The following is a 116838-nucleotide window of genomic DNA, read 5'->3' as shown; positions in this document are numbered from 1 at the left end:
CAGGGGCCGGCTGCTCATGGCATCAGTAGGGGACAGGTCTTTTCCCGGATGGTAAACCAGCTGGTAGCCGTAGTCCGCAAGCATCAAGGCCCAGAGTACCATTTGAGGTGATGCCTGCACAGCAACAGCCTTGCCAGGCCCCATAAGTCCCAGCAGTGGCTTGTGGTCCGTGACCGCCTCGAATTTCCGGCCCCACAGGTATACTGGTGAAAGTGCTCGACCCCGAACGTGAGGGCCAGGCCTGCCTTGTCCAGCCGGCTGTACTGCTGTTTTGCAGCATGAAGCAGACTGGAAGCAAATTTTGACACGGCGTTCCTGGCGATTCTTGTTCCGGTGTGCTAGGACGGTTCCCACACCGTATGGCGACGCATCTACACTCGAAACGACAAGTTTGGCCGGATTGAAGTATACCAGCACTGGAGCCTTGGAGATAAGCTCCTTGATGTGCTGCAAGGCCACGTCCTGTTCCTTCTTCTAGGCCCACTGCTGTTCATCTTGGAACAGACGATGGAGAGCGGCTGCAGATAAAACGAGTTTCGACAGAAAACTCTTGTAGAAGTTGATGAGGCCGCGGAAGCTCTGCAGCTCCTTCTTCTGGAGCTTGGGCACCTTGAGCACAGCGTTGACTTTGCGGTGTGCCGGGGCCAGGCCGGCCTGGGAAATGACGTGTCCTAGGTACTCCACAGTGGGGGCCAGGAAGACTCACTACTCTAGCTTCAGCTTGAGACCAGAGTCCTGCAATCGTGCCAGGACGTTGTGTAGGTTCTGCAGGTGGTCCTCATCATCTGTGCCCGTAACCAGGTACAAGTACACCTCATGCCCCTGAACAGGTTGTCCATCTCCCTCTGGAAAATGGCTGGTGCTGAGGCGACGCCAAACGGTAAGCACGTGTACTGAATAATCCCAGCTGTTGTTCCTCTCTCTCTCTTTCGCGATCAGAAAGGGAGCATGTCAGAGATATACCATCGCTCCAAATCTATTCACAGTGTCTACAGGGGGTATTTAGGATGCTTGACTAGGACAACGCAGGATTATGTCAGGGAATACTATTTGAGGTTCGCAGATGACATTGTCCGGCTCAGTGAGTAGGCAGAGCACCTGCAAAAAATGCTCGAGGAACTGCTATCTGAAAAAGTGGCCGTGAGGCTACAAATAAATATCAATAAATCTAAAACTAATAATAAATAGGCATACAGAAAGCGCCCCGTTCAGCATAAAGGAGCAGTGATGCGGAATTTCAGAGCTGAGATAACTATGCAAAATGCTTCCTTTTATCAGGAGATACCTCCCAGCAATTTTCAACAGTAGCCGTTCAGTATAACATATTTTAAATTCATTTTAGTCTCTGCCCGCACCAGAAAGGCCAGAACGGGCCTGCTGCCAGCATGACATCATCTGCTCCTTGCCCCAAACTGCCGACGTCGGGGATCCCATGACGTAGCCAACGCGCTGGCTCCGGTTGGCGCGCGCTGCTACACTGTGTACACGTCATGGTTTTGGGACTGACGTCATGCTGCCCGGGCGCGAGGGGATGGTGAAGACCTCAGCCGGTTTGGGCGAGCGCGTGCGCGTCCAGACCAACATAGTCTAGGTGGTGTTGGTCCAGACCCGCAGCGGTGCAGCAAGAATGCTGACGTCAGGTTAGAACCCTATTTATAGTCGGGTGCTAACGCCTGTCATGGCGGCCGCTCGGCGTTCATTTTATCGAAACCGAAACTGACACGAATAAACGACGCTGTAAATGATTGTCTAAGCTGCGATCGACCGTCTTATGTGCCATTATATGATTAGTGGGCTAATAGGCACCCATAGCAGCACTAAAAATGTAACACAAAAATTTCGTGTCAATCTCCTGTAAGTAATGCAATGCTAAAATAAGTAGAAGACTATACTTTGAACAACTTGTCAGTGTTTATCTAAACTACGAGAAAGAAACCCGGGACAGTACGTGTAAGAACTGGAGTGTATTGGGAAAGCACTGAAGAAATAATTAAAGTAAGCCCCTTTTGTCACTGAACCCAAAAATGCATGCAGCCAGAGCTGATATATGGAGGGGAACTATAGGTGCCTTACTAAGCTGCAAAACAACTTAGAAAGAAAAAGGACTTGGGCTGGCCATGTAGTGAGATGAAATGACAACTTGTGGATCAGAGGACAACAGAGTGGCTATCGAGATGGCTGTAGAAGGCCATTAAATATATAGAGGGACAAAATAAGAATTTGGAGGCAAGGAATGGATTCGGGCAGCGCAGGAGCAGGTGGAGGTCAATCAGAGGCCCTCATCCTGCAGTGAACCTACATTAGCTGATGAAGATGATAGTGATATTCAAATAATTTTACATCAAATTATACAAAGAAAGTATTAGCTTCAGAAGCTCAAATTGCAATTTGCGCACTGCCCAGTTAATCCATTTCTTAAAGTGCCTCTCAGAGAAAAAACACTGACCAAATGATCGGTTGTACACATTAGACTTGTCAGCACTACACAATTCTTCACTGATGTTAGATTTCTTTTTTAAAAACTTTTCTGACAGGTGCTGCAGGCAGGTTTTACTTGAGCCTAAGCTTCCAAGGAGAAAGTTTGATTTATGATTAATTTTTAACAATTTCTGCCTAGACGGCTTTTTGAAGTCCGGGAACATTGTTGCTCAGCAAATATTTTGTAGCTCGACTCTTTCAACTGATAACACTAATACAGTAGTTATCGTGAAGTGTAGACACTCATGATAGATCTGTTGAGTTCCTGAAAGCCCTTCCAAGAGACACTAGAGAAATGGGGCCTTTTGTCACTGCTCCAACTTAATGCATGACCAAGGTCTGCTTATGAGCGAGCTTCTGTAAGATAAATGCGTCAGAGATAAATGTGTAAAAGATAATGCATGAAAGATAAATGTGAGCACGCCCCCGCTTGCGCTCACCGAAAAGGAATTTTTTTTGGCCGCCGCATCGTCGGGCGTTTAATCTCTTTATGCTTACGCATGCATAGTCATTCTTTGTGAAGTTTATAAGGTTCACACAGTGGAACAATAAAATGTAGTTGGAAGTCTGCGCCGTGCGTGTCTGTCTTCACTTCGTCCATGCCTCCCCTTTTTTTGCGCAATTATTTAAGTTAGTCATGGAGTACCAACAAGCCCAGCTGCTACCCTTATTATTCTGTAAGGCATACCACTTATTGAATTTACACCAGTGTGCAACCAGTCACAGTGCAAATTTCTCACCAACCTTTTTCGTGACTGTGCTGTCATTGTGATTTACGAATGTTTCTCTTTAGGCAACCTCTCCGACTCATGAAGTAGAGTGTTTGCTACCTGCGTTTTCTCATGTTTTACAAGCGACCGTTTGTCAGCAACGCTATTCTGACGTGCTACAGCTGTGAGGCTTCTGGTTCGAGTGTAATATTTCATGACAAAACCAGGCCTCTTTTTCAAGTAAAGGTTTTCTGAGAACTGCCACATGCATAGGGCCTCTCGCCAGAGTGTCATATTTCATGGTTAACCAGCTGGCATTACTAAAGATGTTCTGGCAGATGCTGCAATGGTAAGGCCTTTTGCCAGGTTGCAATGTTTCATGCCTGTCCGGGTGTTTTCTTTGAGAAAAGGTATTCGTACAGAAGGTACACATGTACAGCTTCTGGCCCGAGTCCACTCTTTCATGCCTGTTCAAGCTGTATTTTCCCTTAAAACTGTTCTGACAGATGCTACAAACATAAAACCTTTCGCAGAAATAATATCCTCTTGAGCAACCAGGGAACCTTTCTGAGTAAACGTCTCCAGTGATGCCACACGCATAGTGCGTCTCAGCAGGGTATGACATTTCCTGTAATCAGAAGGCCTCTTTAAATAAAGCTCTCCTCACATACACACATGCAACACGTTGTCAGAGCGCAATTTTTCATCAACACTGGTGCATTTTTTGACACGTTACACACAAAGGCTTTTAACCAGACTGCTATCTTCCAAGAACGAACAGGTTGCTCTTTTAGCAAAGCTTTTCTCACAGAGCTTCCACCCTTAGGACCTCTCAGCAGAGTGCAATGCTTTATTACAAACAGGCTGGATCGGAATGAAGTTCGTCCAACCTGCTGCACATACAGCGCCTCTCACCTGACTGCAAGCTTTCACGATTAGCCGGTTCATGTTTTTTTAAAGGTTTTCTGGCAAAAAAGTGGCCGCGTAATTGCTCACTTCGTTGCAGGTGTCGTCTAAAGACGATAATCTTCTGCCACGTAAATGCCTCCTTTGAGCAAACATCCTAGAGGTGTGGTCAAGTCAGTTCAACTTTACCACGTTCCACCGCTCCACATGCCCCCTAATGGCACCCACCGTCACTGTTTAACACCTTGGAATGCCACCAGGAGGGGCTAGTGTTGCGGGCGACCATAATTCTTTGGGCATTTTAGTTATTCAAGCACCCATGTATTTTTCACTAAACACTGCAAATACCACTCCTTTCCTGATGTTTTCCATCAGATATGCGCAATGTTTTAATGTTGCTCAACAGTGTTGACAAGCAGGAGCACTGCCACTAAATTAAGACCAATCCTAACCACCAATCTTAAGTAAATTAAGATTTTTAGAAGTGGCTATGCCTATGTTAAAATCTCCTTCAACTTTTGCCTGAACTTAGGCCAGGCAGCTGAACTGAGGAACAGACAGACAGACAGCGAAACAGAAATACACATAGGCCAAAATTTCCTCGTTCAAGCAGCCCAAGAAAGTCTATCGTCTTTAATAGTACACATGTAAGGCACCTTTCACTAGACTGCAATCTTCCCTGACAAGCCAGTTGGCTACTTTTATTAAAGCATTTCTCACAGATGCTGTATACATAGGACCTCTCTATAATCAAACCAGTACGCTACATGCACCAAAACACTTTTTACACATACTCCACATGTAAATTTTATATGCCAGAGTGCAATCTTTCATGAACAATCATGTTATGCTTTCCAGTAAAGCCCTTCTGACAGACGGAACACGTGTAAGGCTTTTCACCAGTGTGCACCCTTACATGATATACCAGGTTGCGTTTTTCAGTAAATCTCCTTTCACAGATGCTGCACACATAGAGAGCCTCGGAAAAGTGACATCTTTCATGAGTTGCCAACTGGCACCTTAGTGCAAAGCCCTTCTGACAGACGTTACACATGTAGGGCCCCTCGCCAGAATGCAATCTTTCATGAGTGACCAAGCTGCTTCTTTGAGTAAAGCTCTTTTGACAGATGTCGCACACGTAGGGCCTCTCACCGGAGTGCACTCTTGAATGAGTAATGAGGTAATCTCTCCGAGCAAACCTCTTTTCACAGATGCTACACACAAAGGGCTTTTCACCAGTGTGTACTCTTTCATGAGCAGCCAGACTGTATCGGTCGGAAAAGTTCTTGTTGCAGGTGCCACACGTGTGTGACTTGTCAGCGTGCACTCTCTTGTGGACGATCAGGGTGCATTTTTTATGAAAGGCTTTTCCGCAAACAGTGCAGACGTAGGAAGGACGAGTGGCACACACTTCCTCATCAGTGGCCTGCTGGTCGTGCTGTACACAGGATGGGGCAAAGTACAGCTTCTTTCCAAATGGGACATCCTTGCCATCTTTGCAAAAATTCCTAAGTGGACAATGACACACAAGATTACACGAAATTCTGCAAAAATAATGCAAGAAAAAGCATAACGCTAACAGAATGAACGAATGAATTTTAATTTTATTGGCGCAGCAGACAGATTTTGCTATAATGCACCAGACACAAGGTTTTGAACACACTACAGTAAAATGCTCATGTAAAACTGTGGTGACATGGTAAAATCAAAGTTTCTGCAAAAGCTTGATCGCACTCAAAATTTAAAACCCTTTTCCAAGGGTTCATTACCTAGTAGTAAAACAGGGTGCAATGGAACGTCAAATTTATAAAAGTGGGAAAAAAATTCACGGCGCTTGCTTTTGTAACTGGGGCACTTTACAAGTACGTGTATTACGGTTAGGCGCTTGCCACATTGCCAGCATTCTGGAGGGTCTTCTCCTAGCAAAAGGAAGTTGTGGGTTAAGCGCGTGTGCTAAATTCTTAAGCGGCATAACACCACCTCTACGAATCTTTATGTCTGCAGCTCTGCCACTCTCTCACGTGCGGCTTCACAAGGTGGACGTTTTCATTTAAGCCCATTCGGACTGCCACTTCGTAAATGATTTCAATCTCCTTCTGTGGTCCTGGTAGGGTAAACGAGTTCGCGTCACCTCGAGCTCTGCTGTCTGGGCAGTGACGCCATCTGACTTTTACTTCCATCAATTTCTACATGACTCGGTACCCAACAGAAACTCACGTCAAGTGATTTTTGCCACAGTCCATTAGTTGATTGAGCACTTGTTGAACAAGCGGATTTTTGGTTTTTTTTCTCCTAAACACAGGGGCTGCTAGTGCGCTAAGAGAATCACAGAAGATGATTGACTGCGAAGTCCTTTCAGTGCATACTTTGTTTAAAGTGAACTGTAAGGCATGCAGTTTGGCAGTGAAGACAAAAAGCTAACAGCCTGACCTAGTAAACCCTTTTGATAACAAACCAGCTTTGTGTAAAAAAAAATGTTTTGTTCGAATGAACCCTCCACAAAAACAGGCCAACTTTACCCAAATTTAGAGAATGACTGACAAGCTGAAAATGCCTTGCAGGCCACATTCCAGGCCCATTGCCCGCATTTTCACTGAGGAAAAGTAAGTTCCAATTAGGCCATTACACGCACCTATTAAAAGTGCAAGTCACCTTTCTAAATGAAACCACTGGCATCCACGACTTAGCAGCAGGATTCTCTGTAAAAACTAGAAGGGCTGAACACGAGTGGTGACAGCAGATCTACGAGTGGGAAGCGACGACATGGAAGTGGAGAAGTTGATTGCAGCCAGAAATCAACTAGGCCTTAGGGATGCTGAAGTACAAGAATGGGTTAAAAATGAGCAAGCCCGAATGAGAGAAGACAGAACCGCTGAACTCGAAGTGAGTAGACTAGCAGCGGAGCGCTCTTCAAATGCCACAAAAGCAGCAGCAGAACAAGAGGTGGAGATTCTCCAGCCGAAAGTCAGACTTCAGGAGTCTGGTAGCTGCCATCAACAAGAACCGTTAGTTCCAGCGGCAAGCAGCATGATGATCAGTCCCCATACATTAATCTCTTCGTTCAGTGAAAGACGGGATGAACTAGATGCCTATGTAGTCAGATCTAAATGAGCCACTTGTTTTAAGAGCTGGCCAAAAGTGAAATGGGCTGTTGCTTTGACAATGTGTCTTGCAAGCGAAGCCTTGACCGTAGCGGGAAGGATGACAACCGAAGACTCGTTAAACTACAAGAATGTCAAGCTTGCTCTTCTGCAGTGCTTCCTATTTACAGCTCAAGGGGACAACGAAAAATTTAGACAGGCACAAGCAAAAGGCGGCAAAACTGGATTCAATTCCTTTCACGGCTCTCAGGATACTTCGATCGGTGGATGGAGATGGCCCAAGTACCAAAAACGCACGAAGTCCTACGAGATAAAATGATAGCTGAGCAATTGGTAAAGGGCTTTCATTCCAAACTCGTTACCTTCATGAAGGAAAGGAACTGCGAAAATTCGAGAGAAATGGTGGAAACATGTGACCATTTTTTCGAGACACAGTCAATGACCAACTTTGGCAAAGGAAGAGACGAGGACAGGAAAGAAGCAGCTTCGAACCCAAGTACCCCACCAGTACCAAAGGGCCAAGCATGTTTTCTCTGCAGAAAAGTAGGACCTCGTGCATCTGACTGCCGATCGTCGGGCACGCCCGTGAGTTGCAAACCAAGTGTGGTAAAAACGGCCATAAAACTGAAAAATGCCGCCCTAAGGACTTAGTGACAAGACAGATTTTGCATTGCATGCTTACCAAACATCGGCCGTAGAAGTACTGATTTCAGAGCTTCATGGAGACCACAGCAAACTCGACCAACCCGACAATGAGACCGCCAATAGCAAGAAAAAAAATGCCATTTTTACGCGACAACCTACCTGTGGTGGTGGGAAAACAGCCACCATGTTGCGAGACTCCAGCAGCAACACCATTATTGTAAGGCAGACCCTCATGCCCGACATATGCCCTACCGGCCAAACGACAAATGTGCTGTTCCTAGACCACATCTCGTAACGACTTTGAGTAGGCATACATCGAAGTGGATACACCGTACTTCTCAGGGAAGGTCCTAGCAAAGTGCATGCCAAACCTGCTCTTTGGCGTAATGCCGGACAACATCCCAGGAGTCAGAGACCTGGGGAACACAAATCTTAATTGGCAGCCAGGCCTGTTGGAGACCACTGCCGCAAAGCCAGAAGTAGGATTATCTGATGACAATGGAGGCACCCCCAAAACCAACAGACACTCTGGTAGTGTCTGCTGTCAAGCGTCCAGCACTACTGACAAGTGAAACCATGATAGCCAATGTCACCAAAGCGGAGTTGAACACAATAGAAGAGCATGACGGAACGCTGACAGAGTGTTTTCAAAAGCGAGGGAAAAAGTGCACGACAAGAAGCTATCACTCTGCCGTAGACGACGGGTTGCTGTGCCGGAAATACTATTATTTGGGAGGTCCTTGAAACAAGTGATTGTACCTTGTTCTTTGATTACCTGAGGTATACTTGGCTCGCGAAGGCCTCATAGCTGGCCACCAAGGTATCCGGAAGACTACTGACTGAATTCTTGCAGACTTTTACTGGCCGAACATGCATTGTGAGGTGAAAAGATCAGTTAGATCTTGTGACGCTTGCCAGTGGACCACGCCCAAAGGGAAAGTAGGTGTCACACCACTGGGCAGCATGCTGATCATTAGCACATCATTCCAGAGAGTCGCTGCAGATCTGTCGGTGCGTTCAGGCCAACCTCAGAAAAGGGAAACAAGTTCATTCTGACAATGACTGATTTTGCTACCCGGTACACCGATGCAGAAGCCTTGCCCAGTATTGACAGCATTCAGGTCACAAAAGGACTGCTGGAACTGTTTTCGAGAGTTGGTCTGCCGAAGGAAATTGTTACTGAGCGAGGCACCACTTTTACGTAAGGATTGAGGAAACAAGTAACCCGACTTCTCGCAATGAAACCCCTCCGGACAACTCCCTACCATGCAATGGGCAACAGGCTCGTCAGAAAATGCAAGGAAACCTTGAAGACCCTGCTGCGCCGGACGTGCGATGAGAAACCAAGATCGTGGGATCGCTACCTGTCTCCCCTTCTTTTTCGTACACAGATGTACCTCAATCAAGCCTGGGCTTCTCGCCGTTTGAATTGATTTGCAGCCGACACGTCCGTGGCCCAATGACTGTTTCGAGGGAGCTCTGAACCGATGATAAGATCGATGAACCATCTCACAGCCACCCCTTACACGTATATCTCATCGAGTTGCACAAGCGCCTTGAGGATACATGCAGGGCAGCACACGCAGAGCTGCAAAAAGCTAAAAGCAAGCAGAAATCGTATTATGACAGGAAAGCAGTTTCACGACAGCTCAAACCGGGTGAACGTGCCCTCGTTTAGCTCCCCACCGAGGCCAACAAACTCACAATGCAGTGGAAGGGGCCCTTCACCGTTTTGTGGAAGCTAAATGAAATAGACTATGAGGTTGACCTTGGACACAGAAAAACCGTATAGTATATAAGTATGCTTACAAAGTACGAGGAGCGACAGTCAATATCTCCCTGTGTGGCGGCTGACAACACACGCGAAGGCGGAATTGATGGGGAAGAAATTCCATTCTTGGCCGTAAAACAACGGAAGACTTTCAAAGATATATGTGTTTTGTCATAATTGCCACCTGAACATCAACAGGATGTGCGACATCTCTGTAAAGAATACCAGGACATTTGCTGATATATATCTGGTAAAACCAACCTTGTTGAGTGTCGTCTAGACCACACCAGCACAACGTATGGCGGTACCCCACACGTCTCGCACTGGAACAGCCCATCGAGACAAGCACAAGAGATGCTGCAGTTGGGTGCAATTGAGAGGTCATGCTCGCCGTACAATGCCCCTTTGCTCCCAGTCAGGAAACCAGAGAACACCATACGTCCCTGTTAAGGTTACCGTGAACTGAACAAGCTGCTATTTCTTGACAGTGAGTGATTTCTTGAATAGATGTTGTCTTGGCACAGGTGGGACCGAAGAAGATATTTTCTACATGTGATTTCACTAAAGGATACTCGCAAGTTCCAATGGCAGCTGAGAGCCAGGAGAAGACCACTTTCTCGAACAAGTCCGCGGTGTACGCGTTCAATGTATGCCTTTTGGCATAAAGACCGCACCTCTTGTATATACCAGACTTATGAGAAAGGTTTTTGAAGGCCTTGCAAATGTATTCACTACTTCGAGGACATTCTTGTCGCGACAAAAACTTGGACTCAGCCCGTCAGAATGCTACGGACAGCTTTGCAATGAATACATCAGGCCAACTGAACCGTTAAACCCAAAAAGTTGGAAAAAGGCCAGGCGACAGTCTCTCTTAGTAAAAGAGTTTCTTAGGACACAAGATTGGAAATGGGAAAGTGCAACCCATGGATAAGACCCTTGAAAAGATTATTGGTCAACAAGGACCACAAACCAAAAAGGATATTCGATCTTTTCTTGGAATCACAGGTTATGACCGCGAATTTATCTCCAGTTATGGCAAGAAAAAAAAGTCTGAGCGTTGCACGGGACCAAACAGTTTTGAGCCGTGGTCGGCAATACAGTTACATCAAAGGATAACCAAGCAAAACCAAGACTCAACCAAACTAAGCCAAGCTTTTGCTTTGCATATCCAGGGTTAGCTTAGCTAAGCCGCAGCCATTTTTTAAGTGGAAAATCTTGGATGTGATATTACTGACAGCCACGTTAGGTGTAGGTTTATTTGCCGCATTGAAAGTTCCAAAATGTTTCTATTTTCATTTGTACAAGAGCATACACATGTAGATCTGACGCATTAGATGTATCACACTTCTCAAACTGGATTTCCGTTCTAGGCCTGCGTCCTCCATATGTTGCAAAAGCAATACGCTACACACATTGCAACCTACCCTGTGTTCCCAGAACAGGTGCGAGGACCAGCTTTTGCCACAATGTAAACACCATCTCCCGAAGCAGAGAATTTCCCCGAGGCGTCATCTTGAGTCTTGTCCACATCCCGAACTGAAAAAAAAAATGAAGGAAACTCACACTAACGCACAAGTCCTGTAGGTAGCAAAGCTGCACGGAATCTTCACGACCATCACGATGGTTTAAGTCCATGATTGCAACCGATTTGTCTCTTCTTCGCTGCCGCAAAGACCTTTACTCCATCTTTGTTGCTATAATGATGAATAAGAAGCAAGTCGAAGAAGCAGAACGAATGGAATGCGCACACTTAAACTAGGCGCCCATAGGTGCAACGTGTACCCCATCACGTGTTCTCCGTCCAGCAGGCGGCGTGATTCCTCTCCCGACACTCACAGCTGAGTGAGTAAGCCATTTGACTCATCTGTACTAACTCATCACGGTGGTAGCCAAGTGGGTATGACGACTGTAGTTAATTCTGCTAATCTACCAGACAGGCTTGAATCCTGCCAGTGGCGGTTATTTCTTTTCCTTATACTGTTATACTGAGTATTGTGAAATGCCACAATCAACAAATTGCTAAACAGCTTCACCGTTTAAAAGAAAATCAATGGCCAGTGCAACCAAAGGCAATGAGTGTTGTACAATCACGCGACAGACTTTTTATTTGAACGGTAGGAAGTAGGGTTATTATGAATCATCAAAATGAGCTAATACAGTGACACGTCCCAAACAGCGTGACTGCAACGTGAGAACTATTATATGCCTTGCTTGATTTTTTTTAGGATCAAGCGTTAGTCCCAGAATCCAGTGCTGGCTTCGTAAAAGTTTGCAGATGAGAATGGAGGTGTGATATATCACACACACATGATATCCCAGACCACATGCTATCAGCGGCATGCTTAATGCAATTTGTATTCTGCACAGGAAAAACACACGGCTTCAGGATATCACTAGAGACCGGAACTTTAAGCACGAAAAATTACGGTTTTAGGCACCTATAATAGGCACTGAAAAGTGTCATTTAGCCATTTATAGGCACCAAATATTGTCGTTTAGGCACATATAGGCCCAATTTATATTTGCTTGAGCAGCATATTGTGCTGCAAATTTCTGACTTGCAGTGAAAACTGCGGACAAATATTGTAGAGTGGGAAAGTAATTTTATTTTATTCGTGAAAATAAGTCACACAAGAGTTGCTATTTTAACAGATTTACGTGAAATGAAGGGTGATTCGACAACAAAAGAAAAGCTTAAAAGCAATGGCAAGCCACACCCATCGCAATTATTTGCGGCTTAACAACACTCAACTATCACTGAAGTTGGAGGAGCGTGCTTGTTCTTAGGGACACTTCATGACCTGATTCCATCTGAAATATCACTATGTTTGGTGCTCAGGACCTTCGGCAGCTCTTTTAGCGCAGGGAATCCAGGAATGTTATGTCAGAGAGAACGGCAGTTGTCAGACAGGAATGGCTCTATCAGGAACCGGTCCTTTGGGGATTGCGGCAAGTAAGTCCTGGACCTCTGAAATAAGCTCAGCATTCTTAGTCGGAGTGGCGCCGAAGTTCTCAGCTGCGGAAATGCTTTTTTGCTAAGAGTGTGAAATAAGCACACAAATGTGCTAAGTAACATTCATGTGTGGCGTGGTGTTAACAATTTCGGCTGCAATGCTTTTGTCGTTTGCGTTGCTGTTAGTAGCACCGGCGAGTGTATTTGTAGTAGTTTTCCACCCATAGCCGAGATTTTACGTCGTAGCAATGGGCTGTGGTGGAAGAGGGACAATCGGTAACTGCTTCTTGAAGACAGAACTGTAAACCGAAGAAAGATCTTAACTGCAGGTATATATTCGTTGACAGAGTAGAACGACCTGTTCAGCCCTTCACAGCACCATTGAATCCCATAGATTCATCAGTGCCGTGGTGTTTATTGCGTTAGCAATGGATGGGGCATATGGACAAAAGTTCTCGCCGTTGGTCCGCAGACACAGTGCGTCAGAAGGACATAGAACAAAACAGCTCGTGTGGACAACGGTGACCTCGGTGAGGTTGGCTGCGGTTGGCTGCGTACGGGCATCTGGTGGTGTGGTCTATGTGGCGAGGTCTAGGTGGCGGTAGCTTGTGCACGGTTTGCGTTTCTGGCCTTGTTTGGCACGGCACACGGATTTATTTAATTATTTATTTTTGCAAACGGGGTGTGACAAAGACTTCATTGTGGGCCTCTGAAGCGAAAACAGTCCGTGCAGACCACCAACTCGAAAAACCAAAAAAGCATATATAACACAGAAAGGCATTTTTAGGGGCTAAAAAGCCCATACAGGCTTATATAGTCAAAATAGGTGCTAAAAGCCCATATAGTCAAAATAGGCATTATAGGCACAATAAAGTATTGCTTAAAATGCTCCCCTTCCCTTAGTTCATGCTTGTATTTTAAATAGGCTTGATACGGACTCGAGAAAAAAAATAGGCATTTTGCCTAAAGTTCCGGTCTCTAGATATCACCATGCACAACGACAGAAGAAAGGGTGCAAAAAGACAATACACTAATGCATTTTTTTTCTTTCAAACCAATTAATACATACTGAGATGCTCATACAAGAGCAAGAACCTGAACTCTAACCTGGAAATTCCTCTTCTGTTTGGGAGCTTGTGCTGATGACGAACCTAAGGGTGCATTGTGTACCTGCAAATAAAAGTCGTCTGTAATGCATAAATATTGGCACTTGTATCGAATTTGGCTGGTACCTATGGCATTGGTAGGAACGGCAGCTTGTATCTTTTGGCTGCAGGATCCAACCCGGCTGGAGGCGGCATCCACAGACGTTGCCACAACACAGCCCTCGGCACTCGACGTTGCACGTGGTATGCTTGCTGTCAGCGTGTGCATACTGGAAGTGGAAAACACAACCACCAGAAGACATTCAGACATACAAACACCAAGACGGCCAGCTGTAAACCGATGGCATGCATACTTTCTGGTCACCAGACTTGACTTCTGAAACAATCGGTTAAAAAGCCATTTCCTTGTTATGCAAAACAACCGAACGACCAAGACCCATGCATGCATTTTTTTAGTTCCTTTTTAGGGAGCCTGGATTGCAGGAGCTGTCAGGCCATTACTCTTCATGTGCCACGCGCATGTTCTGTTGCAGGTTTCTTGCAGCCATCAGTCCAGCGAGTTCTTTTTTTGTTGAAAAGATTAAAAACGCTGAAGTGTCAAAGTAATAAACATGCAGAGTTTAATGAACCGCCTTTTTTATTTTATTGTGAAGCGCATTATTTTTATGTGAAGCATTTTTTTACCATATCGAATACATCATAACAGTTGTGATAAGTGGAACATGTGCAACACAAACACACAACACTTGTACAAAGAGTCTAGGCACCAATATTTGTTGAAGGTTGTGCCTTAACGGTGCTACTTCCAAGGCTCGTGTGCTTGCAAACCCCAACACAAACATTAGCTTCTACGCAGTGTCAAGTTGGAAGCTGGGCAGCATATATTCCATTTTTCATGGCAATGTTCAAACGTCACCCATTGCCGCAGCCAGCGATGCTTCATTCCCATCATCACCTGTCATGGCTGGTTGCTGCAGTTTTTACTGGCTAGGACGGCCCTAGGATCCGAGCCAAGATTGAAGGTAGCACTCATTTCAATCGAGCATGCCTGAACAAGTTTCCGGAGCATCCTTCCTAGGGCCCCGAACAAGTAAACTTGCATTTTTCGGCTGGTGTCAGAGTTCAAGCGGCCAGGATGATAAAATAAAAGTTTGGTTTATTAAAAGGACGGTTTTCTCCCAACTACACATATACCAACTGTATCACAAAATTCCACCAAATATTAGATATATTAGGGAAAACATGAACCAGTGGCGCCTCCCCAGCGGCTCTCTGGCAGCTCCTCTATGATGTCACACAATCTTGTTCCCATGATCAGGGGCCATCTGCCCAAGCCAACACCAAGAAACATGACTCGGTGACTGCAGTGAGGCCTTAAGGGGACACTAAAGGATGAATGAAATTTTGTTTTATTCAAAAGATTTCGTGTTCTATAGTGACCCCAGCGCTTGTCCAGAAGCAAATGATGCTTTATTCACTGCGAAATTAATCAATCAAAGCTAAAATTTTGATTCTCACACGAAATCGTGTGTGAACGACGTTTGCGATGACATCATAAGAACCGGTCTTTCGGCTAAGCTTGATGTGGAGCGGAGACTTGTTTATTGTTAGTCAACCTAGATGGCACCACCACACCGCGGCAAGCCATTTTCTACCTTTGTTTTGTTTGTGACCATATTTAAACCTGGCTTGTATTTGTTCAGGGAGAAAATGATCGTTTCGAGAAACATAGTGCTCGCTTGACAAATATGGTCATGTAAGACACCGTCGCTTCTATCAATTGGCCAGTGTCGTCTGAGACAACCCCAAAACCCCACAGAGCTGTGCATCTAAACGAAGCATAGTGCGTGCAGTACCAACAGCAGTATGCATCGGTGCTTCTATGTTTACGTGTGCTTTCGTGACTTCCACTGTTTGTCCAACCATTCTTAAAAGAATGTGCCCTAAATTTAACCACAAATAGCCCGTTTGGCAAGCTTATAAGCTCTGCCTAACTTACGTTTGCTTTGCCAGCCTCAGGCGATCGCAGAGCTGGCTGGTATGACGTCATGGGTTCTGTTGCAGGAAATGAGCTAGTGGGTCGCATGGCCATTCCCTTTTTTTCCTAATTATATAGCTTATTTGAGCGAAGTTTACGTTAAAAGTGGTGTCAGTATGATTCTAATGAGGCAATCTTTTGAATGAACCATACTTGCATTTTGTCTTCAAGGCCCCTTTAACGGGACACTAAAGGCTGAATGAAATTTTGTTTTAACTGAAAGATCATACGTTCCGTAGCACTCTCAGCTTTTGTTTGATGAGCAATGATAAGTTATTTCCTAAGAAATAAGTAAATAAACCTGGAGCTTCTCTCTCCCTTTTCTCTTTCATTTTTTCTTGACGTCACCATTGAGTAACAAAGTGGGAGGAAAGCACAGGCGCGACAGTGGCAGCGGTAGTGTATACATCTGCAAGCTATGGCCGACATCAACGATTCTCTGGCCGAAAGGGCTGGCTTGGACTTTTCAGAGCACTTGAGGGGCTTGCCTTGTCGTGGTAGTTCGCTCACTGGACCAAAGTAGAGCCACGCGGCGTTCTGTTGTAGTGGCTATCGTTGCGGCGTAACATGGAGGCTTCAAAAGCCAAGCGGTTTATATGGTCGTAAGCATTCAAAACTCATGAACCGCTGGTGCTTGTCATACATCTCCTCGTTGTTTAGTGCAAATAAAACTACAGGCGCATTTGAGGCAAAATATGCATAATTAGCTGGCAGCGCCTGCATTTATTTAGCTAGGAACGATGATTGGGTTGGTTTTTGCAATAGTGAACGAAAGAAAGTGGCAGTGTAACGCCGGCACACACGGGAGGAAAAGCAAACATAAAAAGAACAGAACTCCTGCTGGTACAGTTTTAGGCAGGGGCACGGGAGCACTGCAAAGGCGGGAAATTTGAATTGCATTGGGTGGTAGCAGTGAGGGGATAACGGCGCTACAGCCCATTATGGCGAATCACTGCTCTGCACTTAATAATGAGGAATGCCTTTTGACGTATCGCTGCCCATGGCAACAACCCCGCATCAACTGCTGGCCACACACCTGTGAGGCGATATGTGAAACGGGTACGCCATGTGAGCTTTTTCCGACATTGATCTGGCGAGCTCCCACCAGCTGGAGCCTTCCCGGCGCGATAGCAGTGTGTCAGTGAAATGCGCTCACTTGCATCCACACTCCCTGCTTTGAGATCTGGAACTCGATAAGCTGACAGTGAAGGTGTCTTTTCGTACAGTCGAAAGCTTTGTGACAGTAAACACGGGAGCACGTGCCGCACTGTACATGCAGAGCGGTCTAGCGATTGGATGGCCGACTTCCGTAGCTCGTACTTTTGGCGGATCTACTCCAGGACAACAGTTGATTGCGCTGTTGTCTGCTGCGGTAGCTACGTCAGATATCTAGACGGGATTCCGGAGAATACATGTGCAGATGGGGGGCCTTTTATGAATCGATAACGTCAGCGAACACATTGAAAAGTTTGCTTTTCGCTGCCCGATTGCTCATAAAAAAGGTGTTATCCTCACACCTTCGTATTTCCATATGCCATGACGTAAATAATGCAGCAGGAAGCCAGGCGATAATCATTTTCAGGGGGTGCGTCCGCTAAATGCACAAACTGCGAAAGCGCACCAGCCTCTCACCAGAGCGCTCTGCATGTAGTGAGTGGCACGTGCTCCCATGTTTACTGTCGTAAAGCTTCTGACTGTACACTCATTGAATAAACCACCAGCCACATATTTAGGCCTGTTAACATTACAATTGAGTAGGTTTGGAGCAGTAAAAGGGTAGTTTTGGAGCTGCGTTGGAGCCCCAAAATCCGAATTTCGGAGCAGGGAAAGTGTGTGATGTTTGCTATGTAAGCTGTGCTGAAATAAGGGCCGCGCTCGCACTTTCTTCATATCAAGGTTGTAACGCCGTATTGTGTCGACAATTTGGCGAATGCATGGCCCGGCTCCCCCGGGCCCAAACGTAGAGCTATGAGACGCTTACAGATTATCAACAGCGGCTTGCTACGACCGGAGAAGCACAAGGTAATTACAGCTTTATCTTTTATAGGCGATAAGGTTCGAACTGGGCGCGGGCACACTTCACCGACAGCAACATCTGCATGCGGAGAATGTAAGGTTACAGGCTCAGGCGGGTCGCTTAAACATCTTGTTCCTTTAGCCGCTTCCTGCCGGGGTTATTGCTTGCAGAAGCTCAGGTGTTCACTGACACAGGTTACTGACTTCGTTAATTGTGCACCAATGTAGAGCACATGTCTTCTCTAAAATGAAATTAAAAACTGAAGAGTGAGAGAAGCACCTGTCTCGGAATGCATAAAAGCTGTAGCCTGCTTTTTAAATAAGAGGAGCTCACAAAAAGTGTTGACTTACATTTAATTCATGCACTCAACTACCTAAGAACTGCCTCTGTCAGAAAAACCTTTATAGATGCTTCTGCAATGATCTCTCGTCATTCGCAACTTTCGTGATGTCATAAACCGTAGTACCCGAAATCGTGCTGAAATTACTGAAATTGGACAATTAAACAGAGCACAGAATCACATTTAGGTTTTTATCAATATTAGAATAAATTGCTTGCTTAGGTTTTTCCGTTTGTTTTATTGTATTTTTATTTTTGGTCCGTCACGTCGTCCCCTCCCTGCTGAATTGAAATCCTGAGTACTTCACGATGGGGGCGCAGCAGATTCGCAGCAAAATTTTTGCTACTTTTGCTCTCAGTGCATGCTCCATTTGCCTTGGCTAGTTTTAATGTTTTGGGTGCATATACAGGTTTGGAGTGCGTTCCTTAGCGGTATACTCCAATTGTCATAGGTTACTATTAAAGACTTCCAAAGAAACTGTTAAGAGCCCTTTAAAAACACGTGCCAGAGAAAGAACATTGTTGGATAACACTCTGCGAACTGAAGATCACCAGGCAGACTGGAAACGAGCTTATTTGGGGAGGAGCAATGAGATCTCACATAAATATGCATAAACTGCACGAGAGCTTGCCAGAAGCTGGCGAGTGGAACATTAGGGAACTGCGTCAGAGAATTTCACAATCCACTGCAGAAAACGGTAAAAGCACAATTGTAACACTTGAATGCACAAAGAATAAAATGTTCCAGAGTTTGAGCACCAAAGAAAAAAGATCATTTTTTGACGTAGTTGAAGCAGTCCCGTTACTTTACTCGCGCAAAAAAGCATTCCAGCTAGGGTAGCTTCATATTTGGAAGTGCTTCCTTGACAGTTTGTGTATGCAGCTTATCATTGTCGTCTGTGACTCAAATGGAGAAGTGAATTAGAGGGATTCTGAGAAATGTCTCAGCAATAAAACTTCCTGACCGCCTTTTATGGCTGTTGTCAACGATTTGAGGGCAGCTCAACACAGGCGTGTGTTGACAGTAATGTTAACAAGCAGTTGTAGCACGTCAAAAACATTTGCGTGGTGTTGCGCGTGCATTGCTGCTACCTCAAGAAAGTTGAGGATCCCATCTAAAAGTGAGAAACTATGACCTCCAGTAGCCAAGCCCGGACGATCGATTCTTTAAATGTAACCAATAGGCCGTGGTGACGAGTGGCAGATTTAAAGGGGGGCGGTCAGAGTGGCCACTCCACGTATAGACGACTTGATATAGCCACTGATAAAGGCTAATGTGCACAATTTTCATCACTCTCTGAAGTGAGAACATGCCCTTGCTTTCTCAGGATCCCAAGCGAAAGCCAGAAAAGAAAGATTTCAGCAATATGAACCACGTGAGGGCCATAGGCATAGCTTTTGGGGATTCGCAGAAAGCCAGGCCCAGTGTACTGTCATCCACTAGCATCAAGGCATTGCTGGTACCACGCTGCGCCAACTGCTTGAAGCTAGGGCTCCGTCAAGCCCGTCAATTCTAACCAACGATTCAGATTAAGCGACTTGAAGCAACATGTGAAAATTAGTTCGATTTGATAAGCCACCTCAAACTATAATCATTTTGTATCAAAGCCCTTTCATTATCCTTGTGGCTAATTTTTTTTGTATGTGTGCGATCGTGAACTGACGCATAGTTTATATAATTTTGCCTTGTTCGTTTGACGGACAAAAGCAGTGGTACGTGCATTCGCACTTAGTTTGGAGACATGTCCCCGTATGTTGCTACTTCGTACTTTTGTACATTATAAATAGTAGTAAAGACATTTTGTAACATTAAAATAGTACAATAATGTAGATAATAGTTGTAATGATCGTAAGTACTGTTTTTTGGGCGGCAGCCAGAAAGGCCAATCGGCTGTCCCTGGGTGCATATGAAAACATGGTTGCATAATGTACTAATATTATTAATACAATAATAATAATAATAATAATAATAATAATAATAATAATAATAATAATAATGCGGTATGGTGGAATATCATCATAATCCCTGCAAGAACTTCCCACAGCCTCGCCCTATTTCCCCCACTAAGGCACACCCACAAATCCGCCGCTGATGGCAACTGGTCAAAAGCGGTGCGTGGCTTTGCAAACACTGACTTAAAATTTCGTTGAAGCCCGGGTGTCCAGGGTGCCGTTTTTACTGCAATATAATGCTGTGTCCAAAGGTCCATTGGACGTACCCGCACAATTTCTTAAAAGATACGTCAGACGTACCTGCAAGGTTTCTTAAAATACGTCAGACGTACCCACAAAATTTCTTAAAGATACGCCGGACGTACAGCGCCTAGAGTGGCTCGAAACCAATGTGGGTATCTTGAACAATTGATCGCTAAAGGGTCATGCCTTTACTGCAGAAGCCATGAATCTTTTTTTTTTCAAGTCCTTGAGTTCGACCAAAAGTTATTTGGACAGAAACGGATATATTGCCAGCAGCCAGCGCTGGTGTTAGCCTTCGCTGAGGTCTTAGATCGAATGCAGCAATCCCGCACCCTACCACTGCAGCATACGGCACCTGCGTCATCGCCAGCTGTACGAGCTTAAGAACGTAGAATGCAGTGAAAATCGACTAAGGAAGTCGGGCAAGCAAGTACAACTAACGCCAATGAATGTTATTGACGAATCACTGGCAGTACTCCGGGCAGGTCTGGAGGTCGATTTGGCATCATACCTCTACAGACTTCCTGCAGGCCTGCTCTGCGACGACAATGGGGCTCTTGGTTCATCAGTCGTGAACTTACCCCTGGATAGTTTGCGCATAGTCCGAAAGCTGTCCTCATCACCGAAAGAAACGTTGAAATAAAGAGAACAAACTTCGGATTGCTTCTCGGAGATTGCACAATGAGCCCAAGGGCCCAAGTGCTGCTTTTTTGCTGCAGCAGACGCAGCAGAATCTTTGGTGCACAATGGTTGGTCTAAAATCTGAACTGTCTCATCCTTGTGCAACTATCTAGAACCCTGACTGGACCACGAAATGAATGTCCAAGAAATAGCACCTTGAGGAGAGAAACTGCAAATATATGGTAACACACGGATGTGCTGTCGTGGCATGGGTTGACGCTAGAACACCTGTCGCACTTTGGTCAGATTTTTTGGAAGTGTGTAGTGTACCGTCCAGACGGATTGGAAAGTGAAGTGCCAAGTTCTGTCCAGATGCAATCAAAACCAGCTGAAAACCATCAAAACCATTTGCCGTTGTGCGAGTTTGTGTAGAGGTTACACCTCTGCTTACAGATGTTTTAGTCGCGGGTTCAAATCTCATGTAGTTTTTTTTTTTTTTCGTGGTTAGAACTTTTTAATAGCTATACTTCCCGCCCGTTTTAGAATTCATGCGGTGAGAGCAGTCGGTCTTGATGTTTACTCAAACGGCAGAACCGCTACCGCTCACCGAAGCCAAAGCTAACATAGCCGTCACCAAAGTTACGTACAATCATCTAAAATTGTTAATAATGATTAATAACTAACAGTAACGCTGGCCAGTCAGTGGGCAGAAGAGGTTTGGGCGGTTGGGTGAAAATCAAGAAAGGCTGCTTTCACCGCGCGCCAATTGCATTTCCTCTGGACGGAACGGCTGGCATTAGAGCTACTGGATCAGCTCGCTAAGGTGGCTCGATGTTATACGCCTCGAGATTCGCGATCGCTGCGCCGCCTGCCGCCACTTCTCCGCGGCGTTTGCGGGATTAGCGCTGCGTGGCTGATAGGTGGTCATGCAGTGTTTTGGTTCCTTTCGATTCCCTTTGCCTTTCTGCGCTCTAAACAACTTGTTTTGGTGACGTCTGTAAGCTAACTGAACGTTTAGGGCACTTAAAAAAAACAGCTGCGTCTTGGAAGAGCGCTCCAGCGCCAACAAGAGCTACCCGGGGAGGCGTTTCTGCGCGCTTCTTGGCCGCTCTTGCGGGTGTCGGCGATGGCAGCAGCATACCACCGCTGTCACCTTCGAACCCGTCAGCACAAGTGAATTCTATTTATTGTCGCCTCGTTTAGACCTGATATTCTCACTGTAAGAGGTTGGTTCGTTCAACTATCGTTGTTTACTAATGCGGAGCAAAATCAACCAATGAACGTTTTAGTAATCACACACACAAGCTGCGTGTTCACTTTTCTTTTGTTTTTCGCCTTGAAAAACGGCTGATCACTCGGCGGACTCATTTTTTGAAGAATACAGGCTAGGGAGTTCACAAGCGATACGAGGTGTCGTTGGAAGAGTTGATTGATTGATTGCAGGGTTTAACGTGCCGACGCAACGGAGACGATGAGGCACGCCGTAGTGGAGGGCTCCGGATTAATTTTGACCACCTGGAGATCCTTAACGTGCGCCGAAATCTCGTACACACGGGCTCGTTGGAAGAGTGTCGTATCTGATAAGGGTCTCTGATTTCGGTTTATGCTAGATTCTGCAGTCTTCCTGTGTCATGAGTCATATGACGATGTTTCGAAGAAGAGTTTGGTCATGGACGCGGATTACTCTATAAGCCCATCTTCGCGCTTCTCGTGGAGGATAAATGTAACACGTGAATCTTTGCGAGCGCTCACCTCGGGACAAGACGACCCAGCATTAAATTTGTCATCGCGTGCTGACTCCGGAGTGTAATTTTGCATTATCCATCGTACTTCTTTGGTACGATGTTTGTGAAATTTATGCCGCATTGGCTTGTCATGGTACTGATCAATATCTGATATGCGATATTGGCAGGCGTAACTTGCGTGCTGTCAGGTATGAGTGCTCCGCTGGATTTTGTAGGTGCACAAAGTCGATTTACATCATAGTGTGTATGGCCGCAACATGACCATCGGAGGAAACACTGCTTACGGAGACACTGTCACTAAATTACAGAGCAGCGGAATTACAATCAGCTGCATGCAAATACTGGCTTCAGGACGCCGGCCTGGGACGCACGCCCGGCGCTCATATAGATCTCACTAAGATCGCGTCATAAACGTTTATACTCTCGTGAACATACCACGCTTGCAAACAGAGTGCCTGCTCCACGTTATTCGGTATTTCGAACGCGGACAAACGGTAAATCGCTGCCTTGAACGAGCCCCAAAAGCAACGGCGACAGGCGGGAGCGGGCCGGGGACTCCCGCGCCTGCTTTCGAAACGGGCCGCTAGGGGGATTTCAGTGGCGCCCCTACAGGCCGCGCTCGAGGCGTATAGATAATCGCAGAGGTCCGAGTGCAACCGAATACGTCGGTGCATACTTTTAAGAACTTTTGCGGATACATCAGACGTATCTTTAAGGAATTTTGCGGGTACGTCTGACGTACCTTTAGACACAGGAATAATTAACAGAGCTACCAAATATAGGAGCGCTGTTAAATCCCATAAGCACGAACGTTGCGAAACCAGTCCGCGCGCGGGGAAAGCAGCCTGTAGATGGCCCCGCGAGGGCCCCGCGCGAGGGCTCGGAGGACATGCGGTAGGCTCGCGTAGCCCGAACGCGGAAAGCTGTACGCCGAGACTGGCTTGCACTGTTCTCGCCTCCGCTCTAGCCCGGCCGTGTATACAAAGCCGCCTGAAGGCATCTGCGGATAAAGGGTGGTCACCGACGGAACAAACACGTTCCGCGCAGTTGATGAAGCCAGCCGAGCTGCTAGAAGCAGTGCACACAGGACTCCCGACAGGGGAGCACATGTTCGGCACAGAAAGCAAAGCAGAAGAAGCGACAAGCACCGCGAGCGAAGTATGAGACAGACCTCCTCGGAAGATGCTGTAGGGCCCGCTGAGATGTTTCCGCAGAAGCTCACGCGTCTTGGCACGCACACACAGCGGTAGTGAGCGCGCTGTCGGGCGTGTTGTGAACTGCACGTTCCAAAGCAGCTGTCTGTCATGCACGCACGACAACCAGCATGAAAACGCTGCTTACAGAAACTGTATGCAGAACAGAACCACAGAACAGGGAGTGACAAAGAACGGAATTCGCCGCGAGCTCGACATGTAGGTGGCGACACCGTCGCGCTGCTAGTGTGGATGCTCCGCAGAGCGGCCCGTAGGAATGCACACTGTGGGCGCGCTTCGTGCTTTTTTCTCGCAGTATGAGCGCACGAAAGGTGCAAACAAGAGTGGTATGCTGTAGTTCGGTTCCTCAACGTTCAATGTATAGCATGGAAGCGGCAGTCAGTTTTTATTACTACGCCAAAAAAAGCGACGGCTCATCGGGAATCTCAGAATGGCCGTAATTGTGACAATGAACTTGTACGCTGTGGCTCGTAGCAAGCTCGATCTTTCCCGACTATGGCTTTGAGCCTTCAATAACAGCATAAATAGAAACAAATCAGGAAGCCTCGATCTTTGAAATTCAGTTTACAACGGCAATCTCAATCGCTTTCACTGGTATCATGACGCATTCTTGCATTTGTGGGATGCCCTGAAATGGTAACACTACTTAACTGCCCCGAAATTCTTTCTAAGAGCTTACGATATTTTTTGTGTGTTCAAAAGGCAACATAAAATTACTGAATTTTGATCAGCGCAGAGATATAAATGTAACCGCTCTAACGGGTCTTTTAAACGAAATTTTAGCGACTCTGAAGGAAGGTTTGATGAATAACGGTTTCGGATCACTTATTTACGGCTTTCGTCGCAAGTGAACTTGCGAATTGAATTGTCAACGCACGCAGTACAATCAACATCTCATGTTTAGCTAGGTTTTAGCAAAGTGACAAGCAGGTTTACAGTGTGCAAACCAAGCTTCTGGGACCTCACAGTGAGCACAAATTTTCTGTTACGGCTGCTCTGTTGACCAATTGCGTTCCTTTTAAAATCTAACAGGTGCCTGCAACACTGAGATGTGTTTGCATTCTTGCGTATAAGGTCGCTTACGAACCCTAAAGATGGCAATAAATGAAGTTGCGCTGTTGCAGATGTAGTAAAACATTTCCTTTTTATTTCTCGTTGCGAATCAGCGCAACGGGTTCCCGGTAACTACTTTGTTTTGTAAACTGAATATCGCCTTTGTCTTTTATTTCTTGAGGATTGGTTAAAAAGTGAAATTCTGTGCATTTGCTTTTTTTTTCGTGAAGAGGGGGGAGGTCCTGCCAACGGTGCAAGAGCAGAGAGAACAGAACGCACGTAACGCGAAAAGCCAAACTATGGTTATCAGTATTACGTACAATCGAAACTACACTAGGCGTTGTGTTCTGTAGCGGTGAAAAAGCAGTACTTTAACACGTATTTTCAAAATTAATTAACCCCCCTTTGATCCGAGATTGTCCAGGAATTGTGGCTCGCCTTTTTCAAAAATGTATTGAAAGCAAGCATTGTGGGAAAAAAATTAAAAAAAAAATCAGCGAGTGAAGGCACACACGCCCCTCACACATGTGGGCAACAACGTGCATTATATTACGCGTTTTCTCCTCTTTTTTTAAACTTAGGTCCACCTTAAGAGGTTAAGACGTGACCATATTAGGCATTTGGTTATGCTGAGTGAGACACGTTTCTGGACAAGGTGATTCATGTCGGATTTGAAATATATGAAAATGACACACGAAATGCCACATGACAGACGCAAACTCCCAACTGCTTAATTTTACCGAAAAATCCCCCCTAAATACTCTTGCGCATCCATAGAAACGTATTTTAAATAATACGTAAAATTAGCAACTCAACACAGCCGAATAAATGTTTATTCCTCCTCCTGAGTATAAACAACGACTGTCCAAAAATGGTATTTATTTTAGAAATATACGGGAAGGACACGATCACACAGGCGCTTGCTGGTGTAAAATACGTGTCCGGTAATGTATGGGCGATAGCTCAGGGGTCGTGTGCAGTGTAAATGTTTTTGTTTGTTTCTTCTTTCTATAAGGACACAGCGCAGTTTTACAAGGGTGTGGAATTTGCACGCGTACGCAGGTCTTGTCGCTTCTTACCCGTTTCGCGTACTAAACTTTTATGCTTTAAATAATCACCACGCCACCTTCAAAAAGCACCCTTCGACGTTCCCGAAACGGCAGACGACTGCACTCAACAATAGGAAAAGTGCAATGTGTGGAAGCAATGTTCACACTCAAGCGGTGACCACGGCGAAGATGTTTCGTGGAATTAAACCAGCGCATTAACCCACAACGGCCGCTGATTATTGCGTTTCTAGAGGAAATGCGCAAGCAGAGGTAACTATGTGATTGCTTACTGCCAAACGAGCACACATATTGGTTGTTTTGTCGGGTGCAGCACGCGTCTTGCGCCGCACACAACGTGAAAAAGCAGACGACGCGAGAGCGCCATCCACACTAGGAGCGGTTCGTCCCGCCGCCGCCAGGGGCCGACTCTGTTCGCGCTCGGGGCGAATACGACCGAAAAAAACCCTTGCAACCCGTCCATAGGTCTAGTAAATATCTTAGTGTGGAGTGCCCTTCCTACTGCTAGTAAGTAGAGAGCAAGGCAGGGCCAGTGGCGCTGCAAGCGTATGTTCTACAAACATCGCCTGTCCCTATCCGCACTCCTAGCACGGATAATTTTAAAATTGTCGGCACTTTTAGCGTGAATAATTTTTTTAATGAACTAGCCAATGCGCACTGTACCACCCGGGAATCTACCAGATACAGCACGCCGGCCTGCCCTGGGAGAGGTTTTTCGCAGTTTATCTTACACCCCCATGCGCGTCGTCTGCTTCTACGCCGCCGCTGTCGCGCTCCGCGGCCCCGGAGTCAAACGGGAGGACGCGGCACGCCGCTCGTTGAAACGCGCCGCCGGCAGCGAAAAGTGTTGCCGCCACACATCTTATTGTGATTTTAAAAAATTCGGACTTGGAGCGCCAGGCCAGGCATTTGGCACAGTTTGTTCAGCTTAGTTGAACAAAATGCGCTAGATTTGTGTCGGATTTCGGTAAGCGCAGTACTAGGCTAGTGGGCGCTCGCATGGGCTTTCATCGCTATGGTCGCTTGATACTTTTAATTGGCTGTGCGCGATATCGTTGTAGCGCGTGCTTCAGAAAACACTTGATTGAGTGTATGCTTTAACGCGCCGACGCTGCACAGGCGATGAGGCACGCCGTAGTGGAGTGCTCCTGGTTAATTTCGACCGCCTGGGGATCCTTAACGTGCGCCGAAATCTCGAACACACGGGAGTTTTTGCGTTTCGCCTCCACCAGAAAAGCGGCCGCCGCGGCCGGGAAACCGACTCCACGATGCAAGCACGAATTGTTTATGGAAATGATGTACTTTGATGTATTCTGAAGTATTTGATACGCTTCAAACACCAAGTTAAGGAGCGCTCGTGATACCTACTGATAAAATAAACCATGAGCGTATTAATTAGTACATCTGTATATTTAACAAAAAAACGGATGTAGGAATGGTTTTACAAAAAAAAAAAAAACATTTCCCCCGATTTAAGTTTGAAAAATTGCACCCGATTCCCCCCCCCCCCCCTATTTAAAATCATATAAAATCCTAAAACAAACAACGCTGCGCACCATACGTATATGACCTTTGCAGTAGCACGACCAATGTGACTAAATAATGGTGCTCACAGCAAACAAGAAATCCTGAAAAATATCTCAAGGCAGTTTCGTGTGAATCCAGGCCCACACCACAAATGAAACCTAACGTGACATGCACAATATTTCGAAAGATGGAAGCAATACACTATTACCTAGGCTATGTATACAATGCACCGATCGATAGTTCTAGTGACTCTCCCACCGAAACGCACATCCACTATGTTCCCAAGGGCATGTATAGTGACACGACAACATCGCCTACACTGGAAGCCCGCTTGTTCAACCTATCAAACGACCTCTCTAGTGTGACGCCAGTTTCTCAGAAACAGGACCAAAGTTTATGGCAGATAAAACTGCAAAGAGCAAAGCATGACTCATTTTCTTTACGTGTGCCAAATAGCACCAGTTTTGTTGAATATACATACGTGGGATACACAGTGTATGCAAATTTGTATTACAACCGGAAGCTGCTTCTGCTGACTCGCTAAACCAGAACAGCCACGGGTATGTGGATTGTCTCCTTTAGTAACTCCATGACACTGACCATACCTAAAAACCTGCTCGTTGAGCAACTTACCTGAACTCGCTTTCCCTTAGACAACACACCTGTAACAGAATATCTCAGTCAAAGGAAAACAGGGCAAGGAAAACAAAGCATACAACCCTTGCAGATGGCAATATCGTGCTTGCATCGTGGAGTCGGTTTCCGAAGCACACACTACCACCCAGACAACACACAAGGTCCTCAGGATGTCCTCAAAAGGTCCAAACGTCCTCACTGATTTTGCTATGTCCTCAGGAGATCCTCAGTACGTCAGTGCGCTTGGTGTCCTATAAACGTTTATTTGAGGACTTTCTCAGGATGTGCTAATTTTGGTCACTAGAAGACAATGGGAACGCTCGCTAATATAGTTTTCACGCGCAGGTATTTCACACAGATAGTGATTAGCGTTCTTGTCCACATTGTTTGTTTGTAATACAGGTAAAAAAATAGCGCTTCTAATTTACTGGCTGGGTACCTTTTCAACATTCAGAAGAATACAAACATCTTCTGCAAATTTTAAAATTAAAAATGATGCAAAAGAGAAAACGTTCAGTACGTGCATGCGTTCTGTGTGAAACAATTTTTCAGCACTTCTATTTTGTTGCTGGCCACCATGCGCAAGTACTTATTCTAGTCAAGCCAAGTTGAAAGTTGAAGACGAGCCAGTCGGCTTGAGAAAGATGGCCGCCACGCACGGAGGTAAGTACCTGTCGTGGGTGCAAATAACAAACGTGAGCTGTCTGTATTTACTGGATTCCAAATGTCAGAAAGCAGCGAGCGGGAGCTCAGGCGGGAACGGAAGCGCCACGTAGATGCATTTTCCGCGTTAGTTAGCAGCGCGCAAATCGACTTTGTGCCCAAGCCGTCGACATCGCAACAACTTGGGCTTTGTTTAGAAGCAACTTAATTAGATGCTAGCACACGCTCGAGTTGTAGGCGTAATCCCAGTCCGAGCAACCACCAGCAGCAAAGTTCGTGACATACTGCTGTGTCTGTAATAAACCGCCGCCACATCGAGAGTCGCGTTGCGTGGCCCCTGTCCAGCGGAGATCACGAGTTGTCAGACCACAGTTTTGTTAACGAAGACGATGGAGACACCACGTTGGCGTTTCGGCACAAACTGCAGGAGAGGGCGGTAAACTCTAAATCGACCCTTGCCGCAGTTACATCACTGCTTGGTGTGTTGCGCAGCCACACGTGTTTTTCATCACTGCCATCGTCTGGAAGAGCCCTGCTGCACACACCAAGGTCCAATGGTACTTCGCAACGTTCAGGGGGAAGGTACACTCGAAAGCTTTATACCGGGTGTTGCAACGATAATTGGAACACTAAAAATTTTTCTTGAGCGAACCGCCACTCGGTTCGCTCTCGAACTTCACACGAAGGTCGCATTTTGTGGTCTATTTTGTTTGACACCGTGAACAACGACGGTACTTACCTGTTTATCCTGAAAATAAATGAAAACGATTTTCACCTGTAAAAAAATGTAGCTGATTTGGGCGTGCGAGCCCGAAAACAGGGTTTTCTGATCGTCTGCTAGTTCATTCCTAGTTGCATTTTCTGATCGTCTGCTGCTCCATTTGGCTCCTTCCTACCTTGAATCCCAAACGTGCGTTTCGCTCTGCATGCCCCCGGTGGTTCCGTCGTTCCAACATCAACTTGCGCTGGCTCGCACGTCCAAATCAGCCGCCAGTTTGCCGTAGGCTAAAATTGTTTTTATTTATTTTCGGAATACAAAGGTAAGTACCGTCGTTGTTCCCGGTATAAAACAAAATAGACCACAAAATGCGACCTTCGTGGCAAGTTTCAGTGCGAACACAGCGGTGGTTACCTCAGGAAATTTTTTTAAAGTGTTCCAATTATCGTCGCAACACCCTGTACAGTAAACACGGGAGCGTGTGTCGCTCAGTACATGCAGAGAGGTCTAGTGATGGGATGGCGAACTGTCGCAGCTCGTACATTTGGCGGATCCACCCCCTGGCAACGGTTGATTGCGCTGCTGCAGTAGCTATGTTAGATACCTGGGCATGATTCCAGAGAATACATGTGCCGATGAAGGGCTTTTTATCAAGCGCGAAACGGCGCGAATGGATTAAAACGTTTTCTTTTCGCTTCCTAATTGGGTGATAAAAAAATGTCATCCTCCGTGACTAACTGATGCAGCAGGCAGGCATGCGATAAGGCGTTTCAGGGAGTGCATTCGCCAATAGCGCGAACTGTGAGAGCACGCCATCCTCTCACCAGAGCGCTCTGCATGTATTGAGCGGCATTCGCTTCCGTGTTTACTGTAATAAAGCTTTCAACTGTACCAGTACTTCAGTGTAAAGGCAGGACTGTGCAAAATACTTCAGGATTGTCCAGAGCTCCCTGCAGAACTCAGCCTTTCCTTCAATATAGACGGCCTAGAAATATGTAAAAGCACGAGAACTACCTTTTGGGTCACTCTTGGCCATGTGAACAATGTTGAGAAGGAGCTATTTGATGTGAGTGCTTCTTCGGCCGTAGCAAGCCCAGTGACGCGAATGATTCGCTGTCAGGTTTTGTTGATGAAATGAAAGTGTTGTTTGGTGATGGCATAACTGTTAGATCACAAACCCCTTTTTATGATGCTGCATGCATTAGTATGTGATGCTCCTGCTAAAGCATTTGTTTTGTGCACAAAAGGCCATTCAGACTTCTTCTGCTGCTCAAAGTGCATTGTGAAAGGCAAACATGAGAACAGGGTGTGTTACCCAGATATCAGACAGGAGTTACGCACAGATCAGAGCTTTCGTGACAAGGCACAGGAAGAACAGCACGCGGGTATACCTATAGACCTTATTGAAAACGTTCCCCTTGATTACATGCAACATGTTTGTCTTGGTGGTATGCGCAAACTACTTGCTCTGTGGTTTCGGGAGCCACGACAAAACCTGTGGACACTTGTAACCAATGAGGTTTCAGAAGGAAACTTTGAATTAGCCGAATTTGTTCCGTGTGACTTCAATAGGAGGCTACGAAGTCTTCCAGAACTGGATCACTCGAAAGCTGCTGAACTACGCTTTGTTTGCTGTACGAAGGGCCTGTAGTCCTTTCCACAGCATTACCTGAAAACTTGTACCAGAACTTTCTCACTTTCCATGTGGTTATCCTAATCCTTACAACATCTTGTACGCCTGCATGCGATGTGCTGTATGCAAATAGACTTTTGAGGTATTTTGTTAAGGGCTTTGCTGCTGTCTATGGTTAGCACAATGTCACGCACAGTGTGCATGGATTGTGCACTTTGGCATCTGATGTTGAGCATTTGGGCCCCTTGGATGCATGGAGTGCGTTTCCATTTGAGAACCATGTCGACACTAAAGAGGGTGGTGCGTAAGCCCCAGTATCCCCTAGTGCAACTGTGCTGTAGGTTGGTGGAAAAGGATATAAATCTGAAAAACCTCAAAAGCCTACAAGGTGCCCTTGTTTGTCCATTGCACATGATTCTGGACCACTTGTTGCTCCCTATCAGGACCCACAGTTTAAGAAAGTGATGGGTCCCGGAATTGTGGTTCTTGGAGTTGTTGCAAGGAACAGCTGCTGCCTGCTCAGTGATGGGTTTTCATGCTACCGGTTTTCAATGTGTTTTCATGCTACCTGAAGCTTCTAAAATGTTATTGTAATACACTTCACGGTCAGTATCGACTTTTTGCTTAACAGGTTCAGGAATAGCGATCCACTTAAATTTAAATTTAGCCCACCTGTGAATTGCGAGTATGTTGATAGATCTAATTGGAATGGAGGATGGTGTGAGGGAAAGGGCACTGCCAATACCTTGGGAAGAAAATAGCTTAAAATTTTAGAGAAACACTTGGAGCGTGGTCTATGCATTCTGCATTCTAAGCTAGTTGGGTAAAGGTAATTAAATAATTGCTACTACTCATTCAGCACACCTTGGAAGGCACTGCACCATGACCGGCAATACTTCCCCTTTAGAACTGTGAAAATATAGCCGTGCAGCTGGGTGAGCAGATTTTTTAGCATTTTAGTCAGGTTGTCAAAGTCTGTAATAATGCAACGAAGTTGCAATGCTCTCATTTTTTATAGACAAGAATTTTGCCGGGTTGGCCATTTTCTGGCGACCGATGCACCACCTGGCGAGTATTTCTTGGGGACTGCGGGGCCAACAGACGACGCCGCAGTCACACGCACTGTTGGGCCGTACCGTGTGTGGTTATCAGACGTCGCAGCAGCATGGAAAATCGGCAAGTGTCACTTATTCGGTATGTTAGCAGCGTGAAGTTTAACAGTGCCTAAAGGGGGACGTTTGAAGCGTTAGACAGCTATCAGCTTTGCCCATTAATTACGTTCTCAACCCACTAAGCTAGCGTGCCCCCCTACGCGCGCTTTGTCCTGATGGGGGTTGCCTGTGAGGCTACATTTCGCCGCACCAGCAGGTCGTACACCCGACCTTTTATCACCAATTGATATTTATTTTTTCTTCATTTAGGGCAGGTTGCAGTCATTGCCTTTACTTGGAAATGTACAGAAGCTATCCGTCCGAGCGTCATTATGCCATTGTTGGCTGCACCAACAATCCGCGTAAGCGCAAAGTGCTCATACAAGAAACGTGTGAATTGCACCACAGCAAAGAAAGTGTCGGCGTGTGGGGAGTCTATTTGCTGCACAAATTTCCTGCACCCCTCGAGTCCCGCCGCGAATGGGTCGTTGTGCTGAAGCGGAAAGACTTCAAAAGTAGCAAATTTGTGAGAGTAAATACCGTCGTACTCTACTTTGGGAGCACTGTTTATTCACCCTCATGCTAAACACTTATTGCACGTTTAAAGAGGTTTTGCGTTTTTGCGATTTACCGAAACGACCGGGCATGCTTCGCCACCGCGACACTCCTATTTCGCTTTCAGCTTGCCGTTTTCGCGTACCCTAGCTGCAGCAAAGGTGTAGGGTTGATTTTTACCACTTTCCCGTGGATGAAATGAACAGAGAATACCTCCAGAGCACAGACACATGCGATAAGGATTTAGCATGACAGTAAATAAACAGTGCTTACAGAGCAGCGTAGGACCGTACCTTCTCTCGCAAATTTGCTAGGTTCGAACACTTTCCGATTCAGCACGACGACCCATTCATGGCGGCTCTCGAGGGATGCAGGAAATTTGTGAAGTGAATAGACTCCACACATGCAGACACTTCTTTTGTCGTGGTGCACTTAACACGTTTCTTGTGTGAGCACTTTGCGCTTATGCCGATAGTTTGTTCAGCGAACAACGGCGTAATGACACCCGGACGGGTGGCTGCTGTGCATTGCCAAGTTAAGTCAATGACGGAAACCTGCCCACAATGAAGAAAGTAAACGTCAATTGGTAATAAAAAGTTGGGCATTCGTCCTGCTGGCACAGCAAAACATATCCTCACAGGCAACCCCCATCACGACAGCACACGTAGGGTGCACGCTTGCCGCCTTTGCGGGTTGAGAACGGAATTAATGGGCAAAGCTGGCTGCTCCCCGTCGCTTTAAACGTTCCCCTTAAGCACTGTTAAAGTTCACTCTGTTGACATACCGAATAAGTGACACCGAGTTTCGATGCCGCTGGGATGTCTGATAACCAAGGACGCCACAGCGCAACAGGGTGTGATTGCGCTATCGTCTGCTCGCCCCGTAGTCCCCAAGAAATGCCCAGAAGCTGGATCATCATTAATTACAAAATGGTGGGGTCCAGTTCAGAGAAAATTCTTGTGTATATGCTTTGCTAATTTGTTCTGCTTGTATCATTTTTCTAGGGTCGTTGGGGCAGTTGGACTCCAGTGACTACTAGGCTCTCCAGTGGACTCCGGTGACGATTCACAGCATGTGTCGCCTCACATTGCACTACGATGCATTTGCTTGTGCAATAAATCATTATCTCCAGCATATTTTGCATACTTGTGTCATAATGAGGAGGCTCGGGCAGTACTGGTTTTAGATTAATGCTACACATAAAGGCTGTACCCAGTGGAGATTCCAGGGGTACACAAAGTGACATACCTTGGCAAAGAGTCAATTGCACAAATACCTCGGGGATGGCAGTATCAAGCCCAGGCCCCTCCTTTCTCAAACACCCTGTGCATAACACCTAGCAAAAAAAGCATGGCTAGAAAGTAGTCCTCAAAATGTCCTGACGTCGTACAGTAGTCCTGCGAATGTACTGTAATCATCCTTGGCTGCATCTTGAGGATGTTCTGAGGATGTGCTGAGGCCGGACAATAGGACCTTTTCAGTACCAATTGAGTATCAGAAGAGGACATACTGAGGACATCATGATGTCCTCAATAGAACGTCCTCGGGATGTGCTCAGGATGTGTTTGTGTTGTCTGGGCAGGATGGGGTGGACAGCCAAGGTCGTCGATGATATATCAAGCGACCATTGTGATGAAAGCTATGGAGATGGGCGATTGATAGATTACCCTATACGGATTAATCGATTGATGCATTAATCGCGATAAAAAATTTTACCAGTTAATCGGTTCAACTCACGCGGGCGCATTAAAACGGAAATCAAGCTCCCCAAAACTCTACGATAGATTATCTCACGCTGTCGCCTTGCATCATAACAGCCCGCTCGTACAATGCCATAATTAAAACCACACGTTTATTGAAGTGGCAACGACGAGCTAGAGGCTCCGGGTTTGCTTCTTTGAGAAATAGCGACCCTAAGCACGCGTTCCAGCCAACATATGCTAGCCATATCTACTACGTGAAGGTCCGGTTCAGCGCGCTACCAGGCAACCACACACATAAGCTATATATTGCCTTAAAATTCAAGAATGCATATGTTTTTGAGTCTTCCGTGTTGAAGACCTCATAGCAAAAAAAAAAAAAAAAAAAAAGACTTCGAGCTCTTCAAGTAGTTTTTTGGCACTAACTGAATAACCGATTGAGTAAGTGATTAACGCCTGTCGATTAATCTTATTAATTTTTTGATCCATGCCAGAGTATTTCAATGCAAATCATTGAAGGACTCTGTCCATGCCCAGCCCTAAAGAGCTCAGGCTAGCGCCGATTAACCTAGCCACAGCCAGAGCAGATCTAAATTCGACACGAATCGTCAATTCATATGTTCGCTGTTAGGCCGAGCTAAATGCGCCGAATGTTTCGCGTTTTACATTTACGACGGCGTGTTTCGACGTGCGGCGCGCGACACCACCACGCCCTCCTATTCGAATTTGGCGCCACGGCGTCCTGAAAGCAGACGACGTGCCCCTGTTGCCATAGCAACGAGGTGCGTGTGCAGAGAGCAAAGGGCGGTTGTGGGAGGGATATTGATCAAGTGCGAAAAAAAAAAAAAAAAAATGCGCGCCAATCCACCAAGTGCAGGTGGTTGCAAAGCGATCGCTGTAAACGTCACCCACAACGATTACCCACTCACCTGGCTCTACAAATCATAGAGTTTCTTATACAAATAGTGAAACCAGAGTCAAGTGAAATGCTCTTGACCACACCCCTTAGGTTAATGCATCATCTATGAATTGTGGGTGGTTGAGTTCTCCTTTTTTATATAAAATGAAAGGAAGCTCCAACTCGGTGTTACACGATATAACTTCTCCTCCGTCTCTGCCGCCGCCGACGGCGGCGGCGAGATCGGCGGCAAAGACGGGGGAGAGGTGAGATGCCATGCGTTGGTGTGAGCTTCCTTTAATTTCTACCAACTCCTAGCGCACGCGCAAGGCGCCCACGCGGCCGCCACACATGCCGTGGGCGGAGCGCAAACGGCGCGAGTGTTCGCAGGGCGCTATCAGGCGGCATTCAGCGAGAACGCAGGGGTAAACCCGCAGATGTGCTCGGGGAGTGCGCCGTCTGTCTCCTACGTCTCCGCATGGGCTCATAGCTTAATCGGTAAGACAACAGGCTCTCATTCCGTTTCTATATTTGTTCCAGGTTCGATTCGTGGCGGTGCTTTTGTTCGCGGGAGTTTTCTGTTGACACCGACGGTCGCGACAGAACACTTGGGGGGTAGACGTGACCTCCCGCGTGTTTCATTGCGGTACACCTCACAATCAAGCGATTGTAGCGCCTCCAAACTGATTCCGCTGTGTTGCGTTCGCGGGTTCGCGGCGTTGCTACAGCATCGCTTCGATGTTGCTTGCACTAACGGGAACTATTGAAACGACGACGCGGCTAGACCCGTACTCCTGGGCGTTCTCTGGCTTTTGTATTTCCGTGTGGCTTCGGGTTCCTTTGCAAAACGTGCGGGGTGACTTTACTAGGAGTGAATCGGAAGGTGTGGCTGCAGTTTAACTGCTTCTTGGCATTCTGCTTCGTCCTTCTGCACCGTGGTTGTGCGTGACCCTACAATGCGTAGAGGTGTTATCTGTGTTAAGGCCGACCTCCATGCAGCGAAGTTTCTCGGCGAACTTGGCGCGGCGGACGCCGTGGTTTGACGCGCCGCTCAGTTTTCGTCCACCCAACCTCCATGCAACGTGACACGGTGAACGCCGCCGACGGAAGACAGGACAGGAAGTACAACGAAGTACGAGGCTGTGATTGGCTGCGGCCTCAAAATGCAGTTTGCCGCTTCCGGTCGCGTTCGTCGCCGCGCGTTCGACATCTAGCTCGCGTAGATCGCCGGCGAACAGCCGTATTTTCGACGCCGGCGGCAGAGCGGCCGCCGCCGGGCGACGTTCGCCGCCTTTTCGCCGACATTTCGCTGCATGGAGGTCGGCCTTTAGCTGCAGGTGTTAGCTGCAGGCGGGCGTGCAAGTCGTGGTGTCTGCGCAAGAAAGCGAAGTCCGGCGACGTGGTTGACGTCTAACCGCACCTTGGCTCAGCGTCGTGTGTTCCCGTCGAAACGTGCGTGAGCATCTCGGGAGCGCTGGCAGCTGCCAGGGCGTGTTTACGGGGCGCCGAATCTCTTCTTATGAAGGTGTGTCTGCCCTGGTTTGTGGTGTTTGTCGTGTCTCCTGCGTTGCTGTCTGTGCCAAACATTTGTTGACGCGTCGGGCCGCTTTTGTGTGCGCTGCTTCGAGCTGTCTTGCGGAAGTTGTTGGTGGAGATGCGTGCCCTCCTGCAGTTGGTTTTGTTGTCGCCGGGTTTGTGGCTTAAGTGATGCTGTTTGCGCGGCATTTCCCGTTACATGGTCGTATCGGCCGCTTTGCAGCGTTGCGCCCTTCAAGCCCCTTTACATTCCCTGTGTTGCGTCACTGGCCTCTCAAAAGCTTGTCACACTATTTTTTACAGTAAACTTGTGAAGGGGGCTGACACGCGACGTTGTAGGTCATCACGTGTATTTTTTTTTCTTTCTAGGCGATGGTAGTCATGATGGCTTTAGGATTACTGGGATATATATACACTGATTTTAGGTTGCAACATTGGGCAGATTGCTAGCCAAAGTAAAATTGATGCGCGACAGTTAAATAGTTCGGTGACTGGGATTCGTGTTGAGATTCAAAGCAAACTCTTGAATCACAGACTGAGTGGACCATTGCTTGTGCTGTTTGGAAATGTCCTCGATCGCAGGGGTGGTGTCGTCACGGTCACGGTTAACCAGTGCAAAATGGGTGGTCACAAACTCCTTGGTATCACCACAGCGGAGAACAGAATTCCACGCTTTGCTTTGTACGGCCTAGACATTCCCACTGTTGGGGCGATTGTCCTCTTCAAGTCGAGGGTGTATAGTGTTTTGGTACGTCCTATCTGCAGTGGTTGCTTGATGAGAATAACTACACCACTGCTGTCCAAGCTCTGCCAACAAAACCTGGCTGAACCACATCTTTATCGAAGTTTCAGACATGGAGATTACAACTTTTACAGATTTTTTTGCTTAGGTTGAAAAGTAGGTCAAAAACATATGGGGCATGCAGAACATTGAATAGTGCATCCTGTACTTCCGCTTAGCGCACTGAGCATGAACAGTAAGTGTGTAACTGATTTTCTCATAGCACAGATGTTGAACAGTTGAAACGTATATCTGGTTACAGTAATATGGTAGCAACGAAGGAAAGTTTGGCATCCACCTGAATGCGGCCATATGGCTACAAAGGAAAGCTGTACAGCTTTCTCGGAAACTTCGCAATTGAAGAAAAATTCATCCTGGTCCAGGATTCGAACCCGGGACCACCGCTTAACCGGAGCAGTCGCTCTACCAACTGAGCTAACCGGGAGGCTAGCAGTTTGTAGTGCAAGAGCGAATTGATCAACAACTTGATCAATTCGTCCTGGTCCAGGACGAACTTGCGTCTGCATTGAGGTGGATGTCAAACTTTCCTCCGTAGAAACTTACTCCACCTTGGGGATTTCCCCTCAATCTGGTCGAGTCCTGTCCTTCACTGTCCTGTCCTTCACTTCGAGTTGTTGATCGATTCGCTCTTGCGCTACAAACTGCTAGCCTCCCGGTTAGCTCAGTTGGTAGAGCGACTGCTCCGGTTAAGCGGTGGTCCTGGGTTGGAATCCTGGACCAGGATAAATTTTTCTTCAATTGCGAAGTTTCTGAGGAAGCTGTACAGCTTTCCTTTGTAGCAGTACGGCTGCGTTGAGGTGGATGTCAAACTTTCCTTCGCAGAAACTTACTACATCTTGGGGATTTCCCCTAAACCTGGTCGATATGGTAACAATGGGATTTTCTGCGGAGGGAGCCAGATTAGCCTTCAGCGTAATGCCATCTCCATGGGTTTCTGTGTGAACGTTCAAATTTTACTGGTGTTTCTTTTTGCTTCCAGAGGGCACTGCGGGACACGGTATTGGAGCATGCCAGGTACTTTAAGATCACCAATGCCAAGGGACTGCATCGTGGCAGTTTCCATGGCTGGATCCTGCAGCCAAAAGACACAGGCAGCCGTTACAATGCGTACCATAGGTAATGCCCCTATCACAACTAGCTAGTACTATGTGTTTCATAGTAGAGTGTAAATGTAACAGCGATGCGTAAAACTTTTTGCGACACGGCATGTACAATTGTACACGCTAATTTTAAGAGCATTATTTGTGGGTTACAATCGTCATCATCTCCACTTGAACCGCCCAGCCAGCATTCGCATTTTCCGCTGTAGTGCGGGAAATGCTGGCTGAGCGGCTCAGTTGGGTTTCAAGGACACCTACTTTTCACGCCAAATGCTCGGCGCATCGAGTAGGTGTTCGTTGTTTTACGTTTTCTATCTAGTTGAAGTGTTTATTTAAGCAAAACTGAAGATGTTACCTTAATATATTAAGGGCTACAGATCACAATTATGTGTATACATTCTCTATTGTAGCATTGGTTAGGGAACGGTGGTCACGTTTACTATAGTGTGCTTACAATTAGGACACGAACTGATTTATTAACTCAAGAGATTGAGTTGTTTATGGTTTTTGAGTGAAATTTTGGTTATCAAAAACATACACAGGCAGTTTCAAATTTTTCTGATGGCTACATCTTAATGCGTGTCGCAGAGAGATAAATACTCTTTCTTCCCGGTTGCACAAGTATTCTTTTTGGTTGAGATGGCTTAGGATTGGCCTAGAAAATTTTGACAAAAGGTGTACTTGTGCTTGGTGTTTGTAGTATTTAGTACAAACTGCTTTGTGCAAAGGGCAAAGATTATGTTCCTCGCTTTTCATGTATTGACAGTAATGTGTAGAGTGATCTTTGTTTCTTGCTATTGTGCCCCCTGCTATGGTCTGTGTGGATATTGGCAGTACTGTTTATCAATAAATCAATAAATAAATAAATAATTCTTTAGCTTCACATTGTGTAATTTCCCCTAGTAACACGAGTTCCCAAGCTAGATACTAAGCTGCCCAACTTCCCACTTGATCTGTTTGCATTTGTCACTCTGGATTTTTTTTTTTTTTTTTCGCAGGCACCCAGTGTGCTCTTGCGTCACTCACCAGTGCAGGCTGCCAGACGTACGATGACTTCCCAGGTTAGAATTTCAGGATCTTTTTTTCCCTATAAGCAGTCCAATTCACTCAGTCGATGCAGTTTTCACAAAAAATTCTGATTGGTGCACTTATTATGAACCTTTTCGTTATTACCATATTTTCGCGCATATAACCCGCGCCAAAAACTTGAGAATTTCAGTGGCAAAGTAGGGGTGCAGAAAATACGCAGGGTTTTTCCTTCAGAGCAACTTCACGGCAATGCACGTTGTGCCGTGAAGCTCCTACGCAGTAACGCTGACTAAGCCTTTCATGGCAGCGATTCCGCTAAACATACAAGGACAAGGCATGGAGGGGTGGAGGGCGATTCCAGCTGTGATGGTGCAACAAAGCTTCAAAAAATGCTGCATCGCAAACATGGATGAAACCAAGGATGACCTTGTGTACAACAGTGAGGACTGTGGCTGAAGTGATAGCTCCAGCGAGGGCAGGGACACTGAGTGAATTGTGACTTTTGTCTTGCATTCAGGGTATTCTTCCTGCTGAATATACAGTTTTTCTTTCTACACAGTACGTCATGTGTTGCTTGAGCAGTAGGTTTGGTGCAGACATTCTTGTATCAAATGTGTGGGCAATACGCGAGGATTTCTTTTTTTCGGGCGAGCTGAAATTGGGGATGCAGAGTATATGCAGGGGCATGTTGTACGCGCAAAAATACGGTATTGTTGCACTGTGTATGGCTATACTTTGAAGCCTTGAGAAATTCAGAAATGCAGAAATGCCTTGAGAATTCAGAAATGCCACTTCCCATAAGTGGGATGGTCATACTGTCACCTAGAGAAGTACTGCCACCAAATCCTAATGCAACAATGTTATTAGGCTTTTTCCAATTTTTCTGCGAGTGCAAGCCATGTATTATCATCTGTGCTTATTAAGTGTACTCGGAGGCATGTCATTGCTGCCAACTAAATTACGAATGAGGCAGCCACATACAAGGACTATACCGAGTCTGGAATACGGTGCAGCGGTAACTGGAGTGTGAAATGGAGAAGGAAAAACACTGGAGATGAAAGAAAGTATCCGTGATTTTAGCAGGTGCCACACCTGTTTAGGAAACAAAACGCTAGAGGAAGTAACCTCGGACAGATGGTTTGTGCTGAACGCAACCATGAGGGAGAAATCCAGCGCAGAATAGGCATGGGCTGGGGAGCACTCGGCAAGCACTCCAAAATAATGAAAAAGTAAGCCTTTTCTGTTACTCAAAAGAAAAATCTACAACCAGTGCATACTGCCAGTAATGACATACAGAGCTGAAACTTGGTGCCTTACCAAACAACTAGAATGCGAACTTAGGTTGGCTCAACGGGCCATGGAACGAATAACGTTAGGAATAACACTCAGGGACAAGAACCGAGTTACCTGGATTGGAGAACAAACTAGAGTTGACGATATCATAGTTCAAATAAAGAAAAAAAATGGACTTGGGCTGGCCATGTAGTGAGTAGTGAGCCAAACTGACAACCGGTGGAAAATTAGAGTAACAAAGTGGATACCAAGAGATGGGTCTCGAAGAACGGGAAGGCCAACACGATGGAGGGATGAAATACGGAACTTTGGAGGTAAACTGTGGACTCTATTAGTGCAGGACAGGAGTGGTTGGAGGTCAGCGGGAGAGGCCTTCGTCCGGCACCTGAGCAGGCTGATGATGGTGATGGTGATGATGACACCTTCGCAGACAAGTTCGTTCTACGCCCACTCGGTTGCCGCATGCTTGGCTGATGGGGTCAGCAGCAGTGCCTGCAACTTGCGCCATTGCCCCCGATCACACCAAAGCACTTCTCCTGGAATAACTAATGCCTGCGCCAATATTGTCACTCATAGAGGGTATGAGCACAAATTACAGCCTTGTTCATTTATAAGACTCTCCGTGCCCTATCACAATGTTGCCAATTTTATCCCAAACTTAAACAAATAATCGGGGTGTTAAAGAGAACCTATTGTTTCATCCAGAAATGGTTTATTTACTGAAGAGCCTTGGCTTTGAAGATGGAGGGAAAGGGGAAGTGCCGATTGGCAAAGTGCGGAGAGGTCTGAGCTCCCTCTTTCCCTACCTCAAATGGCTCTCTTTTTCTTCAGCTTAGTCGAGGGGTCTCAAACGTGGGGCCCGCTCATGAATGTCTTCGTTCAAGTGTCTTCGTTCATCGGTGCCTCGCTCCTACTTTGCGATGTGATGTCTGCGTCACGAAAAAATGAAAGCGGAGTGCGAGAGAGAAATTCCAGCTGTCTTTACGCATTTGCTTAGGAAATAACGCATTATTGCTCGTCGAACAAAAGCTGAGAGGACTAGGACACGTAAGATCTTTCAGTTAAAAAAAATCTTCATTCAGCCTTTAGTGACCCTTATCCCTTTGCAGTCCGGAACTTTTACCCACTTTCTGGCCATTCCTGTTCACAGCCATTTTGTAAGTTTCTGGCACCACGACAGAAAACACAAACTGTGCCAGAAAAACTCGCAGGATGTTTATTTTCTCCCTGGCATTCTGCTTGAAACTCCTTTAGAGATGTTTGAGCAGTGTGTGAAACTGCTCGAAGCATTCCCCTGGGAGCAGGCCGCGGTTGTTACTGCAGGTTTTGGAGAAAAATTGGCTTCCCTCTTTCCTCCTTTTCATTTTCTATTGCTACAAACAGCACAGTCCTCGCTTCTTCGGCGTTGGGGCTTGTACATGAGATGGGTCATCCCAAATAGCCTTTCCTCGCACTCCATACATGCTGAAGGGCCCGCTTTTTGGCTCAGGCCCTCAGATCACCCACCAGCTGTTGGACAAGGTGGCGGGGGTACTGCAGGTTTCGATGCTCTTTTACCGCAGGATTCTGCAGGTGTATGTACCTTCAAATAAAACCATTTAAAATGGAAACCTCTACATGCCAGGAAATAATGTTTGGCCTCATAGTCATTGTCTTTCGACAAAATGCATAGCTCTCAGCCGGTTATAACGTACAGCGTAATTCAGCGTGGTTTGTTCGCTATACGAAGTAATTCGATATAACCGACTCCGCTTATATTTGCTATCAAATTCATTATAAACAATGTGAACAGTTGATGAAAAACGTGATAATGAAAAAAAGACCATGCCTCTCTCCACAAGCAGTAATTTACTACAAAAGAAATTTATTTCAAAAAACGTGTACACCTATTTGCAGTAGGCGGTGATTTTTGCCTGAACACGGTGTTTAGCACCGTCAACGAGAATCGCATTCTCGACAGGCGACATCATTCAGTCGAACTCCAGTCCACTTCACTGTATTTCGGAGAAGTATTGCCACAGCACATTGGTAGCAGAAAGAGCTTGTTGCAACGTAGGGCGAGGGCGATCATCTGACGGCAGCGGCCCGTTGGTGGCACCGGCACCAGACCCCATCACGTCAGTAACAATTTCAGAATCCAATGGGCTCACGGTCACAGCAACGTCATCATTGGCCGGAAAAAGGTGCGGATTGCTCCCGCTATAAGGTTTCACGGAACCGCAGTTGGGCAAGGCACCGGCCCGGAGGTTGTTGTTGAACAAGTTTATTTCAAATTTTTATTCCAATCTAAGGCTGCTGTTAAAGGGACCCTGCAACACTTATCATCGACTACTCGGAATGTATTTTGGGGTAAAGTATATTGTCCCAGCAATCTCCTCCCGCAAGAATTATGAAAATCTATTCACTATCACCGAAACTACGCGCGATGAAAAATCGCGCATAAATGCTCCCTCTCAACTCAACCACGGACAACGCGACGAAAGCTGCGCGCTCTTTCCGGAGAGGGGGGCGGCGCGCGGCGTTCTGTTCGGTGGCCTTCGATATGTCAGAGGCCGGGGAGTTTCGTCCTTTTCCTTGCAACGTGGACGGGTATATTTCCAGTCTGGTGCCACAAAAGAGCAGGCATGGCTGCCTGATCGCAAGCAAGCGCTCAGGCTGGTAGGGCATTTTTGGAGCAATAAACGTTTGTTGTCGAGTGGGCTCGATGAAAGTGGAATATTTAGTTCGTCACTCAAACTCCGCCCGCACTCAAAACAAAAGAAACATCAAAAGCATGCGGACAGGTTCTGAGAAGAAGTTCATACACAGCGCCGACGACGCCTGATCGTCACAGGAAATGCCATAATTTAGCCGCTTAGTTGACCAGCGACAGCCAATAGGACAGCCAGGACAGCCATGGCCCGATTGACGTCGCAGAGGCCATGCTAGGGGTGCATAATGAGTAGAATTGAAGAGAGAGCGGTTGGTTTTTCCGCGTCTTTCATGGCGATTTGCGCGCTTACCGCTTCACGTGCACGTGTAATATTTGGCTTGGGTGATCCTGGAAGTCTAATGTAAACGTCGCGCAGGTTTACTTGCACTGCACGAAGAGTGTTGCAGGGTCCCTTTAAAGAGCGGCCCGGAGGCTAGGCGTAACCAACGCAGAAGCGCATTGGCGGACGTTTGGTGACCGATCACGCGGCTGCAGAGTTTGATATATCCAATGTTTAGTTCGTCACAAAAATTACATTTTACATGCATAAGGGCCGAAAAACATTGAGCGTTCGCTATAGAGCATAATTCGCTCTATCTGAGTTTGTTATATATGGGTTCGACTGCAATGATCCGCCCGGTGCTGTCTCCACCGCCATCATGATCTTCGTCGCTCACTTCTGTGGATCACTGTCATCACTACCTGATGGAGGCAGGTAGTGATGACACTTCCTTACTAAAGTCATCATCGCTTTCGCTAAGTGCATCCCCGTAGAATTCCCGCGGCGAGATAGCAGTCATGCGTCTCAGCGAACAGTGTGCATGTGAAAATTCTCCAGAATCCAGAAGGCCTGTGCTGAGCTGTGTGCTCCACCCTAGTGCAAGCAAACTTCACTGGCCCCTCAAGAGATGGCGCATCATGTTGACAAATAATGCACTTACTGCGCAGTGAAACAAAAAAAAAACGAAATTGAACCTTGATCACTTATGTCGGGCATACTCGATAACGGACTGCTACGGCTGTTTTGCGTTGTCGGGCATGGCCTGACATGGGACCACAAAGGGTTAAGAGCATGAACTCCCATACATAATTGTGGGCATTTGCTGGCAAATACACGCACCCACCAAGGCCTCAACAATAGTTTGCCTAGAGGATGTTCAGGTGAATAAAACATTTGTGGGCTATGCTTTTTGTAGAATTGTTTGCTGGCTTCAAAAGTTCTAGTTTTGTGGCAGTCACCAACCTGGCTTCCAGGGTGTTTTTTATTTCACCATGCTGTATAAGAAGCACCCGTGATGAAAACTTTGGGCTAGGCTGCTTGCTATTCACACCTAATATATCCACCAAACAGCCTAAGTAATGTTTTTCTTCTGGATAGCTCCAAATGGAACTTAAAGTTCTTAGAGTTAAAAGATTTTAGGGTAAACAGAAGGTTTAGTACATGGTTAGGATATACAGAAGGATGTCTAATGTCACAGACTTCAACGGGACCTCCAGATCTTCATACGTGTTTACTATTATTTCTTGACCAAATCAGGGTGCTCTTGTTCCAAACTTAAAATTCTTCAGTTTCATTAGCTGCTCCTAATACTGCTTCAACTGTCTCATCTCAGGTTGGGTCTACTCAAGGTAGCAATCATGCCTTGGCCGCTGAACAGTGACATGCAAATTCTCATAGGCTGCAGTAGTGGCCCTGGTGTCCCGACATCTTAGGAGACAATGAGGGCTTACATTCGGTCTGCAGATGCATTCGTATATTCAGCCTGACCCAGTATTTGTATAGGGGTTTTCGCTTTTAGCTGCTCTGAGCAATTTTTTTTTCCATTTCCAGAGGTGGACAATCGACTTCTTCCCTTACTCGGCGCACACGACCAGACAAAGGCCAGTCCTCATACCTCCTGCTGCCATCCGCATTCCCCCAACACAAGGTGGGTTTCGTGCTGACAGTTGCAATGCTGTTCCTTGTAGAGCACGAACATTTTGGAGGGCTCAGCCTGAACATAAAATCCCGGGCCGTCTCCACTAACGTGAAACCCGGGGAGGGGGGGAGCATGCAGTGTATAAGTGTATTCTTGGCACCTTGGCGTTTTTGCCAATGCAGATGAAACTGTTGGGGGGTAGGGGTATGCAGCTTTGCTGTAAAAGTCTCTTATCTTTGGAGCACGAAGCTCTCTAGCGCGAGGCGTATACGAGTGTCCCAGTGTTTTTTTAGTACGCGTTACATTCTAGCGTGAGGGCGTAAACGAGCTTCCTGGTATTTTATTACCGTGACTACATAAGCTGACGATTACGACGACGACAGGAGACACCAACAGCCCCAGCCTTCTAAGGGGCTTTGCCCCCTAATTCATTTCTCTATACTTGGGTGTAAGATATTTGGTGCAACAAATCTATTAGAAGGTGTGAATATTAAAAATAAACTACAAGTGGTACCCGAGCCTCAGGATTTACCACACCGACCCGTTACCCACGTGATCGCAGCTGTGGTCACGTGGTTAACCGTGCAGAAGCTTCTGAAGTCGAAAGAAATGCCCACAATCACACCTGCTGTTTTCTCAAATTGCACTCAGTGCTCAGGTGTGAGCTCAGGTCTCCCGATTTTACTGTTTCATCAACGAAAGCAAGAACAATGTCCATGGCTACACCCAGTCTTGGGCAGTAACTAGTTACTAGTAACGCATTACTGGTAACTAGTTACTTTTTTAGTAACTCGTAACTGTAACATGTTAATTTTAAGTTAGAGGAACTTGTAACTGTAACACTGTTACGTTTTTATAGAGTAACTGTAACAAGAAATACCATTACAGTTACTTCATTTTTATAAAAAATTTTTCAACAGCAACACTTGTTAACGGTCGATGTGCAGTTCGCGCTTTCCACTTTTTCGGACTTTCTTCTGCAGAGCCTTCGCCTACTTCGTGTATGCCACCTCGCTCCCTTCGCATGGGTGAAAAACAGCTGGACTAGAAAAATATTTAGGTGTGCATGTGTGGGTGGTGTCCCGTGCGGTCAGCTAAGGGCTCGAAATTTTTAAGTATGGGCTGAAGTATTTCCCTCAGCAGCACGATGTCGCTCTCACCCTGACCATAAATAATGCTGACACCAGAACTCAGAGTACGATGCGCGGCTTCACCATTTTCGCCACATCTGGAGCGCAGTAGAAGTGTTCGACACAAAGGCGAACAGGGAAAAAAAACATCCACAAACACCGCACAACGTACTGAATCCTTTGCACTTTCGTGGAAGCCTGGAAAACTCTAGTCAATGCGTCGCATTCTCATTAGCGACGTCCAGCCCCGCTTGCAAGGTCATAAAACGCCGCGGGGAGTCTCTTGGCGTCCCCGCACTCGTGCAGCCCTGTGCGCACTGTAGAGGGGTCGATTCACAAGTCGCAGTTGCTTGCAACCATTGTGCGCTTTTGAGACCCCTGGCCGTGTTTGGGACTAGAGGCTTCATCAAGTTGTCAACAGTGCCCGAACGAGGTCGAGGAAGTAATTAATTCCATGCCCCTTCACACATACATCAAACACACCACCCAGCATCTTGGCCGGCAGACGCCTGACCACACTGCCGCTGCACGAGGAAATATTCTTGGAAAGCCTCGCGACTTCGTTTCCAGAGCTGGGGCAGAAACGAATACTGTAGCTACATCTGTTTCTGAATGTCGGGGGCAAAGAATACTTGGGTGAGCTTCGTTCGGCCTACGCCTCAAAGCAAACAAATGGAGCGGGCTTCTGGGATCGGGGATGTGGTTGCTGTGAAAGGTTCCATGGGATTGGGAGAACAGTGTTTCCCGGTCGAGGCGACATAGTTCGCCTTTGTGAGGACAGGGAGCGCAGTAAAAAACAGTAAAGCGCCCAGTTCAGTTTTTATTCCCTTTGGAAATAACCTTGGCTCATTTTACCAATAAATTCAGGAAGCTCTTGCACATTTAAAGGGGCCCTAAAAATAGACTTCCAAAGGTCGCGATTTGAAGTGTGCAATCGCGAAATTGTTTTCACAGCAACATGCCAAATATTACACCTCTGCATGAAACAGGGTCCGTACAAACATGAGAAGATCATCTTTCCTTCCTTGTTTAACGGTCAATCCTCAACGCCATTCTGACCCACACTGAGATAATTTTGCGACTCTGACATAGCCTCTATGACGCAGCTGGGGATGAGAACTATGTCGGCACTATGCCGCAGCCACTCGGCATTCCCGGTTCTGGGGGAAGCCGCAGGTGCATGTTTTGGCAGTTTCGGAGAGTGGCACTGTGGCACGATGCATCCTTGTAGGAACAAATGACGATCGTCGCCGTCCGTCACTTGAGCTTAGCCGAGTTTGTAGATGCAACATGTCGTTCATGAGATACGAATAACGCTGAAAAACACTGAGTGTACCTGCAGGCAGGAATGCTGCTGCATGCGCTACTGCATCCAGCATCTGCCTGTCTAGTGGACAAGGTGCCCACTGTGCAGTGTATGGACGAATTGGCTGCTAAAACTTGTCATCGCCTGGTGGAGCAGGACCATTGCTGAAAATCAGTTTATAAACGCATGAAAGAGGGGCATAGTGCAGTGAAAGATTGTGCTGGTGATCGTTGTCGGTGGGGCTTTGTAATGCGGGGACCCAATAACTGCAGCAATGCTAAGCCTTTTGTGCATGACCCAGCCTTGGGTGGACTCGTTCGCCGCGCCAGCTTTGCAGGCAAGAAATGCTGCTAGCGGGCCACAAGTTATTGATGCGAACCTCCAATAATTTTCAGCAAGCATGTTGGGTTTGGGACCCCCCTATCATCCTCATCACCACCACCACCAGCCTGCTCAGGTCCACTGCCGGACGAAGGCCTCTCCCATTGACCTCCAACTGCTCCTGTCCTGCACTAATAGAGTCCACTGTTTACCCCCGAAGTTCTGTATTTCATCCCTCCATTGTGTTGTCGGCCTTCCCCTTCTTGTAGACCCATCTCTTGGTATCCACTCCGCTACTCTAATTGTCCACCAGTCGTCGGTTTGTCTCACTACATGGCTAGCCCAAGTCCATTTCTTTTCTTTATTTTAACTATGATATCATCAACTCTAGTTTGCTCTCCGATCGAGATAGCTCGTTTCTTGTCACTGAGTGTTATTCATAACATTATGGTTCCATGGCCCGTTGAGACGACCTAATTTAGCACTCTAGTTGTTTAGGAAGGCACCAAATTTCAGCTCCCTATGTCATTACCGGCAGTATGCACTGAATATATTTTCTTTTGAGTGACAGGGGTAGCTTGCTTTTCATTATTTGGGAGCGCTTGCCGAGTGCTCCCCAGCCCATCCATACCTCTTCTGCACCGGACTTCTCCCTCATAGTTGGGTTCAGCACTAGCCGTCTGTCCAAGGTAGCTATATTCTGTTACTTCCTCTAGTGTTTCATTTCCTAAGCTGAAAAAGGCGTTCTTGGCATGCTTATTCCTCATTACTTTAGATTTATTCATATTTATTTTGAGCCCCACGGCCGTGCTTTCTGATTGCAGTTCCTCGAGCATTATTTGCAGGTGTTCTGCAGTCTCACTCAGCAAGACTGTCGTCCGCAAACCTCAAATGGCTCAAGTATTCCCCGTTTATCCTTAATCTTACCTTTTCCCAGTCAAGCTTTCTAAATATCCCCTCCAGACATGCTGTGAATAGTTTCGGCGAGATGGTGTCTCCCTGTCTTAGTCCGTTTCGGATCGGAAATTTATCGCTTTGCTTGTGGAGGGTTATCCTGCCCGTGCATCCCTTATACAGGGTGTCCCAGCTATCATGCACCAAGATTTAAAAAAAGAGCAATGGCGTTACTCGAAGAAAACCTAGTGCGCCATGTTTGCAATACTGTGGAGAAGCGGAGAGTAATTTTTTTGTTAATGATGTGTAACTAATTAATTGTAATTAATTATCTAACTCGATAATTACAGCCCTAATCACTGCAGAATCAATGAGGCACTTGTAGGTACCCACGAGGGGCATCTAACTGCAATATTTTCAGCGTCGAACTAATGGCGTACTCATTTATTATGACTTATAAAGAAAACCCGCGAAATATGAAAAATACCACGCGTGGGCATTACCCTCCGTGGGCATTGTAAAGCAGCGTCCCCAAACAAGCTGATTGAAAGCAACTGCTTCGCCTGTCACCCGCCCCAAGAGACAGCGCATAAACTTGATAAAGGCATGCCTGGAAGGAGCAGCAACAGCAAGATTCGCTGGGCGCCTGTGCAGATAAGGCACAAACTCGGTCGCGATTTCTTTCTTCTTTCTTTCTTTTGTTTATTACATTCTGGCTAACTCAGAGGCAGCCTGTTTGAGGGCATTGCTTTACGAGGCGCGCAAAAGCGCGCGGAGGCGCCGTCACGTGGTATTTTTCATATTTCGCGGGTTTTCTTTATCAGTCAGAATGACTGAGTACGGAATTAGTTCGATGCTGAAAATACCGTAGTTAGATGCCCCTCGTGGGTACCTACAAGTGCCTCATTGACACTTCAGTGATTAGGACTGTAATTCTCGAGTTAGATAATTAATTACAATTAATTAGTTAAATATCATTAACGAAAAAATTACTGTCCGCTTCTCCACAGTACTGCAAACATTGCGCACTAGGTTTTCTTCGAGTAGCGCCATTGCTCTTTTTTTAAATCTTGGTGCATGATAGCTGGGACACCCTGTATAGGTCTTCTAGAAGTCTTATGTAGGTTTCCTCTATTCTCTGGTCTTTTAGTGCTTTTAAAACGGCATCGGTGAGTACAGAATGAAACGCTTTCTCATAATCTATAGATGCAACGTAAAGGGGTTTAGTGTACTTGGCGTGCAAATCTGGCCTGCTAAAATGCACGTTTCCCTTCTAAAACGGACGTGCCAATGCTAACACGGCTGATGCAACAAGCATTGCAACTGGCCTTCGAGCTGTGGTGGACTGCAACAGTCCTTGCACCGTGAAGTAGGAAGAACATGCACGTCGGCTACTAAAAAAAGTGTGACGCACTGCTGAAGAGAGCCAATGGCTGTGCGTGCCTCTGAACACAAGCTTCTTGACTGATATCTCTAGGTTGTTTTTCTCAGAGATGGTCAATTCACCCCCGCATGGGGCACCTTGAGTAATCTTGATGATGGTATTGGCGACACCGCGGACCCCGAGCCCCCTAACATAAGTTGTAACCTACTGTGATGATGTGTTTAAAGGTGGAGGGTTAGAAACCACAAACGGTGGCGGTCAGAGCCCAGGTCAAGCTCCGGCGGATGGGCTCCCTGTCTGTTTACCAGGTTTACCAGGCAGGGAGCTCCGGGACCTCTTCAGCTATTAGGGTGAGGCTGCAGAAGAAAGTACCCCCATTCCCTGCTTTTATACTATAGCATATGGTATTTTATAAACTCACGCCCAAACCTGATCGGTCCCTGAAAAGTAGCCGCACCGAAGTATCTTTTCCTCCATGGTTAACCTTAAGCTTTCCTGAACCAGAAAATTACTCTCCATTTCTTATGAAATCCCATGATACAGCAACGAAATCAGTCTTCTTGATTGCAAAATATCTTGAAGCCATAATAGGAACATCTTACAAGGCTAAAGAACAAAGGACTGGTGAGGTTCTTGTGGAGGTAAACAAGCAGCAGGCCACAAAGCTTCTAGCTCAAACTCGTATGGTTGTTCTGGACGTCAGGGTCACACCCCACCGGAGCGTCAACAGCTCTCAGGGTGTGATCTCTAAGCCAGATCTGCTGAACAAAACGGATACGGATCTCCTTGCAAGCTTGAAGGATCAGGGCGTCACGGCCGTGAGGCGCATCACCATCCGAAGAGACAACCAGGAAATTCCCACCCACCACATCATCCTGACCTTTGACTGCTCTGCACTTCCACAATATATAAATGCAGGCTTTATCCGGTGCTCCATTCGTCCGTACATCCCGAACCCATGACGCTGTTTTAAGTGCCAGCGGTTCGGGCACAGTACAAACTTTTGCCGTGGCAAAACAACCTGTGCCAAGTGCGCCGCACAGGACCACCCCACTGACAATTGCAACTCTGCTACCCTCACTTGTGCTAACTGCCGATGCCCACACGCTGCGTACTCCAGAAAATGCGAGAAATTCCAACAGAAAAAGAAAATAATAACGTCAAAGTCACTGAAAAGTTCTCCTTCCTAGAGACACGAAAGAGGTTCGCTTCTTTCCTTCTGGGGAAGTACACCGATGCGGCTCGTTGGGGGATGGAGTGGCATCTGGTTTTGGGAGGGACTCAGTACCGCGATTCGGACTTTGTCCTGTCATCGCCCCTTTCTGCATTGCCTCAGGCAGCCCGACCCGTGACCACACCGCTTGCTGAGGCAGCAGAGGTTGTGGTACCAACCGTCTCCATCTAGACCGATGGCGCTCCCGCCCCGGCCTCCCCAGCCTCCAGTACGTTGGAGGCTGCTGAGGGGATGGACACCGGGGTCCCCGCATCAGCTCCCACCCCCGCCGCACCGCCCGTGCCACCTGTGGCACTCCTGATGCCCTCGGCAGTGGCAGCTCAAACGAAGGGCACTCGCAGGGGTGCTAAGTCCAGGGGGCTGGTCTGTTGGGCACCCCCCTGACATCTGACGAGGGGATGGACGTCGGACCGTACCTGCCCGCATTGCGGTGCAAGGAACGGGCTGCAGCATCCAAACCAGCTGAGAAGCTCAAAAAGCCCCCTCCCAGAATAACAGCCACGAAAGACAACACGTGAACACACGCACACACACTCTCCAATCATTCTTAAAGGGACCCTGCAACACTCTGAGCAGTTCAAGTAAACCTGCGCGACGCATAGCTTACGCAACCAGAAATACCTGAGCCAAATATTAGACGTGCACGTGAAGCAGTGAGTGCACAAATCGCTGTGAAAGACGCAGAAAAACCAACCGCGCTCTCTTCAGTTCTCCTCATTATGCATTTCTGGCATGGCCTAAACGACGTCATTGAGGCCATGGCTGTCCGAACGGCTGTCACTGGTCAACTTCGCGGCTAATTTCTCGCATTTCCTGTGACGATACGCCGTCGTCAGCGCTGTGTGCGAACCTCTTGTATACCTGAACCTGTAGGCACAGTTTTGCCTTTTCTTTTGTGCTTTTGAGTACGTGCGGAGTTTGAGTGATGAGCTCAATACTTCCCTTTCAACGGGACCACTCGACAACAAACGTGTATTGCTTCACACGCACCCTACCAGCCGGAGCACGCGCTTGCGAGCAGGCACCCTTGCCTGCTTTTTTGGGGCAGCAGACCGGAAATAGACCCCTCCACGTTGTGGAGAAAAGGAGAAAACTCCCCAGCCTGTGATATATCGAAGGCCGTGAAAGAGAACGCCGCGAGCCACTCCCCTCTCTGGGCGCACAGCTTTCGTCGCGTTGTCCGCAGTCAAGTTGAGAGAGAACGATTATGTGCGATTTCTCATCGCACGTAGTTTTGGTGATAGTGAACGGATTTTCACAATTCTTGCGGGAGGAGATCGCTGGGACAATAGACTTTACCCCAAAATACATTCCTATTAGTCGATGGTACGGTCCCTTTAAATGTAAATAATGGGTACATAAAACATCATTCAATAAAACTGCGAAGGCCTTAAAAATCTTCATGATGTGTATGAGTTGCTGCATGCTCATCAGCCAAGTGTCATGTGCCTCCAAGAAACACACCACAATTCCAAAAAAATTTCTTGAATAGGTACATGGTATTCATAAAGGACAGGGTTGTCTGCACACACTCTTCGGGCAGTCTGGCTATTGTTGCCCGGAAATCATTAGCATGCCACCCTCTCTCTTTGAACACTGTCCTTGAGGCTGTAGAAATCCGCACGATAATATTTAATAGGTTGATAGCGGTATGCTACCTCTACATCTCCCCTGACTTCCAGTTTTTGAGCTCTAATTTCGAGGGCCTCGTAGATTAGCTTACCCGAGCCATTCATTCTCATAGGCGACCTGAATGCGCATAACTCTCCTTGGGGCTCCTCCCACACGGATGCCTGAGGTTACCTTATCGAAAAATTCTTAACATCTTCAGAAGCATGGCTATTCAACACAAACAAGCCTACATACCATAACCTAGGACACAACACTTACTCACACCTTGACTTGGCTATTGGCTCTGCCATCTCTTTCAATCTGTTATGTGGGATGTTGGCACTAACCCATGTGGTAGTGACCACTTCCATACCTCACTGACATATTTAGGTAAAGGCCCAAGCAGTCCATCTTTCCATCACAGGTTTAATGAATCAAAACCAAACTGGAGTACATTCACAGATACATCTAAACTACAACACACAGCCACAGCACACTTACATGTAGACGAAACCACTTAACTCCTCACGGCACACATCCTCGATGCTGCCAGAAGGTCCATTCCCCAGGCTTCCTGTGCCCTGTGCTACCCAAGGAGACCCTGGTGGAACAAGGACTGCAGGCGAGCACGACAGGCCCAGAACAAGGCGTGGGGTTTCCTTCGCCGGTACCCCACGTCCAATAACCTTGCATCTAGAGCCACTAAATAAGTTTGCATCTATCAAATCTATCAAAACGACTCAGGAGACGCGTGCGCCATGAGGGAAAAAAAAGGGGGAGTTGGCGCACCTTCCTCACATCCATCAACTCCTACACCGACTCTCACAAAGTCTGGACACATATACGAAAATTCAGACAACAGACACACAGCTTGGCCCTGGTCAGCACAACAGGAGACACACTCAAAGATCAGGCCAACACACTTGCACAATACTTCCAACACGTGTCCAGTTCTGCACACTGCACAAACACTTTCACGAAACACAAAACATCTAGTGAAAAGAAGTCCGTGTGGGATCTTAATAAGCCATACACCTTGTGTAACACCCCCTTTTCACTTCATGAGCTGAAGATAGCTCTCAGCACATGTAAGCCTTGAGCTCCAGGCGGAGACAACATTACATACACTATCATACATCACGAACACACAGACACACTTGAAACACTTTTGCACCTCTACAACAAAATATGGCTTTCGGGGCGCCTTCCAGGGTCTTGGAGGGAGGCCATTGTAGTGGCTATTCTGAAGGAGGGGAAGGACCCGTCATCCCCTGCTGGTTATCGTCCGATCACCCTGACAAGCTGCCTGTGCAAGCTGCTCAAGAAGATGATCAATAGGAAACTCGTGTACTTTCTAGATTACAATGGTCTTCTCAAGAGCCTCCAGGCAGGCTTCTGGGCGCGACGATCCATAAATGATCAACTAGTTGCTTTATAGGCGTACATTAAAAATGCATACATACATAAGCAATACTGCGGTATGGTATTTTTTGATATTGAAAAGTCATATGATACCGCATGGTGCTCCAGCATCCTTAGAGACCTCAAATCTTTTGGTATATCAGGTAACATGCTAAACACTAAACAAACCTGTCAGAATGCTGTTTGAACAGACATTCCGTGTCAGAGTTGGGTCAGCACTATCAGACGTTCAGGTTCAGGAGAATGGCATGACTGAAGGTGGCGTTTTGAGCTGCACATTGTTTATGGTTAAGATGAACTGGCTCCGAAAGGCACTGCTGTCCTCCATTTCTTGCCCGGTTTGTGTAGATGACGTTCAAATATCCTTTAAATCATGTAACATGTCCATATGTGAACGTCAGGTCCAGCTTAAGGTCCAACTTTCTCGCTAGGCAGATGAAAATGGTTTCAAACTTAATCCTGCAAAAAGTGCCTGTGTTGTATTCTCAAAGAGGCGTGACATCCTGCTGGATCCTGACATAAAGCTCAATGGTGACACGATTCCGGTAAAACAGGAACACAAGTTTTTGGGTGTGGCGTTTGACGAAAAACTCACATTCATCCCTCACATCATACAACTCAAACAAAAATCCCTAAAAACAATGAATATTCTCAAAGTCATATCTCACCAATCATATGGGGTAGACAATCAAATCCTGCTTGGCCTTTATGCTGCGTTGGTAGGGTCACGGTTGGACTACGGAAGTGTTGTGTATGGGTCAGCCATGAAAACAGCAATTAAAATGCTTCACCCAGTGCTTCACTTGGGGCTTCGCCTCTCTTGTGGCGCATTCCGTACTAGTCCTGTCAGCAGTCTTTATACAGGGTGCGACAAATGGTGCTTAGCACACCAGCGAACTTACATTGACTTTCTATATGCCTCTAAACTCTCATCAATGTATAACCATCCCTTTAAATCGATTTTTAATGATATGTTTGCAACTCAACTCTTTTTAAACCGCCCATCAATTTCTGTTCCCTTCTCGCAGAGAGTGGAGGACGAGGTGACTGTTCATTAGGTCTCCATCCTAGATACATTCAAATCATCTCACACTGATCTTGTAGCACCATGGCATCTTCGTCCTGTATAATGTAACTTGTCTTTCTCACAATACAATAAAAACAGGACACCAACAACTGGGATTTTGTGGCATTTCATGTATCTGCAGGATAAATGCAGGGCTGCAGAGTTTTTCAGTGATGCGTCTAAAACTTTCACTGTGGTGTCTTTTACTTTGCATGGACCCAATTTTAAAGCAGGTAGAACCATGAATGTAAAGACGAGTATTTTTACGGCAGAAGCATGGGGCATTTTTCTGGTTGTAAGTCACATAGTTGAACATCACATTCCTAAGTCCATCATTTATACAGATTCGCTGAGCGTCGTCCATACATTGTCATCCGGAAAATAATCGAAAAACCACATCGTTAATCTTGTTTTCAAATTAATTATGCTAGCCTATTTTTCAAACTTTGAGGTGCCTGTGTGTTGGGTGCCAGGCCACTGTGACATCGGCGGAAATGAGCTGGCAGATGAAATGGCCGCCAGCGTTGCACTTCAAAACACGATCAACATAACAACACTAGCTTACACGGACCTCAAGCCACAGATCAGGCAACAACTCCGTAAAACATGGCAAGCAGAGTGGAGCGAACAGACAGGCAACAAACTACACGTAATAGAAGCGCATTTGGGACAATCCACTACTGACTCACACAGCAGACACATAGAAGTTACTTTAGCTAGGTTACGGATACGCCACACACTTGTAACACACTCGCACCTGCTCACTGGATCTCCAGGACCCCTGTGTAGCAGGTGTGGGGAGGGCCTATCCGTGATACACATCCTCATCCAATGCAAGGTACTCGACATGATACGACGCAAACACTTCAGAGAACTCTACAGACAACACATTCCATTACATCCGTCATACTTTTTAGGAGACGGTGCCATGTTTTCTGTTCAGCGCACCTTTAAGTTTCTGTCAGAGGTTCACTTCCTACAGCTCATCTCATACCACCCACAGTTTTACCCCTGGTCTTATACACCAGTCACCTTATTTATCTTTTAACCACTCTTGGTCTTCATCCTGGCCCTGTACACCAGTCGTCCTCATCGTCTTTAATTGATTTTATTCGTGTTCACTCAAACCAGTTTTAGTTGTCACCTAGTCATCAAAACACTTTCTTGGCGCTTTTTGCCCGAGTTGGCCTTGTGCCACTAATATTCAGACATCATCATCATGGTCAGCTCACAGCATCCACAGTGCTTTGGAGGCACGAAAAAACGGCAAACACTCCAGGCTTTATTGCTGGCGCTTTTTAGTGAATGATAAATTGCCTAATACTTGATGCTTTTCAACCATTTCTGTGGGAGGATGTTCCTTGGAGAGTACTGCAGTGAATGTGCAAGTAAAATCGAAACCTTTGGAATCCAGTTGAAGGCCCTTTTAAATTACCTTTCCAACGGCATTCCAATTGGCAGCTTTCCAATTCTGCCAACACCATTCTTAATAGCAATGGTAGGGTGCTTACTCTTTTCGTAAAAAATGCAAAACAGTAGACTTGCAATGTCTATGTATGTGCATTCTAATGCCCAGCAATTTTTGAAAGGGCAGTCAAGAAATTTGAAAACAAAATGCTTAAGTAAAACTTGGAAGAGAAGGAATTTTATAGACGTTATAGGTCTTCTGCCCACTGATGACTGTTGGAGTGTTTGCGTGAATGCTGTCTTTATTGTCTGTAAAATTGGTTTGTTGCATCTTGCATTATCTTTATGCAGTATTTGTTGCTTGTCTCATTCTATCCACTTAGGAGTTCGGACAACAGCAGCAATGGAGTGCAGTTTGGAGGGGAGCCTCATTCCTTCTTGTCGTGTCAAGAAAGCAGCCATCACGCCACACGTGCGAAAGGGGTGTCCCCTGAGAAGTCTTACACCTGCCCTGTTTGCCAGAAAGCCTACTGCTTAAAAAGCAGCCGGGACGCTCACATGAGAGCGCACAGCGGTGTGAAACCCTATATGTGCAGCATTTGTCAAAAGAGCTTTTTTCATAAATTTCACTTGGTTAATCATGAAAGGGTGCATTCTGGCGAGAGGCCCTACACATGTACCACCTGTCAGAAAGGCTATACTACAAGGGGAGCTCTTGCTATTCACAAAAGAGCGCACACTGGCGAGCGACCTTACATTTGTAGAACCTGTCAAATGAGCTTTGCTCGACGAAGCACCCTGGTTCGTCACGAGGTAGTGCACTCTAGTAAAAAACCCCACGTATGCAATGTTTGTCAAAAAAGGTTTGCCGTGAAAGGCTACTTGACCGCGCATGAACAAATGCATTCTGCTGAAAGGCCGTACGTGTGCGATGTATGTCAGGAAAGCTTCCATGTGAGACGGAAGCTTGTTCACCACAAGAGAGTGCACATGGATGAAAAGCCGTTTGCATGCCGCACTTGCCAAAAAACGTTTGCCGACAAAACGATTTGCATACGTCATGAGCTGCGTCACACCGGCGAAAAAAGCCACGTGTGCGACATCTGCCAGAAAGGATTTATATTGAAAGGCGATCTGAAGAAACACGAAAAGACACACAGCGACCAAAAACCCTACTCATGCCCTGTCTGTGAGAAGAGCTTTGCTCGGAAAGAACACCTTGCCAGTCACGAGGCTACGCATGCTGAAAACAAGCCGTATTTTTGTGTTACTTGTCAGAAAGGCCTGGCTAGCAGAGACCGTTTTCTATATCATAAGAAATTGCACTCTGGAGAAAAACCATATGTCTGCAGTACCTGCCAACGAGGTTTTGTTTTGAAATCGCAGCTTGCCAAGCATGAAAGGACGCACACTGGCGAAAGGCCCTATGCTTGTAGTGTCTGTCCAAAACGTTTCGCAAACAAAGACACTCTTGTCGCACATGAGAGTAAACACTCTGTGGCCAAGTCCTCTGGGTAGTGGTTCATAAAAGCATTGCCTGGAAAGCTACCTTGGTAGGCAGGGAGAGATTGCATGCTAACGAAAGCCCAGTATTTGCATTATTTGTCAAAGGAACTTTGCGAGCCAAGGAATTGTTATTACTCATTAAAACACACGCTCACTTTTTGACAGCTATCCCTAGGAAAAAGTTCTCAAGAACATGCTACAGCAATACAGGGGATTGTGCAGTACCTCTTGGGAGTTCATTATGATATCTAGCATGACAGATGGGATGGCAGTAATAAACAGTGCATTTCGTATTAAATTTTTTAGAGGCAGTGACGGGTTTATATAATGATTTCTCCCTCTAAAATAAAAATTTGCGTGAAATAGTTTTTTAGCAATGATTCCAATGGATGGAAATAAAAGTCACCAACGGCGGCAATTATTACCGCTGTGAAAGCTCGATTGCGTGCTTGTTTCTAATGCAACGCAGGCACCCGTCGATAAACTTCGACAAATCCTAAGCATATCTTTAAACCGCAGTTGAGAATCACATTGCATTTGATGCACTGACCAGTGGTTGAAGACAAAATTTTTTGGCAGCAGCCCCAACTGGGATGGAAATGTACAGCACCATCAGTTTCGTGATCGAGGCCTCTTGCCTCTGATACACCAAAAACCAGATGGCGACGCAGGTGTGCTAAGCACATGTTCATAATGGAAGCTTTCAGTGCGGAGTTTTTGTTTTTTCATGCCCCAGCTGTTCGCAGCTGTCGCTTTTAAGGGCCAAACTAATGTGGCTGTCGTGAGAACATGGCTTTATGACTTGTGTATGACAATTGTAATTATAGCATCTGTACTTAGTCTTTCAGTCCCTGGCCCAGTTTATTTGCCTGTGTGGTGTTTATGCTGTGGCTAACTGAAAATGTACAAGTGATCTCATTGTTGACTGAGGGGTCGAAGTGCTGCGCTGTTTGTGCCGCACGGTGCCACTTGGCTTTTGCTGGGCCATTCTGCCTTAAAAAGGTATTATTGCGCCGGCACTTCTCCTGAGCGGGACCACAAATTGTAACGTCGGTCGCTTTGCACAGGACGCATTAGAGACTCAAACTGTTATCTATGACGTGGTGGACTCTGATGGGCAACCCAAAGATCTACCACTATATGTTACTTCTCGCAATTTCCTGCTCTCACTGGTGTTCCATGGTTTGAGTCAAGGAGTTATGTTCGAGTGCAGGTTGTGGGAAAACTTTGCCCGGAATCACAGCTTCACTGCACTGCGCACCCTGCCATGTTGCATATGTCTTCACGAGCTGTCATTGCAATCTGTTTTTGTTAAAAGCAAAGATTTATTTTTTACTTAAACCCTCTCATTCTATCTTGTCACAAGTGCGCTTGTTGTTTAATACATTATATGCCGTTGTCATGGTCCATGGGGCAATCCTCAAAGCGGATTGCGATGACGTGTGTGGACGAACGGCCAAAGACGAAGAAGAGAAAGGAATTTAGATGTGCCACCAATAAGTGAATCAACCAAGGAACGACAAATCTGGGAATGTGCAAGCAAACGTGAGGCAGTTGTGAATAGGACAGTGACAAGTGCTGCTGATGTGAACAGCCAATGGGAGAGCACCGCAACTGCTAGAAAAAGTACCTAAGCCCGTGAAAGAAGGGCTGAGGGGAAGGCAAGAGAACAGCAGGAGCAAGCAGCACGAGGGGTGGAGGGTGCAGGCAGAGCGAGCCAGGGGGATGCGGCCTGGCCCAGACAACGCCGCGTAAGCCTGGGCTGCAATCGGCCGACATCGCACCAGTCCAAGTCTTCGAGTCGCACCGCCAGCCTGTGGATTGGCAGCCCGAGTGGCGATGGTTGGGCGCCTGTGCCAAGCTTCTACGCTTGTCCACCTACGCTAACGGTCCCCGCACGGCGATGCTTCCAGATACTCCCGGGTGCCTCCCACTGTGACAGCGGTGGCTCCAAGGCCAGCGGCTGCCTCCTTTGTGGGCTACTACAGTAGTAGCCACAGAGGAACCACGTCGGGATGCACGGCGCTGTAGCCGTCTCCACAACGACCGCCCGCAGCAATGTCGGTAACATCACATTTGACTATGGCTACCACCGTGTCAGAGCTGCGCCATGTCTATTCCACGTCACCGCCGGTGACAGGAGGCCCATCCAAGAAGGACGTGTAGTCATACGATAGTAGGCAGAGGTTCCTTGCATTGGACTTTGTAGAGAAAGTACCTGAGACCCAAGAATTTATTTGAATGATTGTTTTAGAGGATTTGTTTTGTTCCGTGTTGTTTTGTTATGTGGTTGACTTCGGGGTTTTGCTTCATGTAAATAAAAGCGTGGTTTGTGCGAGCAGCCAATGGGTCTCCCTGGTCCATCTCTCCGAGCCGGTCGAGACATTCACACGACATCCGCCATGCCATGTCGCACAGGGTAAGGTAAGAGGCACCTCCCTGCCGCAGGCCAGAGCAACATTAAAGGGGCCATGCTGACAAAACACGTCCGGTTCATTCGAAAGATTGCCTCGTTAGAATCATGCTGAAACAACTTCTAACGTAAACTTCGCTAAAATAAGCTATATAATTAGGGAAAAAGGGAATGGTCATGCGACCCACTAGCTCGTTTCCCGCAACAGAACCTATGATGTCATAAGCCCAGCTGTGCGATTGGCTGAGGCCGGCAAAAGCAAACACAAATTAGGCAGAGCTTATAAGCTTGCTGAATGAGCTATTGCGCTTAATTGTACTGCAGGGGTGAGACAGCTGCGCATATTGCACAGTTTTGATACAAATTCGTTTTCCTGCGCCAGGCTGCTCCAAAAGCTTGAAAATTGCAAAAATTGCGCCAAACTGCTCCGAAAGAGTATGAGAGCCAAGGATTTTAACCAGGGTGTCGAACCGGAACCGAACCGAACCGAAAACCGGAACTGAACCGGTATTTTCGCCGGAACAACCCGAATCCGAACCGTTATTTTTTGAGCACGCTGAACCCGAACCGGAACTGAACCGAAAAAAGAAATAACGGTTACCGGTTCATGCCGAAACGGTTCGACCCTCCGTTCTTGAAATTGCACAGTCAATGCAATTCAGGTCTTTTTTCTTTCACGTACCATAAACTTCGTAAACGCTCGCGCACATTCCACGCCAGACAGTTGGACACTATCACGCTCTATGAAACAATGTAGCAATGGTCTGTTACTGCTAAAACCGCGAGCATAGTGCAAGCTGAGCGAACGAAATTTCATTCTCGGCAGCTTGCAGGGGATATCAAACGACTTTGCCCTTCCCTAGCTACGACTTTATCGGACCAATCAGGCTACAGGAGTGCTCCACTGCGCAGCAGCGAAAGCACACACCCGATGTGTGCAAACATTTTGCATTTCATAATTTGTTTAAAAGGTCCGACACCTGCAAATTGTTAATACTTGACAAGTGTGACCGCAGGAGCTGCTCAGTGGCTAAGCCGTTTGCTGCTGACCACAAGTGGCCTCGATCTCCCTTCCACACGACCGTTATTCTGAAGTAGATGGAAATCGAGAACGTCGGTGTATCGAGATTTTGATCCACGTTTAATATCACCATCTGGTTAAAATAAGTCTGCTGGCCTGCAGCATAAGCTGCGCCTCGAAACAGAGATATAGCACGGGGCATCAAATGCGCCAGTTTTTTTTTAATGTGTTTACAGGGAAAACAACAAAAAGGAAAAAGGGAATCACGTTGTTTTAAAATATTAAGCAAAAAGTAAGTAAAACGGAATATGTAAAAAAAAACCTCCAAAACGTGGATATTGCTCTATACTTTTCTTTGCCCTGCCTTTCACAACCAAACGTGTCATCAATGCGAAGGAAGTGATTTCCGTGGTCAGTTTTTGGGGACAGTACAGTGGACAAGTTCCGTTTTTTACAGATACAAAAAACAACAGATATGTCAGGGAAAACTGTTAAGGTGCGCACTTAATCCCTTGGCAAGGAACTGCAGCCCTCGACCTTGTCTTGGAAGCAGAAACCGTAACAAAGCAGATGACACGTGCAGAAAGGTAGGCTGGTACCTCACACTGTCCCATTCGCCCAGCGATCATGTTTTCTGCTTGTTCTGCAGTTTTGTCTCTTGCATATCTGCTTTTTTCGAAGGTGCACTTGTACCGACTGCCCAACTCGCTACATTAATTCTACTGCTACTCGTTCCGGAGGGGAGTAGTGCTGTGCGCGAATTAAAGAGCGCCTAACCAAAGAAGTTCCATCTCATACTCCGCGTGTCAAATTTCCCTTTCATTTTGTAACAGCATAATCTGTTATAAGATTCCGCAATGTAGCACACGGAACGATGGCCGGGGTCAGGCGGTACGATGACATACAGATTGTAATGCGCGCATCCGGTATAGCTAAAGCAAAAAGAATTGCAGTGGTCAGAGCAATAATGCAGTGACTGAGCGTTAACTACTTTTAACAAAAGTGTGGCTAACACATTCGATAAGGTGACAGCTAACAAATTATTCAGGGTGACCAAATAATCTAATTCATTAGTAGTATTTATGTGCCTGTTGTAGGATTTTTCTGTTTTGTTAGAAATGTAAAAAAAATGTGCGCCATTGGTATTAAGCACGCACTGGCATTTGAACTAACCAGTACGCAGGCCTAAATTTAAGGCTTCAAGGTTAGCGTGATGGGCGGTTTCATAGTGACGATTGCGATTTCAATAAAAAAGGAAAGGGAAGAAAATATATCCCACCGTCATATTCTTGGCGGTGGCCTTATGAATAGTCGCTAGGACAACATAAAGTCTGAGCGAGAAAGTAGGCGGTGAATCGTCGCCGCTTCATCTTTTTTTCTCATATATCGTGATTGTTTAAAGTTTGCTTTGCAATAGCGCCACTGCCTTTGGGGAACAGCAGCATTTTGAATTTTTGTTTGTGTTTTGATTTGACTGTCGTTTTAAACTACTAAGTGATTTTTTCTAATTTCAGTGATAATTCAACTCATCGAACCGGTTCGCGAACCGGTTCAAGCTCCCGAACCGGTTCGCGAACCGGTTCGGTACGTGATTTTGTCGAACCGGAACTGAACCGGAACGAAATTATTTCACCCGAACCCGAACCGTAACCGAACCGGTATTTTTTTCGGTTCGACACCCTGATTTTAACGCTCCCGTCAATTTCAGAGGGGGAAAATTCTTACTGACGGCAAAATTTTCCAGCACCTTGAAGGTGATGCTGTTTGTAAAGGTTTAATTGATTTATCATTCAATAAAAAACCCGCATAAAATTGTCCACGGGATAGTTTTTTCAAAAGTCCCAATGTCGGGTTGCACATGTTACATTGTGCGAAGTTTTAAAGTTTTCCCGTATAAAGTTTTCACAAACTACTTGTGCAAGTTAATTTTAAAACGGCAATGGACCTTTTTCCAGTACCGGTCCCTCTAGCGGCCGCCACGGCGAACTAAAAACGGCAGTAAGGCACACCCCCAAGAAAGTTTGGCTTTCGGAGAACTCGTGCACAAAATATCCTGATCCTGCTGCCCCTCCCGCACTGACCCGTCACCCGCACCTTTCACATGAATGTCATGGTAGCAGGCGAACGTTCTCGTGACTAATCTGCCGTGTTCGAAGCGCCCACCCCCCCCCCCCCTTTTTTTTTTCATTTTCCTAACCCCCTCACTGGCAGCCATGTGCTGGCAGCGTGGTCAGTCTCAAGCGTCTTCGCCCCCTTTTCGTAGAAATCCATTATTGTATGCACGTACGTACCGACGTCCAAAGAGAGAAAAAAAAGAAAACGTGCAGATTATAGCCGCTCCCTTAGCAGAAAACCGAGGGGCGCGCTTTTATTTATTTTGCCCGAGGCGCCTGCCAAGAATGGCGGACCGGCAGCCCGCGCATGCGCAGATCGCTACTAAAAAAAGGTCCATTGTGGGAACGACATTACTGGGCGCCGCCATCTTCGTGCGGTGAAGATTGGAAAACCGCCGCTGGGCGAAGCAGTTTCTCGTGGTTCAGGCAGAGTGCTCTTCGCCAATTTCTACCGCAGTTTTGGTTATGGGGGTGGCCGGATTTACGTTTGACCTGTTACGGGAAGTTACGCGACTCGAAAGACGGGGGTTCATCAAAGACAACGGGGTACCCGCGATCAGAAGCGCCAACTACGGGGGGGCAGTGGGGCTCGTGCCCCCCCCCGGACGGCTTTACGGGGGGGCAGAGCCCCCTCCGGCCCCGGCTGAAGATTTTTTTAAGGGCTTGGCTCGGCTCCGCGTCCGTCGACATCGGACTGTTGGCCGTCCTGTCTGCCAACTATTGTTTTCAATAGGGGTTGGGATCTTGAAAGACAGTTCCATCCTCCCGATGGGCAGGGGGAAAGGCAGGGCCGTGTCGCTTTTCTTCATGGTGAGTTAGACGTGCTCAGTGTGCAGATTGTTGACAACAATGTAGCGCTGCGCTTGGCTATGGTGGCTAGAAGGGTGGCCCTTCTAGCCACCATAGCTTGGCTTCAGCAGCACGCCAGCAAAGCGACATTTTGTCGGCAGCATAGGTCCGCGCACTCACTCGTAAGTACACTCATTTGTACTCATTTGTACTCAAACTCACGAGTGAGTACGATGATGAGTGAGTACACTCCCAGATTAAAAAAGTGAGTATGATGACGATTGAGTACAGGGGTAAGTCCACTACTCGTGAGTACAGAACTCATGCGTACACTACTCATGAGTATTAGTGCTCATGAGTACAATACTCATGAGCATGAGTACTCATGAGTATGAGTACTGGTGAGTATGGTACTCATGAGTACACAGTACTCATGATTACAATACTCATGAATACTGTATTTTCTAGTGCTTGCACTTGTGAGTACATGCACTCGTGAGTACAGCAGTGCAAACAAGTTCTATCACAAACTCAAGTCTGGACGCACGTGTACGAGTTTCAGACATTTAGCGGTGGCGCTGTGCTGCTTAACACTCAAGGATGGTAAAATTAGGCAACGAAAACTGCACCTCCCTCCTTTGCCTGTCCTTGTTTGGCGCTGTTAGCGTTTTTCGGCGGTCGCTCGCTAAGGGGTCGCGGTGAAAAGGGACACACGAGGGGGTTAGGTCCCGGTGGGAAGCGCGGCCACAGTTTCTCTGTTTCTACTGCACCTGTTGATTGGAGCAGTTATTTTTGTTTACAAATGCGCCGCCTGGGAACGCGTAGCTGCTTCGTTCCGCTTGCTTCATTCAAATTGTTTTAGGGGAAGCGGTGGGGGCTGTTCACAATGCATGCATACGCACCGAAGTCGCTGTTTTCCGGTCTTAAGCAGTTTCCATAGATGCATGTCATGCTCTGGAGTCGTTTCGTGAGCGGAACCGCTCATTTAAACAGTCGCAGTTAGTTTACGTGATTCACGTCAAATTGACTGCATGGTTTGTGTCAACCACATCGTTTTATTCGGGTCCCGTTTTGAAATTTTTGCTCAGGTTTGGTAGGACTATGTCCTCGTGCTGTCCATTTACAAGTGAGCATATAGCCAACCGTGCAAGTTGTGGGTTGTTAATCGGACATCATATTGCCCAGTCGAACGCGTGTGACGCCTTGTTTCGTCTCGCATATTTTGTCGAACAGCGCTGGCATCTTGCTGCTGGAGGAGCGTTTTCCTTTCGAATGGCAACCCGATGCGCTGCTTCTCGTTTACGCCACCGTGTAATGATGAAGCTGACGACGACGGTGAATTTTGATGGTTGTTCTTCCCCTACCTTCAACTGCTGTTTACTGGCGGGGCGACCACTCGTCGCTAGCAACTTGTGCCGAGTTTAAGCTCGCACTGTGGAAGGCCTCGTGAAAGGGCCGTTTTATATGATGAACGCCAACGCGAGACGTTGGGTTTTACCTTTAGCTCGCGTCTTGGAACATCTCGTAAAACATGTTGCTTGCCCATAACGACACCACCGTACTTTTTTATCGATAACTCTCAGCTTCATCAGCGCTTCTCGAACCAAGAGCTGCAGATTTCCACTGTGCAACCAACGCACCAACACGGGAATACAGTGACGTCAGTGCAAGCTATCACGCCTCCGAAAAGCCTGTCTGCAAACTTTGTTTTCGAGGTCACAAAGCACGCCAGAGCAGTTGAACAGTGCTGTAACGGCTGCCAAGCCCCGGCAGCAACTGTGTGCACTGCGACCGTCGACTGCGAGCGATACCCGCTCCAAGCCTCCAAAACACATACACATACACTGTTGGGACTGGGCCATCCCAGCTCAGTCACTACTGTTGTGACGTTGCCCTGCCCAGTCCGCCATCGACGCGGCGCAGACCATAGCGACGAAGTAGCCGAGCTGACGGTTATTTAAGCAGCATTTATATACAATATATACAAAGGTAGCAAGAGCGTTACATGGCCAAGACAAGCGCGATAGCACTTCTCAACTCAGGGCCTTCGATGAGATGCCGCCGCACCACCGCTGCTTCCGGGCTGGTTTTATACCCTTAGGGTTCCGTTGCAGCCGCGTGCAGTTCCAATGCCTCCAGTCGGAGCTATCACTGGCCGCATTATGAATCTGGCGAATGAAGGCGAAGCGATTGCGCCAGCCTAGCCGCCACGACCAGGAAAGGGAAGGCGACTCTGCGGCAGCGTCTCTAGGCGCTACTTGCTGCGTGTCTGCGGGGATAAGTCCGTCCCAGGCATGATTTGGGCCAGCCGTCGCGATGTGAAAGGGAGAGCAGGCTCGGCGGCGCCTTCCCGCCAAGTCACGGCACGTCTGACGCGGGCGGCTTCACCTAGGCGCGAATCAACCCCGCCATCGGCACGTCGCCAGGTGTAGCGAATTTGTGTCGGGCGCTCTGGCACAGCACACACACGGATAAAAAATGAGTGGTCAAAGTCAAACCCGTTTCGGGGGCTCTTAACGGAAATGAACATAGCAGCGCGTAGCGCCCCTGTCGTGTCCCTTTCTCGTGTCCCTTTATTTTTACCCCCGAACTGCCCATTAAAAGAAAAACAAATCGGCTCATTTTTTTGTGCTGATAGTTCAGTCATGCAATATTTTTGAATAAATGTGACCAGTAAAACACGTATTCAAAGAAATGTCTACTGGATGCGTCAAACCGCTGAAGTTCACGGTTCATAGATTTGCGGGACGTCTTATTTGGGGACACCTCGTAGTTAGCCGACACAATGTAAAAGGCCCTCACTGCTGCAGGTGCCCCTTATGCTGATGATGATGATTAGTGGTAGCCTCTTTGTAGCGGGGTGATGCCCTGTCATCTCATAGGGACCCCCCCCCCCCCCACCGCTTCCTCCTCCCCTTCCTTCGCCGCTTCGAGGCGCACTCCAGGTTTGCCCCCCCCGGAAAAATAAGAAGTCTACGCCACTGCCCGCGATATCGCCGTGTTCCGGCCTTGAGTGTGAGGCGCGGTGCGTGCTTGAAGTGAAATTCAGGACTCATTGCGGCGTTATAAAACGCTGAGTTATTGTTGCTATTGACAATGAGCTTGCGAGCGGCGGGAGTGGGACGATGGACACTGCAAAAGTGGCCGCTCAGGCTGCATCACCGCCAAATGTTCAAGCACTGTCCGATGGCGGGACGGGCTATTATCGTACGCTAGTAATAATAGTCCATCTATCTGAATTGAAATTTAATGACAAAAGAGAGGCGACTAAACATACCAATACTCTAATTACGATCGTTGTGAACGCCCACCTTGGGGCTTGAAATGGGATGGGCTGGTGGGGTTCGACGACTGCCACCTCGCTTTGCGCAACTTTTCCGTGGCTCTCAGTTGTGCGTAACGCCGAGTCTGGGATTACAAAAATAACTTCGGCATTCACGGGATAATAAAAATTCCTTAAAATTGCTTAGTATTTCAATTAGATATTTTCAACGGAACTCCGCGTTATCTATGCATAAAGGAAGAATGTAAAAATGGTTTGAAAAAGGTAGTTCGTTCGATCCTTGTGATACTCATGGTAGAAAAAACTTTATTGGAAGGCTGTTTCAGTGTTATGTACGTTCAAAACCGATTAAAAAGCGCATTGCCCCCCCCCCCTCCCAAGTGGCCAAAAATTTGATTTTTTAGGCTCCTAAGGTGACATAATAAATGTCGTTCTTCTGCTCCGAATCAAGGTTCTTCGATCTGCTCCAAAATCGAAATTTCGCTGCTCCAAAAGCTGCTCCCAAATCTGGTTCAGCATGTTGTAGGGCAAATTCTTTTTATAGCAGTAAGAATTGTGGGGTGAACAATTAAAGTTATGAATGAACACGTAAACACCGAAGCAGTTAGTGCGGCACTTTGCCGGCTGACACCGCTAACACAGCCGTCGGACGTGCTGGACTTGTGTGAAACAACACTGACCAACTGACACAAGGGGCACGGCCGCTTGACCATGTTTGCCGAGTCATAGCTTAAGTTTTAGGAAACGATTAGTATGAACCGTAACAAAAATATGGCAGGTGTAAAAGTCCGCCAAGATGCAATATGTGAACACTGGCACTTCAGCTAAGGTCGTGCGGGGAGGCCGATCCTCCCACCGGACATTGCGGACTCAGTGCGCTCTTCGGGGCGAGAAGATCAGCTAAGGGCCATCCAGCGGCTCGAGGCTGCACTGGACAGGCAAAGGCGAAAGGGGAACCCGCACTCCCCTCGGCCTCCTCCTGCGGGAGCGAGGGCTAGGGGCGACAGCGGCGGCACTCCAAGTAGCCCGCGCCGACCAGACGCAGACCTCGGGGTCGGCCCGACGCCGCGGTGAGCGGCGAAGACTACGGGACGGTGAAGCCCTGCGTGGCCTGATCCGTCCCCGACTGCCGGTACCTCAATAAAGTCCTTTCTCTCTCTCTCTCAGCTAAGGTCCATTTTAGGGACCTTAACCCTATGCCTTAACTTCAGCAGTATTGCAGCGCCATCTATGAAAGTGGGCAATAAGATAATCAAACGGGTGCCTGTGAGATCATAGAAGCCCTGGTCAGCAGGCTACATTTAGTTTTCATTCAAGCCCTGTTCTTAATACGTCATTGTTGACGTCACGAAAACACACGATTTAGCGGGAGAATTGAAATTTTGACTTGTAATTGTAAGTATGTAATTTCTCAGTGAGTAAAGCATCGTTTCCTGCTGAACAAGCGCTTAGGGCCCTATAAAACACTAAATCTTTCATATAAAACAAACTTGACACAGCGGCCCTATAACGGGGAAAGATAGGCGAGGAGAGAACGCAAACGTGCGCGGGACCCGTGTCGCCACCTGGCGGAGGAAGGTGAGGAGGCCGCCGCCGCTGCACCGATAAGAGCGCGCCACGAAGGCCACGAGGCCATGTGCGGCGCAGAGCCGTGTGCGATGGAGATAGACGAACATCCAGCTGTGGCCACTCGTACAGTGGCGAGGCTTAAACAACGCCGTGAGATGAAAAAAAGGAAACACGCTAGTGTTGCGTACAGCTTCGCTACCCTCAAGTCTTGCGCATTATTGTTAGCTTCCTTCATTTTTAAAGGGGCCCTGAAAGGCATTTTGAGCACACTAAATGAACTAGCGCAATCGCTAGATTGGGTCGCCAACGTCACCTGTGCCAAGTATTACTCTTTTACGCGCAGCGGAAAGCTCACACTTTTGTTGCAAAGTTTGTCGCTTTTTTCTCACCCTTTCCTTCGTGTTTTTGGACGCCGCCATCTTCACATGTCTACATCATCGATTCCCAGATGTTCGTCATGAGCTAGACATCCTGCTATTGGGCGGCTTTTTCACGCACTTCCGGCAAAGAGATGAGTCGTCTGCTCAGCGTCGGCTCGCCGGCTGATCTGCCAGCGGAGTGCCGGAGTGCTTTGACATTTTACGACAAACGAAACAAGTGTAAACAAGCGCTTAACCGTTTGTATTGAATGCAACACGGCCATAACACGACGTGGATTTTATCTTACGTGAGTACGTACCATAAAGAAAGTCCCGTGGCACTTCTTTGGTGCAATCGCAGAGAACGCCCTGAGCCGAATGCCCGGGTTTGACGCGTACATTTTATTCAACTTCAAAACAATCCAGAGATGCGTTTCGAACGAACGCAACGTCACAACATGCGTTGCAAGTCTGAACCGCGATTGACAGACGATGAGTTGCCTCCTCCTGCCCGTCGTAAATACGGCACTCACCTCACACCCGGTTTGCGGGGACGAGCAGCAAGTCACAACTCTGGCGCGCAAGCGAGAAGGCTTTTAGCCAGGCACACTGCACATACCCCATGCGAGGTTGAGTGGTACGTCGTTCGAGAAAGATAATCCAGACCATGGGAAGCACTATCCACCCGCAGAAGTACAATGTCGCATTTCATCGCGAAACGAACGCGTCCACAACACACAGGAGGCGATGCACACACACACACACAGCTTCGGTCGCTGCATTGGCTTAGCTGCAAGCTTCGTTCGGACAATCAGCGATGCTACGACGATACAGAGCTGCGTGAGGACGACGTGCTAACCACTTCAAGTATTTAAAAACACAGGGGCAAAGAACTAGGTTCATCGGAAGCAAAAAATCTTTCCTGAAATATACTGGCTAGTGTGCCGAGGGCGGGCTCCAGGCGGGCGCCGGGAGCGATGTACGCGGCCGTCTGCCGCTTGGGGCGCTGCCGTGCGGGAGTGTGCGCGTTCATCCGGCCCGAGCAGATCGCGCGGTTACCTCCGAGCTGCGTAGCAGACGGCAGCGCGGCAGAACTTTCCATTCCCGCTTGCGACGAAAGCGAGCGAAAGCGACGGGAATTCTGTCGCGCAACCAAAATTTGTCCCGACCATTCGACAAAAACGATCGTCGCGCGACAAAGCGACGGAATTCCTGCCGCTCTCACTCGCTTTCGTCGCAAGTGCGAACGGGCCTTTATGCGCAATCTCCGCCCCACATAAAACAAGCTCTTGCTTGTCGCCTGAGCATACGGTTGATATCTGACTACGTTACACTGTGCTTGCCAGTGTATTTAAACGATGTCACTAGGTTTGAAACGTACGCGCTCGGCGTGCAGCTTTGTAAACGCAAGCGGCCTCACATACGCACGCTATTTTGCTGCTAATAGAGTTTTAGTACAGCGTTTGTGGCCTTTGCATACGCTAAACGCTAAATTTTTGCGTCCCGCTACGTGACACCGCGATGGGAGTTTTAGTAGAGCGTCTCATCAGTTTTGCGTATAGCGACACACTAATGCATACGGCGCCATCTGTCAAATGTTTTCCGAAATGTCTCGCCGGCTGATCTGCTAGCGGAGTGTCGGAGTGTTTGGACATTTTACGACTATCCAAACAAGTGCAAACAAACGCTTTCCCGTCAGTGTTGAATGCAACACATGGGTGCAGCTTGTCAGAACACGGGTTCTCGCTGATCGAGTGCAGCGTTGGTTTGCTCTTCGCCTTCACGTTCATCGCCGCTGATAAAGCGATCCGATCCGGCGCGTTTTGTGCACGGGTTCTGTGTCGGTTGAAAATGTCTTTTTTCACATGCCGCCGGTAGTAGGAATTACAACCACCGCAAAATAACACCCGGCACCAGCGGGGCCTCATCTGAGACCGCGCTTTTTGGATAAACAGTGCGCGGTGCACCAAAGGGAACGAGCGCACGATTCTCCCCACGCGGCTGCGAGTTCGCCGCCGATACCAACTGCAGCCCTGCAGCTACGTACACCGCGAAAGGGCAAGGCCAGGCCGCACACATGCGGCCAGGTCATTCGTTCGCTTTTCCAGCCTGTGTCCATGGTGTCTACAGAGATGAAAAAGCCGAAAGAGCTGGCCCGTAGCAGACGGCAGTCTGTGGGAGCGCAATAGCGGAAGTACGTCACCGCTGAGGAGCGGAGCATCATGGGAGGGGAGGCCAACAGCGAAGAAACAGTTGAAAGGAGGAGGAAATACGGCGCGACGATAATTCGCGGCTTTTGATTTACGATTTCTCAGCTAATACTCATCGCTTTAACAAAATTCTTGCAGGAGGAGATTGCTAATACATTGCTTTATTTGGTTACATGTACATCCATGCATCGGCGGAAGGCATTTCAGGACCCCTTTAATAAAGTGTTTCTCTCTCTCTCTCTCTCTCCCTCTCTGCCTCGTTTTGGCGTCACGTCATGTGGGGTGAGAAATTAGTTGGTTATAAATAAAAATTCGCGGTTTGGACACGCAAACCTATGATGTCTTGATTTGAATGCAGGCTTTGACAGAAGCGCAATGAGTCCAGTTTCTGCCACGTCGACGGCATATAGGATTCTCTCGAAAAGCTCGGCGAAGTAACTGCGCCAGCAGGCATTATTGCGGTCCCTTGATCCTGCGGTAGTTCGCTGGGATATGAGGCTACGCTGTTTCACTGCTACCTCGATGTTTGGTCTCATAGTTTTAGCGGACCTCAAGTTGGCTTCATTGCACTCAACCAAGTACCATGACCTTGAATCGATCTTGACTGTGTACGTGGCAGCAGATTTTATATTGAGAGTATATTTGAGGTGCGGCGCTGAAAATGAAAACAAAATTGTTGCAAACGCACGTGATTGTCGTCATGCAAGGACCTACCACGTTCACCAGGACGAGGTACCCGAGCGGTTAAGACGATGGAGTGCTAATCCGTTGGGCTCTACTCACGCGGGTTCGAATCCAATCCTCGTCGTGGGGTGCTGTTGGTTTTTCAGGAGGTATAAATTATGCCCGTGGAAGGCTGTGCCACCATGAGGTCTTTGCCTTCACTTGAAAGGTTGAGAAGCCGTGATTCTGAGATTAAGATTGTGGGAATCGTGGAGAACCGCGGCCCGCGATCCCGAGCCGGCGCGCGCTTGGGGGAGACGCGTTGCGCCGAAATCGGTCCGCCGCTCCACTGGTTCGTCGGCGCCCCTCGAGAGATGGCACCACCGCTCCGTGCGGGGCATAGGCGCGCGGGCGGCGCGAACGTGTGCGCGCAGAAGTCTCGCCGGAGGTCCGGTCGGGGAGCATCGGCGGAACTGCGCGGTGGTGGCGGATGCCATGTGTCTCACGTGGGAACTGTTGTTTGTCGCGCGCCGTGAGTGCCTGCCTCCCGTTCGCGATCACGACCAGGACGGCGTGATTCGTGAACGCAGTCGAGCCTTGTGCTCGCATGCTTTGGGAGTTCCCAAATAAACGGCTGTGCTTCGGCACTACTGTCTACTGTGTTCTCGTATCAGCGAACCTCGCTGGGCTGCCGTAGGTGCGGAAGCCCACGTGGTTGACACGTCGGGAGACAGCGTGGTGGCCTACACCGGAGTACTGGCTAGGTCGCCCCGAAGAACCCCACAATATTTTGCGATTCATCCTGAAAGCGTTGCTCAGCTGCATTCCTCGAGCGCACACCCTTTTCCCGAGGCACCCCAAAGCGCCACAGATACAGTAATCCCTCGTTATAACGAACTCGCTTTACTCGAAATATCGCTTTATTCGAAATTTCTTCTAGTCCCAACCCAAACACATGTATCTGAGGTCGCATTATTCGAACAGTATGAAGAGCTTGACCCGCTTAGAGCGAAGTGGCGAGCGGAGGCGTCGCCGAGCAGCGGCGACTCGGCGCGGGTCAGGCTATCAACATGGCGGGTCAACGCAAACTGGTGTTTCCCCGGCGATTTTCTCGAGCTGGTCATGCTCGATTTGCGCCATCCGACTTTAGACAAACGGTAAAAATTCGTGGTAGGGTCATTGAATTTTGTTTCTAGACATTGGTCAATGAGGCGGGCGCGGCGGTGCGCGAACACCGACACTCGAACCGTACAATAAGCAGTGTCGGCAGAGCGCCAAAGAACTCTTGAGCCTCAAACTTAACTGCTGCACAGCTCAGGAAAGAATTGCCCAGTCATCATGCAAAGCCCCTAGTGTAAGACCGGCCGGTTTTCATGATTGCGCTGTGCACCCACAATGAGCGGTTAAACGTTTTTTGGCTCAACAAGTACAACCTCAAACTCGAGCCACTGCATTTGCGGCGCTTTCCAGCGCGGAACTCTCGTAGCGTTCCGTGACGCCCGCACGCCCCCTATAAAAGTAAGTGGCCACTGCCACTGCCACTTTTAAGTGCGGCGACCGCAGCGTCATGCAATGCTTGGCCAAAGCAACGGCCAAAGCAACGGTTGCTCGCGCCCAGCAAGAGCTTGAAACAGCGAAAGCTCGCTGCCTTTTTTGCACCTTAATAAAGTTTTGCTTCGAGGAATACATTGTGTTTTGATTCCTCACAGCTGTGGCGCAGTTAAAGCTCAAGTGCTTTAGCTTTTCTTGAGTTGTCGCTTATATCGAAACCCTAGCTTATAACGAAATTTTTGGCCGTCCCACTGACTTCGTTATAACGAGGGATTACTGTATTTAGGGACACCCAAACAAGACCAGCAAGAACGTCTTTTCCAGATCCGCCACACGTAGTGTAGCCCTTATCTCCCGAACCATGCACTACTTTATAACAAATACTCGAAAAAAGAAAACAGGTCAACACACGTGACCAAGGAACCGGCGTCCTACTCCACGACTCGTTACACTAACACCTCGCGCGGCTCCGAACAACCATCTACGCAGTCACTGCGATTGAGCAGGAGGGAAACGTACGAACTCACGATCGCCGCTGCATGCGCCACCTCTACAAACCCCGGTGAAGGAATAACCACCAGCAGTTAGAGCAAATAACCATAATCACCAGCCTATCTACGCCCACTGCAGGGCAAAGGCCTCCCCCATTAATCTCCAATTGCCCCGGTGCTGTGCTAACTGCGACCAATATATCAAATAACCAATAACCAAGAGCAAATAACCAATAGTAAACAATCATCGCAGACCCGCAGTTCGCATGCCTCAACTACCTGCTCGTCCGTATGTCGCCAGTCGCTCTCAAGTTGTTCAAACAACTCACCGAAGATCCCCAACATCTATCTAAACTGGACTCCTGGACACGAGTCCTTCAACGGAAATAAGACGGCACATACCACTTTCCAAATACATACTCTCCAGGCCGTTTACGAAACAGCCAAAACCCGAATGTCCAACCCCGTAGCTACGCGGCTCCAGACCAACCCGCACACCCGCGCCCCCTCCCCAAGGGCCGCGCGCACTCCGTCTGTCACACCGTACAAACGCCACCGAATTCCGGGATTCGAACATCCTGGTTTCTCGGATCGATAATTGCACAGCAGTAGCCTTTCACCTGGACATCCTTGAAGGCGACAGTTTTGTTCTGAGTTCCAGCTTTTCCAAGGTCGCAGAACTACGCATGATTCATTCGATACTCCCCACAGGATGAAAAAAGGGCCCATCTCCCCGCGAGGGGGACTCGAGTAAATGCATCGCATAGGGGGTGGGTGTATTGCGTTAACGTTTAGTGTTTGGGGAGTTGATGGTAGTGAATGCGTTGTATCAGCAGCTTCTTGACGTAGTTTGAATGAGTCAAGGATATAAAGCGCGTTCGTAGCCTTTCATTCTGTGTCGATTTTGTGGCGCAGTGGGAAGAGCACCGTGTACCTCGCGTTCCGCCCACAGGTAGTGAATGCGTTGTATCAGCAGCTTCTTGACGTAGTTTGAATGAGTCAAGGATGTAAGGCGCGTTCGTAGCCTTCCATTCTGTGTCGGCTTTGTAGCGCAGTGGGTAGAGCACCATGTACCTTGCGTTCCGCCCGCAGGGTCGTGGGATCGAAACCAGGCGCCGGTAAGTATTATTTTTTTATATAGTGTAGGGGGAGGGGTGCGGACCTGTTGTTGAGAGCGAGGATGGTAGCGTGATGCGGGAGAGGAGGAGTGGGGGAGAGGGCGCACCTGGAACGGCTGTTGCGGACGCCGAGGCACGCCGACAACGCCGGGTGACATCGTGAGTTAAAGAAATGCTCTGCATTTAAAATGCCCTGCATTTAAAAAGTCCGTGAGTAGTGTGTCACAAATCATGGCAGTGGGCGTCCTGCAAACCTTCAGTACTGTAAGACACGGCATCAACGTCGGCGTGCGAAAGAATGTGGTCAATACGGTGTTATATGACCGACTCGGCAATTTTTGTTGTCAAAATTGAATTCCTGGAACAGTGGCCATCCTGGACCGCAAAACCATCTTCTGAGGAGCTAGCCTTCCTCTGTATACGCAGTGGACGGCCCCCGGAAACAGAATCCTCATTACATGCCCCATTACCAGGAAAGCAGTTGCGTTGTCCGAGACCAAAATTTGGTCACAGAAATTATGCGCGCGACGCGCCTCAAAGGAAAGGGGCATTATCTCCGTTTCCAGGCAGCGCAAGGACATGTGCAGATCTGCCGGGGTCGCCTGCTGAACGGGTTAGGGTGGATGACTAATTGGTGCTCCATTTTACCACTCGCAAGGCGGAAAATTTTTGACGAACACAACGTAAGAACTCTGTTCGGCTCCCGCTCTCCTCCGAAGAATTCTGAGAATATTGTTCATCAGATTCAACGTAAGGATGACTTTTTGTCTGGGAAGGCCACTCACGCACGCATTGTCTCAATCCCGGGCACATGGATAGCGGGGACGGCAACCAGTCTGCTCACGCGCGACGCAGAACACCTCCTTTTCACGCCTCCGCGGTTGCCCCTGCTTCTCAATCTCCCCTCGAGGAGGATCAGGAGCAAACGTATCTATATAGCAGTTATATATAGTCTTGGGGAAGAGTCCTTATTCCAGGACCCCTTGAGACCGTCCGTATCATTGGGCTCTCTGCACCGGCCAGAGCTCGACTACGTCGCGACGATGGGCACACTGCAACGCCGCATTGCAACCGCGACGCCGATGGTGCACCTTCGTGGCATTTCTCCCCCGCGCGTTCCGTAGAAAGGTTATTCACTCCCGGCGTAACTAAAAAAAGGTCCGCTCTGCTCAACCAGCAACCTCCATTGTGTGTGTTTTGCCACTCTGAGATTCTATTCAACACGCATCATTTATTGTGGCGCTGTCAGGCCGCAAAAAATTACTTCGTGCACTCCCCCTTCCTCTTCCCCTGATTATTCTGCGCAAAATCCTCTTGAATATCCTGCCTTGCAACATCCATTTCCCGGCCTGCTGCGTGACCACAGCCAGCTCCGTCATGTCGTCTGCTCACCCGAACTGACCGTTCTTCGTCCCCTAACACCCCCCCCCCCTCCACTTCCTTTTGTAGCGAAAGCTACAGTACGCTACCTCGGGCAATCTTGGCGGGGTGACCAGTTTTGACCTTGAGAGCTTCAGGTCAAGTCTCACCCCCTTCCGCAAGCTGCGCTCGAAGGCGGCGAGGGCTAGAGGGGAACGGAGAAGCGCGCGGGACCAGGTGGCGGCACGGGTCCCGCGCCGCAGCGACAAGTGCGCGCGATGAAGGAAGGCGACGCGCGCGCAGAGCCGTGCGCGATGGAGTAGGACGAACATCCAGCTGTGGTCGCTTGTACGGCGGCAACGCTGAAACAACGCCGTGGGGCGAAAAAGAGGAAACACGCTACTGCTGCGTCCATCTTCGCTACCTTCAAGTCTTACGCGTTAATGTGAGCTTCCTTCATTTTTTTCCCCATTGCCTCGAGACCTTCCTTTTGTCAAAAAAATCCCACCAAAATCATCCTTGATAACACTTCCGGTTATAGCCGTCGTAGCTCTAGCTGGATTTTCCGTAGAGCCCCAGGAAAATATTTCACCCGCTTCCGGAACGACAGCGCCTTCTTTTTCAGGAGTGCCTCTGTTGAATTTTGTCACGTTATTGTCTCACATGTTCTACAATAACCCTACAGGTCGTAAAAAGAAAAGAAACCCTTGGCCCTTCACAGTCCCGGTCGTGTCGTGTTTCACCCCGCGTGTATACACACACCCGTTACTTTAACGTCCAGGTGAGCTTTCACAGAGCTCTCTATGGCACCTTGCAAATACGAGAAATTTTATTCTTCAGAAATGATCGAGACTTTTATTTGTGAGGAAAAAAATTTTACGATGTTACAATTAACTGAGCCTCAAGCGAGCCTATAATTTGGTGAAATTGTATGCCGTTATTTGGCTTGCAGAAGTATCGTCTCGAGTACGGTGGATAGATTATTTGGCATGGTCGGCGAATGTGTGACTCAAAGTGTCATGACAGGAAGTGGTTAACTCTTAAAAAACACAAGGAAGTCATGAATGATAGAAAGCGAAAAAAGGCAGGAAAGGCAAAGTAAGACAAATGTCAAAAAGAAGTTCCATCGGTCGATTCGGAAGCAATTCAAAATTTTAGCAGTTCAAGCTGCAAGAGCAGAAGTGATAAAGCAAACAGAAAGAATAAAGGCAAACAGACTAGAATAACGGAGAAAAAATAAAACCAAGTTCCATCGGTCCGTCCGAAAGCAATTCAAAGCTATAGCCATCCCAGTCCTATAACAAAAATTCAAAGGAAAAAAAAAAAGGAAACGCCAAAAGTTCCGAGAAAAGCGATTACTGGCCGACGTAAATACAAGGTGTAGCGCCAGTTTGAAGCAAGAAATCAAAAGTCAAAACGTGTCCAAAAACACGAACACACAAAACTGCAGCAAACGCCTCGAAACAGTAAACGGAAACCTATTTGTTAACAACAGCAACAAAACAAGGCCAACGCGGACCCGGAAGTATGCAAAAAATTAACAGGACAAAAACCGGAACTGAAGCTTCCAACTTCATAAACAAAGCTCAGAGACCGCCCATAGGATAGCAGAAAAACACAACAAAGAAAGCGCTGTAACAGCCCCCAAAATCAGTGATCGGCTGCTCTGAAACCACAACAAAACATATATAAATACAAAGGGACCAAAAAAACAGTTAAATAATTACGCATTTCACCAGGATCAACATGAAATCCATAGCAGCATTGGTTTAAAAAAACACCTTGGCGTGCCCGAAGCACATGAACAAAAAAAAAGACAACAGCGGTGGAAAACGCGAGCGCACAACCGTAACTCAAGAACACCACCATCACGCGGGCGGCAAGCAATAGAAAAAGGCTAACAGGGTTCGTAAGTGCAACATAAATGCGTAACACAGTTTAGCGAATAAAACACGAAAAAAAAACAATGCTATAACGACACGAAACTAACATAAAACTGAAGCGAGCCCGCAACAAGAACAGAGCGCCTTATAAGGGTCGGAGCCATACAACCTACGCGTCAAAGAGGTGCGAATAACAACGAATTTAGAACTGACCATTACTAAAAACATATGAGCGTAATGGGCCTAAAACAACATGCAATCACAACAAAAATTCATAGTAGCTTCAAAAAAACTAAAAAAAGAAACAGCGTCAAGGGGCCCGGAGCAACAGCAAAATGAGATCATTAGTGGTCTCGAAGTACAAATAGCGCACGCAACAAATCAAGAGAGGTACAATGGACTTTAACTAGAAACATTTCCGCGGTTTTAAACGGTCTCTAATACTGATTAAAAATAGCTACAACATGTTTGAAATACCTTAGAATAATGCCGTGGAAACAAACCGCAGCAGTCTTCAAATATTATAAAATAGTACAAAGCAACAGTAAAACTGATTTGAACAGAAGTAGCGCACAGGGTAAAAAAATACTTTTGACTACTCCCCAAAAAGCAAAACCGCTACAGTTGGTTTGAAATAACTTAACAGAGTCCTGTGGCAGCAAACAAGATTCAAGTATTCTACAACGACACAAAGTAATGGTCAAACATACTCGAACAATAAAAAACCAGTATGGTGGTGAAAAATCTGGCGTGGCCGGGTCACGGAAGATACAACAGATTTGAAATAACTCAACGGAGTACCATGGCCGAAGGCACTATACAACTATTTTACATCAGAAATCAACAGTAGAAACTGGTTCGAACAACAACAACAAAAAAATGGCGACTATTAAAAATGGCATAACATTGAGTCGGGTAAGAAAACAACGTTACTGCCACAACAAGTGCGAAATACGTCAAGAGGATCCAGTGGCAGCAAAACGAACACGTTTCCCTATTCTATCATAACACAGAGCAATGACAAAGGCGGTTACAAGAAAAAAAAAAGGACGTCCGCAAATGATAAAAATATTCGGCGCAGGTCACGAAAAACACAAATTGCACAACAAATTTGAAATAACCAAACAGAATCTCGTGGCAGGAAACAGTGCTCAACGAGTCTACAACACAGGACAACGGCAAGATGGGTTAGAAAAACAAGAACCGCAGCTAGTTCGTTGGTAAATTTTTGAAAAACGATCACGATAAAACTCAGTTGACACAACTGTCAAATAAAAAAGTGAAGCGCAACGAATTGGACAACAGCAAGATCACAAAAAACACTACCCCAAAAGGTTTGAAATAAACCACATGATCCTGTGGCAGAAAACAGTTCAAATATTGTACAACACAAGTCTTCGTAAAAAAAAGACAACTAATACCGTGATAAAATATTCTTGGGTGGCTCAAGAAAAAATACTACGGCCAGGATCAGTAAAATGACCAGACAACAGCAAGCTGCTCACACGCACCCGAAACAAGAGGAAAGGGGCCGCGGTAACGCATGCTAACATGTATGCAACAAGTAAAAAAAAAAAAACTCCACTGGTCCTGAATTAGTATAAGCGTCAAAATTTAAAAATGTTCAACAGTCACAGAAAAACAACAAAACAATAGTACCTCACGCAGTTTGCAATCCGTCGGTGAGGTGCCAGCTGGTGTGGTCGTCTTTTCGAAAGTCAGCCTTTCAAGATTTCCCTCTCTTCCAGCGTCCAGCAGGTCCTCTCGATGCCTTCTGCGATCTCTGCGCCGGGGCACTTGAGGCTGAGGGGGCTCCAGATGCGCTGTTCCGAACAGCCCCGGCCATAGGGCGCGTGGTAAGCCTTTCTGGAGCTTCCTGAAGGAATCCGTTCCTTGAGACGGGCCCAGTTGTCGTCACTCTGCGCAGCCATTGAACTCAGGGGTTCTCCCGGTTGTATGCCAGGCGCCTTACCGGTAGAGTTGGGTGAGCACGCAGTGAAGCCATCCTTGGGCGATATGGCCTTTGTCTCCCAGGACCTCAAAGCCCGCGGGCGTGGAACGCGCTTCCAAGACGACGTTGTTGTTGTTGTTGTTCCTGGTGACTTGGTCCATACCCACTTGGGGGATTGGCCAAGAATCGGGAGTGAGGAGGGCTAATGCGCCCGCTTAAAGAACCGGAAAATTATAAACCAAGCAATTAATACGCAGAAAGAGAGAAAATAGAATTGGCTGAAAGTTGAAAGTAGAGTTTGAGATATAACAAATGAGCTTTTTGGACCGGAAAAGTACATGCAAGAATCAAAGCTAACATGGCAGGCGCCTGGTCTCGGAAACGTATGCATGAATGACTGCAGCCACCCCTCGGTGACAATATCCCAGTGATGTGGCTCCAAAAGATAGTAGTACGGGCATGGAAATAGGCAGACCAATTAGTCGCAGTGGCATGGCATGATGACGCATCATTGAAAAACCGCGGCAATTCAATAGAACCAGCCAGCTCGAGCTCGGAATGGCGTGAACTTCGCTCGAAGTGACAAACGAAGTGACGAAGTGACGAACCTCGTAGGCGAAAATGATGATAGTGACGATAAAAATGTTGAAAATTCAATCCATGAGCAATTATTACCCACACATAGCTCAACGAAGGAGGCTTCTGGATAATCTCCTGCGACTCCTATGACTGCCACTAACTCTTCCTGTACTACTAACCCTTACGGGGGTAAAGAGTTCGGCCACCGCCATGGGGATGCCACGCCATTCACTCACTAATTTTGGAGGCGGTTTACGTGCCGTGTTGGTTGGTTGGTTGCCTCTCAGTATGGCGCATACCCACGCGGGGGATTGGCCATGAAGCTGTGTACCTAATTAGGATGCATCATCATCATCATCATCACCAACCGCCTGCTAGGTAGACCCAATAACAAAAAATAAGCTACTTGGCGCCTCACTGAGCAACTTGAAAGCAAACTTAGGTCAGCTCAGCGGGCCACGGAGAGAAGAATGATAGGAGTAACGTTAAGGGAGAGGAAGCGAGCTTTCTGGATCAGGGAAGAAACTCGAGTAGAGGATATCGTAGTTCAAGTCAGTATGTGACCTATATTACTTTAGACGTCGAAATTTGATAAGGAAATAGAGAACAGAAAATATTCTTTAGAACGTGAAAGCATATATAGGGTCGACAGGTTCAGTCACGAGTGCACTCACACACCCATCACTCACCACTCAGACTGGTGATTGAGCCTCGCCATCGTTTTGAACTCGCGAGTGTGAGCTCGAGTGAGTGCGAGCCCCACGCGCAGTGAGCCCCGCTCCCCACTCGCGAGTGCACTCGCGCCACTTGCGCCATTTGCGGGGCTTACCGGGGTGAGCGCCACTGTTGCGCTTGTACTCGCTGTTGGGAATTCTTCGCATGAGGCGCTCGCTGTGATGCTACCCAGCTTTCTCGCTCAAAATTCCAATCTCTCAGGAACCTAGCAAAACCACTTTGGGAAAGTGATATTTGGCATAAAGCCAGAAGTCAACGCGAAGATAAAAACGCTAAAAGAATTTTCCGGGATTCTGAATATTTTTTGTGTAATTCGCTGTCAAATCTTATTCCCCATGCATTTCTATAAGATAGTTTCCATGGCTCAGGAACCTAGTCGCGCAACGTGCGCGACTTGAAACTGTGCACAAAGCAAGTATTCACCCCAAATATTAGCTGTGCAAAAGAACTTTTCATTTCGTTAAAAAGTTGCAGAGTAATCACTATTGAAAGGACTGCCATGAGCGGGAAAGCTGCACTCTTTTTTTTTTTTTTTAGCTTCGGTAATATGTCGTCACTGAGCTCCTGCTGTGGGGCACCCTAGAATTATTTCGCTGAATATCAATCTATGTTCGCGTCGCTTCAGGGCCAGTTGACGGCACTACTACTGTCCACACAAGAATTACATTCGGAAATGTTAGAATGGATACGCTCGTTCGCTCAGAACCCACCGCCTTCCACGAACCTAACTCCTGCGGACGCCCCCATACCCATAGACGCCGACAATGACCTCTAAAGACGTTATAGCCTGGCAACGGAACTGCCGCAGCTTCAAGACGAAGCGGGCATCGCTTCAAGCTTTCATCACCACACTGTCTCACACGCCTACAGTCATTGCACTTCAGGAGACGGGCCCTGATGCCAAACTGTTGAATTACAAAGTTTACCGACACTCTGATTTTCCACAGCTAGCAATTCTAATGCACCGCAACTACACACTGTTAGAAAAAACCGTAAAATTACAGCGAACTTTACGCCACTGGAGCCGTAAACGCGCCGTAGGCGCTGCGAAACCGTACGTTCCCGCTTACGGTACCTGTACCGTATCTTCAAAATACGGACGTTCAGGCCTTCCGGCACCTTATTTCTGCTTCATTCAATTATTAGCAGACATTGCAATAGCGTATAAGCAACGTACCCAGCATTTTCACTTTATTTCGGCAACATTCTCATCAAATTTCTCGTCTCTACGTTTCTTCTCGGCGCAACGTGACCGGAGCACCAAGCGGGAACCGCGCGGCTGATCGCGGAGCGAGACACGCATGCGCAGACAGCCCAACGAAAAAGTTTTTCGCGCCGTCCGTGCCGTTCGGAAGCTTGCGGCCTCCATGACTTCAAGTTCGTCAACGGCGCATAGTTTCGATATTTGTTTGACCGCTGCCAACGCTGGAGCAACGATACTGCTTCCACGGTAAGAAGTCTCCCGTGAACGTGGATGATGTAGAATTGTTTTGCTGGTGTTGTCCATGTCGCGAGCGTTTTAAATGCCGCCGAACCGTTGACTGAAGGTCGCGAGCTAACCCTCGCGCAGGCAGCTTGGAGATGCGAGATAAGACTACATGTGGTCGCATCGCGTCCCTTGAGATAAGGAGCTGGGCGTTATAGTAAATAAGGTATACGCGGTCGCATTGCGTCTCTTGAGATAAAGAGCAGGGTGTTACTGTAAATAAGGTATACGCAGCGTGTAAACAGCCAGTTGGCAACGAACAAAAGGCAGCTTAGTTTACTCGCGAGTGTAGCCTCTGCGAGGAGAAATTAATTTAAAAATTGCGTTGTGGGCAGTTCTAATGCAGTAGTATGATATATAGCGCGTTCTGTATTGCAGAAATATGCCATGCACTTTGCTCAAGCTGCACGTTTCGTTCCCCTTGCTGCGTCCTGACTCAGCCTTCACCGCTAGGCATCTAGTTTATGCGGGAAAGCTGTAGCTGGGTTTGACGCAACAAAAATAAGAGCGTAGGATGTTATGGGGCTTTTTTTTTTTTTGCCTGGTGTTTAAGATTATTTTAAACTACGCAATTTTTATCTAGACCTATTTCCCCCCACAGGCCAGAGTGCCATCCCTTCTATAATAAATTTATTCATTCATTATTCATCTAGACCAACTTCACGAAATAGATGCAACTTCAAAAAAATCTTTGAAAAATTTTTGAACAATGTCATTTCTGCTGGTAAGTATATAGTAGTGTTGGATAACATTAATGTGTGTGATAATTTTATTACAGTGCTTGTTTTTCAGTGTTGGCTTTATGATTTTTATCACGCAATAATTGTTTATGGAACATGTAATTCTACTCGGGCAAAAAGTATGGCTCAGGAGCCAAGACGTTCGCCGCGTCGCTATATTGGTTCTTAGCGGCGCAGCTCTTTTTGGGATACAAGTGTGGAATAAAAATACCTGTCTTGAAATCTCGCTCACGTTAAAGATCCCCACCCCAATCATTAATTTGCTGCCCTCTATTACTATGCAGCCATAGGTTAGTTACTTTAACGTATTCAATCTCAACAATGAAACCTACTTACGTAAAAAGCAAATAGGATACCTTATGTAAAGCTTAATGCGACTTTGCAATTTCTAAATGGGCAAGTTATATTTGCAGTTCAGAATATTTTTGTAAGGATGGTGTACACAGCGTGACGACAGATGGGGACAAGTGGAAAGACAAAAAGCATGCTATTATGTCTATTTATGATTTTATGAAAAGATCATACCCCTAAGTTTATTGTAAAAATCCCACAACCAGAATGTAGCTGACCACTCAAAAAATAATCTAGAAACCCAGGCCTGCTTCAGAGCAGTGTTAATCTGCATCGCAATCCCAAGCCGCATATTTCCTGATGACGACTTAAGATTTTGGTTCTTTTATGGCAGAATGCAAGGAGCACTTATTCATTTGTTATTGTCTATCTCTGTTTATTTCTGAAGCATGCTTGGGTTTCTAAGTTACATATTATTTTCCTGTGACAGTGCATGTGCTAAAAACACGATCTCTGAAATATATATAGGTGTGTGATCTTTTTATGATAACATTTTCAAGTCAGACCGTGTTCATGGTTGAAATACGCAGCGCGTGAAGATTGAGATGGCGTTAAAGAGACCTCTTTCACTGAGCCTTTGTCATTTTTCTGCATATTTCATTCATTTGACCCCTTGCCCCCGTGTCTAGTGTAGATTGGTAGTTGTCTTTATTTTTTCCCCTATTGCACTGTATGCATCCATGTTTACACATACCCCAGTACAGGTACCCATGTGGAAGTCATGCTTATGAAATTTGTTCTCACTTTTATGTAGTATATTTGGTAATGGTAGCCGTTCTTTATTGTCTCTTGCTGTTCCTTAATGTGGCATTACAGTGTTGTGAATACAAATCGCTACTCACAGCAGTAGCTGCTGCTTTTTAATCATGAAACTTCAAAAGTGTTCGGGCAGGTATACCTGCCCATTACATGCACTTTCCCGAACTACAATTTCTAACATGAAAATTGCAAATTCATAGTTAAATGAGAGAGGTGAAGCTTGCCTAAGCATTTTTGGAGAACAGCCGCTGCAGCAGGAACGTGTAAGTGTACAGTAAATGGGCCTGGAAGCAGCATGGATTGTAGGTGGTCCAGTTGGTACATATCAGAGCGATTAACAGCACAGAAAAACAAGATGACAGGAGGGCACACAGGCGCACTCAGAGCTTCTTCCAGTGCTGTGTCTGTGTGCCCCCTTTTTGTATTGTTTTCCTACGTTGTTCATCGCTCTGGCACAAACGGGCACAAAATTAAGGCCAGGATAAATGAAGCGAACTTTTGATAAGCTTGCATGGCTGAAAATCTTCCACGACAGTACATCGTATGTTCGTCGGGCTGAGCTTTGCGGAGCGAAGGCAGCGCCCAACGCAGCGGCGCTACAGCATTCAATAAGCAGACCCGGGGAAGAAGCTTCCCGCTTCTATTCACGTCCTTTAACTATTAAGTGCGAATCAAAGGCCTTTCTTTTGCTGAAATATTTCTTTTCAGTTCTGAAAAGCGCCAATGGCAGTAGGGAAAAAAAATGCGCCGGGAGAATCGAACCAGTTACCTTCTTCACATGAAGACAGCATTTTACCTCTCATCTACTATCAACAGATGGCGCCTTTGTGAAACATAGAGCATGTCAAACTAGGCCATCGATACATACAGCTTGCTGCTTCTAGTTCTTGTCGTATTTGAGAGGCCCTCTCTGTAATGTCACCGGTTCCTTACTCGCCGATCTTGCAGAGGGGCCCCATATTGCTGTTAATACAAGTAATGTAGCCAGATCGCCTTTATTTATCGTATTGCACATGTCTGTCTCGGCGACACAAGCCACGGAATTTGGGCAGAGACCGCGTTGCACTTTCTAATTGAGCTATAAGAATCGCGCGGACTTCACTTGTTGCAACCTCATTTTTTTCGGAAGATCTCTGATCTACTACCCAAGCGCATGGTGATCAAACTCAAAGGCTCCCAAAGCGGCCATTTGAAATCGGTCTGTACACGATATGGAGGGGAAATTAGAAGACGTGATTGGCACCATCAGTTTGCCGCTTCACTGAAGACACTTTTCTGGCCCAGCTAGATCGGCAGTGGACGACCTTTTTTCTGCCGCCCCGTGTCTGCCGGGCGCGGCCGGTTGTTGTTCATCAACTTTTCATCGCACATTCGCTCGATGCAGTCTATTCAAACATTTAGTTAGCAAACATAAAATGTAATGCTTGAGTATGGCAATGTTTCAGTGGTGATTTGGTTGAAATGTTTTGGTTGAAGCGTGCAATTCATTATGGGTGAATTATTCCAGGCCCTTATTGCAGTAGTGTACAAAAGTTGAGGCTTGTGAATAGCCCGTTATTTACAGCCTTCAGAACAGCCCAGGAATTTGTGTAGTATTCATATCAGCTTCCCTGCCTTTTTTCTTTCCATTTGGGATTCCTTAGATGAGACATCACTGCAAAAAATGTGGGGCCACATTCCCATCATTGGACACTTTCTTCAAGCACACCTTATACCATGAAGGATCAAAAGGCGTTCCATGCAGCATTGTAGGCTGCGAAGCTACCTTCAAAAACTACAGTTCGTTGCGAAGCCATGTCACAAGATGCCATTCTCAGGATACACGACGTAGCAAGTGCCATTCCAGTACTACACAGAGGACATGTACTGTTAGCAGTTGCAGTGAAAAGATGAGCACAGAAACTGCTTTCATTCAGCACCTCAAGGCACATCTTACAGAGCACCCACTCACTACTGTAGCTTGCCCCTTTGATGGCTGCAGTAGCCAACTTTCGACGTGGGGATCTTTGAAGACCCACTTGTCAAGTTACCATGGAAACAGACTGAGGAATGAACCAGATGCCACCGAACCAATAGATCCTGAGCCAGTTCCATGCTGCAGTAAAGATCTCAGCCCCCAGTGTGAAGTTGAACAACCTGGATTTCAAGATGAGCCGTCTGTCTTCCAAGAAGTGAACTCAGCTCTCTTCAACTATGACTCTTTCTGTGAAAGCTTAGCGCTGTTTTCATTGAAACTTGAGTCAAAAAATATAATTCCGAGTTCAACAGTCCAAAATATTTTTGAAGGTATCAACAGAGTACACAGTATCTCGCAGGAGAAACTCAAGTCTGATTTAAAAGAGCATCTTGCCCATGGCATGTCAAAAGAACAAATTGATCAGACCATTGAGCACTTAGTCAATGCAAACCCTCTATCTGCTACACTTTCACGGGATGGAGCTCTTCGCTCAGCCTACAAAAGAAATATGTACTATACCAAAGAGTTTCATCTAAACAAGCCAGTTCAATTGTCTCTAGGGTTAGACCACAGTAATGAAATGCGGCATTATAGCTATGTTCCCATAAAGCAAACGCTTGGTGCCCTACTTTCTAACCCTGATGTGGTCGAAAGACTGTCCTTCGGTGTGGAGCCAAGCAAGGATGGAGTGTATCGTGAGTTTACAGATGGCCAGGTCATTCATGATAGAATGTTCTCTCGTGAAAAGGTTGTTCAGGTCATCTTGTACCAAGATGCTTTTCAAATTGCAAATCCCCTTGGATCAGCTCGAGGAAGATTCAACATGCTGGCTGTATACTTTACTCTTGGAAACCTACCACATCATCTCAGGACCCTGGTTGATCCTCAACAGCTTGTCCTCCTTTGTCATGAGACAGATTTCAAGTGTTTTGGAGGCAACAAGCTTTTTGAGAGGCTCATCAGTGACCTACAGGATCTTGAAGATGGCGTTGTAGTTGCTGGACAGCTTTACATGGTGCGGCTTGCCTTCATATGTGGTGACAACCTCGGAAGCCATTGCATTGGAGGCTTTGTGGAGAATTTCAGCAAGGCGTCGTACATATGTCGGTACTGTGTGACAACGATGCAAGATTTTGATGAGAACACACCGGCAGAGCTTCGCACCATTTCATCATACAATGAGGCAGTCATCCGTGCGAGTGAGAGCTGCGATAATGGAGGCTATAAGGGCGTGAAGCATGATTCACCATTCAATAGGCTTTCATCGTTTCATGTATGCCTTTCAGGACTTCCGCCCTGTCTAGGACATGACCTTTTTGAAGGGGTTGTTGATTATGACTGTGCACTGATGCTAAGGCACTTTGTGATGACACTGGACTGGTTCTCTTATCCCCACCTCAATGCAACAATAAAGTCAAAATTTAAGTATAATACAAGTGATCAAAAAAACAAGCCAGCTCCGGTGAATCCAAAGGGGAAAAGGCTTGGAGGTCATGCAATGCAAAACTACACACTTTTGTTGCTGCTGCCCATAATGGTAGGTGTGAAAGTCGTGGATCCAACTAACGAAGTTTGGCAGCTTCTTTTGACCTTGCAAGAGATTGTGGAGCTTGTTATGGCACCTGCCATATCAGACGAACAAGTGTCATATTTGGCACTACTTGTCCCACAATACCTGTATGAAAGGAAAAGGCTGTTCCCAGCAGTGCCACTCCGCCCGAAGCACCACTACTTGTTCCATTACCCAGAACTGATAAAGCAGTTTGGCCCGCTGGTAAAGGTTTGGACTCTCCGTTTTGAAAGCAAGCACAGTTACTTCAAGCGTTGCATCAGAGCATCTGGCAACTTCATCAACGTGACCCGGTCACTGGCAGAGAAGCATCAGCAACTGCAGTGCTACTTGCAAAAGGAAGGCTTGTTTACGTCTGATACGCAGTACAGCGACCTGACGCCTGCTTCAGATGCTGTCAACATCGACCAGAGATCATGGAATGCTATCCAGAAAAAGCTTACGACTGTTTCTGGTTGCCTAATGGCTGCTGCTTCTGTGACACTGTGTGGCACACACTACAAGCCAGGCTGCTATGTTGTTCTTGGTGGGGACCGGTACAACCTAACCTTTGGGAAGCTGCTGCACATTGTTGTGCAACCTGAACATGAGGCAACGCCACAGTTTCTTGTCAGGAAAATAGCGTCCACATTTTTACCGGATTTTCGTCTCTACAAATTGCTGGCTGCACAAGTGGAGGATTTGCTCGTGGTGACGGCCACTCAACTAAAAGACACGCATGCATATGCTCCTTACAAGCTTCTGGGCCACTCTGTCATCAGACTGCACTCTTCACATGTATATGAAGATTTTCAAGGTGCGCTACCAATGCCTCAAAGTACCTGTTTAGCATTTAAAATGCTTTTGTCAAAACCATGTTAACATCTTTAGGTGAATACTTAGTGAAGTTTTTTTAGTGCGTTTGTCACCCAGAAATAGTTTCATTCATAGTGACAAAAATATAACCAGTTGTAACTTGGGTGGCTTTTTCATAATGAAGTTATGCGTTATAGCTACAAACCCATATACCAAATATACAATTCAACAGATGTACAAAAATGAACTACCAAATGACAAGATCCTTGGCCCATACCAAGACAATGCCAGCAATGCAGACTTCATTCTCAGGTTGTGCTTCAAAGGGCAAGTGCTAATTGTCAATTTCACTTTAACCCTTGCCATCATTAAGGGCACAACTGAAAAATGCCTTGAGCCTGCCTCAGAAACATCCCAAACCATTCACTGAAGCCTACACAACAGTTGAGATACTCGGAGGCATGCAGTTGAGCAGAGCTATTATAAACATTAATTTTTTTCTGATCCATTTCGAGTGTGCTGATAAATGAAATAAGTGCTAAATGCCTGCGTCTGATTTCGGCTTCAAAAGTTGTCGTGTTGGCAAAGCGAGAATTCTCGCTCCCTTAAACCTGTTTTTAAGTCTTAACTTTCTCCCCAGATTAAAAGAAATGTTTTTGGTTATGGCTGCATGTGCACCTGGGCCTCAAGGCACGTTATAGTGGATGGCTTCAGATTAATTTTGGTCACATGGGAATTTAGCCTGCCATGAATTTCAACGCAGGGCACTATTACGTTTCTTCCTCCATCAGGAAAATTGCCACTGCAGGCCAGATAGAAATCGCATCCTAATGGGCAGCAGCAGCTAGAATACCTGAGCCAGTACTGAGCAGCCAGAGTAGGCAAATCAGACCCAAAAGCTTGTTGTGTGAGGAGCAGAACCCAAGTTTAGGGCTCAGGATCAATATCTGAGAGAAGTAAGTTACTTAGTTACTTTAAACTTTCACAAAGCCCTCAGGATTGTAAATTTCGGCTAACATCAATAATAATTCCTCCATTGGGCTAAGGCCATACGTAATGCCATCTGAACATACAGCACCAGCACAGCACTTAATTGCGACACGAAGTTGGCAAATAATTCAGTGACACCGGTATATTGTTTTAGTTAAGCCAGAAAAAAAGAAATAGAATATCAATGCCCTGTTGTGAAATGCGTGGATGTATGTTGGAGCAATTCAGGCAACACCTTAACATCTGTATCTATTGAAATGAAAATCTTTTCTGTTGCTCCTGCGCTCCTGAAATATAAAGGAAAGCTAGCAGTATATAATGTCAAGGAGGGAATAGGAAAAGTAGTTCATTTTTATGCGTGGAAGGGGATGTTTTCTTTATTTTATTGAAAATGGTGGAAAACACGCCCTTTTCGAGGTGGAACCCGTATTCATGACTTTGGGATTTTGCGACCAATGCCTTTACCAACCCTGCTACCATGAAGGCTGCGTGCCCCTGCATTTTCTTTGATATTGACATGAATGTAATTGCTGCCTACATTTTGTGGCGGTCCCTTTCGCCCCGAGTTCTTAAGGTGATCGACGCTGGAGTGGTCGAGTGGTTGGCAGCGGAGTTGGTGCATCGGGTGCATAATCCTGAGTTCAAGGATCTGAGTCCTGCCCTGATTGAAAAAAGATCGACTTCTACACAAAAAATGAACTACTTTCCCTATTTCCTGCCTAAAGTTTACATTACTAGGTTTAACAAGCTTCTCAATATGTTTTTTTATTGACGGCTTGTTTTAAATAAGCCAGCATCTGTAAGGACTATTAAATGGTTAAGGATGAGTCATGAAGCAGAACAGCTTCGTGGTTTTCCAAGGCTGCCATCATGCCTTTTCTTGAAGCTATTCTTGAAGCTTTTTGCAAGTGCAGAAATGCCCCATGTTCACATTGAAATGTGCAGCTTATAATGCTTTATAACAAATGCTGTTGTGTGTTCCTTTTCTTGACAAGATGATTGTGAAGATATGGAGTGATGACCGGAAGACGAAAAGACTAGCTGCAGTTGACTCGCTAGATGCACTAAAGCAAAAGGCTATTGATCTTGCCATCTGCAGTGATGGGGACGTAAAGGTGTGTAAATCATGCTAAAGCTTGAGGTTTCATTTGCATTAGCAGTCTGCAATCATGATATTTAACTACAAAATTTACAGGTGTACATGCTTGACGGTACAGAGATTGACGAGGAAGGCTTTGATTGTCTTGCTGCAGCGGCAGGACTGGAAACACCCACTTTGATTGCAACCACTAACAGTTTGTGGAAAGGTAAGGCCAAAGAGTTTCAGTTTTATAATTTATGAATGTTATGTTTTACCCGTATGTGGGTTGCATGCATGTATTATGTCACCACAACACTATTTTACGCTAGCCAAGACAGTAGGTTGAATGAATTGGTACAGCTTTATTATTAAGTATCAAGAAGAGAGAGGTTATCCCATATTTTTGCTACTTTCATAATTAAACTGGACTTTACACTTACTGTAGTCAGTGAATCATTTGTTCTTCGTTTTCAGGTCAAGGAGAAGCAGCGTCAAACTGCCCGGCTCCCACCTCAGATTTTGTGTCGCGGGTGGTGTTTCAATGGAGCAGCCTAAGCGAGCCGATCATAACAGCACTAGAAGCCGGGGAATCTCTTAATGCACCCCAGAGACGGGAAGTTGTTAGAATGGTGGCAACAGCATCCTACAAAGTTAATAAGCGCCGACCTTCAAAAAAAGAAATCGAGGCCGTTGCCAGCCATATCGTGATGAAGTATCCTGGTTCTCTTGCTGACCCGACTTCCTCAAAGTCTGCTCATTCAATTTCTTCAAGGGGCCTTGCATACAGCATTGAGAATCGAGTGGAAAATAGTCAGAGGGGCTCAAAGCCTCTCATGGAGGCTGTTGTAGGCGGAAAACTCAAGCGTCAAACGTCTGTGTCAGCATATGGCTGTGTTGACTGGCAGCCAGCGTGTGACAAATCCATGCTGCCCGAGCTCCAGTCAGCAAAAAAAACTCTCATGACTGAGGCACTGAAGGCACCCTGCGAACAAAATGTGTCACTTCAAAAACAAGCCATGCATATTTGTTATCCGGAAATCAGGGGGTATATTAACTCGTCACAGCCAGCTCATGCAGCTTCAGATGTGAAGGAAGCCTGGCCTTTATTGTTTAAAGAAGAACATCTTCTGGATCACTTTCAAAGGTACAGGTTTTCATATTTTTAGCATGTTTTTTTAATTGTAAGCCTCATGCAGAAATGCACATGAATTAATTGACTCTGAAGCAAACAAGCAAAATATGAACTCTTAGCTGAAACATTTCGTTCAAATAGTCTAAAAGCCCTATAGAAACATTCAGGTCAGCCATTTATGGGTTGTAACTTGTTGACAGTTAACGTAAACTTTGAAATATATGCTTAATTATTGTAATGTTTGGCACAAGTTAAAACTTTGTTATTGACTCGTAAAAGGTGCGACAAATTTACTGTGATGTTCTTTCCCCATACTCTTGGTCACACTGAAGTTGGAAATAATTTGACAATAAGTACAGTAACACAAATTTTAGCAAGTCTAGGGAAACTCGCCTAGTGTTACAGCACGTACACTGTCTTCATTAGTTTGTGCTAGTACAGGAAGAAAAATAAATTAGCGGGAATAGTGTTTTTATCTCAGCATGGTTGCTGATCCCTTAGACCATCTTAGTAACTTGATATGACGCTACAGTACTCGCAGAAATTAAAAACACATTCTAAGAAAAAGAAATCTCAACAGTAGCAAGAGACGTGAGCGCGAATGCCGTGGCTCAGAATTTAACAATTGCGCGCTTGCTAAGCGCCACCTTCTGAACGCAAAACGAACGTTCTTGCGCCGTAAAAACATTCCTGCTTGCGAACAAAGCACATAACGTAAACGTACTCCACACTCCTTCCCTGCTCTTTGTTGCTATGGCTGGTTTTGGCGGCGTGCGAACAAAGCACTCAACGTACTCTACACTCCTCAGCTCTCGAGCTTCCGCGACTTCGCCATCACGCTCGTGGTTTTGTTGCTCAGCTGTGTTCCAACCTTTTTTTGTGCTCCTAGTGCGTGACGTACGATGGGCCAGTACATGAGCTACACAGCCGGATTTAAACTGAAGCTGGTGGAGCATGCGTTGATGCACATAGAAACCGCGCGGCTAGGCGGCACTTCGTGTATGCTTCGGGCAAAAATGAGGTTGTTGGGTGGGGAACAGGGGGATCGCCGTGTGTTTCGTGGGTCTAAAGAAGGGAAGTTTCCCGGTGTCGGAAAAGAAGTTTTGGAGTGCCTTGATAGCACAGCACGCAAGACGGTGCGCTGTGGGCCGACAGCAAATGTGAGGCGGCAAGCAACTTTACTAAGGAGGGTATAGCTCCATGGCGAGTACGGACACACTAGCATGTTGCGAATAAAAAAGAAATTTGATTACATAATTACCTACGTGTTTCCACGAAAATGGCAAAGGCTCTGACAGTGCTTCTGTGAGCAACTTTATTGTATGAAATTTCGACCTTTAAAACTGTGGCAATTTTGTCCTGCATAATCAACCCTCCCCCCAAATTCATGCCGAATTTTCTGGAAAAAAAGTGGGTTCATTACGCGAGTAAGTACGGTATGCTCTATCACCTAAGAACAAAGGTTTTGTATAGTTCGAGTGGGTAAGCTCAAGCTAGGCATAAATGCCTTGCGTGTGAAAAAAAAACTCCAATGGTAAATGCAATTTTTGTGTTATTGAATGTTGGTGCCATGTTATTATATGAACTCTTTAGGCTCACAGGTGTCAGCCTCAGGGGGAAGCTCTGCGGCGTGCCAAAAGAGGAAGTGGCCGAGCTGGTGTTGTTCATTCGGTCCTCCTCCAAGAGCGAGTGCGTTCTGGAGTGGGCCCTGAAGATGGAACAGGCTGGAACTAAGCTTGGCAAGGAAAATGCTGATTCAATCTGCCTGATCCCACTGCTGGTGTCCTACTTTGGTGACGACCTGGAGAAGATAATGCAGCTGCACGAGGTAAGAGTGCTCCCATGTCTTGTATTGTAGCTGTATATCTGTGTGCAGTGATGGTTCAGCTATACAAAACAAAGAAGGCAATGTATAGTACTTTTTTAAGTGTAACCTTTTAATGATATTTATCTGTTACAGCTAAAAGAGGGTGGAAGTGAGATGGGAGAAATTTCTTCTCCCAACTTTGGGTGTGAGGATTCCAATTAGCACAGCCGGTAAATAGTGGTACCTTCTGCTGCACCCTCCACGACAATCGAGAAAATTTTAATAAGTGCCAATCCATCAGGAATGCTTGGTAATTGTTTTAAGTAAATGAGTAAAACATTCTTTACAGTAGAGTACTCTTTGTTTTCAGATCCACATTCATTCGGAGAGGTAAAAGTTGTTTTTCTAACCAGTTTGTGGGCATTCTTTTTGCTCACCAAAATGGATGGGAAGGTGGGAATTGGGATTTCGGAGCTTCAGTTCCTTAGCCAATAACTGCACTTCGATATTGAAGCACTTGGGGTGATCTATACCAAGTACAAATATTGCTATTGGTTCCTGTTGCATTGACGCAAGGCAAAAGCGCCTTGAATACTCTTCAGCTTGTTTTCTCCGGCATGCACAGAAAAATGCTGTTACAGCAATAACAAAAAGATTTTCCATGTTTCTGTGTTAATACTGTCAGATAACTTTTGAAGTTTGTGAAATGCTGCAGCCAAGATGGTGTGGCAGAAAATCATTTCAACATAGGTGTTATAGATTCTACACTCTGGCATTCAACCAGGCTCGTAGCAGCATCTGACAGGTTGGCTTTAAGCAAAATGCTATGTGTTGCTGACGTCATGCCATAAAACACCTCCCACTTTCTTTTCTGTCATGCTGTGCACTAGTGGCGTAGGCAGACCAATATTTCAGAGGTATTATACACCAACAGGAAAAAAAAGGTGTGACTGCTCTGGTTGCCCAAACAATATACGTCATTTTTCTCTATGCATAAATTTTGGGGAGTATTCTGACATCACAACAGCTGCCCCCCCCCCCCCCCCCCCCCCCCCCCCTAGGCTACACCCCTACTGGGCACTGTTTTAGATGAAACAGAAAAATGTGGGGGCTGATATCATGTAAGAAGTATAGGCATGTCTTGAAAAGCTGGGATGACTGAAATGCACCAGTCCTTGGGCACAAAAGTGAGATGTAGAGAAGAGAAGAATAATTCTGGTACAAGAAGGAGTGGTTGATAAACGTTAACAAGCCTTCGAATGTTTGGAATGTGGCTAGCTGAATCCTCCAATGACCACATGCGGGCCTTTTCTTCACTCCCAAAACTTCAAGACTCCAGTAACACTAAAGAGAGGCCATGCGTTTCCACCTTAGCCAGGACCTAGGAACTGTTTCTTGGCTGCATGAAACCTCAGTACGACCATTGCTTACCTGTCCACCATTAGGACATTTGAGCTGACTCGGTCACTAGCAATAACCAACAACCTTGACCAGGCAACACTCTCACTCCAGGCCCTCATCTAAGCTTGCACAATGTACATCCCACAGATTGTGTAGTGGGAACTGTTAAAAGCTTTAGTCAAACTTGTTATTTGTTAGTCTACTTGTTATTTGACATTTTAGGATGAAAGCTTTAGATATCTCTGTACCAAGCGCACACGGCGTGAAGTGCCAAAAAGTAATGGTACAAAAAAGTGGAAGCTGTGGGCAGAGCAAGTGCAAGCTGGTGATCACATACCAGAAAAGGGAAATAGCAGCGCAGGAGGAGGTTTGAAGGAGGGCCGGGAGAAGGTGGAATTGAACGCGCCTCAAGAAAGTGGAACACCGAAGGAGTGTGGGGGGCCTGCCACACGTTCTATACAAGCCGCCTTGAAGGGTAAATGTATGGACGGGGACAAACAAGGAGGCTTCTGGCAATAAAGAGCGAGTGGAATGAGCTTTTGAAGATGCAATACATGTGACAGGGTGCAGCCGCAAATTTCAACAACAGTTCAACAAAAGGCCCAAGTAGGCTTTCACATTCTTAAAAAGTTCACCCAATAATTTTTTCTGTGGCTTGTGAAGAATTCATGTAGTTCGGCTCTCCCAATGTGTGGCTACTGCATTGCAGTCATATACAGTTACAAGTAGCAAAGACTTTCCTGCAGGACAGGGGCTATAACGTGTCACCGAAACATTATGCACAGGGATTGTAATTAATTTTTCTGCTTCCGGATGGGCTAACATCAACATTGCGTGAAATGTGGTGTGTGCGTTCTCACCTCTTACATGCATGACAATTGGTGGACCACCTGGAGTAAATTATAAGATGTCTGCATATCACCCAATCTTTTGGCAGTGCTACACATGCTGCCTGCAATAATACGTACATAAATATACAGGTACATACAGTCTATGCTCGTTACAGCGGATCCGGCAACAACAGACTTTCGGTTACGACAGTTCATTTCTGTTGGTTTGTCTGGTCCCCATGCATTTTAAATGGAGTCCACTCTGCTCATAATGGACCCGGCTAGAGCAGAGGCGAAAATTTTTCGACTGTATGTTTAAAGCGGACTTCCGTGAGGTCGGCATGCTTTTTCTTTGTTTAGTTTGGCGAGAAAACATATGTCTGGCAACATTGTTGGCAGCCGGGTATTTGGCGTAGCGAAGTTAAACCAGTGCCAGTAGCCTTGTCTTTTTTTTGTGTCTGTGCGAACAGCAGCATGAGTGGCAGGGTAGCTGATTTCACTGTCGGATAAATTAAGCCCATTTAGCGCTGTCAAACATTGGGAAAAACAGGCCGACATCACGAGAAGTACAGGCCTGTCTAAGCAGACTGTCTGTTCGACCATCAAGAATGAGGCCGCTGCCGATAAACGCGACTCCGGTGAGATTGAACAACAGTGCTACGAGTGCGCGAAGTGGTGCACCTGGAGTTAAGTCTTCCCTTCGTCACAGTTTTTTTTTTATGTAATTAAGAACCTGGGTTCAGTGAAGGTCAGTATTTATTATTCCCATGCATGCATCAATCCCGTTTCGTTCGGTGAAAAAGGTAAGAAATGCCTCGGGGGGGTTGGTTCCCGTACATTGTATGCAATCTTCCGGTGGCCGTGCACAGTCCAACTGGTCTAACTTTCGATTTCACAGCTGTCCGTCGTCAGATTATTTCGTATCAGCTGTTTCAATGACCTGACTAAAATCATAAAAACTGTGGAAGCTGCTTTGGGGGAACGTCAGGCAGCGGTTTGATTTGTCTGACGAATGGTTTCTGGAATTCTGTCTTGTCACGAAGGGATTCAAAGAGCCCAGCTAATTCTGATGGGCACAACTGATTTTTGTAGCTGGTTAGTAATTGCTCCTAGTTATATTCTTGCTTCATTTGTTCTGCTTATCATGCATCTTTACAGACTTGACCGCATGCACTAGGCCTTTTCTAAGTGCTGGTGCTAAGCTTTGGAAATGATGTTTAGGCGATTCTTTGCCCGTGCGCAAACACTAAGGTGCTGCAGGCGTGTAAAAACAACAGTGTTTGTACTATGTATATGCAATATCGGTCAAAGTACCCAATTTTGCACTCGTAACCCCTCCCCTTCCCCTCCCGTGTCTGATACTGTATACTTCGGCTACCGCAGACGGTTTTCTGAGGATTAAGAAGGTCCGTTGTAACTGTAAAATAACAGAATAGATGAAAGGCCTCTAGATATTTGGAGACATCTTTAAAATTTGTTCTTATTGCCCTTCTATTTTTTCATTGTGTATTAGGCATCAACAGAACTTACAGAAGAATTCCGGACCAGACTTCCTGAATCGCCAATTATTGTAGCGCTGGGTAAGTTTTCCCAATTCATTTCCTTTAATCCCCTTCTTTATTTTTTTGAAGGATTTTGATAATTAGTTTTAAACTTGTTGAAACTTTGTATAAAATGTGACACATTTCAAGCCTCCAAGTTTGGCACAGGAAATTGCGGCATTAGAAATGGCTGGCCTGAATTACATATATTGGCCAAGCATATATTCTGTTAGGTTGTAGGTTAGCCACCCGTCAATCAAAAAGAGGTTCAGGTAAATATTATGGCCACCTTGATTGTTAAGAGTATCATATCGTGATCATCAATTTCAAAAAGAACAATGTGGGCATGCAGCACGATTGTTTTCATTGATTCAACTGGTGTTTGTATTCTGCCAGAAAAACGTCTTTTCTCTTTGCCAGATTGCTCATTAAATTTTTTTTGTCTGTAGTAATACACTACTGATTTTCTGATAAAACACCATATTTCCCCACGCATATAACCCGTCCCTGCATATAATCAGCACCTCCACTTTCAGATGCCGAAAAAGAAAAAAATATCCTCGCGTATTTCCCGGACATTTGATTCCTGGACTACTAAAGAAAACGCGTATATTTAGCAAGTACAATACACTGACTGCAAGCCAAAAGTCACAGTTCGCCATCCTTGTGTTTTCTTCCTAGTATGTTTTGTGTAATCGAAGGCTTAGCCTGTGTTACACCACGCACATTGCCGTGAAACTGCACTAAAGGGAAAACCCCATGCATTATCTGCACCCTACATTGCCACTAGAATTTGGGCATTTTTGGTGCGGGTTATACGTGCGAAAGAACGGTATCTATTTCAAATGTATTCTTTGCTTCCATCTGTTTTTGCTCTGTAAGGTAACCTACACATTAAGGTAAAAGAAAAAAGCTTATGTGTACCTTTTCTCAAACTTTTCTAGGCCAATCCTAAGCCCTCTCGACCACAAACAATTCAAAGAATCGGCTTTACCTTTAAATGTGACAAACATATTTTATAACAGTAAGAAAGAAAGGTGTCTTGTCTATATATCCGACAAAATATTTCAGCCTCGCCCGGGACACAAGCTTGTAAATTTTTTTGCAGCCTGTACACTTTTGGCTTGGCCTAGAAAATTTGGCAAAGGCTGTGTGCTTCTGTTCTGTGAAATCTGCCTGACATTTCCTTTGCGCTGCACAATGTGGACATGTATGAGCCATGGTAGCAGTTCTAGTAGTTTTGAACGGTCTTGCCAATATATATATATGTGTTAAAGCAAAGCATTTTTCCACCCGGTTTGTATTCTTCGATCCCTTAAGGCGCGGTCACACTTGGCTGACACGGCAGTGATGACGATGCGACGGCAACGCCTACGAGTCGCTGAACCATTGGCCAACTGCTGAGTTGCCAGACTACGTTGTTATACTACGCTGACGGCGACAAACATGTTGGCCGATGGAAAGTGCGCGTAGTGTAGCTGGCTTGCCGACCGAAGCCGCCAACAAAACCGTTTGCCCGACCAGTCACCTGACGTGTCGTCGAGAATAGACCGAGAAGCGAAAACTGCGCCCTTACAACATTCGTGACGCAATGAATGCAGCTCTGTTTGGTTAGTTTCTGGAGTGTAATAAACTCAGTAACGTCCATGAAGCTCATGCAACTCAACACTAGCGCTAATGCGATCCCTAGTTTGGCTTTAGACGCTTCGGACGTGTTCTTCGGCGACACCGCTCCCCCGAACTGCAAACTGCACATGTGTGTGCTATCGGCTCGCCTGTACAAAAAAAAAAATCAGTTTCATGCAGAAAAAAAGTTACGTAGGGTAATTTGGGTAATAAGGGATAAATATTGGCCAAGGTTTTTATCGTAAAACGCAAAATCAAAGTACGGCAAGCACTATCCCTGCAGTGTGAAATCGCAGTCGCAGCCGGGCACACATATTTTCGCGAGCGCTTTCGCGAAGCAGTGGAGTTGATGGCGATAAGCTATTGTGGTGGCTTCATGGAACATTGCTGTGCAGCCGCTATTTAAGAAATTTCAGTTTACCAGCCAGGAGTTCTGTAAACCAGCTAGTAAACACCGATGTACTACACGAAGGATGGACCTCCATCTAGTACACAGGCTAATTGGCAGCTGGTCAGCATTTGTGTTGGGGCACAGTGGTGTCACGCGTCACGCCCGCTCGCTCGCTCGACGTTGCGGGTTCAATTCCTGACGGGGTGGGTTTTTTTTTTTGCGGTTTTTTAAGGAGCATGGTCTGTGTATCCAATTTTCTAATCGTTTTCTGCATGATTTTGAGAAGCAACTACCTTTGTTATGGAAAATTTCCTTCGAAACAGCGAGTGGCGTCTGGAGCCACAATTAAGCTTACTTTTCTTGGACCGCGTTTCTCAAAAATGCGGTACCATGGTGCACTGTAAAGCCTTCTCTATTAGAGGAGGTTAAATTTCCGCTGACGTACGTACTAATTTAGATGCATATTCTACGTGCTACAGAGGTCTTTTTTGCCGGGGTTCATCCATAAAATCCGTATTATTACTGCCACGGCAGCAGCGAACACAGCTGTTTTATCTTTGTTTGTGATCTAACAAAAAGTTGAGAAGTACACACAGTACAAGCAGCGCACACGCGAGTAGACACGAACGGCTTATGTCGCGGCAGTTGTGACACGATACTCTAAGTTTGACTAAAGAAAGAAAGAGATCCCCAGCGGAGAGGGTCGCCGTGCGGTCGTCGGCATGGTGTGACAAGCGCGTCGGCCGACATCATGCAGACACCGAGGCCCCGCCGATTTCTCGCTGACGCAGACGATAGGCTAATGGTCGGTGTCGACGCGGTGTGACATGGCCGCTGACAGCTCGCCGACATGGTGTTGGCCGATCAAATCGTCCAATGGTCAGGGTAGTGTGACTGCGCCTTTAACCATTTTGTTTGTTGCCAGTTTGCCAGTTTTCAACCTACCGAGTTAAAAAATGCTTTCACATTAAAACAAGACAACTCCGAGTGCACTCGACTCTTTTACAGTCTGTGAAGACAGATCAACCAGAGAGCTAGCTTGCCTTTAGTACCTGATGGCAACAGAAACAGTAATGCTTTATTTGCGTGCTTAGCAAATTAGCATCCTAGAATAAGCATGGAGAGGTACTGGCACCTTATTTTGCTATTACAACTCTGAGCCCGGAACTCTGATTCAGCGGATTTTGTTTTGTTTTTTTCTTTCTTTCAAAGTTCTCCATTATGATAAATGAAGTGTGAAGAGACTGCTCTACCACAAAAAATGTGTAGAATGCTTGGGTCATGTTTTCAGTTTTTCAACTGATTTACATGCAATTTTAGCAGAAGTGTATGCTAAAGTGCTACTTCCCTTGCACAATCCTCTGAAATCGTTCTCACATTGGCTTGGACAACATGTTAGCAAGCCTGTGTGGCTGAGTATGGCCAACTAGTTTTAACCTTTTGAAACTGTGCATAAAATAGCACGAACAGGGTACAGAACTTGGTTTTAGGAAGCAGATGCGACAGATACAAGTGCCAAATTGACAATACCTGTTTACCTTATCAGAAAGCAAGGTATCCTGGTGTAAGTGTTTTTGCCACGCCATGCTCAAGAGTGTGTCGATTGACTTGACCACCCCTTTTCTGGCTGCCTGAGGCAGTTCACTCCTCCTCTTGTCCTTGCAGCCCGCGATGCTTAATTTATCCTCCTTCCTTCTGTTTCAAAGCAAGACTGCCTGGCTGTCGTGGCACTGGGCTAGCTGAGCTCAGAACAATTGGAACATTGAGAAATGGTTTTCTATGTCCACCTAATTTCAATAATTAAAATCAAATTAGATTCTTGAGTGTATAGGTAACTTCACATTCGCAAGGAAAATATAACTAGGTGCATGAATCACGTACGTGATGGTGGCAGAGAAGGAGCCGAAACGTTTATTGAGAAAAAAAAAAAAGAAAACACTTCATATAAATGCCTGTAACATATACAGTAGACTCTCGTTGAGACGAACTTGGTTATGACGAATTTTATGGGTAAAATGTCCACCTCTTTTGCTCTCTTGCCACATGCACAAAATTAGGCAAGCGTCTGCTTAAGACAAATTTTTAATAATACGAACAAATATTCATGGTTCCTTCGAATTCGCCGAAATGGGAGTTTGCTGGATATCGGGGGACCGTCTGAATTGTAATGTAGCATTTGGTATTCAGATGTATTCCAATAACACTTGTCTGGGGGATGTTCATGGAGACTATCTGAGCGATTTAAACAAAAGAAAAAAGCTGCTTCAAGCACTTTTGTTTTATATATTTCCAGCTGTACAATTATGACTTCTTTGTCTTTCTCAGGCCAGACACTCTTTGACTGCAGCTGCCACGTGTTTGTCGACCGGGCACTTGTCGTGGAAAATATAAGCTTCCTGCTTGGGGTGGAGCTTCTTTTCGCTTTGTACTTCTGCCTGAACATCAAGTATCCCAGAGGGGTTGCTTCGACAATGGAGTTCATTCAAAGGTAGGTTGTTTTCTGTTTAGTTTAATACTCTGCTTATTGTTGGTGTAGTAGCTTCTGGTGGATCTGCCTTGCAGATAACAGCTGTATTTTGTTAAACTTGGCATCCTCATAAGCAGTGGTGTTGAGCAACATAGTCGTGATACCACCTATTTATACATCTGATGCGGCCAATCAACTTAAACTGTGAAGACAAAATGCAACTGTGGGGAATTCAAATTATGTACTGCATTGACCCAATCACTACGAGGCCAATTTTAATGCAAACTTCCAACAACTAAGCTGAATAATAATGGCAAGAGATGTAGTAGTGGTAAGTCACCTGCCACTTTCTTGCCGAGTCCTTATGACATCTTGTTAGTGCCACTAGCGGCTGCAGTCTAAAGCCATTACCATGAAGCATGACTGTGGGATAGTAGTTGTGCGTCAGTTGTGTTGCAAGACATCATTCGAGTTGTAATGTGCAATTAGCACACCATTACCTCAATTTATAGTATTACTGCTATTACATCACTTCTGTGGTTTGTAACCGGAAATTTTAAGATCTTTCACTATTTTTATCATTCTTCAGTTAAAAAAAACATCTTTCAAGGATGGAATGTAGTTGAGCGAGCTACCTAAGGCTAGTTCTTTCTGACCCCTTTAAGCAGCACTGTAGAAGGGCATGCGGTGTCTGAATGAAATATTTTATGCCACAAAATCAAGGACAAAGTCAGTTCATTGCAGCAACTTGAAGAGAAAAAACGACAACTGCAGAAAAAAAGTGCAGATTCAGCAGGTGTGTCTGTTACCGTATAATGCGGGATAGAGATCGAACTGGAATATAAGTCGACCTCCTGACCTTGTAGCCGAAAAATGCAAAAAAAAAAATAATTGGTACACGCTATTGGTTTATTGAGGCTACAACCTGTTTCGTCTCAGATTACTCTTTGGGGTTGTCATCCATGGTGCTGACCAGGGAATTGCTTATGCAGCACTTCTTAAACACTCACAAGGCCGTCTCATCGTGAAGCGAGCGCAAAGCATGGGAAAATCGTGTGCACACCGTACTGATAGCCAGTCTGTGCAGGTGGCTAGCAAGTATCTCAGGGTATCCATTCATAGAGATGTCACACGGCGCTTGCAGATAAAAGTCGCCACTTTGTACAGAAGCACAAGTGCACATAGCAGCGCTCGTGAAATGAGGTCTTACGAGCATCGCATACAAAGAACTGCCCCTTCAGCTAACACCAGTAGCACACTGTAGATGGCCTTCAGCGACACCAAACTGGCGCAAGCCAGACACATCATGAAAAACTTCCAAATTTTTGTTTAAATGCTGCTGTGAAATGGCACCACGTGCTTAAACTTATTTTGAGCGAGAAGGAAATGTATGCACACATTCACTGACAGCCAGAGAAGCAACAAAACAAAGATTGTGGTGCGTCCGAGTTGTTGAAGAAAAGTACTGTAGAAGTGCAGCTTGCTGGGCTAGTTGGTGCGTATCGAAAGAACGGGAACCAGCAAAAAAGACGCAAAACACGGGGAGGGACGAGACAACAACGCTGGACTAGCAACTGAAATTTAATAGAAGAAACCGACACGCTCTGTGAACAACCAAGTCAACGCATGCGCCAACACGTACGTGTGAAACAAATGAAGATGCTGTTGTTACTAACTACCTCTACTTTCGTATCAACACCACTCAAGTTCGAACAAAGCCGATTCCTTTATCGCTGAGGATAATAGACGGTGCGCTAATGCAGTTGCCTTCCTGCTGTTGTCTTATGAAGAACGCCTCCAGTATTTCCCTCTCATTCTTAGTCCTGCCTTTTCCAAGGATCGTTACACTATCAAATAATGGTTCGCACTTGCACTGTCGACAGTGAAAGGCAAAGTGTCCAGCTCCTTGAGAACTAACTAACGCGCAATGCTCCTCCAGCCGCTCATTGACACATCGGCCGGTTTGGCCGATGTAAACCTTCCCACACCTCAGCGGAATTTCATAGATGACACTGTGCTCACACTTAACGAATTTCTTGGCATGGTGTGTCTTACACGCGCATTTCTCTTTTCCCATATTTCCAAAGCACGCGCACAGTCTGGAGAGTTTACACGGTGCGGAAAATACCACTTGAACCCCGTGCTGCGAAGCAATTTTCTTTATGTTGTACAACACTTTATGTATATACGGCATTACTCCAACCTTTCTTTTTTCCTTCTTTTCATCTGGTCCCTCTGACCTTGCAATTTGCTTTTTAAGCTTTACGTGGAGGGACTCGGCGATAGACGTGAGCACTGTAGGCGGGAAACCCGCTGCAGTTAGCCTTTGATCCTGACGCTCAAGGCTTTCCTGCATTGCGTGGACGCAGCTTTTTTCTAACGCGCTGCGGAAACTTAGTGTGGCTATGCCTTTTTACTAATTTCGAGTGGCTTGACTCGAATGGGAGCAACGCCTTTTTAGTTTTAGGAGAGTAAATCCAGCAAACATGGCCGTCGTCTTTAAATGTTAGTGTTAAATCTAAAAACCTTAGGGTTTTGTTCTCAGCCAGTTCAAAGGTAAAAATTGAGAGAACCTGAGCACATGTTAAAATGTCTTCAGCCACCCGTTCCGGGCACTCAGAAGGTAAAAGCTTTAAAACTAAAAAATCATCAATGTAAGACAACGTAAGTGTGTAAGACAAAACATGCCAAGAAATTCGTTAAGTGTGAGCACAGTGTCATCTATAAAATTGCGCTGAGGTGTGGGAAGGTTTACATCGGCCAAACCGGCCGATGTGTCAATGAGCGGCTGGAGGAGCATTGCGCGTTAGTTAGTTCTCAAGGAGCTGGACACCTTGCCTTTCACTGTCGACAGTGCAAGTGCGAACCATTATTTGATAGTGTAACGTTCCTTGGAAAAGGCAGGACTAAGAATGAGAGGGAAGTACTGGAGGCGTTCTTCATAAGACAACAGCAGGAAGGCAACTGCATTAGCGCACTGTCTATCACCCTCAGCGACAAAGAAATCGGCTTCCTTCAAACTTGAGAGGTGCTGATACGAAAGTGGAGGTAGTTAGTAACAATAGCATTTTCATTCGTGCACACGTACGTGTTGGTGCATGCGTTGACTTGGCTGTTCAGAGTGTGTCGGTTTCTTCAATTAAGTTTCAGCTGCTAGTCCAGCGTTGTGTTGTCTCGTCTCTCGTCGTGTTTTTCGTCCTTTTTCGCTGGTTTCCGTTCCTTCGTTGAAGAAAAACCACCGGTAGTATAAAAAAATTAGAATATACAGTTTGTAGGGAAGCATTTCAAAACGCGCCCTAGAAAAAATGTCGACTTGCGTGGAGCAGTTTGTCAGATATATAAAAAATTTTAGTTTGCATTGTGCTCTTGCCATGCAGTGAAGCCCAACCTCCATTTCAAAATGTGCAATTTCTGGCGGTTCCCTGGAAGAAATCTGGTGGTTTGACAATAGCAGAGGCAGCAATTTGCCCCCACGTAACATAAAAACATCTTGTCAATGACCGACTTAGCATTTCCGGCCAGCAGAGTATTTTGGGCAAGCGCGCGATGCGGAAAAACATGCATGATGTTGAAAACAAAATGAAGTTGATGCTTGTTGACGCTCACCGTCAGTTATGATGTTCTGACTCGCTAATGTAGCCTTGCTTGCAGCAGTGAGGTGCAATGCGCTAGAATCGTGCCCTGCAAACTTTTGCTGTTGTGTGATAAAAAAAGATCAGCGTTTCCAGCCTCCTCCATTGCAGTGCACCTAAAATTTTTGAAAAGAAACAGTACGAAACGTATTGGAGACTGTCCGAATAGAGGGTTCAACTAAGAAACAACTCTACACTCTGAAGATAGCCTCGTATGAAAACGAAACTGGCAGGCAGTGTGTAAGGCGGTTTGAAGCACTCTCCTCGTCGAAACTGATATCTGGTGACTGGGTGCTATCGTTTGACTTGCCTGGGAAGTTCTCATCACAGAAATTGGGTTAGGGTGGGTGAAATCAGGAGAACGGCAGGCTTGTTTTAAGGATTAGTAGCGGATGCTCAAGGCTTGAAGTTGGGTAACTGCATAGTAGCGCCTATATGAATTTCGCCATGCAGAAATGAAAACAAAACAGTTGTAAACTGTTCGTTAATGGTCCTGTGGTAAGTGAAACTACAACACACCTTAGAACAACGTACACAGAGGGAATAAAACTACCTAAACAGACACTGCTTGACATTTTCCGCCAATTTCTGAGATTATTACTGTCAGAGTGCAAGCCTGACGATGGAAAATCGGCTTCTGATTCACCATTATAAAGAAAAACAAACGCTGATGCAGACTAATTACCAGTGGCACGTATTCTTCTTCAGTAGCGTTGACCACGCCCCTTTTCCACACCCAGGTAATGCAAACGCTTGTGAAAAATCACATTTTCATTGCAAAAATGAAAATGAAATGGATTTTGAAAGGGCATTTTCTGAGCTAACTCCAGATCGTTCCAGAAACGGCTGGAATGCTGTGAAAAGGGGCTCCCAAGGTATCTTTGAAATTGAACAGTTTTGAATAGGTGCGGTAACGAAAGAATTAAGTCGCTGTGGTTAAGTCACTTAAGAAAGAGGCGTCACTGTGGTAATAAAAGAATAGGCTAAGCCAGCAAGGAATTTAATGTGTTGGCTGGACTGACTGTTATCTGTTTATTTTGTTTTAGGTACCTTGTTGGCATCACACCAAGTGAAGGTACCAAACAGGAGGCAGCGCGGTCCAAAGGAGCGAAGTCAAAGGCTATGAAAGCTGCCGCAGAGCTTGAGACATTCAAGAAGAAATGGAGCAATGTGAGTTGCAGGCCTTTATAAGTTGTGTGGTGAACTGTATGCGTCTGTTCTGGAACTTATGCACCCCCCCTCCCCCCCCCCCCCCCCAAAAAAAAAAAAGACTCCACAACCACGAGAACCCCACCCAGGGGGATATACACAGCCTCCCAAGAGGATACACAATATGAGGGGTTGTCGTTCTCCTCAGGGACAACCCCCTCAGGAGGATTTCGATGCCCCCTCAAAATCAAAACTCTGGATAAACCCCTGCGTCTGTTCATATGACTGAAAGTACTACACCCAATAAGTATTCTTTTAATCTGGGTATATTTTAAAGGAGCCATGAAGAGAAAACACAAGTTTGGTTCATTCAAAAGATTGCCTCGTTAGAATCATACTGACACCACTGCTAACGTAAACTTCGCTTAAATAAGCTATATATTTAGGAAAAAAGGGAATGGCCATGCGACTCACTAGCTCATTTCCTGCAGCAGAACCTATGACGTCACATGTTACAGTTCTGGGATTGGCGGAGGGCGGCAAAAGAAAACGCAAATTAGACAGAGCTTACAAGCTTGCCGAACGAGCTATTTGTGCTTAAATTTAGGGCAAATTCTTTTCAAAGCCGTAAGAATGGTGGGACAAACAGTGGAAGTTTCGGAAGCACACATAAACAGAAGTGCCGATGTGTACTGCTGTTGGTACTGCGCGCACTATGCTTGGTTTAGCTGCACAGGACTGCAGGGCTTTGGGGTTGTCTCAGACTACACTTGCCGACTGACGCAAGGAACGGTGTTTTACGTGAGCATATTTGTAGAGCGAGCACTATGTTTCACGAAGCAATTATTTTCTTCCTAAACAAAACCAAGCCAGGTTTAAATACGGTCAAAAACAAACCAAAGGCCACGGAGAAAGAAATTCTTGCTCCGCGCCAAAGGCAGAAAACGGTATGCTACGGTATGGTGGCGCCATCTAGGTTCACTAACGGCAAACAAGGCCTCCCAATTGGCTGCAGAGCTATGGTCCCTAGAAATATCTTTCTAGGGACCATAGAAGAGCGCTCAATTCCTGTGAAGTCATTGTAGACCACGAGAACACTCGATTTAGTTGGAAAATTAAAATTTTAACTTAAATTAATCAATTTCTCAGTGAATAAAACATCGTTTGCATTTGGACAAGCGCTGGGGGCACTATAAAACATTAAATCTTTCGAATAACACAAACCTGTATTTTGTCTTCATGGCTCCTTTAAGGGGAGACATGGATGGGTCTTAAAACTATTTCTTTTATTTTCAAGTAAACTCTGTTAAACTTGTCACTCTTGCTGCTTCTTTTCCACTGATTTCAAACATTCCGTTAATTTTTTAGTTTGTCAATTAGTTCCCGAGATAATTAGAGGCAATTAACCATTTTTGGAGGAACAAGGGACAAAGCAGTGTTGGTCATAAAACTGTAATCTTTACATTTTCCAACACTATGAACCCTGGTGAGTGCAATAAGAGAATCAGTTTTTCGATGCATCGCTTGGAACTAATTTTAAAGCCCATTAAACTTCAGTGTTTGAAATGGGCACTCAAAATGGTTCCTTGCCACTGGTGCCACCGCCAAGGTGTAAAGAAATCAGTGGGGGAAAAGCACCAAGTCTTAAAAATTTCACAAAGTTTACTTAAAAATTTAAAAAGTTTTTTTTAAGAGCAGTGTCCCCCCTTAAAGATATATCCTGTACTGTACTAATCTGACTTGTCATGACTTACTTATCATGAATTTGACTTACCCGTACGTTCTTACAGGTAAATCTGGCATATAATTTGAAATTCCACTTGCTTTTTGCCCCAGTCATTTGGGCCTAACTTGCTTTCCCTTGGTTTAGAATTGCTCCTTAGGGTGTTTTACTCCACATAGTAATGAGCAATTCTTGCCATTTTCAGCAAACTGCATACAAATTACAGTATCCCTTTTCACAATGTAACATGTCACAGTGTAACATGGCACACTGATAATGGAAAAGACAAAAGCAGCAGGTACTGTCAATATTTGGATATATTACAGGACACGAATACATTGATAAGAACGGCCATTGAAGAATCTCAAAGGCGAATGTCAAAGGTGATTCTCAAAGGCAAGACAGGCACACTCAAGTTAATCTTTATACCATAATTACATGGTATAAAGATGCTGCACCCTTACAACTGAGAATCTTCTTTCCCTGCTTCCTGTCACCTCCGCGTGCCGTCACGCCGAGGTTCTCATTATGCACGCGCTATCTCTCGCAGACGGGCGGCAATTTCAATACATTTCGAAAACAGAGCAACAATGTACTCATACAATTATTAGCCCAAGCCGTTCACAAGGTAGTGTCTACTTTTCTGTGAGAGACTAATCAATCCTTTTTGGTGGTAATGATGGTAAATTACTGGAAGCTATCATTTGTAAGTACGGTGGCCTCTGCACTAAAAAAATGCAGACACGTCTGGTAGCTTGTTATAATCAAAGGTATGTTTTAAAGGTATATCAGCTTTTTTCTGGCCTTATTTTTTATGTACCATTTCATGGTCATCCTCAAATATACAAAATAGGTCTACGGCATGCATTTTCACCCTGTTTTATTGAAGTATGAAATTAATATTTTATTGGTAATGGCTTTGGTAATTGTCCAGGCTTTGGTAATCTCCCAAATAAAAATACTTTCTTGTTTTTGTTTTCAGCTGCTCTGCTAAACCAGTTTCTGGACCGTCCACTGGACAACTGGACAATCTGATCCAAAAATGTTCGTCATGCAAGCCCGTCAAGTGATACGAGACAAGTTGCAAGTTGCAAGTCCAGAATGATGTATTATACAGTTCTCAATACAGCCTCAAAAGTACCCTTGTTGCTGTCAGTCTTGCCAATTTATGTCGATTTGTGTCATAAACAACACAGATTCTGTACACCAAATATGTTTCATTGCAGCAAAGTGGTGGGTGGAAATTGTTAACAGATTCAGTGCGCATGCTTGAAGTTACATGCTAACTGCAGAATTTCTTCTCTTCTCTATTGTGTTTTAGTAGCGTATTCAAAAATAGTACCACATGTGCCTCTAAGAGTTAATTGCACTGAGAAAGCTAAATGAATCTGGAACAAAGTCAAACGGGTCAAGAAAATACAGTATTTATTAAGGGTACCAGTGATTGTGATTAAACTTCCAACCATTAATGAAATACTAAACAGATTAACGATGATAAATGAGCATCTCTTTAAAAGTTTTTTCTGAACTTCTGCACTGCTGTGCTTGTGCTCTAAGTTTACGCAAAGGTCACATTATGTAGTCTATCTTGTTTGACAGTAAGAATGCCAGTGGTACCTGCTTATTTAGAAAATGAAACAATTTTGCCTATGAGAAACTGTAGCCATTTCAAATGGCCGTGGCTAACTAGTGACATTCCCAAAGGCAAATTTTTTTTGTTTTCTATATAAGCAGGTTTTGTGTAAAACAGAATAGACTGCATAATGTGACTATCGCGTAAGGTTAGAGTGCAAATGCAGAAGTGGTTTGTTCAAAAAAACTTTTATAGGCGCTCATTTTTTGCCGTAACCCTGCTACTGCTGCGACAGTTGCGATACAGTTAGCATGCTTTACGGTTCAAATTCATCCGGTAAATGCCGTATTGATCTTTTACAGTTACACTCTTGTGAAAGTGCATGACGGCGTCAAACCGTAACGGAAAATAATGGTTTGTTTTCCATAAAAATGCAGTACGGTTTTGCATCATCAAACAAAACTTACGGTTTCTGCACTGCACAAGTGTGCTACAGTTCCTGTTCCGTTGAACAGAACTTACGGTTTCTGCACTGCACAAGTGTGCTACAGTTTCTGTTCCGTTGAACAGAACTTACGGTTTCTGCACTGCACAAATGTGCTACAGTTCCTGTTCCGTTGGACAAAACTTGCGGTTTCTGCACTGCACAAGTGTGCTACAGTTCCTGTTCCGTTGGACAAAACTTACGGTTTCTGCACTGCACAAGTGTGCTACAGTTCCTGTTCCGTTGGACAAAATTACGGTTTCTGTTGCGTATTCTGGGCTAACAGTGAAAATGCCGTAAAAGGAAGGAACGGTTAAATTAGCGCAACGCATAAATACGAATACATGCCGGCATCAAGAGTTAGCGGTCATTATTACCGTAGATTTACGGGAAAATTTTTAACAGTGCAGTGTACAGCAGCGCAGCCTGCCTTTCGACATTCCACACATATTCACGACCATCCTACCCAAACGTATAGGACACAGACAACTTAACGTACTTAATATCTACAGCTCTCCCCGCAACACGCAACACACATTCCATGACATCTTCTAATCGGCTCTCCAGCACTCAGGCCACCAACCCCTCCTCATTATGGGCGATTTTAATGCCCCGCATATTGCGTGGGGCTACTCCCGCACAACTCGTAAAGGGCGCCTGCTGTGGGAGGCGATCCAACAACTCTACCTCACCACTCACAACGACCCCGACCTCGCCACACGCATAGGAAATAGTGTACAGCGTGACACAGCCCCCGATATCACTTGCTCACATCGTCTCGGTCCTGCCACTTGGCACCCTCTTCCACATACCTTGGGCAGCGACCACTTCATCACCGAGTTGCACACCACTATACACTTCCCTTCACACGAGCACCCACAGCACACGTATATAACGGACTGGGATGCATTTCGCTTACACAGTCAACATATCGCTCCCCCTGACCTTGACAAAGACACTGACCTCGAGCAGTGGGTCGCCAACTTGTTGCACTCTAAACAACAACACGAGAAACTCGTAGACCCGAAAATACCCTCCGCCTACGTGGAAACCAAAATGATGAATCTATGGGAGGCTTACAGTAGCCTCGAGCGACGGTGGCGCAAACACAAGCACCGCCGAGCCCTGCGCCGCCGACTGGAACTCCTCCGCACTGAAATTACACGACATGCCGAATACCTTAGGCGGGCCAACTGGCACCAACTCTGCGACGAAATGCGGGGTATTCTCAACATGCGCCGCACCTGGGCTTTATTACGACACCTGCTTGACCCTTCCAAATCCAAATCCAGCCAATCCTTACGTATCACACAGCTTCTCCACAAGCAAGATGGCACCAAGCAAGAAATCATATCCCGCCTTAAAGCCCTATACATACCGACCTCTAATTCCTCCGAGCCACCCATTGCACGCTACGCCGGATCTCCCAACCCCACCCTCGATGCTGAAATCTCTCGCGAGGAAATCATACAGGCCATACGTTCCCTGCGCCGCCAAACTACACCAGGCGCGGACGCTATCACTAACAAGCTACTCCGACATCTTAACGATACTTGTATTGATCACATCTACTTGTATTGATCACATACTTGTATTGATCACAACTACCACTGGGAGCACGGTACTCTTTCCAGCTCTTGGAAACACGCAAACATCTCTCTAATTCCTAAACCCAACAAAACTCTTGCACTTGAACATCTCCGCCGTATTTCGCTCGCTTCCTGCCTAGGCAAACTCTTAGAGCATGTCAACAACACCCGCCTTACTGTCTACCTCGAAGAGAATTAGTTACTCCCACCCAATATGATTGGTTTTCGTCCTGGCCATTCGACCCAGGATGCTATGCTCCAGATTCACGCTGACATCCTCGCCCAGCCACCTAAATCTGACAACGCCGCCATCCTCGCATTTGATCTACATAAAGCTTTCGATCATGTCTCCCACCACGCCATCCTCGACTCCGTCAGCCACCGCAATCTTGGCAGTCGCACACACACCTACATAACAAACTACCTTTCTAACCGCACCGCTACATTGCGCCTAGGCTCTCTCCTCTCCACAACTTTTCCTATGCCCTCTCGCGGCACGCCCCAGAGCGCCGTCCTTTCTCCGCTTCTCTTTAACCTAGCTATGACACCTCTCGCTCGCGCACTTGAACACACCCCCAACCTCCGATCTATGATATATGCTGACGACATCACACTATAGGTGCCAAGCGGTAGTGATGCCATGATCGAAGAGACCCTCAATCAAGGAGCCTCTATCGTACACCAGCATGCCCAAGCTGCAGGTCTCTCCTGCTCTGTCTCCAAATCAGAATTACTTATATTACCTCCACGGTGATCCCGGTCCACTTCCCTACACGGTGCCGCTGAATCCATCCAGGTCTCGCTTGATGGCACCATTATTCCCCATGCCTCACAGGTCCGCATCCTTGGTTTTATCATACTCAACTCGCAGCAGCACACACACCATCGCCCAGCTTCGCACTTACACCACGCAGATCATTGGCCTCATTAAACGCATCGCGACCCATAAAAATGGCCTCGTTGAATCTGAGCGCCTTCGCCTCCTTCATAGCTTCCTCATCTCTCGCTTCTGCTACCACCTACCTTACGCCACCCTCACCCTCACCCAGAAGCAGTCCTTGGACGCTCTTTTAAGACGTGCCTGTCGTGCAGCGCTTCTCTTGCTTACACACGCCCCTACCGAACGACGTCTAGCCCTAGGCCTGCACAACACGGTGACGGAGCTACTCGAAGCGCACCGCACTGCCAAAATCACTCGCCTATCATAAACGCCCACCGGCCGCTGCATTCTTAAACGAGCGCATCTCGACCCACCCATCCTACTCGATCCTATGGCTACCATCCCTCTCTCAATCTGCTCCAGCATCCACATCAAACCCCTTCCTCGCAATATGAATCCCGCCTTCCACATCGGTCGCCGTTTAGCCCGTGCCCGGGATCATCTCAGACGCTACCCCCCTTCCCCGAACGTCGTATATGTAGACGCGGCTGAGTATCCGAGCAAGACCGCTTTTGGCATTGCGGTCACAGGAGCACCTGGCGCCGACCCGCAAGCTTCAGCCACGGTGCTCACCTCGACTTCCGTTACCGCGGAGGAGGCGGCAATTGCCCTCGCTCTTACCCAAACACCCACCCTTCTCATTATATTATCAGATTCTCAACCCGCCATCCGAAATTACCTCAAGGGCACCATTTCATCACTGGCCCTCCAAATTCTTCACACTCGACCCCCTTCCGAACCCGTGACGCTGCTGTGGACCCCGGCCCACACCGGTATAGGTGGTAATGAGGCTGCCCACCACCAAGTTCGAGCTTTGACACATTGGGCAGGCGCTCCTTTTATACCTAAACACGGCGTTCCCGAGATGTCCCGTTCGGTACTGCTCACATACCGGGACATCACCCAACATTACCGCCTCCGTCGCAGACAACTCCCCCCTCCCCACCCCTCCCTCACCACCGAGGCTGCCCACATGTGGCGCCTTCTTCAGACGCACTCGTTTCCTCACCGCACTCTATTAGTGCCTACGCACCCTCACCTCTTTTCCTCTCCCAACTGTCCCTTGTGTGACGCGCCGGACACGCTCTATCACTCGCTCTGCGAATGTCCGCGTGACCCTTTCCCCCCTCTACCCTCCCCCACCCTCTGGGAACAGGCTCTGGGGTGCTCGGACCGCGACCGCCGAGAACTGGTCGGGCCCTCGACGTCGCGGAGGCCCTATGGGCCACCGCCACTCCCCCACCCTAAAAACAGAGTTCCAATAAAGTGGATTCTCTCTCTCTCTCTCTCTCTCTCTCTCTGATGGCGTGTTGATTTAGGCATATAGTTTGGATGGCCTTCTGACGCCGTAGTGCACCATACTGTTCGGTTGCATGACTCGCGGAGGGTCTGCTGCTCACACTCGCGTGCGAGGGTAGAGTCCCGGTAGACGACGAGTGGTGAGCGCGAGTGAGTGCGAGTGGTGACGGCGAGCGGTGAGCGGGAGCGCGAGTGAGTGCTAGTGGTCACGGCGAGTGGTGAGCTTGAGCACGAGTGGGTGCGAGTGGGGGAGGGCGCGTAGTGCGAGTGAGTGCGTGAGGAAAAATATATTGTTCTGTGTGAGTGTGAGTGAGTGGCGCCCAGTTTTGCCGAGGTATGCGTGA

The 116838-nt window shown here is 46.5% G+C and overlaps 3 protein-coding genes and 1 long non-coding RNA gene across 14 annotated transcripts; 3 read left to right on the top strand and 1 right to left on the bottom strand.

Annotated features, from left to right (window-relative positions):
- Nucleotides 1–3455: 3455 nt before the first annotated feature.
- LOC144149479 (uncharacterized) lies at nt 3456–26796 on the bottom strand. Of its 3 annotated transcripts, none has more exons than XM_077681060.1 (5): nt 26692–26796; nt 13797–13939; nt 13672–13734; nt 11036–11147; nt 3456–5602 (listed from the first exon to the last, which is right to left on the bottom strand). In XM_077681060.1, the coding sequence occupies exons 1-5, from the start codon at nt 26697–26699 to the stop codon at nt 4903–4905; spliced, it is 1026 nt and encodes a 341-aa protein (XP_077537186.1). In that variant the 5' UTR covers nt 26700–26796; the 3' UTR covers nt 3456–4902. The 3 variants fall into 3 exon arrangements, with proteins under 3 accessions (XP_077537186.1, XP_077537185.1, XP_077537187.1); XM_077681059.1 differs by lacking the exon at nt 26692–26796 and adding an exon at nt 23798–24017 and having other exon boundaries at nt 3457–5602; nt 13672–13751; XM_077681061.1 differs by lacking the exon at nt 26692–26796 and adding an exon at nt 23798–24017 and having other exon boundaries at nt 3459–5602.
- Nucleotides 26797–28323: 1527 nt separating this feature from the next.
- On the top strand, nt 28324–33975 carry LOC144149483 (uncharacterized). Its single transcript, XR_013318318.1, has 2 exons — nt 28324–28786; nt 33848–33975. It is a non-coding gene; the product is annotated as an uncharacterized LOC144149483 (long non-coding RNA).
- Nucleotides 33976–35846: 1871 nt separating this feature from the next.
- On the top strand, nt 35847–59534 carry LOC144149478 (uncharacterized). Of its 7 annotated transcripts, none has more exons than XM_077681056.1 (6): nt 36200–36324; nt 36773–36893; nt 38759–38895; nt 39878–39940; nt 45725–45821; nt 57971–59534. In XM_077681056.1, the coding sequence occupies exons 3-6, from the start codon at nt 38787–38789 to the stop codon at nt 59103–59105; spliced, it is 1404 nt and encodes a 467-aa protein (XP_077537182.1). In that variant the 5' UTR covers nt 36200–36324; nt 36773–36893; nt 38759–38786; the 3' UTR covers nt 59106–59534. The 7 variants fall into 7 exon arrangements, with proteins under 7 accessions (XP_077537183.1, XP_077537182.1, XP_077537179.1 ...); XM_077681053.1 differs by having other exon boundaries at nt 36773–36966; XM_077681054.1 differs by having other exon boundaries at nt 36206–36324; nt 36779–36966.
- A 24618-nt stretch (nt 59535–84152) lies between these two features.
- LOC144149469 (uncharacterized) lies at nt 84153–111749 on the top strand. Of its 3 annotated transcripts, XM_077681044.1 has the most exons (9): nt 84153–84631; nt 92825–92944; nt 93025–93136; nt 93385–94054; nt 95636–95870; nt 99594–99660; nt 103964–104126; nt 108784–108907; nt 111592–111749. In XM_077681044.1, the coding sequence occupies exons 2-9, from the start codon at nt 92825–92827 to the stop codon at nt 111601–111603; spliced, it is 1503 nt and encodes a 500-aa protein (XP_077537170.1). In that variant the 5' UTR covers nt 84153–84631; the 3' UTR covers nt 111604–111749. The 3 variants fall into 3 exon arrangements, 2 of the variants coding, with proteins under 2 accessions (XP_077537170.1, XP_077537169.1); XM_077681043.1 differs by lacking the exon at nt 84153–84631 and having other exon boundaries at nt 90954–92944; XR_013318315.1 differs by lacking the exons at nt 84153–84631; nt 93385–94054; nt 95636–95870; ... (2 more) ...; nt 108784–108907; nt 111592–111749 and having other exon boundaries at nt 85215–92944; nt 93025–93052.
- Nucleotides 111750–116838: the final 5089 nt, after the last annotated feature.

This window comes from Haemaphysalis longicornis, unplaced genomic scaffold (genome assembly GCF_048455015.1).
Source record: "Haemaphysalis longicornis isolate Haplotype H1 unplaced genomic scaffold, Haemaphysalis longicornis Haplotype H1 scaffold_8, whole genome shotgun sequence".
Lineage (NCBI taxonomy): Eukaryota > Metazoa > Arthropoda > Arachnida > Ixodida > Ixodidae > Haemaphysalis > Haemaphysalis longicornis.
Note: the sequence above shows the minus strand (reverse complement) of the source record. Positions and strands in the feature narration are given on the sequence as shown.

Bases quoted from the DNA above. Each gene is read 5' to 3' on its own strand.
- LOC144149479 (XM_077681059.1), bottom strand. From the start codon at position 23,932: ATGACAGACAGCTGCTTTGGAACGTGCAGTTCACAACACGCCCGACAG. The intron at 13,940-23,797 runs GTCTGTCTCATA...TTCCACTTCCAG, and splicing joins CTACAGCATCTTCCGAGGAG to TATGCACACGCTGACAGCAA. The intron at 5,603-11,035 runs GTAGGTTGCAAT...TTGTCCACTTAG, and splicing joins ACCTGTTCTGGGAACACAGG to GAATTTTTGCAAAGATGGCA.
- LOC144149478 (XM_077681057.1), top strand. From the start codon at position 38,787: ATGCCAGGTACTTTAAGATCACCAATGCCAAGGGACTGCATCGTGGCA. The intron at 38,896-39,877 runs GTAATGCCCCTA...TTTTTTTCGCAG, and splicing joins CGTTACAATGCGTACCATAG to GCACCCAGTGTGCTCTTGCG. The intron at 39,941-45,724 runs GTTAGAATTTCA...TTCCATTTCCAG, and splicing joins GACGTACGATGACTTCCCAG to AGGTGGACAATCGACTTCTT.
- LOC144149469 (XM_077681043.1), top strand. From the start codon at position 92,795: ATGCTGTTGTGTGTTCCTTTTCTTGACAAGATGATTGTGAAGATATGG. The intron at 95,871-99,593 runs GTAAGAGTGCTC...ATTGTGTATTAG, and splicing joins AGATAATGCAGCTGCACGAG to GCATCAACAGAACTTACAGA. The intron at 99,661-103,963 runs GTAAGTTTTCCC...TGTCTTTCTCAG, and splicing joins GCCAATTATTGTAGCGCTGG to GCCAGACACTCTTTGACTGC.